This window comes from Notechis scutatus, chromosome 6 (genome assembly GCF_049901735.1).
Source record: "Notechis scutatus isolate UNSWTSFEM ecotype Mainland chromosome 6, rNotScu1.2, whole genome shotgun sequence".
Lineage (NCBI taxonomy): Eukaryota > Metazoa > Chordata > Lepidosauria > Squamata > Elapidae > Notechis > Notechis scutatus.
Genome location: NC_142014.1, coordinates 76939429 through 77052931, shown reverse-complemented (window position 1 = coordinate 77052931; position 113503 = coordinate 76939429). Strand labels below are relative to the sequence as shown.

Sequence of the window (113503 nt, the reverse complement as noted above, 5' to 3'; positions counted from 1 at the left end):
GCCCCTCCCTCCCAAATTGTGTTTTGCAACAGGCCAACTGTTTTCTTACAATTGCTGTCCACTTGAAAGAGATGGAAATAAGGAAATGGGGAATGATAAAAGGGCGTTTCCCACCTCTCTGGAAGACATAAATCTCGGAACAAAATGGATTTTTCCTGTTTGAAAAGAAGGGAGAAAGCTTGAAAGGCTGTTAATTACCATGTTGTGGGATTGTGTAGGAGGTTTGTGGCTGCAGTATGATAATTACCATGTTGTGGGATTGTGTAGGAGGTTTGTGGCTGCAATATGTGGAGAATGAGAAGAGGGCATGGCACAGAAATCCCATTTAAATGCCATTTAAAATCGTGGCAATGGATTTTCCTCGGGTTGGGCTTTTTTCCCCCCTCTGATACTTGAAGTTAGATTTTTTTTAACCATTTTTAAGAGCAAGAGGCTATTTATTTATTTAATCTCACAGAACCATGGATTCTCCCCCCACTTTTCCGCTCATAAATTTTGTATTGAAAATTTAAGTTTTGTATGTCTGTAGGGGATGATTTTTAATCTACTCCTTTCTCCTCATCCCTGAAGGTGAAGAGCAGTGCAGCTTATAAAACAGGTCTGCCCTTTTTTGGGAAATTTGTATATATTTTGCAATTGATGGACCAATTAAAATGCCACCTTTAACTAGAACCATCGGAATTGAGAGTTTTTTGTTCCTCAGATTTCTGTTGAGGATAGTGGACGATGGATGTATATATACCTTTTGCTAGTGCAGGAGGTTGGGCTAGAAGACCTCCAAATTCCCTTCCAAATGTCAACTCATAAAATATTTCTATGGTCTTTATAGAGTTTGATTCAAGACTCAATTGGAGTAACTGCCAGAATCCTGACAGCTTTGGAGATTTTCAGTCATTCGGGTCATGGTGGTCCCAAATGTGCTTTTTTAAGAAAAGACACCTTTGGGGTCCCTTCCAAGTTTGTTATTCATGCAGGGAAATTCACTGGAGAAAACAATTTTGCTTGGAAGAGTTAGCGGTGAAAGGAAACCAGGCTGTCAAAGAACACAACGCCCGAACACCATCAAATCTGACTCCAGCCAAAGCATAGAGCAGCTCAAAGAAGTAAGGCTAGATCAGAGACCTGAATAGCCAAGAGTCGGATACAACTGAATGAGTAACATCATTATCATCAATTTAATTACGTTTATCAAGGTGTAAAATGCAAACGAAAGCAAAAAATAGTGGGAAAATGAGGGGGTGATGTTAGGGATATACACCCTAGCAGAACGTGCAACGGCAGTCTAGCAGACAGGCAGATATGTGAGACAAAACGTTGTAGTAGCTTACACTCAGTAAGACAGATACACTGTGCAAGTTAAATAGTTTTTATTCCAGCAAGAGTTATAGCATAGTCAAATAGTCCATATGTCATACACTAAGTTCAGTCAGTCCAGGGGTTATTCAGTTTGCAAAGTCCAGTGTCGAAAAAGAGTTCGTTAAACTTACAATCAATCAGTCCAGTGATATATCTCTTTTGCAGTCAGAGATATGAAGAAAAATCAAACCCCTTTTCTTCTCTCAGCAAACACGCAGTTATCACCATCAATCCATCATTTGTCAGCAATCCAGTATAAGCCAGGGCAAACAGTGAGCTCTCTTGCTCCCTCTTATGGTGATTTTACAACCGCACCCAAAAACTTGGTTTACAGTTTAAAGTGATACACACAATCATAGTCTATATATATTATTTTACCCAAACTAAGTTAGGTAACCAATGTTATCCCTAACAGGTGAAAAAGGGACAAGAAAGAAGCAGCAGCTGCTAAAAACGCCAACACAGTTCTAGGCTGCCTAAACAGAAGGATAGAATCAAGATCCCGTGAAGTGTTCATAATCCCGCTTTATAAGGCCTTGGTAAGGCCACACTTGGAATATTGCATCTAATTGTGGTCGCCACGATGTAAAAAAGATGTTGAGACTCTAGAAAGAGTGCATTAGGGGACTGGAGGCTAAAACATACGAAGAACAGTTGCAGGAATCGGATATGGCTAGTTTAATGAAAAGAAGGACTAAGGGAGACATGATAGCAGTGCTCCAATATTAGAGGGGCTGCCCCAAAGAAGAGGGAGTCAAGCTATTCTCCAAAGTACATGAGGGCAGGACAAGAAGCAACGGATGGAAACTCATCAAGGAGAGAAGCAACTTAGAACTAAAGAGAAGTTTCTTGATGGTTAGAACAATTAATCAGTGAAGCAACTTGCCTCCAAAAGCTGTGAATGCTCCAACACTGGAAATTTAAAAAACGATGTTGGATAACCCTTTGAATTGGTATAGGGTTTCCTGCTAAGCAGGGGGTTGGACTAGAAGACCTCCAAGGTCCCCCTGTTATTCTATTCTAAGTGTAGGGTAAAGAGGGAAAAAGCATTGACTTCCAATTCTTTTTAGTCCTGTAGAATAAGACAGTAACATTACAGCCTCGACGTTGTACTTTTACGTACTTGATATCCACTAATCATCTCTATAATCAACCTATCCAATCGGCAAAACCCAAAGTCAAAATTTCATTTCCATCTCACGCACAAAATCCAGATTTCTATCTACAGGTAATAGCAATAGCACTTAGACTTCCATACTGCTTTACAGCCCTCTCTAAGCGGTTTACAGAGTCAGCCTCTTGCCCGCAACAATCTGGGTCCTCATTTTACCCACCTCGGAAGGATGGAAGGCTGAGTCAACCTTGAGCCTGGTGGGATTCGAACTGCCAAATTGCAGGCAGCTGGCAGTCAGCAGAAGTGGCCTGCAGTAAATGAATGTTTGTTAGTTGTGGTGCTGCCTGTAGAAAGCACAAAATGCAGAAGGGGTTTCCAAGCAGAACCGGATTTGGTGTAGATAAGTCCTCAGTTTATGACCACAATCGAACCCAGAACTTCCGTGGCTGAGCAAGACGGTTGTTTAGGTGAATTTTGCCCCATTTTTCCGTCTTCCCTGCCACCATTGTTAAGTGAATCAGTGCAGTTTTTAAGTGAGGAACACGGCTGTGAAGTGAGTCCGGCTTTTTTGTTGACTTTGCTGGTCAGACGGTCGCAAAAGGGGATCGTGTGACCCTGGGATACAGCAAGGGTCATAAATACATCAGTTGCCAAGTGTCTGAATTTTGATCACGTCACCATATGGATGCCGCAGCGGTCGTAAGTGTGAAAAATGGTCATAAGTCCCTTTTTTCAATGCTGATGTAACTTCGAGCAATCACTGAAATGAACTTAAATATGAGCCAGCGGCAGCCCAAAAAAAGCCAATGCAATCCTAACCAAGAGAGGAACTAATAATATCAATCTATAAAGCCTTAGTAAGACTACACCTAAAGTACTGGATCCAGTTTTGGTCACCACACTATAAAAAAGATGTTGAATAGAATAAAATGACAGCATTGGAAGGGACCTTGGAGGTCTTCTAGTCCAACCCCCTGCCTAGGCAGGAAACTCTACATCACTTCAGACAAATTGTTATCCAACATCTTTTTAAAAACTGCCACAGGGAGGATGAAGGGGTCAAACTATTTTCCAAAGCACCTGAAGGCCAGACAAGGAATAATAGATGGAAACTGAACAAGGAGAGATTCAAGCTGGTAATAAGGATAAATTTTCTGACAGGGAGAGCAATCAACCCATGGAACAGTTTTGCCTTCAGAAGTTGTGGGAGCTTCATCCCTGGAATCTTTCAAGAAGAGACTGGACTGCCACCTGTCTGAAATGGTGTAGGGTCTCCTGCTTGGGCGGTGGGTTGGACTAGATGACCTACAAGGTCCCTTCCAACTGTGTTAGTCTGTTAAATCTGTTTTAAGTCAACAACGATCTGTACTGTAAAGGAGAGGAGGTGGTTATGGTTGCCACCTTGCTGTGTTTCGATACACACTTGGGCACTCATGAGTGTGGGTGTGGGTGTCCCAATTTTACTTCCAGAGCCTATTTCTCAATTATCAGAAAAACTTGCAGGATCAGTTTCAGGGCTGACAATAGGAACAGTCGCTCTGTCCCATTTTTAAGAGCAAGCCGAGATCCGAACTGTTTGCTTACGGCTCGGTTACCATCTTTCATCTCAAGGGCTGGTTTCTTTGGCAGGACAAAGAGCCCTTCAAAGGTATTTTCAATAATCTTCCAAAATAGGAGTATCTTTGTTCTTTATAAACCTTTGCTGATTAAAGCTGGGTTTTCAAAGCAAGGATGCTTTACGACTGGAATTTTCCAGCCAAGCAAACCAAAAGGCCCGGCAATTCCAGAAATAATATTTTAAAAAAATTCATCTACAACATACAATGTTAGACCTGCAGCAACCACAATAGCACTTAGACTTTTATGCCACTTTTACAGTGCTTCACAGCCCCCTCTAAACAGTTTTACAGAGGCAGCCTCTTGCCCCCAACAATCTGGGTTTTCATTTTACCCACCTCGGAAGGACGGAAGTCTGAGTCAACCTTAAGCCTGGTGAGATTTGCTGTGATGACCTGGGACATGGCACAAAAGCAACTAAGTCACAAAAATAGGTAAAGTCCCTTTAATACCTCCAACTTGTTCCCCAATGTCCAGTTATCATCAGCTGGAGAAAAAACTCTCCCAAGAATAGTTTTTAAACGGAAGAAATTCGGTCCAAACCCAAAGTACATATAAATTATAAATAAAAACCAACACAAACCATACTGCAGCAATTAATGAGACAGGGCAGGATAAGGAATTGCAGATTTCAAAAGATAACGAACCACATGCCAGAACCCAGATAAGACTTGACAAATCAAAATAATTCACGCTTTGCTTCCAGCAACTTTGCTGTGTGTAGTTTTTTAAACAGTTTTCCCAGCTGCAGCCAATGAAGGGGATCAGGGCCCTTTCCTCCCCTGTAAACCACGCAACCCACGTTGCTCCCTTATCCATTCCTCCCTGCATGCCCTAGGATGAAGAGGGGGTGGGCCTGGGTCTTCCTCTGAATGCCCAGCCGGACTGTGCTCTTTCCCAGTTTCCTCCACAGCCACCAAAGCCACACTCCCAGTCCCTGTCAGCTGTTCCACCTCTCCCTCGGAATCAGATTCCAACAGAGGCATGACATTTGAACTGCCAACTTGCAGGCAGACGGCATTCAGCAGAAGCAGCCTGCAGTACTGCGCCACCAAGGCCGGGATCAATAGTGATCCTTTTGATCCTAGATCACCGTACCTGTTGTAAATCCACCCTGGTTGCCCAGTGCCTGAATTTCAGTCACATACCTATGAAGATGCTGCAGTGGCTGTAAGTCTAAGGATCGCTCCTAAGCACGGGTGGGATTCAGCTGGTTTGGGCCAGTTTGGGCAAACCGGATTTTAAATTTACATCTCGTTTACTGAACCGGAAGTTGAATTGACCGGCTGGTCCAGCCCACCCCTCCACTCCCAGGGGTCTCTATGTGTCCCGTTTGGGATGCAGGTCAATGCAGGGTTTGCACAGAGGCTCTGGGAGGGTGAAAAATGGCCTTCCCAGAAGTTCTGGAAGTCCAGAAATGGGCCTGTTTTCCAGCTTCCGGAGTCCAGGGGAGACCGTTTTCGCCCTCCCAGAGTCCTGAGGGAAGCGTTCCGACTCTGGGGAAGGTGAAAAATGGCTCCCCTGGAAGTTCCAGTAGGCCACACCCACCATGGCCACGCCCACCCGGCAACCAGGCAAGAGAGCCAGTTGTTGGGATTTTGGGAATTCCACCCCTGCTCCTAAGTCATTTTTTCAGTCTCTTGCAACTTTGGTTGCTAAATGAACTATTATAAGTTGAGGATTACCTGGAATACGTAGGTGGGAGACCACTTGGAGACCCCCCAGGAGCTGTCAGATAAACTAGGAAGTTGGGGAAAAAAATATACCATCCTGGAAGAACAGTAACCACTGTTATGAGAAAACGAGGTGGAGTCATTTGTGTATCAGAAGTAAACTCGAGGGAGTTTTTATTTACTCAAAAGGTAAGAGACGCTTACTGTGACCTGCAAAGATTATTAATTTAAGGAAATGACCGGTCTCGGGCAGGTTGATTTGTTCCTATAACCTCACAACTCCAGAAAGCCAGATCTTGTTTTTCTGCACGATGGATCAGACGCTTAAGAACCCCATGCCCTATCAGCCACAGCCAGTGATTAGGGATTGTGTGGAATTGTAGTCCGAATTAAAAAAAAGCCACCTGTGAGTCTGTTTTGTGGAGAGGAGTAACAGCCACGCCATGAAACCAGTGTCAAATGAGAAGAGACCGCAGGATACTGTACTTGGGAAGTCTTTGTTACCTGCTGAAAAGATGGACAGGTGAAATTGAGCTGCATGTGAGCCAGCAGTGTGATAAAACTGCTAAAAGGGCATCTGGCTGAAAGTGGAATAGAATGGAATGGAAAGGAATAGGAGTAGGAGTAGAAATAGGAATAGGATAGAGCAGGACAGGACAGGACAGAATAGGAACAGGAACAGGAACAGAATGGAATAGAACAGGAATGGAAAGGAATAGGGACAGGATAGGATAGGACAGAACCTGGAACAAAAAAGGGAACAGGAACAAGAACTAGAACAGAATAGAACAGAACAGAACAGAACAGAACAGAACAGGAACGGGAATGGAATGGAACAGGAATAGAAATGGAATGGAATAGGGATAGGATAGGACAGGACAGAACAGGACCAGGACCAGGACCAGAACCAGGAACAAGAACTACAACAAGAACTAGAACAGAACAGAATAGCAGAGTTGGAGAAGACCTTGGAAGTTTTCTAGTCCAACCATTTCCCCCAAAACGTTCAGAGAGTTGAAATCTATGCATCTTACAATTAACTGTTGAGGATGAGAGACATTGTGCTGGCTGGGGAATTCTGGGAGTTGAAGTCCACACCTCTTCAAGTTAGAATTCAACCTTGGACAACCCCCCCACCAGCCCCTCCAAGATCAGGAAGAGACTGTCCCACAAACGAAATTCTGTGGCCCTGTTTGAATAAGGACTAGTGACATGATTGCTCGCGTTTGAATATGCAGGCACAAAGCAGCCAACGCCTTGGGCCGGTGAGACATCTTAACTCTCGAGGGAAGAGCTTTCGAACTTTCCTTGCTGTTGTTTTTCTTCTTCTACACAGATACCCAAGAGGCCTCTTGGTTTGTTTGCGTGAAATATTACATCATAACTATTTTGAATTCTTTCTTTAGAAAAACTTTCCTTAGAGGCAGTCAGCATACCTTCGTAAAGCATCTGCAGCAATGACTTTTGGAGATCCCTTTTTTTCCCGAATCTTCCTCATTTATGAAAACCCAGTTACGTATTATCACTGCAAGGCAGCGCGTTCTTCTAAAATCCCATTTTTAAAAGGAAGGTGCCGTAGCTTAAATACCCAGAATTTTATACTGGGAAGTTAATTTTGGATGAAGCAGAAAAGCAACCACCAGGAAATTCAGTGGCACTTTGAGCTAAACTGGAAAGTAACAGGATAGCAGAATAACAGAGTTGGAAGGGACCTTGGAGGTCTTCTAGTCCAACCCCCTGCTCAGGCAGGAAACCCTATAATCTTCCAGACAAAAGGTTGTCCAATCTCTTCTTAAAAACTTCCAGTGTTGGAGCATCCACAACAGTGGTGGGATTCAAATATTTTGACTACCGGTTCTGTGGGCTTGGTGGGCGCGGCAGGGGAAGGACACTATAAAATCTCCAGTCAGAGGTGGTATTTGCAGGTTCTTCGAACTACTCAAAATTTCCATTACCGGTTCTTCAGAACTGGTCAGAACCTGCTGAATGCCACCTCTGATCCACAACTTCTGGAAGCAAGTTGTTCCACTGGTTAATTGTTCCCACTGTCAGGAAATTCCTCCTTAGTTCTAAGTTGCTTCTCTCCTTAATGAGTTTCCATCCATTGCTTCTTATCCTGCCTGCTTTGGAGAAGAGATTTAGAATAGAATAGAGTAGGGTAGAGTAGGGTAGAGTAGAGTAGAGTAGAGTAGAGTAGAGTAGAGTAGAATAGAATAGAATAGAATAGAATAGAAAATGGAATAGAGTAGAATAGAATAGAATAGAATAGAATAGAGCATAGAATAGAATAGAGAATAGAATAGAATAGAATAGAATAGAATAGAATAGAATAGAATAGAATAGAATAGAATAGAATAGAATAGAATAGAATAGAAAATGGAATGGAATAGAATAGAATAGAATAGAATAGAATAGAATAGAATAGAATAGAATAGAATAGAATAGAATAGAATAGAATAGAAAATGGAATAGAATAGGAATAGAATAGCCCACAACTTCTGGAGGCAAGTTGTTCCATTGATTAATTGTTCTAACTGTCAAGAAATTTCTCCTTAGTTCTAGGTTGCTTCTCTCTTTGGTCAGTTTCCACCCATTGCTTCTTGTCCTGCCTTTAGGGGATTTGGAGAATAAATTGACCCCGTTTTCTTTGGGGCAGCCCCTGAGATATTGGAATCCTGCTATCATGTCATCCCTAGTCCTTCTTCTCATTAAACAAAATATACCAAATTTCAGCAACTGTTCTTTATATGTTTTAGCCTCCAGCCCCCTAATCCTCTTTGTTGGTCTTCTCTGCACTCTTTCCAGAGTCTCAACATTTCTTTTTCTTTTTCTTTTTTACATCGTGGCAACCAAAACTGGATGCAGTATTCCAAGTATGGTCCTACCAAGGCATTATAAATTGGTATTAATCAGTATATTACAAAGTGCTGAAATCTGGATAGAAAACATGAAAAGCACAAGTAGAGGAAGCGAAGTATAAATGTGAAAAGGAACTGGATGTCCTTCACAACAACAAATTAAGCATGACTCAGCAGATGGATTCTTCTGCAAAACAATGAATTAATTGATTAATTGCGATCCATCACGAGTCCAAACGATTGGAAGAATAAACATTTAGTTCTAGTGACCAACTCAGATTGTATTCCACAGTCCGTGGAGAGACAGGATGTTGTAAGCAAGACAACAGTAATGGGGGAAAAAAGTTAAGCTTAAAACAAGGAAAGATCAGCAGCCTCATTAAAGTTGATTGGAGCTTGCAGTCGATTGCTGCATGCTGATAATCAAGGACAAAGTAGATCATCTCTTCGTTGAGATAATTAGAGATACCATTTATCTGTAATATGATAATGGAATGGCACTGTGGATTGTGGTTCAGCTGTCATTGCACGGTCCATCGAACAAAGAACTCGCCAGGCTCCTTTTAACACATATTGGCTGAGTCCAGTTTAGGGTTATCAAACCTCACAACAGGCAAAGGGGGACATAGAGAATGGGAGGGGGAGAGAGGGCGCATAGGCAGTTTTACTTTCTGAGTACTCATGACAAAAATTTTCTTCTCAATGATCTACCTCAACGTAGCCCTTCAGGCTCTTTCTGTAACCAAGTCCATCCATCTTGGGGTGTGTGTGTGTGTGTGTGTGTGTGTGTGTAGATAGATAGATAGATAGATAGATAGATAGATAGATAGATAGATAGATAGATAGATAGACAGACAGACAGACAGACAGACAGACAGACAGACAGACAGACAGACAGACAGACAGAATATGGTAACAGAATACAAAGAGATACATGGTAGGTAGGTAGGTAGATAGATAGATAGATAGATAGATAGATAGATAGATAGATAGATAGAGATGGATGGATGGATGGATGGATGGATGGGGGGAGAAAGAGAGATGGATGATAGATAGATACCTAGATGTTGTGACTCCGGGATTTGAATCTGTTCCGTTGGCAGATGTGAGCTCGAGTGAAGAGGATCTGGCAGTGAAATTTGACCCTGCATTGCTGAGTGATTTTGAGGGTAGCCAGGATGAGGAAGTGGACTTGGCTATGAGAGACGAACCTAATTTATTAGAGCTGTCAGAGTCTTCTACCTCCCCCGAGTCTCCCTCTCTGATTATGCAGCAGCCGGTGGCAGATAATCAGGAAAATGGGCGAGAGGTTTCAGGAGAGGAGGAGGGCTTTGAGGGATCCTGGCTTGATGTGAGAAATAGACGGAGATTGAGACGTCAATCTCAATTGGGAAGGAGGCGTTGAGCCGATGATTAATTGATGAGACTAACACGCCCCCTTAGGGGATAAAAGGAAACGGATTGGCTTGAGAAATTTGCCAGAAGCAAAGTGTCTTGTTAGAGTGAAAGTACTGTGAAGATTATCTGAGGCATTGTGATTTATAGGCACTTCGGGATTGCCAAACAGATTTCAGAGCTACTGCTGAGGACTGGAGAAACTGCAGCCGTTATCTTTGTTGGGGTTTGTTTTTGATTGCTCACCTGTGGATACAGGTGAGACATAACATTTTTGCTTCTGGCCTGACAAACCATCTTCATACCAAGATGGACCAAACTCAATTACAGCATTTGGTGGAGCAGCAACAGCAACAAATAGACCAACTGCTACAAAATAACCAGGCCCTCCAAAACCAGGTAACACAGTTGGTAAACCATGTTTCACATTTACAAACCCCTGCTGCTCATTCAGCCCCTCCCTTTAGGAAAAGCCCAGTATCTATGCCGGATAAATTCTCGGGACAGACTGATATGTTTCCGGCATTTATGGGACAGTGCCAATTATTTATTACCTTGAGGCCTGAAGACTTTCCAAATGACCGGCTAAGGTGGGGTTTATTATTAGCCTCTTATCTGGGCAGGCTGCCAAATGGGCTACTCCTTTGCTGACACAAGATAGCCCTTTGTTGAATGATTTTCAGGGTTTTCAGCAGCAATTGCGGGTAATGTTTGAAAACCCAATTAAAACTCAAACAGTGGCTAGACGTCTGCGGGACATTTGTCAGGGGAAATGTCCTCTGCAAGAATATATTGCAGAGTTTCGTCTGCTCTGCATGGACTCTACTTGGAATGAGTCAGCCCACATGGATGCTTTTCAGGAGGGCTTGGCAGATAACATCAAAGACGAGTTAGTGCATGCTGAGAGGGCTTTAACCTTGGATGCACTAGTGGTTCAGTGCTTGCGTATTGAAGCCCGTTTACAACAGCGCAGGAGCAGACGGCCAGTTGTGGAACCACCTTCTCATTCACGTTCACAAACCATGCTGTTGGAAGTTTATAAAACTACGGCCAGGACTGAGGAGCCGATGGAGTTGGGTGCACTCCGCCCTCGGTTGTCGGCGCAAGAACGTGCGCGAAGGTTTCAGGAAGGCTTGTGCCTTTATTGTGGGGGACCGGGACATTTTGCCAATTCCTGCAAACGAAAAGGGACACGAAAACCAGTTCCTGAATCTACTCCTGGCCCGTCGGGAAATGGGGTAGGCCCGACCTCGGGGAAACCCTAGGTCAGGCACGTTTTACACCCCCTCCCAAGTTGCTGAGGTGAACCCTGGCCCTCCTCGGCATTTACCCCTGGACACGCAAATTTTCTTACAGTCCCGGAAGGAGGGGATTCCTGCAGTTGTGTTGGTGGACTCAGGGGCTACTACTAGTTTTATGGACCGGGCCTTTGCAACGCACTTTGAGGTACCATTGGTTACTGTGGATCCACCCATCAAGGTGGAAACCGTGGATGGGTGGGAGCTTCGGTCTGGGCCCATTTGTTTCGCCACCCAGCCGTTGCGTATGGTTATTGGGGATCACGAGGAGGCGATAAGTTTCTATATCACCTCGGACCTTCATCTCCCTTTGGTTCTCGGCGTGTCCTGGCTACGATTGCACGATCCTTTGGTGGCTTGGGCGCAGAATGCCATTTCGTTCCCAAGTCTTCAGTGCGTGGATCATTTGAGACATATCTGCGCTGGCCAGGACATCGCCGCCCCCGCTGTTTCCATACCACCGAAGCTTTCGGACTTCTCCGACGTTTTCAGCGAGAAGGAGGCGGATCAGTTACCACCTCATCGAGCCTACGATTGTCCTGTGGACCTCTTACCTGATGCCCCACTGCCCAAGGGTTGATTATATTCCATGTCTGAGCCCGAATTGGCTGCGCTTCAAGAGTTTCTGGATAAGAACTTGGCTCGTGGATTTATTCGACCATCGTCGTCTCCCCTTTCAGCTCCCATTCTGTTTGTAAAAAGAAGACGGGAGAGCTTCATTTGTGTTGTGACTACCGCCGGTTGAACGCCATCACGGTGAGGAATAGTTACCCTTTGCCGCTCATTCCGGAGTTGATGGAGTGGTTGCGGGAGGCTACTGTTTTCACCAAGCTCGATCTTCGAGGGGCCTACAACCTGGTGCGGATGCGCAAGGGGGATGAGTGGAAGACGGCATTTGGCACCCGATACGGACATTTTGAATACACCGTAATGCCGTTTGGGTTGACCAACACTCCTGCGGTTTTCCAGCACTTAATGAATGACATTTTTCGGGACATGCTGGATCGGTTCATGGTGGTGTACCTGGACGACATTTTTATCTACTCTCGGTCCAGGGATAGCCACCTTCGTCAAGTCCGTCAGGTACTTCAACGTCTTCGGGAGCATAAACTCTATGCGAAACTGGAGAAGTGTCTCTTTTTCCAGACTTCTATAGAGTTTTTGGGGCATATCATCTCTCCCGAGGGCATTGCCATGGACCCGAGGAAAGTGGAGGCCTTGTGTAATTGGGAACCCCCTTGTCGAGTAAAGGACGTGCAACGTCTCCTGGGGTTCGCAAATTACTATAGGACCTTCATCCCGGACTTTGCCAAACTAATGGATCCCATCACTCAGCTCCTTCGCAAGAAGATCCCGTTTCAGTGGGGGCCCCTGCAGGAACAGGCTTTTGAAACTTTAAAGAAAGCCTTTGTGGCTGAACCGATATTGAGGCATCCTGATCGTCCATTTGTGGTCAAGATAGATGCCTCTAATGTAGCTATTGGAGCGGTGTTCTTGCAAGCTTCGAAGGATGGCGCACCTCTTTTCCCATGCACATATTATTCAAGGAAGCTCACAACTTCTGAGCGCAATTACACTATCTGGGAAAAAGAGTTACTGGCTATCAAGGCTGCATTTGAGACCTGGCAACATCACCTAGAGGGGGCTTGGCACAAGGTGGAGGTTCGAACGGATCACCGTAACCTGGAACATTTGTCTACTGCCAAGAAGTTGAACCAACGCCAGATCCGGTGGTCGTTGTTTTTCGCAAGGTTCAATTTTTCCGTCACCTATGTTCCCAGTGGACAGAATCGGAGAGCAGACGCATTGTCTAGAAAACCCGAATATATTGGTTCTGAGGATCCTCTTCCTCCACGAACGGTGTTGCCACCAGAATCTTTGGCCGTGATTCAGGATCCGGTGGACTTGAGGGCTCGAATACGGGAAGCGCAGCGATTAGACGCCTGGTCGCAACAAAGAAGGGGGGAAGTTGGACCTGATTCCCCATGGACTTTGGAGGAGGGCTTGTTAAGACATCGGGGTTTATTGTATGTACCCACCAGGACGCTTAGAGCCCTCATCATGACGCAATGTCATGACAACCCCGCTGCTGGTCATTTTGGTTTTTACAAAACTCTGCACTTGGTCACCCGGACTTTTTGGTGGCCTCGAGTTCGCTTCTTGTGTACAATGTCGACAAGCTTCTTGTGTACAATGTCGACAAGCGAAAGCAGCATCAGGTGCGCCTCCTGGACTCCTTCAACCACTGCCAACTCCGGGCAGACCATGGGGAGCAATCTCCATGGACTTTCTAACGCACTTGCCCTCCTCGTCGGGTTACACGACGGTGCTCGTGGTGGTCGACATGCTTACTAAGATGGCTCATTTTATCCCTTGTCGGAAACTACCATCAGCCCGCACTACGGCCCAGTTATTCTTACAGCATGTCTTTCGACTACATGGTCTGCTGGACAGAGTGATTTCGGATCGCCTTGTCCAGTTTACTGCTCAGTTCTGGAAACGTTTAATGACGGCATTACAAGTACAGGTGTGTTTGGCATCAGCGCACCATCCGGAAACTGATGGCGGGACTGAGAAAGTTATTGGCATTCTCACTCAGTATTTGAGATGTTTTGTCAACCATCGACAGAACGATTTGGCGAAATACCTCCCTTTGGCAGAATTTGCCTTTAATAACTCTCAGCATACCTCCACTCGCGTAACGCTGTTTTATGCGAATGTGGGCTATCATCCACGATTCTTTCCGTTGACAATGTTGGACTCCCCGGTTCCAGAAACACAAGAGTTTCTCGAGGAATTGCAGTCGGTTCACCGATTAGTGGCACAACAATTAGAACGGGTGAAGGAAGACTACAAACGGTTTGTGGATCGTTCTCGTCGGGCGACGCCTCTGCTAGCTGTGGGTGACAAGGTGTGGTTATCCACAAGACACCTTTGGGTCGATCGCCCAATTAAGAATTTGGACCACCGTTTCATCGATCCATTCCCTATTGAGGCGGTCATCAATCCCGTGGCGTATCGACTTACCCTACCACGCTCCATGCGCATTCATCCTGTCTTCCATCGTTCCCTCCTGGTTCCTGATTCCCCAGAGTGTGCTCTTCGTTCTCCCGCTGGTGTGGTTTCTCCATCAACACCCAGTGAGGAGGCTGATGTTGATGACACGTTGGTCAGCATTACTGATTCTCGCTGGCTAAAGGGACGCTTCCAGTACCTCGTCGGGAGGAGAGCAGATGGCTCGGAAGTTTTTTCATGGACGGATGCTTCCACAGTTCATGCCCCAGACATTATTCAGAGGTTCCATGAACGCTTCCCGTCGAAACCACATCCGGATCGTCAGACTCAGGGGAAGGGCCCTGCGGTGAGGGATAGTGTTGTGACTCCGGGATTTGAATCTGTTCCGTTGGCAGATGTGAGCTCGAGTGAAGAGGATCTGGCAGTGAAATTTGACCCTGCATTGCTGAGTGATTTTGAGGGTAGCCAGGATGAGGAAGTGGACTTGGCTATGAGAGATGAACCTAATTTATTAGAGCTGTCAGAGTCTTCTACCTCCCCCGAGTCTCCCTCTCTGATTATGCAGCAGCCGGTGGCAGATAATCAGGAAAATGGGCGAGAGGTTTCAGGAGAGGAGGAGGGCTTTGAGGGATCCTGGCTTGATGTGAGAAATAGACGGAGATTGAGACGTCAATCTCAATTGGGAAGGAGGCGTCGAGCCGATGATTAATTGATGAGACTAACACGCCCCCTTAGGGGATAAAAGGAAACGGATTGGCTTGAGAAATTTGCCAGAAGCAAAGTGTCTTGTTAGAGCGAAAGTACTGTGAAGATTATCTGAGGCATTGTGATTTATAGGCACTTCGGGATTGCCAAACAGATTTCAGAGCTACTGCTGAGGACTGGAGAAACCACAGCCGTTATCTTTGTTGGGGTTTGTTTTTGATTGCTCACCTGTGGATACAGGTGAGACATAACACCTAGATATAGATATATAGACAGAATATATAGATGGAATATGGCAATAGAATACAAAGAGAAAGACAGAGATAGATAGATAGATAGATAGATAGATAGATAGATAGATAGATAGATAGATAGATAGATAGATAGATAGATGAGAGAAAAAAGTGGTAGATGATAGACATATATAGACAGAATATATAGATGGAATATAGGTAGAAGACAGAGAGAGAAATAAGAACAGATATACAGACAGACAGTCAGACAGACAGACAGATAGATAGACACAATATAGTAACAGAATACATGTGTGTGTATGTGTGTGTGTGTATTTTCTGTTATTATATTCTGTTTTCTGGTGCTGATCATCATTTTTTTCTCTTTCCTTCCACCTTTCCCAGGATTAAAGCTTTTTCTAGATAATTCAGTCTTTCCAAAATAGGGTGATTTGAGCCTGGTGCTTGAACACTGCTGTCATTGGGACAACCAACAAACTCACTAATCGTGGTAAACAATAGCTGGGTTCACACAACCATGTGGTAAGAGACTACACTTTGCTTCAGTGAGTTATGTGGTGTTTTGGGTCAATTTTTGGACATAGAAATTTAGTTTACCTTATCAGAACTCTTTAATTAGAGGCAATCTTCCAAGGCTGCTGTGTTTTTGACATCTGTATATTGCCAGGAAATTCAAAATGTGAATCTTTATTTTTCTAGCCAGTAACCAACTAAAGCGATGGGGTAAAACCTCCACTCTTTAAATTTATTTATTTATTTATTTATTTATTTGATTTGCCAATTGTTTACAAGATAATAAGTATAAGTGTATACATAGTTGTGAATACATGAAATGGGTACATATAAGAAAAATAAAGAATAAGAGAAACAATAGGACAGGGACGGTAGGCACGTTGGTGCGGTTATGCAGACATCACCCCTTCCAGACCTCTTAGGAGGGGTGAGGTCATAGTAGCATCACCAATGTGCCAGCCTACCGTCCTGTCCTATTGTTTCTCTTATTCTTTATTTTTCTTATATGTACCCATTTCATGTATTCACAACTATGTATACACTATACTTATTATCTTGTAAACAATTGGCAAATCAAATAAATAAATAAATAAATAAATAAATTTAAAGAGTGAGGTTTTACCCATCGCTTTAGTTGGTTACTGGCTAGAAAATAAAGATTCACATTTTGAATTTTTTATCAATGCCAATGAAGACACAATAGATTAGTATTAATTGCATGAAAAGTTAAGCAATAGACAATCAGTCAGAAGGTAAATAAATCTTATCATTTTGTCTCCATTTGCCAAGGATTTGGCATGCAAGATAAGGCCCCACCATGCCTTTGTCTTTCCAATGATCGCAGATCCATGGAAAGCTAGAAAAGAAATAAAGATGTATTTATTTGTTCTATTTTTATCCCTCCTTTATTCCTTTATAAGTAACTCGAGGAGTAGAAAACATGTAATTCTCCTTCCTCTTCTATTTTCGCCACAAAATTTTTGGGAAGTTGGTTGGGCTGAGAGAAAATGACTAGCCCAATTGGTTTTTATGGCTAAGGCAAGTCTAGAACTCACAGTCTCCTGGTGATTGACCCTGAGTCACCCAGCCAGCTTTCAGGCCTAAGGCAGGACTAGAACTCACCATTTCCTACCGTAGTGATTTGCGCAATATTACCCAGTCAGTTTTCAGGCCTAAGGTGGAACCTGAACTCACTACCACCTGGCAATTGATCCAAAGTCATCCAGCCGGCTTTCATGCATAAAGTGGAACTAGAACTCACCATCACCTAGTGATTGACCCAAAGTCACCCAGCCAGCTTTCATGCATAAAGTGGAACTAGAACTCACCATCGCCTAGTGATTGACCCAAAGTCACCCAGCCAGCTTTCATGCCTAAGGTGGAACTAGAACTCACCATCACCTAGTGATTGACCCAAAGTCACCCAGCCAGCTTTCATGCATAAAGTGGAACTAGAACTCACCATCGCCTAGTGATTGACCCAAAGTCACCCAGCCAGCTTTCATGCCTAAGGTGGAACTAGAACTCACCATCACCTAGTGATTGACCCAAAGTCACCCAGCCAGCTTTCATGCCTAAGGTGGAACTAGAACTCACCATCACCTAGTGATTGACCCAAAGTCACCCAGCCAGCTTTCATGCATAAAGTGGAACTAGAACTCACCATCACCTAGTGATTGACCCAAAGTCACCCAGCCAGCTTTCATGCATAAAGTGGAACTAGAACTCACCATCACCTAGTGATTGACCCAAAGTCACCCAGCCAGCTTTCATGCATAAAGTGGAACTAGAACTCACCATCGCCTAGTGATTAACCCAAAGTCACCCAGCCAGCTTTCATGCCTAAGGTGGAACTAGAACTCACCATCGCCTAGTGATTAACCCAAAGTCACCCAGCCAGCTTTCAGGCCTAAGGTGGAACTAGAACTCACCATCGCCTAGTGATTAACCCAAAGTCACCCAGCCAGCTTTCATGCCTAAGGTGGAACTAGAACTCACCATCGCCTAGTGATTAACCCAAAGTCACCCAGCCAGCTTTCAGGCCTAAGGTGGAACTAGAACTCACCATCGCCTAGTGATTGACCCAAAGTCACCCAGCCAGCTTTCATGCCTAAGGTGGAACTAGAACTCACCATCGCCTAGTGATTGACCCAAAGTCACCCAGCCAGCTTTCAGGCCTAAGGTGGAACTGGAACTGGCTCTGATGCTGAACCAACCTTAAGAAGAGGGAGCCAATCTATTCTCCCAAGCACCTCCAAGGCAGGACAAGAGGCAATGGATGGAAACTAATCAAGGAGAGAAGCAACCTAGAACTCAGGAGGCATAAACTGACAGCGGGAACAATTCGTGGAGCAAACTTCCCTCGAGAAGTTGTGAGTGTTCCAACACTGGAGGTTTTGTAGGAAGAAATTGGACAACCATCTGTCCCCAGTGGTATATAGCAGGGGTCCCCAACCGCCGGTCCGCGGACCGGTACCGAGGCAGCGGAACAAGCCTTACCGGGCCGCTGGTTGCTGGCGCCGCCATCTTTTGTAAAAGCGCTTCTGGTGAGCTTTTCCGGGTACAAAGCTCACCGGAGCGCTGTTCGTCATAAAGATGGCGGCGCCGCTTTCGGTGAGCTTTTCCGGTAGAAAGCCATTTCTGCCCGAAAAAGCTCACTGGAAAGCGCTGGCGCCGCTATCTTTTTGACGAAACAGCGCTTCGATGACGTCACCGGAAGCGCCTTTTCGTCATAAAAAGATGGCGGCACCCAGTTGACGCCGATGCCGGGCATGCGCGCCAGCTGATGCCGGAACCGGGCCGTGGCGTCGAAAGGTTGGGGATCCCTGGTATATAGAGTCTCCTGCTTGAGCAGAGGGTTGGACTAGAAGACCTCCAAGGTCCCTTCCAACTCAGTTATTATTTTAGGCAAGGAGGAAAAGGGAGGAGGGGGGAAAATGCATTGGATTAATAACATGCCAGTAAAAGGCCATGGAAATCCTTGAAGGCTCCCTCCCTCTCTCTCTCTCCCTCCCTCCCTCCTCCCCACCTCTCTCTCTCTCCTTTTTTTCTCCTTTTGAAGAATTCCCTTTTGCCCCCCCCTCTTTCATCTCCTTCTTTGGGGAACCTGAATTGCTTGTCTCGTTGAAATGTTTTTTCTTTTTCAGAAAGCAACTTTCCCACGGCTTTAAAAATAAGTCCCTCCAAAGGAGAAAACGCTGGGGTGGCTGGAAGACATTGTGCCCGATTTGGCAGCTTCCGGAGAGGCTGGCATACCATCCCCACAGAGTCCCAAACCCCTTTTTTTGGAGGTCTCCCAGCCGGGCCTCTACAAGGAGGGATAATCCCAAAACAAAATGATTCCATTAAAGAGATTTGATTGCCGGTGGCTGAATTCTCACAGCTTTTCTTGCATCTGCGGTCAAGATATTGCTCCCTCCTCATAGCTACAGGAAGTCCTTCACTTACAGCCATTCGGTTTAGGGACCGTTCGAAATTACAGCATCACTGTACAGAGAACTCATGACCGTTTTTCACAGTTATGACCTTTGCAGCAGTCCCAAACATCTAAAGTGAAGATTAACTAAGCTTTCCTGGTAGCAGAAATGTTGCGGCTGGCTCTTTACCACACCTGTGTGGTACACGTGTGTGGTACAGGTAGTCGTGTAACTACCTGTCCTGTAAGAGTTAGGTAAAGGTAAAGGTTCCCCTCACACACACGTGCTAGTCATTCCTGCCTCTAGGGGGCGGTGATCATCTCCGTTACAAAGCCGAAGAGCCAGCGCTGTCCGAAGACTCTCCGTGGTCATGTGGCCGGCATGACTAAACGCCAAAGGTGCACAGAACGCTGTGACCTTCCCACCGACGTGGTCCCTATTTTTCTACTTGCATTTTTTAACGTGCTTTCGAACTGCTAAGTTAGCAGAAACTGGGACGAGGAACAGGAGCTCACTCCGTTACGTGGTGCTAGGGATTCGAACCGCCAAACTGCTGACCTTTCTGATCGACAAGCTCAGCGTCTTAGCCACTGAGCCACCGCGTCCCTTAACAACCGGGTACTAACTTATCAATTGCAGTAATTAACTTAGCAACAGAGGCAAGAAAGGTCAAAGAATGGGGCAAAATTAACAAATGTCTTACTTAATAACATAAATTTTGGGCTCAATTGTGGTTGTACATTGAGGACTATCTTTATATGGGACTTTAAGTACAAGTATTTAAGTGCTAAGGAAGGAAGGGAGAAAGAGTTAGGGAGGGAAGGAGGGAGGAAAGGAAGGAAGGAAGGAAGGAAGGAAGGAAGGAAGGAAGGAAGGAAGGAAGGAAGGAAGGAAGGAAGGAAGGAAGGAAGGAAGGAAGGAAGGAAGGGCCATGGTGGCACAGTGGTTAGAATGCAGTAATGCAGGTTAATTCTGCTGACTGCCAACTGCCACCAGTTCAACAGTTCGATCTTAACTGGCTCAAGATCGACTCAGACTTCCATCCTTCCAAGGTCGGTAAAACAAGGACCCAGATTGTTGGGGGGCAAGAGCAGAGGTGGGTATTCAGCAGGTTCTGACCAGTGCTGGAGAACCAGTAGTGGAAATTTTGAGTAGTTCGGAGAACTGGCCAATCCCACCTCTGACTGGCCCCGCCCCCATCTCTTCTCCGCCTCCCATTGAGTCCCAGCTGATAGGCTGGGTCTTCTTTTGTTGCCCTGCACAGGAGAACGGAGCTGGAAAGCAGGTTAGTGGGATGGGGAGGGAATGGGGATTTTGTAGTATCCTTCCCCTGCCACGCCCACCAAGCCACGCCCACAGAACCAGTAGTAAACAAAATTGAATCCCACCACTGGGCAAGAGGCTGACTCTGTAAACCGCTTAGAGAGGGCTTCACAGAGTTTTACCGCTTCACAGAGTTTTACAAGTCTAAGTGCTATTGCTATGAATAAAAAAACAAAACCACCAAGGGATTTACAAGTGTGTCACAGAAATTATTAATTTTCCAATGTATCATTCACTTATGGTAAATCTCTAAGTGCATTATACTTAAAAGTTTAAAAACTTTGAGTCATAATATGAATCATACCATGAAATCATAAACAATGGTAAAATTTATCCTTGGTGCTAAAAACCTGTTCTAATTTAGGAAGACTTATATAACGGAAATATTAAGATAGGGTCTAAAGAGAAATCCTCATTTTGCTCATGGTACAAACCCGTGTATTAAATTGCAACCTTGTTTTTCAATTTCATCTCAAATCCATGTCAAATTTAGTTTAAGACAGGAATATATCCAAATATTAAGGCTGCCACAATTCGGTTATACCAAAGAAAGAGTAGTGTTGCATGCTTTGCAATAAGAGGTATAAAATACAGATAGTCCTCCACTTATGACCATTTGTTCAACAACTCCAGGATTCCACCACCACCCCCAGGAATCCCATGCTCCACATAACAACAGGGAGAGCTGGACACCTCGCTTAATGACCCCAAGATTCATAATTCCAGATTCAGTTATGATCATAGGGCTATCAGGATCCTCACATCAAACAGCATGGAGAAATCTAATTCAGCACATTTTTATGGGAATCTATACAGCAGAACGAAGTGACGGACTTTAATAACGTGTAGTAAAATGATTGTGGCTTTAAAAGAGACATTCAATTTTTGTTTCATTAGGAAGATTTTTAAGATATGTTGACATATTAGTCTGGGTAACTACCCAGAAAATAAGACCCTGCCATATATATATATATATATATTTTCTTAAGTTTTCGCGGGTACTTACATGTATGGCCTTCAGCTTTGTTCGGGTATTTTCCCACGTCATTATAGTTGTGCTTTTAAAGTTGTAGCAACGTTTCAGCAGAATGTCATCTGCCATCATCAGGCTTCTGTATTGTGTCCGTCTGTGAGTCCGTCTGTGAGTCGGACTTTTACAGTGGTTTCAGATTTAAATTTGGGGCAGCTACAACTTTAAAAGCACAACTATAATCACGTGGGAAAATACCCGAACAAAGCTGAAGGCCATATATATATATATATTGCCACCAATAAAGGCACCAGGTCTTATTTTCGGGGATGTCATCCACTGACTAATCTCACTTGCAAGCGTCGCCTCCGGCTTCCTTTTTGCTGTCAGAGGCCTTCAAGAACTTCTTCTTCTGCAGCCAGCAAGGCTTTCCTGAAGGCCTCTGCAGCTGATAAAAGAGCTCTGGATCGATCCAGAGCTTTATCAGCTACAGAGGCCTTCAAGGAAAGCCTTGCTGGCTGCAGAAGAAATGGGCCGGCAAGGCAGGTGTTGGGGTGTGCGAGGCCTGACTACAACTGTCCAAAGGTAAATAGTAGGGTAGCTCCACCCACCATTCCCACCCTAGCTTAATTTTTTTCAGTTCATTCTAGAATGGGTGGGATCTTAATTAGGGCTTAATTTTTGGGCATAGGGCTTATATTGGGCACATGTGTCAAAATCAAGCTAGGACTTACTTTCAGGGTAGGTCATATTTTTGGGGAAACAGGGTATAGAAAGCAGACCGTTTGATTTTCCATTAGGCATAATATACGAAGGGCAGGATCAGCCTGGAGAAAAAAAATGCATGGGTTTTTTTTTTCCCTACTGGATTTTATCCAAGGCGTTTTGAATAATTCTATTTTTTTTTTTTAATGTCTGAGAAAAAAAGATGCAGACTGGTTGCAAAGTAGGATGGAAAATCCGAATGTTGTTTTGATACTCGTGTAAAATGTAAGCTTCAGAAAATAAAAATCAGAAAAACCGGTCTAGTGTCTGCTACTCCGACCTTCAGCTCCATTTCTTTATTTCCTCTAAAATATTAGACACAACAAATGGGTTTCGTTTTGTGAGGCATTTTGGATTTGCCCTCGAGGGAAAATATTTCATCCGTTATCCCATAAAGCCAAGAATATTTACTTTTCTAATTGCCTGGCCTTGCTCCCCTTTGCATTACCCTCCCCCTAAATTGCCTTTTTCTCCAGAGTTTGGACAGTGAGAGGACAAGATTTCTTGAAACAAATCTTGAAAGTGAAAGAGATCATGGTTGCCTATGGAAGGGGATAATAACTAAGATTACAAACGACTGGACATTTTAAAAAAATATCCTCGAATGTGATCCTTGAATTACAAAGTTTATTTAACGACCATTTGAAGTTACAGTGGCATTCAAGAAAAAGTGACTTATAACAGGTGCACAGATTAGTAACTTAATAGCAAAAGAAGATTAACAAAATAGAAATAAATACAGGTATATAGATATATGTAAGAATATATACTGTAAGCAATTTCATTATCGGACTATACGTGAATATAGACTAAAATGTGTAGAGTGATCAATGTAATAGAGTGTTATGGTACAAACAGGTGGGATTTAAATTTTTTAACAACCGGTACTGTGGGCATGGCTAGGTGGGCATGGCCATGTGACTGGGTGGGCGTGGCTTCTTCTTTTTGCAGCATCCACCCCCTGTTTTTTTGCCTCGTGGGCCTCAGGGAAAATTCCTGGGCAAAGCAGTAAGACAGCGAGGGGAATCCAGACACAGCTGATCATTGGAACATCTGATCATCGGAAGGAGGTAAAAAGAAATACCTTAAGGAGTGACTGGGCGGGGGGGGGGGGAGAATGCGGTCAGTGATTTCGTGCATGCGCGATAAGGACTTACTGGGAGGGGAAGGGAGGGAAGGGGCGGGCGGAGAGGGGAGGGGCCCAGCCAGGGGCACGATTTGCTGGTTCTCCAAACTGGGCAGAATCATAACAACCGGTTCTATAGAACCGGTCTGAACCGGTAGAATCCCACCCCTGGGTACAAATATGAAAACAATAGTTATAATTATGACACATAATACTATGTATTTAAAAGAGTCTATACTGTACGACTATGAGAAAATTGGTTCAAACCAGGGAATATAACAAGGAGACATTTCCTGACAGTGAGAACAATCAACCCATGGAACAGACGTTGCCTTCAGAACTTGTGGGAGCTTCATCCCTGGAGGCTTTCAAGAAGAAACTGGACTGCCCTCTGTTGGAAATGGTGTAGGGTCTCCTGCTTGGGCGGGGAGGGGGTTTGGACTAAATGGCCTACAAGGTCCTTTCCAACTCTGTTAATCTGTAATTAATCTGTAATTTTTTTTAAAAAAAAACTCACCTTCCAATTCTGTTTTACGAGCAGGCGGAGAACAGAAAGCAAAAGCGACTTGGAATTTCCCTCTGTCCGTCAATCTCTTAAGGTGCTTTTAGTCACATTTTCTCACCCTCATGACTCATTTCTCCAAATGCAGGGGAACTGCAGAGCTTCGTGCAAAACCTGACGTGGGTCACATACGCAACATTCTCATCAGGCAACGCAACTTCCCACAAAGCAGACAGGAACCCAATTAACTGTAGGAAGTTGGGCAGAGGAAAAAAAGATGGTCACATGACCACCCAAGCCATACCCACAAATTAGACCACGCCCAAGAACCAGTTGTTAAGAAATTTGAATCCCATCCCTGCCTCTGTGTGTTTGTGTGTTTGTGTGTGTGTGAGAGAGGGAGGGAGGGAGGGAGGGAGGGAGGGAAAGAGAGGTTAGATCATCTCTCTCTCTCTCTCTCTCTCTCTCTCTCCCACCAACGTCAGCAAGCCACCATCAATCAAAATTCATATTAGTGGTCCCCAGGATTTAAAACTATGAGTTTGGCGGTCCCTGAGGTCCAAAAGGTTGGTGACCCCTGGACTAGAAGACGTCCAAGGCCCCTTCCAAATCCTATCATTCTATATTCTAACGTTAAAACAAACGATACCAAGTGACATTCAAACGAGTATTACAGTAATTATTTCTGTTTATGGAATCTGATCTAACGTGGCTTCGTCGTGTTTCGTTTTTAAATTCAACGGCCACCTGAGTTTACCGTGATGGAGATGGCTTTGCTGGAGGGATAAATCTTCCTAAAGTTTTGCAAAGGGTGAAGTCACCTTCAAATATTTGGGACCAGAGAAAAGCGATGAAGTTTGCATTCGTTCAGAGGATGCTAAGCCCGTTAAGGATTCTGTTCCATGAAGCTCCGTGTATTTGGAGGGAAGGCAAGATGTTAAATGTAAGGTTGAAATGGAAAACATGACTAAGGAGGCCTCAATTAAGAGGCAGCAGGTTTTTCCAGGTGCACAGGGTCATGCTGCAGAACCAGATAATTCCTGAACTGGTAAATATGATACACACGTTTGCTGCGTTTGCAAGCATGTACTGTCCTATCTGGTTATGTAAGCTAGTAACACACCCCTAGGGTTCCTAACAGGAACCTTAGATCCAGCTAAATAACAATTGCATAAGCATATGATTATTTATTGACCTATGTCGACATAATGGCGACATAAATATAACCAGTAGTCTCTGAATTACGACTACAATAGGAACAATTTGGGATCGACACCATTTGAATGGTGTGGGAGTAGAAATGGAGGAAAAATTGCCGACTACAAGAACCAGGAGCACCATTCAGGTGGACCTGAGGACACAGGTAAACCTCCAAGCGGCCTCAATGACCTTCTAAAAGGATGCAAATGAGCAGCTGTCTGCAAGGAGTATAAATCCTGCCCTTCCTCACTATCCTGTCAAAGCTGAAGAAGCTTCTTGGATGAGAAGCGAAATGTCTTCAAAAGAAAAAAAAGAAAGAAAGTCCAGTTGCTTCCAGAAAGAAGCACCTTTGGGACAACCATGACCTGGAGAACTGAGAATCTCCAAGGACTTTGGGATTACAGACTACACAATTACACAATACACAATTACACAATACACAATCACACAATACACAATTACAGACTACATAATTTGGGATGAACACCCTTGGAATGGTTTGGGAATAGGAATAGATTTCTAGAGGAAAAATAGCAAACTGCAGGAACCATTTGCACTACTTAGGCGACCTTGAGGACACAGATGAACCTCCAAGTGGCCTCAACGACCCTCTAAAAGGATGCAAATGACCAGCTGTCTGCAAGGAGTATAAATCCTTCCATTCCCCACTATTCAGTTAGAGGTGAAGAAGCTTCTTGGATGAGAAGCAAAACGTCTTCAAAGAAAACCCAGAAAGTCCAGTTGCCTCCTGAAAAAAACACCTTTGGGACAACCACGACCTGGATGATTCAGAATCTCTGTAGACTTTTGCAATTGGAACTGGAATTTCCATTGCTAGCCAAGGCAGTTGTTAAGTGAACTACCAATTATAGGACCTTGTATGCCGTGGTCATTAAGCAAATCACTACCATTGTTAAGTGAATCATGTGGCCATTCAGCAAATTCTGGCTTTCCCCACTAATTTTGCTTGTGGGAGGCTGGCTGGGAAGATCGGAAATGATGATTGTGGTCCCTGCAACCGTCATAAGTCCATGCCAGTTGCCAAGCGCCTGAATTATAATCACGTGACTCTTGGGGATGTTACCATGGTCATAAGTTGGAGGAGTGGTTGTAAGTCACTATTTTCAGTGCCACTGTAACTTTGAACTGTCACTAAACAAAAAATTGTATGTCAAGGAAGGATTACATCTGAAGAAAATATTGTCCCATATATTGTACTAGCTCAATACCCGTGCTTCGCTACGAAACTATGTGGTCGGGCTTAGTTTTTGGGGAGGAAAATAAGGGGAAAAAACTTCTGCCTCTGCCTACCAGCATCCATCGGTATTCATGTGGCAGTGTGTGAGAGAGTTGAGGGCTGTATGGAAGCTGAAACAGTATTTGCTGTGTGACAAGGAGACAGCAAGGAGCCTGGGCGTGGCTTAGCTCAACTGTTCTATACTAAAGCTGCTTGGTGCTGTGAAACTGAAACTGAAACTCCTCCCTTCTGCTTGTGTTTTGCATTTGAAACAGATTTCTTTTCAGGTGGGGAGGGGGAGTAGAACTCCTTAGCATCAGAGCGTGTTAATAATAATAATAATATAGGAAATACTCTAAATGCTCTGATGGTCATTTCAAAAATCCTTTCTTAGTGAGCCCCTAGAAGCCAAAAGGAACCTACGTGCCAAATTTCAAGTTTGTAGGCTTTACAGTTCTGGAGATTTTGTGATGATGCATGAGAGTATTTTGCTTTTATGTATATAGATAAGAGGTCCTTTTATAAATTATGTCCAAAAGCTCACATTCTGTGAGCACAAAAACATCCCAGGAGGTCTGAAAAAAAGAAGGAACATTAGAAATGAGATGTCTTCTCATTACAGGTAATCCTTGATTTACGACCACAATTAAGCCCTAAATTTCTATTCCTATGTGAGCCTGTTCTTAAGTCAGTTTGGACTAAAAGACCTCCAATCTGTTAAAGGTGAGGAATACACTCCAAGCAGGTTTTTGAACAGCAATAAGCAATCAATACATCAGGAAGAATTAGCTTATAGAATTACTTGTTCCAGTTGAACTGCCTGTTTATTTATTTATTTATTTATTTTATTTGTTTGTCCAAACACGTACAAGATAAGTGTAGGTATGAATGTAAACAAGAATAAAGGAAGTAAATACAGATAAATGGGGACAGTAGGACATGGACGGTAGGCACGCCGTTGCGCTTATGCACACCCCCATGAAGGACCTCTTACGAATGGAGTGAAGTCCACGGTAGACAGGTTGAGGTTGAAGCTGTGAGGGGTTTGTGTTATCCCTAACACACTAAACTCACTAACTTAGTTTGGGTAAAATAATATATATAAACTATGTTAGTGAGTTTAAGTGTGTGTATCACTTTAACTGTAAAACATGTATTTTGGGTGCGGTTGTAAAATCACCATAAGAGGGAGCAAGAGAGCTCACTGTTTGCTGGCTTTTACTGGATTGCTGACAATGATGGATTGATGGTGATAACTGCATGTTTTCCTGCTATTGCTGAGAGAAGAAAAGAGGTTTGATTTTCTTCATATCTCTACTGCAAAAGAGATATATTACTGGACTGATTACTTGTAAGTTTACTGACCTCTTTTTGACACTGGACTTTGCTAATGAATAATCCCCGGACAGACTGAACTAAGTGTATGATATATGGACTGTTTGACTATGCTATAACTCTTACTGGAATAAAAACTATTTAACTGGCACAGTGTATCTGATTTACTGAGTGTAAGCTACAACAACGTTTATCTCACATATCTGCCTGCCTGCCTGACTACCGTTGCACGTTCTGCTAGGGTGTATATCCCTAACAGTTTGAGGCTGTAACAACCAAGTCAGGCAGGGCATTCCAGGCATTGACCCACTCTGTGGCTGGTATTTTCTGCCATTGAGTTTGGAGCGGTTTATCTTGAGTTTGTATCGGTTGTTTTCCCGTGTGTTGAAGCTGAAGAAAGAAAGTTGTTGACAGGCAAGGCGTTGTAGCAGACAATTTTGTGAACTATGCTTAGATCGGACCGCAGGCGGCGCAGTTCCAAATTGTCTAAGCCCAGAATTTCAAGTCTGGAGGCATAGTTGAATTCTATTGTGAGTAGAGGAGTGGAGGACTCTTCTCAAGAAATACCTCTGAACTCACTCAATCGTGTTAATGTCCAATATACAGTGTGGATTCCAGGCGGATGAGCTGTATTCAAGAATTGGCCTGGCAAAGGTTTTGTATGCCCTAGTTAGCAATACAATGTTACCGGAGAAGAAGCTCTGCAAGATTAGGTTAACAACCCTTAATGCCTTTTGGGCAATACTGTTACAATGAGCTCTGGGGCTTAGATCGTTTAAGATCGTTTGAGATGAGTATTCCTAGATCCTTGACAGAGTGAGGCTCATCTATGAGATCAGATAACAGATAATCAGAGTTGGAAGGGACCTTATAAGTCATCTAGTCCAACCCCCCACCCAAGCGGGAGACCCTACACCATTTCTGACAAATGGCAATCCAATCTCTTCTTGAAGGTCTCAAGTGATGAAGCTCCCACAACTTCTGAGGGCAACTTCTGTTCCATTGGTTGATTGTTCTCAATGTCAGAAAGTTTCTCCTTATTTCCAGATTGAATCTCTCCTTGTTCAGTTTCCATCCATTATTCCTTGTCTGGCCTTGGAAGCACCTTGTCTGGTGCTTTGGAAAATAGCTTGACCCCTTTCTCTTCTCTGTGGCAGCCCCTCAAATATTGGAAGGCTGCTCTCCTGTCTCCCCTGGTCCTTCTCTTCACTAGACTAGCCAGGCCCAGTTCCTGTAACCATTCTTCATATGTCTTAGTCTCTGGTCCCCTAATCATCCTGGTTGCTCTTCTCTGTACTTTTTCTAGAGTCTCAACATCTTTTTTATAATGTTGTGACCAAAACTGGATGCAGTACTCCAGGTGTGGTCTTCCTGAGGCTAAGATCGTTTCAGTTAGGCCCCTATTTCTCAACTTTGGCTGTTTGTGTCAGTTTTGGAAGCCATATTGAGATTCGATGTTCCCACGCTGCCACAATTGAGCCTGAGAACATGGGAGGGAGGAATTCATTCAGGTATAACTAGTTCGACAAAATACAATTCTTTTGCTGGTTCAAGGTCACTGAGTGTGGCGCATAATGAAATGGGAATCTTACTTTAGGACAGATGGTGATTGGGCCATGTGATGTGATGATGGCTAAGGAGGGATGGATTTATAGTTTTGAATTTTGCAAGGAAGCCCAAAACTTTCAGATTCGGGAATCCACAGATGTGCCAGTTACTATCCAAATAAATGGAAAGATGTCTGTCCCAGAGTTATTGGTTGGAGGGTTGCTGGAATGCTGACAGTTTTAAGATTTAGGTGGACTTCAACTCCCAGAATTCCCCAGCCAGCTAGATTATGCCTGTCCCCGTGCCGTGTTATGCTGGCTGGGGAATTCTGGGAAGTGAAGTCTGCACATCTTTAAACTGTTCAAGGTTGAAAAACACGGATCCAAGGGACAGTTCAGCTGGGACAACAAATTATGTCAATTAATTCTTGCCACAGTAGACTGTTTAGCTAAGAGGCTCGACCAATTTATGGAGATTGAAAGCCATGTTTTTCAACTTTGGCAACTTTTCAGACATTATTTGGTTATTATTCTGCATTGTCAGTAGCCGAGCTGATGTCTCTAAGGGAGGCCTGGGTTTCTTGCAAACAAGAAGTTATAAACCAACCGAGTGACGGCGGAAGACTTTGTTTTATCGCTAATGATGAATAAGGATGGATGACCTTATCTGCCCCCAGGACACAATTTGACAAATGCAGTTCAGCAACTCTTTGCATTCCACAATCTTTTAGTGGAATTGGATGGTTTTGACTGTGTTCCCAGTGCACAGTGCTAAGTAAATGAAAGCCCAGGTTATCTGCAGTCAATCTTGCCTTGAGGGCTTGCTTCAATGTGCTATTTCCACTCCAAATCCTTCTTCCCTCAACCTCCTTATTTACAAATAAAGCAGTTTATCAGTGGCATTTGTCACTGGCAAGATTACCAAAAATGTTTAGCAATATGTCTGCCAAGTGTTGGAAGTGTAAGACTCCAGGTACTTATTATCATATGTGGTGCCCTTGCATGAAAGCAAGAAAATATTGGAGGAAAATACATACATGGTTGGAAAAGATGATCAAGCAACATATAGATCTGAAACCAGAAATATTTTTGTTAGGTATAATGCCGGAGGGCTATGATAAAGGGACTTATATATCTAGTTTTGCATGCATTGACAGCAGTAAGGATTATATTTACACAATATTGGAAGAATGAGAACACTCCATCAGATGAGGATGTAATTCAGAAAATACTAGACTGTGCAGAGATGGATAGGTTGACACTAAAAACAAAGGACAGAGAAGACACAGAATATTACTTAACATGGAATAGATTTTACAAGTGGTTAGAGATAAGAGGTAGAAATTAATGAAGTAAGATGATTGCTATGTATGAATTAAATATAAAGATGGTTTATCATTATAAATAATATGCCAATATAGCCAACGGAATTACAAATAAGCTAATATAAAGAGAAACTTAGTTAAAACTATTCTGTTACACTATTATTATGGTTATTAGTATATATGTTAATATTTCTTTTTGTTCTTTCTTTGCTTTTCTGTAAATGATATGCCCTGACAATACACTGTGTTCAAAATGTCTTTCTTTTCTTTTCTTTTCTTTTCTTTTCTTTTCTTTTCTTTTCTTTTCTTTTCTTTCCTTTCCTTTCCTTTCCTTTCCTTTCCTTTCCTTCCTTCCTTCCTTCCTTCCTTCCTTCCTTCCTTCCTTCCTTCCTTCCTTCCTTTCTTCTTTCTTTCTTTCTTTCTTTCTTCCTTTCTTTCTTTCTTTCTTTTCTTTCTTTCTTTCTTTCTTTCTTTCTTTCTTTCTTTCTTTCTTTCTTTCTTTCTTTCTTTCTTTCTGTGCACGCAAGCAGGGATACCCTTCGCAAGGGACGCAGAGCAGGTTGGGTGACCGGAGCCTGTAGGAAAGGGGTCAAACAGTCACATGTTGCTTGGGTTGCCGACACCCACTCTAAGTCAACACAATTCAGACAGAATTAATTGTGCGATCCTTTCAGACACACACACACACACACACACACACCGGATTTTTTTTCTCCAGCGGGCACATTTTTTTCCCTTAGAATCCGCTGCATTCACCCCAGACAAACACGACCTTCTACCCAGCAGGTTTCGGCAGGATGACGGCAACGTTTCCCACTCAGCTCAAGTGGGAAATATTTCTCCTCATGTGATTTCAAGCAGAGGCTGATTCATCCTTTCTCGTGACATTCACTCTGAAGCCAAGAAACAAGGAGACGGTCCTATCGGCTCCCTGAGGCTACAATGCTAAAGTTTTATTTCACACCCCTCCCCAGAAGAAATTGCCAATCTATGGGGCTGACTGGCATTTTTGGAGGTCACTCATCTGAAAGCAACAGGTTGCAAATGTCTGGTTCTTTTCCTAGATCTTTCTGCTGTCTGAGTTTGATACTCTTCCATATCTGGGCTGTGAGAATTCAAATGGCCACAAGGTGGCAGCAAAGAGAGACAGAAAAATAAATCTGGCATTTTTGCTGCCACCTATTGGTTTTACTAAGGGACGCAGTGGCTCAGTGGCTAAGACACTGAGTTTGTCGATCAGAAAGGTATGGATTATATTGATCGCAATTACATCAAAGGTTTTTTTTTTTTTTAAATGGCAATCCAATCTGGCATTGGTTATGTAACTAGTTCGGGAAAACATCTGCAAGAAAATAACCTAGCTCAGAGACCACAAAGGAGCTCTCAATATTAAACGAATCTGACATTACCTTTTTTTTTTTTAAAAAAAAAAACTTCGTTTTTCCCCTGAAGGATAGACTGCCTTGGAACATGGAGGCTTCATTGGAGTTAATAGTCTAGACCAGGGGTGTCCTTGGCAACTTTAAGTTAACCCAGTCCTGCCCAAGCTGGCTGAGTGGGAGTTGACCCCTGGTCTAGACTTTGTGTATGAGGAACTTAGAAATCTCTAACCTCTAAGCAGCTGCCCCACCTCCTGATAATTCACACCCTCTGGTCTATGAGCAAGAGGATCAGCTGACTTCACCATAATAAAGGTGAGCGCACCTGGCGTCTTTGTTCCCAGCTGAAATCCTTGCGGTCACACATGCGATTAAAAATTCAGGAAACGGTTCTCCTGCGAGAAGGAAGTGTGTATTCTGAGTGGTGAGTCGAGTTCACCCGTCTTGCACGCTCCCTCAGAGATCGGGAGAATAATATCTCGGCTGCGGATCTGCCCTCAGCTGATCTTCTGACAGGAATTTGCTCTCCTTCCTGTTTCTCTCCAAGTCACCAAGTTGGATCTGATGAGGCTTGTCCAGAAGCCCGATTCCTGCAGGAGAGGATTCCTGGGCTCAGGAGCATCGGCAGGAGGAGGGGCAGAAAAGTTGACAGAGGCGACTTATAGGGGAGATGGGCTGCAAAATTTAATAAATAATGATGATAATAAGATGGCAGTCATGGTCACACAAAAGAACCCTTCTCTCTCTCTCTCTCTCCTCCTCCTCCTCCTCCTCCTCCTCCTTCTTCCTTCCCTCTCTCCCTCTTTCTTCTTTTTTCTTTCTTCTTCCTTCCTTCCCTTTTTCTTTTCCTTCCCTCTTTCTTTTTTCTTCTTCTTTTCTTCCTTCCTTCCTCCCTCTTTTTTTTTCTTCCTTCCTTTTCTCTTTCTTCCTCTTTCTTTCTTTCTTTCTTTCTTTCTTTCTTTCTTTCTTTCTTTCTTTCTTTCTTTCTTTCCTTTCCTTTCTTTCTTTCTTTCTTTCTTTCTTTCTTTCTTTCTTTCTTTCTTTCTTTCTTTCTTTCTTTCTTTCTTTCTTTCTTTCTTCCTTCCTTCTTTCTTTTTCTCTTCCTCCTTTCCTCTTTCTTTCTTTCTTCTTCCTTCCTTCTTTTTCTTTCTTCCTCCCTCCCTTTCTCTTTCTTTCTTTCTTTCTTTCTTTCCTTCCTTCCTTCCTTCCTTCCTTCCTTCCTTCCTTCCTTCTTTCTTTTTCTCTTCCTCCTTTCCTCTTTTTCTCTTTCTTTCTTTCTTTCTTTCTTTCTTTCTTTCTTTCTTTCTTTCTTTCTTTCTTTCTTTCTTTCCTTCCTTCTCTTTCCTTCCTTCCTTCCTCTTTCTTTTTCTCTTCTTTCTTTCTTTCTTTCTTCTTCCTTCCTTCTTTCTTTTTCTCTTCCTCCTTTCCTCTTTCTTTCTTTCTTCTTCCTTCCTTCTTTTTCTCTTCCTTTCCCTCTTTCTTCTTTCTTTCTTTCTTTCTTTCTTTCTTTCCTTCCTTCCTTCCTTCCTTCCTTCCTTCCTTCCTTCCTTCTTTCTTTTTCTCTTCCTCCTTTCCTTTTTTCTTTCTTTCTTTCTTTCTTTCTTTCTTTCTTTCTTTCTTTCTTTCTTTCTTTCTTTCTTTCTTTCTTTCTTTCTTTCTTTCTTTCTTTCTTTCTTTCTTTCCTTCCTTCCTTCCTTCCTTCCTTCCTTCTTTCTTTTTCTCTTCTTTCTTTCTTTCTTTCTTTCTTTCTTTCTTTCTTTCTTTCTTCCTTCCTTTTTTTTCTCTTCCTTCCTCCCTCCCTCTTTCTTTCTTTCTTTCTTCTTTCTTTCCTTCCTTCCTTCTTTCTTTCCTTCTTCCTCCTTTCCTCTTTTCCTCCTTTCCTCTTTTTCTTTCTTTCTTTCTTTCTTTCTTTCTTTCTTTCCTTCCTTCCTTCCTTCTTTTCTCTTCCTCCCTCTCTCCCTCCCTCCCTCCCTCTTTCTTTCTTTCTTTCTTTCTTTCTTTCTTTCTTTCCTTCCTTCCTTCCTTCCTTCCTTCCTTCCTTCCTTCCTTTTTTTCTTTTCTTTCTTTCTTTCTTTCTTTCTTTCTTTCTTTCTTTCTTTCTTCTTCCTTCCTTCTTTCTTTTCTCTTCCTCCTTTCCTCTTTCTTTCTTTCTTTCTTTCTTTCTTTCTTTCTTTCTTTCTTTCTTTCTTTCTTTCTTCCTTCCTTCTTTTTCTCTTCCTTCCTTCCTCCCTCCCTCCCTCCCTTTTTCTTTCTTCCTTTCCTTCCTTCCTTCTTTCTTTTCTCTTCCTCCTTTCCTCTTTCTTTCTTTCTTTCTTTCTTTCTTTCTTTCTTTCTTTCTTTCTTTCTTTCTTTCTTTCCTTCCTTCCTTCCTTCCTTCCTTCCTTCCTTCCTTCCTTCCTTCCTTTTCCTTCTTCTTTCCTCCCTCCCTCCTCTTTTTCTTTCTTTCTTTCTTTCTTTCCTTCCTTCCTTCTTCTTTCTTTTTCTCTTCCTCTTTTTTTTCTTTCTTTCTTTCTTTCTTTCTTTCTTTTCCTTTCTTTCTTTTTCTCTTTCTTTCTCTTTCTTTCTTTCCCTCCCTCTTTCTTTCTTTCTTTCTTTCTTTCTTTCTTTCCTTCCTTCCTTCCTTCCTTCCTTCCTTCCTTCCTTCCTTCCTTCCTTCCTTCCTTCCTTCTTTCTTTCCTTCCTTTCCAGTCTTTAATATTTTCATAAACAATTCAGGGCAGCATATCCAACAACACACCAATACTTTGGATAGATGGGAAAACAAAGGAACGGATTGTAGAATAAATCAACCCAGAGGTATCACTTTCTTATTATTCATTTATAGCCTATCTTTTCATTACTTTTCAAATAACTCAAAGTGGCAAACATATCCAACACACCTTCCTTCCTCCTTTCCCCCCACAACAACCCTGTGAGGTGGGTTGGATTGAGTGTGAGGGATTGGCCGAAGGTGACCAGGTTGGCTTCTATGCCTCAGGAGGGACTAGAAGTCATCATCTCCTGGTGATTGACCCAGTTGGCTTTCATGGCTAATGCAGGACTAGAACTTACAGTCTCCCGGTGATTGGTTAAAGACAACCAGCTGACTTCCCTCCCTAAGGTGGGACTAGAACTCACAATCTGCTGGTGATTGGCCTGAAGTCACTTAGCTAATTTTCATGCCTTAAGATGAGACATGATCTTAAGATGAGACTCAAGACTCTCCTCATGATTGGCCCAAGTCACCCAGCCAGCTAAGGTAGAACTTGAACTCATGATCCCTTGCTTTCTAGCCCGATGCCTTAACCCCCAGACTAACATGAATTACAATCTTTTGATACCTCCCCCCACAAAGCTATTCCCTCTCTGTACTGCTCAAAAGAGGGCCACTCCGATGCACCCAGAGATGTTGGGTTGCAAAGACCATAATTCCCAGCCAGAATGGCCAACGGGAACTTCAGCGGAAGTTGCAGCTTCACCTATCTAGGGGGTTGAACGGCTGGGGAAGTGGTTACCTGGCCCAGAAAGCAAGTTTGCAATTCAGCATGATTTATTTCCTTTCGATTTATTTCAAAATAACAAATTTAGCAGGCTTCATACAACATGCTTAGGCTAGGCTAGCATGAAGTTGGTCAGTTATGGTTTATGGGTTAGATAGAAAAAAACCCAGTCAGTTGTGTGAGCCAGCCCGTCACATTAAACGACACTGTATATATATATTTCTTGTTGGAGCACAGCCCACTGCACAAACATAATATTGTGTGCTTTGATCACCTAATGAACAAATTATGCTAGTCTGAAGGGTGTCACCTGAGTGTCCTGGGTGTCCTCTTTAACCTGGTTACTGGGTTAGCACAAGACTCTGAGTCACAGACTGATATCATACAATACACAAATCTGTCCCAAAATCTAAAGTAAACATTAACTAAGCTTTTCTGGTAGCAGAAATGTTGCGGCTGGCTCTTTGCCACACCTGTGTGGTACACATTTGTGGTACAGGTAGTCCTGTAACTTACCTGTCCTGTAAGAGGTAGTTAAAGGTAAAGGTTCCCCTTGCACATACGTGCTAGCTGTTTCCGGCTCTAGGGGGGTCGTGCTCAGCTCCGTTTCAAAGCTGAAGAGCCAGCGCTGTCCAAAGATGTCTCCGTGGTCCTGTGTCTGGCAGGACTAAACGCCGAAGGCGCACGGAACGCTGTTACCTTCCCACCGACGTGGTCCCTATTTTTCTACTTGCATTTTCTTACATGCTTTCGAACTGCTAGGTTGGCAGAAGCTGGGACGAGGAATGGGGGCTCACTCCATTACACAGCGCTAGGGATTTGAACGGCTGAACTGCCGACTTTTCTGATCGGCAAGCTCAGTGTCTTAGCGACTGAGCCACTAAGAGGTAGTTACAACCATTCATTTACTGGCTGGGAAATCCTGCAACTTCACAAAATGTGCCCTATCCTTATTTCCCCGCTTGAAGCTCCAGGCATCCATTGTCTGTGAATATCCTCGGCTGCTTTTAATTGCAGAAAAGCTGGAGCCTTGCAAATTTAGCAGCAGCTGATGTCATTCAATTTAAAAATACAGGCCGTCCTCGACGATGGAGCCCAAAATTTCTGGTGCTAAGTGGGATGTGTGTTAAGTGTGTTTCGCCCCATTTCCCAACCTCTCTTGCCACAATTGTTACGTGAATCCCTGCAGTGAAGTTAGCAACACGGTCGTTAACCGTCATCAATACGAACCAGTTGCCAAGCATCCAAATTTTGATCAGGTGACCAAGAGGATGCTGCAATGGTCATAAGTGTGAAAAATGGTCATAAGGCCAGGGGTGACATGATAGCAGTCTTCTTGTATTTGAGGGTTTGCTACAGAGAAGAGGGGGTCAACCTATGATCCAAAGCAGTGGTTGCCAACCAGTGGGCCAAAGTCCACAAGAAAATTTTGGTGGTCTGCAGAGAAATGTCACCCCCAAAGCAATTAATCCAGGCTGTGCGGGAACACAAGGCTGCGCCGCCCACATGGCCCGGAACACAAGGCTTGTGTTGCTTCAATTGTGTATCACACGAGGTAGTGATGGGAGGGGGAAAGGGCGGAGGGGGGGAAACTTGCCCCACTCGCCCCATGCACCTGGCCTGGCCACCAAGCTGCTTCTCTCTTTCTTCTTCTGGTTTTGGCTACACACAAGGAAAACAGCAAAAGTCTTCCTTTCTCTCCCCCAAACTCCGCCAGAAATGAATCTTTGGGATCCTGCAAGGCCTCCTGCTCCAAGAGGCTGAGCCGGCATGGCAAGTCTCACAAAGACTCATTTCTGGCGTAGTTTGGGGGAGAGAAAGAAAGACTTCTGCTGCTTCTGCTGCTTTCCTTGCATGAAGCCAAAAGTCTCTCTCTCTCTCCCTCTGAGAATGGAGCTGGAGATGGTACCCTGCGATCCCAAATGAAGTACGATTAATCGGTAGGAAAACAAGATGGGGCATTTTCCTGCAGACTTTGGGGGGGATTTTCCCAGGGTCTCTGGTCCGCAGGATTTAAAATTATGAGTTTGGTGGTCTCTGAGGTCCAAAAGGTTGGTGACTCCTGCTCCAAAGCACCTGAAATCAGGACAAGAAGCAATGGGTGGAAACTAACCAAGGAGGGAAGCAACCTGGAACTAAGGAGGAGTTTCCCGACAGTGAAGACAATTAACCAGTGGAACAGCTTGCCTCCAGAAGTTGTGGATGCTCCAACATTGGAAGTTTTTAAGGAGAGATTGGACAACCATTTGTCTGAAATTGTATGGGTCTCCTGCCTGAGCAGGGGGTTGGACTAGAAGACCTCCAAGGTCCCTTCCAACTCCCTAACTTGCCCTGTCAGTATTCATGGGAATGTTCTTGCTGGTTTCTTGATAGGTTGCTGTTTAGTGTTAGCTTGTTTGTCTGCATCCTTGATTGGTTTACTCTATTATTTACTTTTGGATTCTAGGGTTAATCTTCTAGTATTAATCATATAGCATTCATCTTGGTGTTAATCTCTGCTTATCTCAGTGTTGATTGCTGGTGAGGAAGTGTTTTGGTCCCTCTGTTTCCTTTTTGGCTTTCTGATCGTCTCTTTTGAGTGATATGTAGATGTTGTTTATCTCCATGTGCCTGTTGATGGCTGATTTGTCTTAGCGCCAGATCTCCAGAAAATCTCTGGCATTTTCTATCATTAATACATCCAAACTTGGGGGTGGACAGATTGTGATCAACTAAGACTGTCAAAATGCTGTCATCTTGATGGATAAAAGCAGTCTTTCTTGAGTCAAAGTAAATTTGAACATTAAGGTTGTTTCTCACCAAGACCATGGCTGTATTTTGCTATTGTCCCCCCTTAAGAATGTGTGTGTATTTTTTAACTTACACAAGATGTTTTACAGGTGGCACCTCCCCACAGCAAGGCTTGCCAAAATGTATAAAAACTTATCACCAAAGTGTTGAAAGTGCAAGGACCTACCAGGTACATTCTATCACATGTGGTGGGCATGTAACTACACAAGAAAATATAGGAGATTGATACAGATATGAGAGAGCACATTCCGTTTAAGCCAGAATTATTACTCTTAGGAATAATAATGACAGAAGGTTATAGAAAAGGTCTAACATATTTAATAATACATGTATTGACAATGGTGAGAATGGTATACGCACAATATTGGAGGAATGAAATCATACCACCAGAAAGAGAGATAGTAAGGAAAATAATGGCTTGTGCAGAGTTGGATAGGCTAACCTTAAAATTGAAAAACAAGGGGGAATCAGATTATCATGAAACATGGCATAAGTTTTATCAGTGGGTGCAAAAAAGAAGGAAAGGTTGGAACAAAAATAGCTACCGTAGGATGAATAGAATCAAAAAGTAAACATTGTGTCAATAATATGAATGTTAATGGTCTAGTAATATGTTTGTATGTGAAAGATTTGAATAAAAATAACAGACTTTAAAACCAGGATCCGTAGAAGGCTTTATTTAAGATAGGACCCCAACTCCCAATTGATTAGGAGAAGGAGACACTGCCCTTAAGATGGTTACAGACATTTATAGAATATCACATAGAAAAGATTACATAATCCTTCCTGTTTTTTACACATAGGATTTCTAGGGACTTCCATCACCAAGAAATGGGTAGACTAATATGGCAAATGTAACTCCAAAACAGTTGCGTTGTGTTGTATACTTATAAGTTGTAAATAATTATGTATGTATGTATGTATGTATGTATGTATGTATGTATGGCATTCAGCTTTGTTCGGGTATTTTCCCACGTCATTGTAGTTGTGCTTTTAAAGTTGTAGCAACGTTTTGGCAGAATCTCATCTGCCATCATCAGGCTTCTGTATTGTGTTCGTCATATATATATGTTGGGCGGGGGGGAGTGTGGTTTTTTTAGCAGTTTTTCAGCCTGGCCTTCTTGTTCTCATTTCAGTAATAACTTTCTGGTTAGGTTATTAAGTCCTACATGTTAGATGATGCAAGAATCAGTAACTTTCCTTCACAGCAATGCATGATCGTGCTTAAGTATGCAAGACAAATGTTTCACTTGGTATTTTAAACAAAATGCTTTGCTTTCCCGGTTATTATTCAACCTCTCAAGTGTTGCCTGCCTTTGGGAGTTTTCTCAGGAAGCCGTAAAATAAAGTAGTAAAATAAAATAAAGAGTAAAGTAAGATAAGGCACAGGTAACCCTCAACTTACAACCGTTCGTTTAGTTACAACATCAATATTATACAATATTATAATGCCTGGGATGCCTGGTATGAGTGGTTTAAGAATAAAAAGAAATCAAAATGGCAATTAGATAAAGAATAAGAAACCATGTAAATACTTGTATCTATAGTCATATCTATCTATATTTATTTATATATTAAGTTGAAATTGTATAATGAAAGAAATGTGTATATAGAAAGATGATAAGGAAATGTAAAAGATGTCTTGATGTTGATATAACGATGTATAAAGTTTTATTTTGTTTTTAAATTTTGAAAACTAAATAAAATTTAATAATAAAAGTAAAAAATAAAAAAATAAAAGCAATTTCAACAAGAATTCAAAAAAAAAAGTTACATCACTTTAAAAAGTGACTTATGACGGTTTTCACACTTACGACCGTTGCAGCGTTTCCTGTGATCACGTCATCAAAATTAGGATGCTTGGCAAGTGGCTCATACTTACGACGGTCGCAGTGTCCTGGAGTCACGTGATCTTTTCCTGCGACCTTCGGACAAGCGAAGTCAAATGGGGAAGCCAGATTCACTTAATGACCATCTTACTAACTTAAACAACTGCAGGAATTCACTTAACAACTGAGGCAAAGAAAGGTTGTGAAATGGGGCAAAACTCACTTAACAAACTGCCTCAGTTAACAACAGAAATCTTGGGCTCAATTGTGGTTGTAAGTCGAGGATTTCCTGTAAAGTAATAAAAAATAAAACCATAAAATATAATACAATTAAATAAATGAAATAATAAAATATAATTAAATATAATTAAATAAATACCTTAATAAAGTAATAAAATAAAATAAAAAACAAAATAAAATTGCTCTTTTGCTGTGTTGGAAGAAAATATCCTTCTGGGTTCAGTTCCAAATGGGGAAGAAAGACACTGGAAACATGGTGACTACTTGGAAAGATGGTTTAATGGTGGACAGGATCATGTGCCTTGAGTGAAGGGGGAAAAAAGGGGAAGAGATGCTAAGAGTCCCTGGGTTTTATGCCTTCTGTTGGGATTTGAATTTGAGCTTGTGTTCTGATTGGTTGTCAGACTCCCATGGGGCCATGCAGGGACCACTCGGTAGGCTGTCCTGAACCCCAGGCTTGGTTGAGCCTTGCTGGATGATGATGATGTAATGAAAGGGCTTTAGGCAATTCCTATTATGGGTCTGCCGCTGAAGAAGGTAGATCTTTGTTATGTAGAATAGACTGGCCTAGCCTTCATGGCGCATTAGCAAAGGTGAAGGTGGGCTGAGTTTCTGCCTCTCTGAGTTTCTACTTCTCTTTTAGGGGAAATATCCTGTCTTTTTAGTATATCCTACAATATTTCATTTTTCTAGGAGAGGGGTGGGTTATAACTTCTAACAGCTGCAACACCCAATACTTTCTTTTTCTTGCTTCCATCTTTACATAAAAAATGCTGGGCATTACTCTAATAAAGACTTGCACGAATGCAAATGTTTCGTTGATTCTGCTGCATTCATTGAATTCATTATATCCCCATCATTACTCCACCCCTTAATTGTTGCATGTCAGATTTGGTGTCAGGCAGGCAGGCAGGCAGGCAAAACAGTTCTAGATCTGGTCAGTTGCTCCGCCTATTTTCTCCGCAAACAAACCTCCTGCTTTCCAGCAGCAAACACACTTCGATAATCTGGCCTTTTGCAAATTTCTAAAATCCCACATAGTGGTTTTTTTTTTGGCTACTCAGGCATTAGGGAGTGCCCCCATTGAGAACGGGGGAGGGGGAATATTATGTGAATTATTTTAATAATGTAATTGGATGCTGGAATCCAGGATCAAAAGTGGGTCATTTGAGGATAAAGGAAGCTAAGGGAAAAAAAGAAAAACCATTCTAGGCTTGCATCTATAAAAAGTGGCTCTGTCTGTAACCAGCTCAGGAACAAGGGCCTTATATAACCAATCCTTCAGCCTGCATACATAATTCTTGGCAGCTAGAGAAATAATCTCTCTGGGGAAAAGACGCTGCTTGCTTTCTACACCAAGGGGTGTGGATGTTTTGAATTTATTTTACATTTCTCCCCAGGAAAGTGGCATAGATGTGGCGTAGATGTTTTCTTCCATAAAGAATACAGACTGACAAAGTTTTGGAACACAATACCCCAGATATCACGATTGTGGAGAAGAAAAAAGTGTGGATCGTCGACATTGCCATACCTGGTGACAGCAGAATCGACGAGAAACAATTTGAAAAAGTCACCCGATATCAGGACTTGAGAATCGCACTGCAGAGACTCTGGCATAAACCAGTGCAGGCAGTTCCAGTGGTACTGGGCACATTGGGTGCTGCTGTGCCTAAAGACCTAGGCAAGCACTTAAAAACAATTGGCGCTGATAAGATCACCACTGATCAGCTGCAGAAGGCCACCTTACTGGGATCTGCTCGCATAATCCGCCGATACATCACACAGTCCTAAACACTTGGGAAGTGCTCGACTAGTGATTTGCGATACGAAACTCACCATAGTTATGTCGTTTGCTGTGTACACTGTCGCTTTTTGTGAATAATAATAATAACAATAACAGCAATAACAGTAATAACAGCAATACCAACAATAACAACAATCACAATCACAATCATAATAATTGCTTGTATGTAGTAATCTTCTTCCAACTTCTAATTTCTACCTCTATTATCTAACCATTGGTAAAACAAATGCCATGTTGAAAAATATTCTGCACCTTCTTTATCCTTTTATCTTTCATTTTAATGTATGCCGATTAGGAGGACCCCAGACGCCAGGCCCGGTTCCGCACAGCTGCACGCACCAAGCGCCAACGGGCGCCCCCGATCTTTTTAAAGCGCCCCCGGTGACGCCACCGAACCCAAAAGGCGCGCCAGCCCCGTGAGCGCCCAGCACCAGCACCCGGTAAGGCTGTTCAGCGTACCCCGCGGCCCGGATTAGGGTACATTTTAAAGTGACAATGAAGCGATTCCCTAAGTCTACTCTAATTAATAGACAAGTCTGCCACCTAGTGGTTTGATTATAGAACTACAGTTTGGGAATCTGGGAGATTACAGAAAGGGTGCAAGCAGGTGTGATTTTTGTGAGTGTGAGTCTCAGACAAGAGCTTCTTTGTGAAAGTAAAATCTCTGTTTCCTGCCCCTCCTCCTTCTGCAGCACTTTGGTAGTATGGTGTTGTTGTGGGAAGAAATATCCACCTGGTTCAGTTCCAAGCTGGGAGAAAGACACTGGAAACATGGAGGGTGACTGGAAAGAAGGTTTAATGATGAATGCACAATCACCAAGCCCATGATTCTGGTGCAGCTGATCACATGGAGTTGAGAGTATGGGAGGGGGTTATACCTTCTCTTGGGCTTTGCACTTGAGCTTCCTGTTTCTGTGCAAGAACATGCATTCTATTGACTGTTGTCAGATTCCTATGGGCTCATGTAAGGGGTTATGTAGGGGTCATACCTGGCTCTATAGGCAAAAGAGGAAATGCAAATTGTAGCTAAGTTTGGTTGAAGTTTGGACTGCTGAAGGGGCTTGTGTTCTGAAAGGGTGTTGGGCAATTCCTATTGTGTCTAAATGGCTTTCATCCTGTTTGGATCTTGAGCGAGAACTAATCTTACCATTCTGCGTTTGTTCGGACTTTGCTGCAGGGAGTTTCAAAATATCCTGTCTTGAATGGATTTCTGCCTGCAGTGTTTGTTTTGCTTATGAATAGAGCTATCTAGATATTTGTCTTCATTTTTCAATAAGCTCTTTATCTCTTAGGTACTGGCATCGGCCGTGGGTTATTAAGGAAAGTGGGGGTTGCTTTCTGCCTCTAAGAAAACAGGTTTCATTTATTTCTCCCTTTGGGGAAATATAATATTCTCCTTTTTAATATTTCCCAAAATATTTCATTCTTGGGGGGCGGCGTGTTCTGACTCTCTACAGTCTGTTTTTCCCTCCAGCGGGATTTGGGGGAGTCCTGTTTCTTGGGTTTATTTTGAATTTATAACCTGCTTACCTTGAATGAAGTTCTAAGCACGCCTTAATTTGGAATGGTGCTTCCCTTCCTTCAGCAACAAATGCTGGCCGTAAGTCCCGATGGTCATAAAAGCGGATCACCCAACATGAACAAGCTGATTTTATGACTCTTTTTTTTTGTGTGGTAGTCAAGCAAATTACCACGATTGCTCAGCAAGTCATTAAGCCGCCACCCATTGGTCATTAAGCAAACCCATTGTTTTTGCTGAAAATTGGAAGTCAAGGCAAGGTTTTGGCAAAAGCTGCAAAAATCATGGTTATATAAATGTAAATGCGGTCTTAGGACCCAAATTACTATCACTTGATGGTGTGTGTGTGGGTAGGGAGAGAGGCAGCCATCAAATTTTGGAACCGGATCATAAGTACAGTACCTCTTGAATAGTCTGTTGTAACTTTGTGTCAGCTTATAAAATATTTCTATGGTCTTTAAAAATAGTTGCCAACTGTTCTGACCCAAACCTGGTTCCAAGAGGAGTAAACATAAGACAAAGGTAATAGCACCACCTTTTACTGTTTCATTAACGAATCCTGTTTCTTCCCAGCTAAAAGGCTGCTTCCAACTCATTAGCTCCGATAAGAAAGAGCCTTGCCAAGTTTTTGCAAGGCTGCCAAGAACAACAAATAAAGTTTCTAAACAGTAAATCAAAGAGACTCCAAACACCAACTTGGATATTCCTAACGGCCACCAGGCTCGAGTATCAAACTTCTTTGCCTTCTGCAAAAAACTGCTTTTTCTCAGGTGGCTTTTATCTTATCAGGGAGGGGCCATTACCTTCCAGCCTTACTCCCAAGTCGCCTATGCTGCTGCAGCTGCTCTTTTCTTTGAGCAGCCCTGCGTGCATGCGCACTGGGCACGGGCTCCTCGGGGGCCTCTTCCTCACTGCTGCCAGCCTCCACAATCTCCAAAGGCAGCATTCCACTCCATGATGGTCCTGGCCCCATCCCTGCATCACACGCAGGCCCCTCATCTGAGTCCTCGTTCTTCGAGACCTCAGCCGTCCGCACCTGCTGCCGGCGAACCACAACACCAACAGAAAGGGAGGGGGGAAAGGGGTTTGAAAGAGCAGTGTGGCAGCTTGGAAATCAAAAGGGCATTCCATAAATAGTTTTTCAAAGATAGTAACTAGGCGACTGAAGTTTCTGCCGTGCAAAATTCTAACTGGAGAACATGATAGATGACTCTTGGCTATGGATGTGTCCCATTGGAGAATATGAATTATGATACACCCAGAGGGTGGGGGGTGGGGGGGGAACCAGGGTCAAGGGTGACAATGAATGTTGTGTCTCAGAGTCGGCTACACCCAGGCAGTGCTGGCATGTTAACTCCCAATAAATCCTTTTGAAGTTTTGGAAGTTTGGCTCGAGATTCATGATTTAAATGGAGGTAACTGCCGGAATCTTGACACGCTGAGTGACAGGTCATAAGTAGAGGCTATATCTATGGCTACTTCTCCATTATGACTGCAACTTGAGCCCAAAAATTTCCGTTGCTAAGTGAGACAGCTGTGAAGGGAGCTTTTGCCCCATTTTACAAATCTTTCTCGCCACTGTTCTTAAGTGAATCGCTGCGGTCGTTAAGTTAGAAACCTGGACATTAAGGGAATCCGGCTTCCCCCTTGACTTTGCTTGTCAGATGGTTGCAAAGCGGGAAACGCATGACCCCGGGATCCTACGACCGTTGTAAACATGAGTCGATTGCCAAGCGCCTGAATTTTGATCAGGTGATAACAGAGGTGCTGCAGGCATCGTAAGTGTGAACAACGGTCATAAGTCACTCTTTTCAGTGCCATTGTAATTTAGAATGGTCACTAAACAAATGGTTGTAAGGCAAGGAGTATCTGTATAGTTGAACTGATAGCTGGCTAGATGGGTAGAAGTTATGAATAGTACCTCTCAGAAGTTGGGGAGCGCCATCACTTGAGACTTTCAAGAAGAGATTAGACTCCCATCTGTCAGAAATGGTGTAGGGCAGTTGTGGCTAACCTTTTTGGGCTCTTGTGCCAAAAATTGTGCGTGCGCTCGTATGCCAGCACCCAGAAGGCCTGTTTGAGGCCTTTTTCGGCCTCGCAGAAGCTTGAGAAAAACTTCTGCAGCCTTTGCAGACTGAAAAGTGGGCCTGTTTCATCACTTCTGGTATTTCCGGAAATACAGGAAGTGACGAAACAGGCCTCTATTTTTCAGCCTGCAAAGGCTTTCCTCAAACCTCTGGGAGGCCAAAAAAGGCCTCAAACAGGCCAAAAATCAGCTGTGAGGCATGCACATGAGCAGTGAGGTAAGTTTGCCTGAGGCTCGCGTGCCAGCACATATGGCTCAGGGTGCCACCTGCGTGCCACCTACACCACAGGTATAGGGGGGTTGGACTAGATGACCTACAAGGTCCCTTCCAACTCTGATTATCTGTTATCTGTTATCTTTTCCCCTTATCTGTTTGCCCTCTCAAGCTAGAGATCTTCAGGTGTTGAATTGTCTGGGTGTCCTACGAGAAACCCCATCATCTTCTCCCTCCCAGCGGTGGGGTTGGTAGTTATAACTTTGTACTACTACGGTTTTATTCACAGTTGTCCAGTAGGGGGCACTAGGAGACTGTTTTTCTTTCTGTTAGCACTGTCAGAGGGTTGCCTAACAAGATCCAGCTGAGTGAAGAGGGGAGAAAAAAATACCCCCTTGCCAGCAATCAATTAACCCAGTTAAGCAGAGAGGAGAACACCGGGATTAGTACTAGAACAACAATCAAGCGGTAAGTGATACCTCAGTCAAGGAACCACTAAGTCAGGCAAACAATCAAAATAGTAAACAGCAGTCCAATCAAGAACGCAACACTTCCATCAACACTGACAGGTCAAACCACTTGTATATATAAACAGAGAACAAACCCCACCGCTTATATGCACTGATGATGGTACCTAGTTGGGTCATGAAACGTCTGCAAGAAAACAACCAAGCATCAAAGACCTCACAGTTCCTCCTCCTCCTCCTCCTCCTCCTCCTCCTCCTCCTCCTCCTCCTCCTCCTCCTCCTCCTCCTCCTCCTCCTCCGCCTCCTCTTTGAAGACCCCACTCTCTTCAAGCACTGATGATGTTACCTAGTTGGGTCGTGAAATGTCTGCAAGGAAACAACCCTGCTTAGAGAGCACTAAGGATCCCAGTCCTCCTCTTCCTCCTCCTCCTCTTTGAAGACCCCACTCTCTTCAAGCACTGATGATGTTACCTAGTTGGGTCGTGAAATGTCTGCAAGGAAACAACCAAGCTTCAAAGACCTCACAGTTCTCCTCCTCCTCCTCCTCCTCCTCCTCCTCCTCCTTCCTCCTCCTCCTCCTCCTCTTTGAAGACCCCACTCTCTTCAAGCACTGATGATGTTACCTAGTTGGGTCGTGAAATGTCTGCAAGGAAACAACCAAGCTTCAAAGACCTCACAGTTCTTCTCCTCCTCCTCCTCCTCCTCCTCCTCCTCCTCCTCCTCCTCCTCCTCCTCCTCCTCCTCCTCCTCCTCCTCCTCCTCCTCCTCCTCCCCTCCCCCTCCCCTCCCTGAATACCCCATTCTCTGCAAGCACTGGTGATGTTACATAGTTAGGTCATGAAACGACTGCAAGAAAACAACCAAACTTAGAGAGCACTAAGGATCCCACAGTCTTCCTCCTCCCTGAATATCCCACTCTCTGCAAGCACTGATGTTGTTATCTAGTTGGGTCATGAAGTATCTGCAAGGAAACAACCAAGCCTCAAAGACCTCACAGTCCTCCTCCTCCTCCTCCTCTTCCTGGTGATTGGTCCAAAGTCACCCAGTTGGTTTTCACATGCTTAAGGCAGGACTAGAACTCACAGTTTCCTTCTTTCTAGCTTGGTGCCTTAACCGCTACTAACCAGCCTGGCTCTCTCCCCTCCCCTTTGCAAGATTAAACGTCGTTTGTGGAGGTTACAAGGCAGATCTGCAGACCTGACCCTGACAACAGAGTTAATTCATTCACACCTCTACAACCACCGATGCCAAAATGTAGGGCAAGCAGCTGCATTGAATAGAAGCACGGTGCGTTACAACGGCATTTGTGGTTTTGCGAAGCAGTGAGTCAGCCGGAAATCCCATGATGGATGCTGCAGAATGTCTGCTACTCAACAGCCGCCTCGTCAGAAGGAGCAGAGTTGAGAATCCTGTCTCAGCTCGGGTCTCTTTACTACTAAACTACAGGTAGTCCTTGACTAAACCACAAATTTCTGTCGCTAAGCGAGACCGCTGTTCCGCGAATTTGGCCCCGTTGTACATTTCACTTCCGTTGTTAAGTTAGTTAACATTGTCGTTAAGCAAAACTGGCTTCCCTGTTGACTTTGCTCCTCAGAAGATCACCAAAGCTAACCCCAGAACAATTTGCAACCGTCATAAATATGAGCCAATAGCTAAGGATCTGAATTTTGACCATGCAACCATGGAGAGGCCAGGAGTGGTGCAGTGGCTTAGAGGTGGAGCTCTCGCCTCACAATCAGGAGGCTGTGAGTTCGATCCTAGGTAGGGGCAGATATTACTCTCTCTGGGCACAGAGAATATATCTGCTGGGGGAAAAAAAAACTCCGCATTGGAGACAGGAAGGGCATCCGGCCAGTAAACACTCAGCTCCATTCAGTTGTCCAGACACCATCCCAAAAGGGGTTATGGGGGTCATTATAAGATGAACCATGAAGATGTCACCATGGCAGTGTGAAAAGTAGACATAAGGCACTTTTTTTTTTGGTGCTTTTCTAACTTCAAACAATCACTAAATGAGTTGTTGTAAGTCGGGAACTACCTGTCGTACCCCTGTCGGAGTCTGAATCCGAGGAGGAAGATGAACAGCCGATAGGGAGCGGGAGTGTGGCTCCCTTGGCTGTGGAGGAAACTGGGGAAGGGCAAAGTCCAGCAGGGGAGAGATAGAGCAAGGGAGAGGGAGTTCAGAGGAAGAACCAGGCCTACCCCCTCTTCATCCTAGGGCACGCAGGGAGGAATGGAGAAGAGAGCACCATGAGTTGCATGGCTTATGGGGGAGGAAAGGGCCCTGATTCCCTTCATTAGCCACAGCTGGGAATGAGAGTTTAAAAGAAATGTATGCTGAGTGCGGCAGCTGCTAGGAATGTGAGTTTATCTTGTATTGACTTTGGTTATCTGTGTTCCTGGTGTCCTCCCAACAGTATTAAGTTATTGCCGTGCCTTGTCTGGAGTTCTTGCTCCTGCCCTACCGGACTAATTACCTCATTTTGCCTTGACTGGACATAGTTACAGTTTTTCTTGGCCATGTTTTGGATTTGATTCTCTGCAGCCAAAGGCTGTTCCTGAGAGAGTTTTTCTCCAGCCAGAACGTAACCAGGACATTGAGGGCAAAGTTGGAGCTAATAAAGGGACTCCTACTGATTATCTGACTGTGTTGCCTTTGTGCCACGCCTCTTTGGGTCATCACACTACCTGTACAGAGGGATATGCTTGTGTTTAATCAAGCCGATTTGCAACGATCCCCAAATCTTTCGCTGGAGCACAGAAGAATAACAAATAGAATGAACTGGAAGGGAAAATCTGCGTCAGACAGTTGAAAGCACTAGAGTGTCAAATTGTACATAAAATAATTCACCGCAGTGGTTATCAATTATCAAGAATTGACAAATGCTTTAATGGACAACTGTTTTTTTAATTACTCTATACAAACATTACAAATAATCATTTTTAATGGGAAAAAAACCCCAATCCATATTCACAACTCAAAAACACCACAATCCAGTTTTTCTAGCCAAAAACAGCGGATACAAGGAGATAACGTGAAATTACAGTTTTTCAAACGAATTCCATACACAGATTCAAAGAAGTCCTGTCCTTTTTTCCAGTGGGGAAAGCAGAGAAAGTAGGTCTGCAGATGTGAAAAATCTGGGGAGAGAAAAGAACTTTGGGGAAACGAAAGATGGGTGCTGAGAATTTTTCTAGGGAGACCAAATCTGCACGAATGTTTTCAGAAGAATGGCGTGCAAAATAGAAACTAGTAAGAAACATCTTTGACATATGTCCTGTGAACTTTGAAGGAGGGTGGAGATAGCCATAGCCATAGCGCTTAGACTTACGTACTGCTTCAAGTGTTTCATAGCCCTCTCTAAGTGGTTTATGGAGTCAGCTTGTTGCCCCCAATAATCTGGGTCCTCATTTTACCCACCTTGTAAGGATGGAAGGCGGAGTTAACCTTGAGTTGGTGAGACTCAAACTGCCGAACTGCAGGCAGTTGGCAGTCAGCAGAAGTAGCCTGCAGTACTGCACTCTAACCACTGTGCCACCACAGCTCTTCCTTCCTTCCTTCCTTCCTTCCTTCCTTCCTTCCTTCCTTCCTTCCTTCCTTCCTTCCTTCCTTCCTTCCTTCCTTCCTTCCTTCCTTCCTTCCTTCCTTCCTTCTCTTCCTTCCTTCCTTCCCACTAAGCAAAAACACATAGACTTATATACCGCTTCACAGTGTTTCACAGCCCTCTCTAAGCGGTTTACGGAGTCAGCGTATTGCCCCCAACAATCTGGCCCCTCATTTTATTGAACTCGGAAGGATGGAAGAATGAGTCAACCTTGAGCCAGTCAGGATTGAACTGCTGGCAATTGGCAGAATTAGCCTGCAATGCTGCATTCTAACTACTGCGCCATCACAGATAGATGATAGATAGCAATAGCAATAGTGCTTAGACTTATATACTGCTTCACAGTGCTTCACAGCCCTCTCTAAGCAATTACAGAGTCAGCCTATTGCCCCCCCCCCCCCAAATATATATATATAAAATCTGGGTCCTCATTTTACCCACCTCGGAAGGATGGAAGGTTGAGTCAACCTTGAGCCTGGTGAGATTTGAACTGCCAAATTGCAGGCAGCCGACAGTCAGCAGAAGTAGCCTGCAGTACTGCACTCTAAACACTGTGCCACCATGGCCCTTCCTTCCTTCCTTCCTTCCTTCCTTCCTTCCTCCCTTCCCACTTAGCAAGAAACATACTTATATACTGCTTCACAGTGTTTCACAGCCCTCTCTAAGCAGTTTACAGAGTCAGCCTATTGTCCCCAACAATCTGGGCCCTCATTTTATTGACCTCGGAAGGATAGAAGAATGAGTCAAACTTGAACTGGTCAGGATTAAACTGCTGGCAATCGGCGGAATTAGCCTGCAATACTGCATTCTAACCACTGCGCCACCACAGATAGATGATAGATAGCAATAGCAATAGCGCTTAGACTTGTATACCGCTTCACAGTGCTTTCAAGGCCTCTCTAAGCAGTTTACAGAGTCAGCCTCTTGCCCCCAACAATCTAGGTCCTCATTTTATTGACCTCAGAAGGACGGAAGGCTGAGTCAACCTTGAGCTTGGTGAGATTTGAAATGCCAAGTTGCAGGCAGCCAGCAGTCAGAGGAAGGAGCCTGCAGTACTGCACTCTAACCACTATGCCACCACAGCTCTCCTTCCTTCCTTCCTTCCTTCCTTCCTTCCTTCCTTCCTTCCTTCCTTCCTTCCTTCGGATTTTAGTAAAATAAAATATATGATGTTACCCACCAGACATTTTCAGGTGGTCCTTGACTTACAACCACAACTGAGCCCCAAATTTCTGTTGCTAAGCAAGACAGCTGTTAAGTGAGTGTTGTCCCATTTTACCACCTTTCTTGCCATGGGTTGTTAAGTGAGTCACATGGTTGTTCAGTGAATCTGGCTTCCCCCCTGACTTTGTTTGCCCGATGGTCGCAAAGCGGGATCACATGAGCCCAGATGCTGCAACCGTCATAAGTATGAGCCCAGTTGGCAAGCGTCTGAACTTTGATCCTGTGACCACGGGGATGCTGCAATGGATGTAAGTGTGAAAAGTGGGCATAAATCACGTTTTTTCAGTACGTAACTTCAAAACGGTCACTAAATGAACTGTTGTAAATTCGAGGACTACCTGCACGCTATTGAATGTCTGTTGTAGGATCATATTTTGTGAGTGTCATCCTTTTGAATAGTCTCATGCAGAAGAAGAAATTACAGATTATCGGTAGTCCTCGACTTATGACTTGTCAGCTTTGGAAGCCATATTCCAGCTGCCACATAGCCTAGGAGAGTGGGAGGAAGGAGATTTGGGATAATGTCAGCATTCCAGCAAACCTCCATTGCAATCAGCAACTCCGAGACAAACATATCTCAAAAGTTGTGGCTGTGTTTTGTTTTATTGCTTATTGTCTCTTTTAGGAGGTGAATTTCTCAAGGGGGGATGCCTGTCAGCTTTGGAAGCCATATTCCCCGCTGCCACATAGCCTGGGAGAGTGGAAGTGGGGTGATTTCAATGAAGTAGCTCTAAGTAGACAAAATAAAATTCTTTTGTTAGTCCAAGGTCGTTGAGTACGGCGCAGGATGAAATAAGGATCTTACTTTTGGACAGATCGTGATTGGTCCATGTGATGTGATGACCGCCAAGGGGGGGATGGATTTGTAGTTTGGGAAATTGTGGAAAGCCCGAAAAAACTTTTAGAATTGGGATTCCACCGATGTGCCAGGTGCTATTCTAATAAAGGTACTTTTGAGATACGGTTGTCTCGGAGTTACTGATTGGAATGGAGGTTTGCTGGAATGCTGACAGGAGGAACACTGTATTCCAGTTGGAGGAAAGGGAAGAAACTTGATATATAGTTAGTCCTCAATGTACGACGACAATGGAGCCCAAAATTTCCATTGCAAGCAAGACAACGGTTAAGTGAGATTTGCTCCATTTTACGACCTTTTTTTTTGCCACAGCCATTAAGGGTTAAGGTTAAATTAGTAACGTGGTTGTTAAGTCAATCTGGCTTCCCCGTTGACTTCACTCGTCAGAAGGTCGCAAAAGGGGGAAATCACGTGACTCTTGGACACTGCAACCGTCATAAGCACATGCCAGTTGTCAGGCACCGGAATTTTGATCCTGGGGATGCTGCAATGGTTGTAAGTGTGAAAACCGGCCATAAGTCACTTTTTTTTGTAACTTCGGTCACTAAACGAATGGTTGTAAGTCGAGGAGTATATCTGCAGCATCCTTGGTTTGCAAACTCTTGGAGAAGCGTCAGCCAAAGACTTTGCAGTGCCTGATCTTGGGATTATGGGACCAGAAACATATCATAACCAAGAAGGGTAATAGGTTGCAGCACGTCAAAAACTCTGCAGTGGTTGTCTTGAGAAATGTTTTGTGCAGTTGTAATTCCAGTCTTGGAAGTGTTGTGGCCTGTTGGCTGCTGGCCCCTCCAGCAGCTGAATCAGAGGAGGAGAGGAGGTGTGGGAGTCAGGGTTAGGATCAAGGCAACCTGAGAGCTCCGAAGAGGAAGAGGGAATGGAGCTGGCAGAGAGGGGGGGAGGGAGGGAGGGAGGGAGCGGGTGGAGCCTAGGCTGTGCATCAGCCCTCAGATGGAGAGTCAACAGCCCCAGATCTGGAGGTGGCTGATGAAGAAGAGGAGAAACAGCTGGGTCCAGTGACTGACGTGCGGATGCACAGAAGGCAGAGGAGAGGAGAGCACTGAAAATCTATGGGCCGGTCCTCGGGACAAAAGAGCCACCGCTGCTAGCGAAGCCCCACTCTAACTTTGGGGATAAAAGGCAGGGGAAGGAGATGAATAAATGAGACAGACAACTATTCATCTCCCTGCTGGCTGGACTTGTTAGCCTGCAAGAACTTTTTACTGGGGCTACTGACATTCCTAATAAAGGCAATTTTTTGAATTCACTTCAAAGGGTTTGCCGTGTTTGGGGAGCTGAGTCAGAACAAGGAGTCACTGCAAGTCTTCTTCTCAAAGCAGGTCTTTCCGTCCTCCTGGTTGCCCGGTGAATGAGAATACAGGATGCGCGAGGATATCTCACCCAATTGTTGCACTCTCACAACCTGCAAGTTCAGAGTAGGGGACAGGTAGAGGCCAAAAACCAGCCCTGGCAGTCACTTCCCGCTGTCTGGATTGACTTCACCAGGATGCATCTTTCATAGGTCGTTCCTCAGGATAGCAATTTCTCCATGATGGGGTTGGTAAACGAAAAAGTCCTAAACATGTTTTGGTCCATACTGTTGATGAGGGTCCGGTCACCGATGGAGAGCCGGGGTTTTTCGTTGATAAATTCCTTGTCGAAGTTGCTGCAGTCTCCTGGCGATTTCTTTCAAGGAGAGAGAGAGAGAGAGAGAGAGAGAGAGAGAGAGAGTGGTGTTAGACCCAAACAAAGGAGGAACTCTTGTCCAGCAGCCAGTAAAGAGGGAGATTTATCTGAAGATGAAGCCCCTGAGCGTTTCTTTTTAAAAAAGACAGGATTGGAAAAATGTGCCCTTGTCACACACTTTCTGAGGAGAAATGTAGAAAGTTTTCCACCATGAGGACTTTAGAAAGAAGATGCAGCCGCTCTAGGAATGCAAAGAGTAGAGTAGAGTAGAGTAGAGTAAAATAGAATAGAATATAGAGAAGAATAGAGAATAGAATAGAGTAGAGTAGAATATAGAGAATAAATAAAGAATAGAGTAGAATATAAAGAAGAATAGAGAATAGAATAAATAGAATAGAATAAATAGAATAGAATATAGAGTATAGAGTATAGAATAGAATATAGAATAGAATATAGAAAAGAAAAGAGAATCGAATAAATATAATAGAATAGAATATAGAGAAGTAAAGATAGAACAGAACATAGAGTAGAATAGAATATAGAAAAGAATAGAGAATAGAATAGAATAAATAGAATAGAATATAGAGAATAGAGTATAGAGTATAGAATAGAATATAGAATAGAATAGAATATAGAGAAGAAAAGAGAATAGAATAGAATAAATATAATAGAATATAGAGAAGTAAAGATAGAACAGAACATAGAGTAGAATAGAGAAAAGAATAGAGAATAGAATAGAATAAATAGGATAGGATAGAACATAGAGAAGAATAGAGAATAGAATAGAGTAGAATAGAATATAGAGAAGACTAGAATAGAATAGAATTTAACTTTCCTTGGTCAATGCTTCTTCTTGGGGTGGATAGCATTTCCAAGACCAAAGGTAAAACAACTGAAGGTGGACTCAAATACCAGCACAGTGATGGCAAACCTATGGCACGTGTGTCAAGGTGACAACCCACGATGTTTCGGATGAGTGTTTTCCAACACCCAACAACTATTCTGGAAAGCATGCCCCATTCTCGTGTGAGTTGTGGGCGCTGTGCAAGAATCGGGTGTGCCGATTCTTGCACGCTCCAGACCTCCTGGAGGGTCTGGACACTCTCACAGCCTCTGAAAGTCACACAAGTACAGCGTATGCTTTTGTGCAGTTTTTGAAGGCCACAAAGGCCAAGGAAGAACATTTTCCAAAGCCATTTCAACAAGGAAGCTATTTCAACAACAAAGGGGCTGCTTTGAATAGGCTGTAGGGGTCCGTCAACAGAAAGAGCACACCCATTGTTTTATGGTTATAATATTATCAGGGGTCTCCAAACTTGGAAAATTTAAGACTTGGGGACTTCAACTCCTAGAATTCCTCAGCCAGCATGGTTGCCTGGGGAATGGTGGGAATTTAAGTCTACAAGTCTTAAAGTTGCCAAGTTTGGAGACCCCTGTTATATATGATAAGAGCAGCACAGCTTTTATACATGCAGTGTGGGAAAGATTCTGTGATACCCAGAGTAGAGGAATGGTTAATAAAGATGATAGAACTGGCACATTAGCCAAGTTTTAATGGGCCTCGTGGGAGAAACAAATAACTGAAGACATTGATCTATAATTGGAAATTCTATGGATTTTTTGCAAGAGATGGGGAGAAAAAATCAAATTTTCACTTATGAATTGGATGATTGTTAGAATTTAAAAAGTGGAAAAAAGATTTTAAAAAATTATTTCCTCCTTTCTTTGGGGGGAAATAGACTGTAATGGATATTATAGTGTTAAACTAAGAATCAAAAGTAAGCATTTTTTAATATCCTGGAAGAAGAACTTGCAAGACATTCATGGTATATATATTTACATTTTTCTTTCTTTTAGTTTATACTTCTTCACGCTTCTATCCCTATTCTTTTTTTACTCTTTATGGTTTCTCTTGACTGTCGGTTTGTGTTTTTTCTTTTTGTGTGTAAGTTTTGCAAAATGTAATAACATTATTTGAAACTCTCTCCCAAAAGAGAGCATTTCCTGAAAGTAAGTGGCAGGTGGCAGGAGTCACAAATATGATTGGGCTGCATTTTTTAAAAATAAATAAATTTAAATGTTAAAGTTTTAAAGAAAATATTTATTTTATTTTATTTTTATATTTTTAGTTATTAAAAAATAAATAAGCAGAGAATTGTTTTTCTGTTTTGCAAAGGGGTGACATGCCAAGAGAGACAAATTTGGCATTTTCCAAATTTTTGACACGCCAAGCCCAACATGTTCCCCATCACTGCATTTGCACGATCAAGTGGCATGCACGTGTAAGTCACTCTCACACACCCACACACTGCCTGCATTTGCAGATACTTACCCTGGTTATTAAATTCTTGTGTTGTGGGTTTGCATTAAAAAAACACATAGGTGAGCTGGGTTGGCAGTTAGAGGAAACTTTACCAAGGTTAAAGTTAACTAAACTTAGCGTATTGTGTGAAGGCATCTGCTAGGACCTGATTTGATGTGATTAAGTCAACTGTATGAACTGGCACCCAAAACTTAACTTTTTTTGCCCCTGGATACTAAACACCTGGATTAGCAAGGTCCCAAATGTTGTGATGACCCAGGGCGTGCCACAAAAGCAACGAAGTCACAAAAGTAGGTAAAGTCCCTTTAATACCTCCAACTTTGCCTCCAATGTCCAGTTATCTCTCAAGATCAGTTTTTAAAGGGAAGAAATTCAGTCCGAACCCAAAGTACATATAGATTATAAATAAAAACCAATACAAACCAGGCTGCAGCAATTAACCAGACAGGGCAGGATAAGGAATTACAGACTTCAAAAGATAACGAAACAAACACAGTTGGGAGGATGCCAGAACTCAGATAAGACGTGACAAACAAAGATAATACACGCTTTGCTTCCAGCAAGGACTTGTGCGCAAATGCCCTTCTCCCAGCTGCAGCTAATGAAGGGAATCAAGGCCCTTTTCTCCCCCGTAACCCACTTTTCTCCCTTCTCTGTTCCTCCCTGAAGGCCCTAGGATGAAGAGAGGGTGGCCTTGGGTCTTCCTCTGAAGGCCCAGCCAGATTGTGCCCTTCCCCAGTTTCTTCCACAGCCACCGGAGCCACACTCCCACTCCCTGTCAGCTGTTCAACTTCCCCCTCAGAATCAGATTCCAACAAGGGCATGACAAAAGTGCTATTTCTAAAGGCAACTAGACTTTCTTGTTTTCTTTGAAGACGTTTCACTTCTCATCCAAGAAGCTTCTTCAGTTCAGTTCAGAACTGGAGAAGCTTCTCGGGTGAGAAGCGAAACGTCTTCAAGGAAAAACAAAGAAAGTCCAGTTGCCTTTTGAAAAATGCACCTTTTTTCAGTGACATAACTTTGAACAGTCACTAAAGGAACTGTTGTAAGTTCGAGGACTACTTCTGTGCTATTGAGTATCTGCTGTAGGACCATATTTCATAAATTGACATAACTTACAGGCAGACCTCAACTTACATTTTGTTTAATGATGGTTCAAAGTTACAACGGTGGTGAAAAAAGGGACATGACTGTTTTTCACACTTACGACCATTACAGCCTCCCACCAGATCAAAATTCAGATGCTTGGCAACTGACTCATACTTATGACTGTTGCCGTGTCCCAATGTCATGTCCCTTCCCTTTTGCAACCTTCCGACAAGCCAAGTCAACAGGGATGCCGGATTCACTTAACAACCACATTACTAACTTATTGACTGCGGTGATCCACTTAACGGCGATGGGAAGAAAAGTCAGAAAATGGGGCGATACTCGCTTAACAAATGTCTTATTTAACCACAGAAGTGTTGGATTTCTTGTTTCTGTTGTATTTCACGCTCTCTAGCAAGGTGGCTTCTGCACAATGATGGCTTGTTTAGCATTTTAATTAGTCCACATGAAACATGGTTACTGTGTCATAAGCCGAGAATGACTTGTACTTTTTTCACCACTGTTGTAACTTTGAATCAGGGGTGGGCTGCTGGGGGTTCACAGGGGTTCGGGAGAGCCCCTATGTCATGCCCTTGGTAGAGTCGGACTCTGAGGGAGAGGAGGAACAGCCGACAGGAAGTAGAGGTGTGGCTCCAGAGGTCGTGGAGGAGGCTGGGGAAGGGCAGAGGCCGGCTGGGCAGTCAGAGGAAGAACCAGGCCCATCCCCTCTGCATCCTAGGACACGCAGGGAGGAATGGAGAAGGAAACAACTTGACTTACGAGAGAGGAAGCGGCCATGATCCCCCTCATTGGTTGCAGCTGGAGAGAATAGTATATAAGAGAGACGATTAAAACACAGCGTTGCCAGAAACAAAGCGTGTTTTATTTTGGGCTGAAGTTACTTTGGTTGGCAACCTTCCAACAGCCTGTGCCTTGTTATCTTCTTGCAGTTGGTAATTCCTTATCCTGGTCCGTTGTGGAAATTCCTTCATTGTAGTTTCTTTGTTTGTTTTTTATTTCACCTCTATCTGCTCATTAAATTCGCACTGTATCGCTTTCTTTTGAAGACTATATTTTTGAGTACGTTTTATTTCCAGCTGAGTATGATTGAACAGTGGGGCCAAGCTGGAAGCATGAAAAGACATTTATTTAAGCTTTGGATTTTGTTACGTTTGTGTTACACTCCGGTTCATCCCACCCTAGGTAAGATTCTGTGCAGTTCAGAGAACCCCCAAGCCCACTCCTGGTTGGCCCTGCCCCACCCTGCCCCACCCTGCCCCTCCCCTTCCAGGAGCCCCCATGCAGGCCATTTTGGATGCAGGTAAGTTCAGGGTGCATGAGGAGGCTCAGTGAGGGTGAAAAACAGGCCTCCCGGAAGTTCAGGAAGACTGGAAATGGGTCCGTTTCCAGCTCCCAGTGAGCCTCTGGAGCCCAGGAAGGCCGTTTTTGCGCTCCTGGAGGCTCAAGGAAAGCCTCCGGAGCCCGGGGAGGACAAAAACACCTCCCCCCCGCCATGATGCAGGAGGCTGACTAGGCCACGCCCACCATGGCCACGCCCACCCAGCAACCGGGCAGAAAACCCATTGCTAAAGTTTTCGAAGCCCGCCCCTGCTTTGAATGCTTACTAAACGAATGGTCGTAAGTCGAGAACGACCCGGAATTGGGAGAGGGGCTATTCTGAATGGAATAAACAAATGAATAAATTAAATGTATGTAACTGTGGCTTGGAGAAGTTATTCAGAGCACGGAAGAGAGTGAAAGAAACAATCCTCACCACGACGGGCCTGAAAGGTGGGTCAATCTCTTTTCTTTCCAAAGCTTCCCATGTGATTTCCTGAAAGAAGGCATGCTGTCGAATATTCCCTCTGGCTCCCAGCCGCCTCTCTGGCTCTCTAACGAAAAGCTAGAAATCGAAAGGTCGAAGCGTTAAGAAAAATGGATAAAATTGTCAGGGAAACACGCGTTCCCTTCACTAGCACGTGGCTTTAAAAAGCGAGAAAATGGTCTCTTTAGATCTTAAGGTTAAATAATTTAGGTGGTCCTCGACTTATGAGCATAATGGAACCTCCTTATCATGGCCGTAAGGGGTGATCGTTGTAAAAATAAGCCAGTCAGGCGCTCAATCTCATTGTATGACCTTTTTTAAAAAAAACAAAACAGTGGTTGTTAACCCAATACCACGGTGTCAGAGTGTTTACAGCTTGACTACTATTGTGACACAACCCAGGAGCCAAACATAGCACACAGAGGCTTTGTCTTTTAACACTGGTTTATATACACTGCTCAAAAAAATAAATAAAGGGAACACTTAAACAACACAATGTAACTCCAAGTCAGTCACACTTCTGTGAAATCAAACTGTCCACTTAGGTAGCAACACTGATTGACAATCAATTTGACATGCTGTTGTGCAAATGGAATAGACAACAGGTGGAAAGCATAGGCAGTTAGCAAGACATCCCCAATAAAGGAGTGGTTTTGTAGGTGGTGACCACAGACCACTTCTCAGTTCTTATGCTTTCTGGCTGATGGTTTGGTCACTTTTGAATGCTGGCGGTGCTTTCACTCTAGTGGTAGCATGAGACGGAGTCTACAACCCAGACAAGTGGCTCAGGTAGTGCAGCTCATCCAGGATGGCACATCAATGTGAGCTGTGGCAAGATTTGCTGTGTCTGTCAGTGTGTCCAGAGCATGGAGGCGCTACCAGGAGACAGGCCAGTACATCAGGAGACGTGGAGGAGGCCGTAAGAGCGCAACAACCCAGCATCAGGACTGCTACCTCCACCTTTGTGCAAGGAGGGACAGGAGCACTGCCAGAGCCCTGAAAAATGACCTCCAGCGGGCCACAAATGTGCATGTGGCTGCTCCAATGGTCAGAAACAGACTCCATGAGGGTGGTATGAGGGCCCGACGTCCACAGGTGGGGGTTGTGCTTACCGCCCAACACCATGCAGGACGTTTGGCATTTGCCAGAGAACACCAAGATTGGCAAATTTGCCACTGGTGCCCTGTGCTCTTCACAGATGAAAGCAGGTTCACACTGAGCACATGACAGACGTGACAGGGTTCTGCTGCCTGCAACATCCTCCAGCATGACCAGTTTGGCAGTGGGTCAGTAATGGTGTGGGGTGGCATTTCTTTAGGGGGCTCACAGCCCTCCATGTGCTTGCCAGAGGTAGCCTGACTGCCATTAGGTACCGAGATGAGATCCTCAGACCCCTTGTGAGACCATATGCTGGTGCAGTTGGCCCTGGGTTCCTCCTAATGCAAGACAATGCTAGACCTCATGTGGCTGGAGTGCGTCAGCAGTTCCTGCAAGATGAAGGCATTGATGCTATGGACTGGCCCGCCCGTTCCCCAGACCTGAATCCAATTGAGCACATCTGGGACATCATGTCTCGCTCCATCCACCAACGCCACGTTGCACCACAGACTGTCCAGGAGTTGGGGGATGCTTTAGTCCAGGTGTGGGAGGAGATCCCTCAGGAGACCATCCGCCACCTCATCAGGAGCATCCCCAGGTGTTGTAGGGAGGTTATACAGGCACGTGGAGGCCACACACACTACTGAGCCTCATTTTGACTTGTTTTAAGGACATTACATCAAAGTTGGATCAGCGTGTAGTGTTTTTTTCCACTTTAATTTTGAGTGTAACTCCGAATCCAGACCTCCATGGGTTGCTAAATTTGATCTCCATTGATAATTTTTGTGTGATTTTGTTGTCAGCACATTCAACTATGTAATGAACAAAGTATTTAATAAGAATATTTCATTCATTCAGATCTAAGATGTCTTATTTTTGTGTTCCCTTTATTTTTTTGAGCAATGTACAAGACTACTATATACATGCATACGTGTGTTAGGCAAATACCAGGCAATCAATCAATCTTCAACTCTACATGGAGAACTACAAAGGAGACAGAACATGAGGAGAGAGAGACGCCCTCACATGGCCTCCCTTATATAGACAGCTTCTTAAAGTGGCAGTACCCAGCTGACTCATCCTCAGTTCATCATCTTGGCTTACAGCCTGACAGCAGCTGGTGAGCTATTACATCTTCATTACCTTAACACACAGTGGTTAAAACAGGGCGTCATTTCCCCAAAAACTGGAAGTATAGGTAGTTCTCGACTGACAACTTATGACCACAATCGAGCCCAAAATTTCCATTGTGAAGCGGGGCATTAGTTAAGTGAGTTTTGCCCCATTTTATAACCTTTCTTGCCCTAGTTGTTAGGTCAATTGCTGCAGTTTGTCGTTTTAACCAGTCCTCCCAGCTGCAGCCCATGAAGGGGATCAGGGCCCCTTCCTCCCCCACAGACCACACCACTCACGTTTCTCCCTTATCCATTCCTCTCTGTGTGCCCTAGGATGAGGAGGGGATAGGCCTGGGTCTTCCTCTGAATGCCCATCTGGCCTGTGCCCTTCCCCAGTTTCCTCCACAACCACTGGAGCCACACTCCCACTCCCTGTCAGCTATTCTATCTCTCCCTTGGAGTCAGACTCCAACAGGGGCAAGACACCCCTATTTTGGTATAATGGAATCTCTTAACCTCACCTTTACTAAGAGGTCCCTTGCAATCTTGTCAAGCCAGCGGGGGTAGAATGGGCTGTCCATGCGGATGGACTGGAAGAGCATTTCTTCATCCTGGCCATGGAAGGGAGACTGGCCAATCAGCATCTCATACAGAAGGACCCCGAAGGACCACCAATCAACGGCCATGTTGTATTTCTGCCCAAGAAGAATCTGCCATGGGAAAAGAAGGGAGAGTTGGGGAAAAAAAGAAATAAAGAAAAAGGAAGCTTAAAGAATGACGGTGCACACGTTAATAAAGGTAGTCCTTGACATACGGCCACAATTGGGCTCAACATTTCTACTGCTGCTAAGCAAGACAGCTGCTCAGTTAATTTTGTCCCCTTTTTAGGACCTTGGTTGCCACTGTTGTTAAGTGAATAAGCCCTGCAGTTCTTAAATTAGTGACATGGCTGTGAAATGGATTTGAAGCGAACTGCTGTGTTTTCACTTAACAACGGTGGTCAGACAGGTCCTAAAATGGAGCAAATTCATTTAACCATAGTCGTGCTTAGCAACGGACATTTTAATTGTCATAAGTTGAGGACTACCTGTATAGACTGCAATGCTGGACTTAACAATGGTGATGATAGAACGTCTACAGGACTCCAACCATTCCCCTTCTCCAATTTGTCCAAATCTTGCAAGTGTCAACTCATAAAATATTCCTATGCCTGTTTTAGTAGTTGCCGTAGAGAAGTGGGGTTGGAGGAAGGAAATCTGGAAGAGCAGTTGAAAGCAAAAGTACATTCCAACTCTTATCTTTAAAAGATTGTAGCTAAACTACCAGAGCTTTTGCCTGCGAATATATTTAATTGGAGAACAGGAATGATGACACCCAGCCCATGAACGTGTTCAATTGGAGAATGTGATTTATGACACACCCAGGGGGGAGGGGGGAAACAGGGTCACAGGGGACTGTAAATGACGTATGCCACAGTTGGCTTCATACAAGGCAATGGCAGTGCCCAGTATGTCACCTCTAATTAATCCTTTGAAGTTTTTTGAAGTTTGGCTTGAGAATCATGTGTCAGGATTCTGGCAGTTACTTCAATTAAATCATGAGCCTTGAGCCACACACCCCAAACTAAAGAGGATTTATTTGAATTCAACATTCTACGTCTGGCACTAACCTGGATGTAGCCAACTCTGAGATACATAATTCACTGTCACCCTTGATCTTGTTTTACCCCTCTGGGTGTATGATCCAACAAAAGACGTCCATAGCCAAGAGTCATCAATCATGCTCTCCAATTAGATTTGTTCACGGCAGAAACTTCAGCCAGCTAATCAGTCTTTGAAAAAAATATGAATGGAATGTACTTTCGATTCCACACTGTTGCCCTTTCTTTCTGTTGTCAACTATAAAACGTGTATACAAAATGTTTTATGAGTTGACATTCGGCTCCCCTCCCTTCTTGAAGGTGACCTGTACAACACACCCCAAATCAATTTGATTGCAAATATGGGAGCTTGTGCTCACGAAACACCCCCAGGCTCGGTTGAGATCATGATTTAATTAGAGTGATTGCTGGAATCCTGACAGCAAGTTTTTCAGGTGGGAACAATGAAATTTCGCAGGATCTCATGAAAGAATTCTGAATCCAGCAAGACGGTAATAAACATCTTCTGAGATTTCAGTAACATCACTCAAAGCAAATTGCCCAAATGTTATAGGGTTCTCAAACTCCTTTTTCTTCCTGATTCTTTCTGAAACTCTGATTCTGATTTATGACCAATGTTAGGGATAACATTGTTTACCCTAACTGGTTTGGGTAAAGATAATAAAATGATGAATCATGATTTGTCAGATAAAGTGTATGTGACTTTAAGCTAAAGGAATGTAATTAAGGGTGCAGCTGTAAAAGTACTATATAAGCAGCAAGGCACTCTCTGGCTCTTACTGGCTGGCTTATTGAAGACTGCGTTCTTGCTGGATCGGGGAGGAGAAGAAGTGTTGGATTACTTTGAAGATATTTCTCAACGGAGAGAAGATAAGTTTTGGACAGATTTATTATATGTGTACTGACACTGGCTATTCGACACGGACTTTGCAATTAGAGTATCCTCGACAAGACTTGACTGAAAATAGATATATGACTAATGGACTGATTATTTGACTATGCTATAATTCTTAAATGGAATAAACAATATTTTTGATAGCACAAGCGTATCTGTATTTTTACTGCGTGTTAACTAGAAAACTTATCTCACACATTTACCTGTCTTCCTATCTGACTTCGCTGCACATTCTGTTTAGTTTGTTTTCCTTAACACCCGTTGGGGAATCCAGGCTTAACAACCAGAATAAATTTAACAGAACCAAAAAATATTAGAGTTGGGAGGGACCTTAGAGGTCTTCTAATCCAACCCACTGCTTGAGCAGGAGGCCCTATACCATTCTGGACAAATTGTTGTCCAATCTCTTCTTAAAAACTTCCAGTGATGGAGCTCCCACAACTTCTGCAAACAGGTCATTCCACTGATTCATTGTTCTAACTGTCAGGAAGTTTCTCCTGAGTTCAAGGTTGCTTCTCTCCTTGATTAGTTCCCATCTATTGTTTCTCGTCTTGGCTTTATTAGATGCTTTGGAAAATAGGTTGACTCCCTCTTCTGTGTGACAGCCCCTCAAATATTGGAACTTTGCTATCGTGTCACCCTGGGCCTTCTCTTCACTACACTAGACATACCCAATTCCTACAAGTCAATGACTACTTCAGCTTCAACCGCAACAATGCAAGAGCACACAACAGATACAAACTCAAGGTAAACTGCTCCAAACTCGATTGCAGAAAGTACGACTTCAACAACAGAGTGGTCAATGCTTGGAATGCACTACCTGACTCTGTTGTTAAACTATCCACTATTGACCTCACCCTATTCCTAAAATGTCTGTAAGGGGTGTGCATAAGTGCACCATCGTGCCTCCCGTCCCTGTCCTATTGTCCCCATGTATTCGTACCTATTTCCTGTATTCTTACTCATGTTTATACTTATATCTGGTATCTTGTAAGCGATTGACAAATCAAATCAAATCAATCAATCAATCAAATAAATAAATAATTCCAGCAACCATTCCTTATATGCTTTTTTTTTAAAAAAATTTGGACGAGCTAAGGCCCACCTACCTCGGGGGCAATATAATCGGGAGTCCCACAGAAGGTGCTCGTTTTAGCGTCCCCTAGCATGTTCTCTTTGCACATTCCAAAGTCAGCAATCTTGATGTGGCCTTCTTTGTCAAGGAGAACATTATCAAGCTTGAGGTCTCTGAAAGAGGATGAAGGGTTACACCTGTTCATTCAAGAGTCTCTTTTTTGGGGGGTAACTTAAGGTAGTCTTCTCCAGTCCTCCAATCCATTGCAGCTGCCACTCCCTGCTCCTAAAATCTATTTATTTATTTAATTTATATCCCACCTATATTATTATTTTTTGTAAGTAGAAGTGGTACCTCAGTACTCATTATTAATGAGTATTATTAATGCTTCCAGGACAGAGGTGGTATTCAGCAGGTTCTGACCAGTTCTGGAGAACCAGTAGCGGAAATTTTGAGTAGTTCGGAGATCCGGCAAATACCACCTCTGACTGGCCCCGCCCCCATCTCTTCTCTGCCTCCCATTGAGTCCCAGCTGATTGGCTGGGTCTCCTTCGGTTGCCCTGCACAGGAGAACGGAGCTGGAAAGCAGGTTAGTGGGGTGGGGAGGGAATGAGGATTTTGCAGAATGAGGATTTTGCAGAGGATTTTCCCCTGCCACGCCCACCAAGCCACGCCCACAGAACCGGTAGTAAAAAAAATTTGAATCCCACCACTGTTCTGGGAGGTACAATGAGTACCAAAAACGATGAATATCAAACAAATTTTTCCCATTAGGAATCATGTAGGGATTCACAAGGCAGCGAACACTGAAAAGTTGTAGCTTGGGTGTGTTGAGTACTAAACAAACAATGAGTACCTAGACAAATTTTTTGCGCCAAATTTCACTGAGTACCACATTGGATGAGTTCAAAGCAGTTGAGTACCAAGGTACCGCCATAACTCAAAGCAGCAAACATACAGAATACAGGTAATCCTCAATTTACCACCATTCCTGTCATGAAATTGGAAGTTGCAACGTTGCTGGAAAAAGTGTCTTATGACCGTTTTTTCACACTTACAACGGTTGCAGCATCCCTCCCCCCCCCATGATCACCTGATCAGAATTTGGGCATTAACAACAAGAACCTGCACAGAACCCTCGCAGTTTGCAGTTCTCTAGCACTCTAATCTTTTATTTGGAAGTAGCAAAAATTCAGGATTAAAAAATAATAATCTCTACCTGTATATGATGCCTTTGGAATGAAGGAACTGCAGTCCACAAATAATTTCAGCAGCATAGAACCTATAAAATGTGGAGATATTTCTTTTATCACAACAACAACCAAAATAGAATCCTCCTGGCTGGCTCAGATGATAGGAACAATAATATTTCAGTACAATTATTAATAACAAGGTTTGTTATCATTTCTATTTGTCTACTCAGTCTCATTATGGAAGCACAGAACAGAAATGAGGTTCTGGAAATATAATTAGGAAAAGATTGGATTTTGCAGAGATGGATAGGTTGACACTGAAAATAAAAAGTAAAGGAAACAGAAAGTATTACTTTACACGGAATAGGTTTTATCAACGGTTAGAGATAAGAGGTAGAAATTAGATGAAGAAATAGCATTGTTATGTTTAAGTTAAATGTGAATGTTGTTTTATAACTATAATAGAATAGAATAGAATTCTTTATTGGCCAAGTGTGATTGGACACATAAAGAATTTGTCTTGGTGCAAATGCTCTCAGTATACATAAAAGAAAAGATTTGTCAAGAATCATAAGGTACAACACTTAATAATAGTCTTAATAATAAGTATGCTAAGATAATCAATAGGATTACAAATAAACTAATTATAAATATGGTTAGAATCAGGGGTGGGCTTCTACCGGTTCTGTCCACCTCTGTAGAACCGGTAGCTCTGATGTTTTTGTCCACCCACCCACCCAGGCTCTTACCTGACCTTTATTTCCTGATTTTTTCAACTTCAGCTGCCGTGCGAGGCACAGCTGCAGTTAAAAAAGCAGGAAAAAGGGGCTTTTTGAAAGGCTACTTCTCTGCACGCAGCATGCTGATGACGATTTACAGGCACAGCCGGCAGCGTGCAGGGAAGCACATCGTAAATCACTGACACAAAAATAACAAAATCACAAAAGTAGAATAAATTCCCTTTAATGCCTCCAACTTGGCCCCCATGTCCAATTATCCTCAGCTGGATAACAAACTCTTCAAAAATCAGCCTACAAAGGGCAGAAATGCAGTCCGAACCCAAAGTAAAGATAATTAGAAATAAAAAAACCGAACACAAACCACACTGAAGTAATTAACACGGCAGGCCAGGATGATAAATTGCAGACTTTCAAAGGATAACGCAGCACCCACAGTTGGGAGAACACCAAAACCTAGATAAGGCTCAACCAAGATAATGCACGCTTTGCTTCCAGCAAGGAGCCGTGTGCAAACGCCTCACTTATATCCTGTTCTCCCAGCTGCAACCAAAGAAAGGGATCAGGGCCTTCTTCTCTCTCGCAAGCCATGTTGCTCCCTTCTCCGGTCCTCCCCGCATGCCCTAGGATGAAGAGGGGATGGCCCTAGGTCTTCCTCTGAATGCCCAGCTGGACTGTGCCCTTCCTCCATTTCCTCCACAGCCACCGGAGTCACACTCCCACTCCCTTTCAGCTGCGCCATCTCCTCCTCAGAATCAGACTCCAACAAGGGCATGACACCTCCCTACTAGCAATCAGTACCCAGATGAGCATTGATTAACTCCAAGATTAACATCAGACCAACAATTAAGTAAACTATACCCCAATCAAGGAACTGCCAAACAAGCCAACGATAAACAACTAAAGAAACACCAAAACCATTCCAAACAAAACTTATAGAAAAAGCCACTAGAATGTAAATTGAAAGTAAACCTCCCTCCATACTAGCACTGATGATGTTACTTAGCTGGGTCATGAAACGTCTGAAAGAAGACAACCAAGTTCAGAGAGCACCAAAGACCCCACAATTCAACCCTGAGCTACAAATACTATCCTCTATTGATAGAAGAGTTTGACAAAACCAGGCCCAGCTCACCTCGCTCGGTCCATTTCAAATTTGTGGCAGTTCTGAATATGGAACATCAGGTCTCCTCCATTGAGGTATTCCATTACAAAGAAGAGGTTCTCCTAGCAAGGGATGAAAAAATGACCTTTAGTATTTGGGTAAAAGCTCTAGAGATAGTCTTAAAGTTACCAGATTATTTGGGACGGCAACCTTTCATCCAACATATCTGGAACAGATAAAGTTAGAGAAGGGAATTGTGAGAAAATATTCCTTTAGTACAGGGGTAGGATTCAACCGGTGTTACTATTGGTTCGGTGATCCGGCTGGATCTTCTTTGGTTGCCCTGCACAGGAGAACGGAGCTGGAAAGCAGGTTAGTGGGGTGGGGAGGGAATGGGGATTTTGCAGTATCCTTCCTTGCCACGCCCATCAAGCCACGCCCACAGAACCAGTAGTAAATTTTTTTTGAATCTCACCTCTGCCAGGGACTATCCTTGTGCCAAAATTAAACCCCAACTCTGCCTACATGGCCTACAATTGTTGCATTTGGGAACTTGCTGTGCTCAATTCGTGTAAAACATGGGTTAATTTTCTTGGCACTTGGCACATATTGCATGGGCTCAGCCCATTTAGTGAACCCGAGAAACATAGAAAACGAGTGAATTCAGCAAGTTGATTTAAATGAAGCATGTTTTGAGGGCCAGTTTGGTGAAGTGGTTAAGACAAAAGGCTAAAACTGGGAGATTGTGAATTTTGGGCCAGTCACCTTATCCGAGTCCTAATAAGGAAGCGATGGCAAACCCAATGGTGCTTTTTTTTTTTTTCAAGAAGCAACTGGACTTTCTTGTTTTTTCTTGGAAGACATTTTGCTTCTCATCCAAGAAGCTTCTTCACCACTTCAAACAAGCCCGCGAGAATTGGACACAATTGAACAGAAGACACAAAGAGTCAACAACGCCAGGGGTCCCCAACCGCCGGTCCGCGGACCGGTACCGTCCGCGGAACAAGTCTTACCGGGCCGCTGGTTGCTGGCGCCGCCATCTTTTTGGTAAAAGTGCTTCCAGTGAGCTTTTCCGGTAGAAAGCTCACTGGAAGCACTTTTCATCAAAAGATGGCGGCGCTCAGCTTCGGTGAGCTTTCCGGGAAAGCCATTTCTACCCAAAAAGCTCACCGAGCGCTGGCGCTATTTGACGAAAAGTGCTTCCGTGAGGTCACCGGAAGCACTTTTTCGTCAAAAAAGATGGCGGCACCCAGTTGATGCCGGTACCGGTCGCGGGCGCCCAGCTGATGCCGGTACCGGGCACGCGCCAAAAAGGTTGGGGATCACTGAACAACGCCACGTTACGCAAGCAGAGAATATGCCAAAACTGCAAAGCAAGCCTTATTTCTCTGACTCGATTTGGACAAAGGGATTGACGGATTAATGTATCCTTTTAACCTTAGTTTGGAAAGTACAGAAGACGTGGGTGAGAAATGGGTGCTCCCAAGCCAGCGAGAGGACACGCTTCTCCACCATGGTGCATTCCACGTCATCATCCATCAGAACCACCTCCTTCTTCAGGGCTTTCATGGCGAAAAACTGGTTTGTGGTTTTGAGCTCAACAAGGAAAACCTGGAGCAAAAAAAATAAATAAAAAATATCACCAAGGAGCAGGTAAGATGAGCAAAGCCATCAACGTCGGAAGATAATTCACACATATGGACCTGAGAGTTTTGCATGAGTTTTCAATCAGTTGTGGATCTGTACGGACACCGTACAGGTAGTCCTCCACTTATGACCATGTCAGGGCTCCAACAATGCACCCCCATTCAAATCATAAGTCTCTAGCCGCATCAGTCAGAGTAAAAAAAAATTGATTTATTAGGCGTGACCACGTCAGTGTTACCTGGGTGCAGCCGACTCTAAGACACATCATTCATTTCACCCTTGGCCTTGGTCTTCCCCCCACCCCCTGGATGTATATTCTCCAACGGGACACATCCATAGCCAAGAGTCATCAATCATGCTCTCCGGTAATAATCTTGTGCACCAACAGCTTCGGCTGCCTAGCAATTATCTGAAGCATTTAAAGAATGCCCTACTTTCTCCACTTCCTTTCTGCTGGCAACTAAAAAGACCAAAGAAGTATTTTTTAGTTGACAGACCGTTCATTTTAGTGACCGTTCAAAATTACAACGGCATTAAGAATAGTGACTTACGATCATTTTTCACAAGACCGTTGAAGCACTCCCCCCCCGGTCACGTGATCAGGATTCAGATACTTGACAACAGACTCATATTTAGGATGATTGCAGTGTTCCAGGATCATGTGATCATCTTTTGAAACTGTTGTGGCCTCTCGGCCGCCAGCCCCTCCAGAAGCTGAATAAGAGGGGGAGGAGGCATGGGAGTCAGGGTCCGCATCAAGGCCATCTGAGAGCTCCGAGGGGGAAGAGGGAATGGAACTGTCAGAGACAGAGGCGGAGCCTGGGCTGTCCATCAATCCCCAAATGCAGAGTCAACAGCCTCCAGGTCCAGAAATGGCTGATGAGGAAGAGGAGGAACAGCTGGGTCCAGTGCCTGATGCACAGATGCACAGGAGGCAGAGGAGAGGAGAGTAGTGGAAATCTATGGGCCGGTCCTCGGGACAGAAGAACCACCGCTGCTAGCTAAGCTCTATCCTAGCTCTGGGGATAAAAGGCAGGGGGCGGAGACAAATAGATATAGCAGACAACAACTGGTCTCCCTGTCAGTCAGCCACTGATAGTCCGAACTTCTGAATCCTTTCTGGAACTGTATCGGAATTCTTTCTTGGAATGTGCAGCGCTGAGAGTCGGGCACTCCTTTGGAACATTTAGTTAAAAAACAGCGTACTTGTCGTGTTTGGGAGCCAGGTCAGACCAGCGACATTCTGTCAAGCAAAGTCAATGGGGAAGCTAGATTCACTTAACAACTGCAGTGATTCACTTAACAACTTTAACCAGAAAAGTCGTAAAATGGTGGCAAAGCTCACTTAACAACTCCCTCTCTTAGCCACAGAAATGTTGGGCTCCATTGTGTTTGTAAGTTGAGGACTATGGTTTGTTTAAAATCATACTTCACCTCAACTCTGAGCTAATGAGAGACCCTTCTTCCTGGCTCTTGTTTCAGGGGTCCTTTCATGGTGGCTTAGCAGCTCTCCAGCTGCCCCTTCATACTAGCATTTCAAGAGTAAAGGAAGGAAATGAGGATCGGGGAGTGGAGAGGACAGAACTATGAAAATGACTACACACTCCCTGCATAATTTAAAAATCAAGGTTGTTTTTTTTTGTTCTCCTCACCATCACCTTACCTTGCCAAAACTTCCTTTCCCCAGGATTCTGTGCAAGTAAAAATCATCGATGGTTAACTTTGGCAATTCTACTTGAATATCTTTCCTCAGTTCCAGTAGAGAATCAGAAATCGGGATGTCATCTGCTGGGGATTCCCAGGAAATTCCTTGTGGTTCTATAAAAAAATTCCAGGGTACTTGTGTTGAAATATATTCATTTTTTTTTTAAAAAAAACAACTTCATTCCTTAAGGCAGAATTTGTCATGCTCCTGTCAGAGTCTGAATCTGAGGAGGAAGACGAACAGCTGACAGGGAATGGGAGTGTGGCTCTGTTGGCTGTGGAGGAGGCTGGGGAAGGGCAAAGTCCGACTGGGCAGAGCAGGGGAGAGGTAGAGCAAGGTAGAGGGAATTCAGTGGAAGAACCAGGCCCACCCCCCTCTTCATCCTAGGGCACACAGGGAGGAACGGAGAAGAGAGTAATGTGGGTTGCATGGCTTACGGGGGAGGAAAGGGCCCTGATTCCCTTCATTAGCCACAGCTGGGAAGACAATTGATAAGAAAGGCAGACTGGGTGCGGCAGGCTGCTGGGAACAAACGTGACTTTATCTTGTGTTGTCATGGCTTATCTGTGTTCCTGGCGTGACTTTGTGTGACTTTTGCCGTGCCTTCAAGTCTGAAATTCTTGCTCCTGCCCTGCCAAACTAATTACCTCATTTTGGCTTGTTTGGTCTTTAAGTTACAGTTTGTGTTGCTCATGTTTTGGACTTAATTTTCTGCAGTCAAAGATTGTTCCTGGGAGAGTTTTTCTCCAGCCAGAAGGTAACCTGGACATTGGGGGCAAAGTTGGAGATAATAAAGGGACTCTTATTGCTTATCTGACTGTGTTGCCTTTGTGCCACACCCCGGGTCATCACAGAATCATACAACATGAAGAGATCTCCAAACCTGGCAACTTTAAGAGTTGTGGACTTCAACTCCCAGAATTCCTCAGTCTGTCATGCTGGTTTTCTGGGCATATGTGTATGTGTGATTTAATTAAAGTCAACACCAGTTATATAGGTAGCCCTCAACTTACAACAGTTCATTTAGTGGCTGTTTGAAGTTACAACACAGAAAAAAAAGTGACTGATGACCAATTTTTCACACTTACGATCGTGGCAGTATCCCTGTGGTCATGAGATCAAAATTTAGACGCTTGGCAACGGACTCATATTTATGACGATAAACAACCGTGTTACTAACTTAGGAATGGCAGTGATCCACTTAACCAACATGGCAACAAAGGTCGTAAAGCGGGGCAAACCTCACTGAACTCATTTCTCACTTAGCGACAGAACTGTTGGGCTCAATTGTGGTGATATGTTAAGGACTATCTGTATAGCCCAGAGGTAAGGAAAAATTCTGCTAGTAGGAAAACATGAATAAAATGAAATAATACCTTTTCTGCCTGTTGGGGGCACAGAAGGGCTGAGCGGTTCCTCTTTCACACAGGAAATTTCAACCGGTCCTTCTCGTAAAATCTGCTCTGAATCACGCAGACTTAGGGCCTGAATCAACACAGAACATACAAGGGTGAAAAGAAGACTTCCGGTCTGACATCACTGCATGATCGGCTCAAGAGAGCGGGGCTCCGCATCCCAACGTTGAATCCTCTTTGTTGGAAGGCCCGCCCGCCCCCAGGGGCTAAAGTCACCCTGTAGGGATATAGAAATATCTAGAAATATAGAATAGAATCTGGGGACATGGTGGCTCAGTGGCTAAGACGCTGAGCTTGTCAATCAGAAAGGTCAGGCGTTCGACAGTTCGAATCCCTAGCACCACTTTTTTGCTTGTTTGTTCTTTTGCCTCTGCTAGAGGAATCTGTTGTCTGGAGGATCATGTCAACCACGGACAACTCATGGTGACTTTTAATGAAGATATTCTCTACTCGTTTCCCCCCCATCCATCTTTTTTTACAAAGACAACCATAAGGATGTCCCGCTTACTCACTTGTTGCCTGCTCTCAATCAGCGCCAATGCTTCGGCCATGAGTTTCTGGTTCACGCCGCAAAGATTTGCCACTTTGGTCTGGCACTTGTGGTGGACGTTCATCGCGCAGGCTGCAAGGCAGAGACTGCTTGTGAGACATGTGTTGTGTTCTTTTGCCCCAAACTGAAATGATTGCTTTTGTTGCTTCGATTTTTCCCGCAACATTTTATTGCTAAATGGTTCACTGCCTTGATAGGACATAAGCAGCAAACATTGGATTGAGAGATACAGATACAGATTAACAGAGTTGGAAGGGACCTTGTAAGTCATCTAGTCCAACCCCCCCACAAGCAGGATACAGAGGGGAAAAGGAGATGGGGAGGGAAACATACTCCTACAGATAGTCCTCAAACTTACAACAGTTTGTTTAGGGATCAAAATTATAACAACACTGAAAAAAAAGGGACTCGTGACCGTTTTTCACACTTAACAGTTGCAGCATCCCTGGTCACGTGTTCAAAATTCGCACACTTGGCAACTGGCATGTACTTATGATGGTTGCAGAGTCCTGGAGTCATGTGATCCAGCTTGGTGACCCTCTGACCAGCAAAATCGATGGAAAATCCGGCATCGCTTAACAATCATGTTACTCATTGAACAACTGCCCCGATTTAAAAGTAATTTAATAACTGTGGCAAGAAATGTCGTAAAATGGGGCGAAACTGACTTAACCAACATCTCACTTAGCAACAGAAATTTTGGAAATTGTGGTCATACATTGAGGACTATCTATAGTGGGGCTAAAATGTCATGCTGTAGATCCCCCACTTATTGTCGTGCCCCGTCGAAGCCTGAATCTGTGGGGGAGGACGAGCCAGAGCTGGGGCTAACAGAGATTGAGAGGGTGGCTTCATTGGCTTCGGAGGAATGTGGGGAGGAGCAGGACGAGGCAGCCCAGGGCCCATCAGGATTGGGACAGTTTGCTAACAGGGAGGAATGGGGGAGGGACAGGATGACTGAGAGAGGCCAAGCAGTCGAAATGAGGAGCGACGGAGCTCAGGCGATGAGCAAGGACTGCTCCCTCCTGATCCCTGAGCATGGAGAGTGGAGAGAAGGTGGGAACAGCACAGGCCGACCTGACAACTCGAGAGGAGAGCGCCCCGCCCCTCTTCACAAGGCACACCTGGGGACTGAGATTTAAGGAGACGCTGTAGGAAGGGGTGTTTGTCGGGAACTAACACTGAATTTGTGGAGTTTTGTGTGACGTTACAGACTGCTTGCTTGTTCCTTGCTCCGTGGATTCATTTCCCTGCTTTGCTGGACTGCTCGCAGCCAGAGGCTGATCTATGTTTGTGCTTTTAGCTCTGGGACTTGCCAAGAACATGAGGGTGCTTGGGAAAAATTTGGAGCATTAATGGTGAATTTGAACTCTAAGTTGGCTGTGTGGCCTTCATGCCTTGTCCCTAGTGGTGGGATTCAACATTTTTTACTACTGACTCTGTGGGCATGGCTTGATGGGCGTGGTGTGGTGTGGCATGGCCTGGTGAGCATGGCTTGGTGGGCATGGCAGGGGAAGGATACTGCAAAATCCCCATTCCCTCCCCACCCCACTAACCTGCTTTCCAGCTCCGTTCTCCTGTGTAGGGCAACCAAAGAAGACCCAGCTGATCAGCTGGGACTCAGGAGGCAGAGAATAGATGGGGGCAGGGCCAGTCAGAGATGGGATTTGCCGGTTCTCTGAACTACTCAAAATTTCCGCTACCAGTTCTCCAGAACTGGTCAGAACCTGCTGAATACCACCTCTGCTTGTCCTGGGTCATCACACCAAAGCACCAGCGATCTCAACTCACCGTCGCATTTTAAGCCCTGCCGTGCCAGGCCCCAGAGCAGTGTTCCACAATGGTCACAGAAGGTGGGGCTTTTATAATTGTACACCTTGAAGCGATGGGGCATGTCGATCTTAAACCTTTCTTTGTGGAACTGGAAGAAAAAGGAAGGGAAAATGTGGTTTAACAGATCCCCGTAGCTTTGCCCTGGTAACTGTGATTCTACCTTGTTGTATGTTCTATATAATAATTTATATTTGCACGCTGCCAACTCGATGATTCTGGGAAACTCACAACAACCAAAGAAACGACAACATCATCAATAAAACATAAACGTTCCAGTAGGTGCATTCACACAATATGCTAATATTAGTTAGTGTTGGGTTTGTGTGTTTATAGATAGTCCTTGAGTTAAAACCACTTATTTAGTGACTATTTGAAGTTACAACGGCAGTGAAAAAAGTGGCTTTGGACTGTATTTCACACTGACAACAGTCGCAACATCTCCATGGTCACGTGATCAAAATTCAGGCACTTGGCAACTGGTTCATATTTATGATGGTTGCAGTGTCCCTGGGGGTCATGTGATCCCTTTTTGCGACCATTTGACAAGCAACGTCAATGGGGAAGCCAAATTCACTTAACGACATGTTACTAACTTAACAACTGCAGGGATTCACTGAACGATTGTGGCAAGAAAGTTCATCAAAGGGGGCAAAATTCACTTAACAAAGGCCTTGTTTAGCAACAATTTCTGGGCTCGATTGTGGTTATAAGTCGAGGACGAGGGGACCAACCAGGTAAACAAATTGCTGTTGTGGTTATTCTCATTTTAACATTTTTATTGAGTTATAAAATATTATAAGATACAAAACACAAAAGTGAATAGGAAAACGGTGGGCAGGAAGAGGGGGAAGAGAAGGGAGGAAGGATAAGAAAAAAGAAAAAGAAACATTGACTTCCAACTCTCTCCGTTTGCAGTAAAATATGGCATTAACACCAAACCTTTTACGTTTTTTTCATAATAATATGAGCAAGCCATTTCTATAAAGATCTATCAATTTCAGGGGTGGGCTGATACCGGTTCACACCAGTTTGGCTGAACCTGTTAATTTTTTGGCCATTTTGGTGAACCGGCAAATATCACCCCTGGCTGGCCCCGTCCACTCCACCACGCATCTCCCAGGAGTCCCCACGTGGCCCATTTTGGATCTCAGGTAAGTGCAGGGTCTGTGTGGAGGCTCAGGGAGGGAGAAAAATAGGCCTCCCGGAAGTTTCTGGAAGGCCTGAAACAGGCCGGTTTCCGGCCTCCAGAGAGCCTCTGGAGCCTGAGGAGGGCAAAAACAGCATCCTGGAGGCTCGAGGAAAGCCTCCGGAGCCCAGGGAGGGTGAAAACGGCCCCCCGTAGCCCATTTTTACTCCCAGGGTGGCGCAGGAGGCCAACTAGGCCACACCCCTTGGCCACGCCCACCCAACAACTGGGCAGAGAACCAGTTGTTCAATTATTTGGAGCCCATCCCTGATCAATCTAATCAGTAAAACGCAAAATCAGAGTTTCATTCTTTTCCATTTCGAGCACGAAATTCAGAAGCGGTCTCCACGTGGAAACAAAAGTACTTAATAATATTCTTTTCTTTAATCAAAATAGTGCATTTTGCCCATTTCAGAATAACTTTTGTGGTTATTCTCATTGAACTGGCTTCACTTGGCGTGCTAAGACAGACCAAATCAAATCGAGGTTATCATAGCCACGTTGAGTGCCTCTGTGTTGGTTAACTCTAGCTACCAACTCACAAAAATAACACAACCCCAAACCTACCATAGTTTCTCTACTGTTAATAGCCGATCCCGTACACTTTGCGATGACTTTGTCAATACACTTCTTGTGAATCGCAGCATTGCATTCTGGGAGAAAAAAAGGAAATCCTTTTCACTAAAAAAAAGTTTTACAGGTAACACAGAAAGACCACAACAACAAATTATACTCTTTTACACACTACTGGACAGAAATACAGCAAGATGGGCAAAGAAAATAATTCAATTTGGTCCCAATCAGGAGTGGCCACTGGTTTTGGGCAACAAAAGTCAAGATGCCATCTAAAAAACAGGCAGAGCTTTTGATGGTGCCATCCTGGTCACTATCTTGACTTTTTTGAACATACCCAGCAGAATCCCTGGGCCACCTGGGGGGAACACTCAACAGGTAAAGGTTCCCCTCGCACATATGTGCTAGTCGTTTCTGGCTCTAGGGGGCAGTGCTCATCTCCGTTACAAAGCCGAAGAGCCAGCGCTGTCCAAAGATGTCTCTGTAGTCATGTGGCCGGCATGACTAAACGCTGAAGGTGCACAGAACACAGTTACCTTCCCACCAAAGTGGTCCTTATTTTTCTACTTGCATTTTTACATGCTTTTGAACGGCTAGGTTGGCAGAACCTGGGGCAAGTAATGGGAGCTGACTCCATTATGTGGCACTAGGGATTCGAACCGCCGAACTGCCGACCTTTCTGATCGACAAGCTCAGCATGTTAGCTGAGTTCCTTTCCCCTTCTTCTCGGAGATATTGATTCAAATCCTCCTTGGAAACCATTTGTCCGAAATAGCAGTGGGTTTCCTGCTAGAGCAGGGTTGGACTCTCGAAGATCCCATCCAACTTTGTTATTCTGGTGTATGTTTGTTTTCCAATTTTATGCCTTGCATAAAATTTGCATCTAAACTCCTGAAGTTCAGAGACCAGACCCGGACAGCTAAAAAATAAATAAGGAATTTGGTATATGTGTGTGTTTGTGTGTTTGTGTTTCTGTAGGATTCCCAGCCTCTCCAAGTTTCAGGAGCAACCACTGGGGCTCTGCTAAATTCCACCCACAATTTTCATTTTGATATGACGGAAGGAGAACATGATCTCATCTTTACAGCTAAAGGTAGTCCTGATATTGAATTAATTAAGGGTGTCGGTTAAATCTAATTTTAAGCAAGGGTTTTCTTTTCATTTTTGGGGGAGCACAGCTCCCAGCATGTATTCAAATTATGATTGTCAGTCTGGAAAAAAGAGGTTGAGTTATTCTAAAATTTGAGATGGTTCAGGTTTCTTTTCTTTTTTTAAATAATTTTTATTATGCTTTTCCACAATTACACGTCTGTTGTACATTCTTAACAACTCTATGACATCGACGTTTTCACTTATATCTACATACCGTATTTGCCGCGTATAAGATGACTTTTTTGCCCTGAAAAGATGCCTCCAATTGGGGGTCGCCTTATATGCCGGGTCGTCTTATACGCCGGCAAATAGTAATTGGGAAGCACTGCGGTTGCTCATGCTGAGGCATCTTTTACGACTGTGGAATGAATCCGTGAAGTCGAAAGGAGCAGCCAGCCTTCTCCCAGCTCCCAAGGAAACGAGGCTCGCACCGCCCGAGCTCCGCTCAGGTATCCGGCTGGGGCTGTCAGGAGTTGTTACCGCTGGCGCGGCTCCGCGGCTCCAGTCCGCGTTGCCTCGGGAAGGGAAGGCAAAACCAGGAGCCGCTGCTGCCATTGCAAAGCGCCGCCGCGGCTCTTCCTTTTTGCCTTTCCCTTCCCGAGGCAACGCGGGACTGGAGCCGCGCGGAGCCGCGCCAGCGGTAACAACTCCTGACAGCCCCAGCCGGATACCTCAGCGGAGCCCGGGCAGTGCGAGCCTCGTTTCCTTGGGAGCTGGGAGGCTGGCTGCTCCTTTCAGCTTCACGGGATTGCTTCCACGGTAGGCAAAAGTGCCAAAAAAAAAAAAAGTGCAAAAGTGGAAGGCGTGCGGAAGAGGGGGCGAGTATATAACAAACTATATTTTGAGTGGAAATGTTGGGGTCGTCTTATACGCCGGGTCGTCTTATACGCCGGCATATACGGTATCTACATATATACTTTTAATTCTTATTTCTTTTGTCTAACCAACTATACCACTTATCCCAGACCATATAATATTCCGATTCCTCCCTATCATGCAATTCCAATGTAAGTTTAACCATCTCTGTACAGTCGACTACTTTCTTTATTATCATATCTTCAGAAGGGGTACTGTCCAATTTCCAATTTTATGCATAGGCAATTCTTGCCACTGTCACTATATGTACTATAATATATTTGGTTTTTTTAAATTAAATTCTGCTCTGATTATTCCTAATAAAAACATTTCGGGTTTGAGTTCAGTTTGAAGACCTATAATTTCCTGTAGCCAATTTTTAATTTTAACCCAATATTTCCTTGCTTTGGGATACAACCACCACATATGAAAGAAGGTACCATGTTTTTAAGGTTTCTAAGGGCAGAAAACGGCACCTCATAACTTTGTATTTTGACCGATAGAAAAAGCTGGAAGTTCCAATTCAATCATAAAATATTTTCTCCCTTGATTCTGGCTTCTTATTCTTGAAACTAATTTTTCTTCTTGAATACCCTGAGAAAAACAGAAAACCTCATGTGTCTATTTTCTTTCTCAGAGATTGAAAATGATTTGGAAATGTACCAGACTGTGAGAACGTTGAAAATATGATCATGATTGTTACACTTTAAAAAAACCCACTTATTATTTTTTTAAATGCATGCTTTGTTTCCATACAGAGATTGTTGTGATTATTTAATTACTCTTTCATTCTTAGGCTTTTCAGCAGAGTATCATGAACTATTGCACAGTTACGATAACCATCAACATATAAATATAATATACTGAAAGATCTTACGCCTGCACTGATAACCTTGCTTGTTAAGGCCCCTGGAATACAAAGAGAGAGAAAAAAACAGTATTAATATAAAACAGATTTCAAATCATGCCTGCATTTGAGAAAAATGATTCATGTTCAGGCTTATTGAATTTAACTTGTCAAATTAAATTCTAATTATCCATTTAATTATCAAATTTTATTAAAAAAAAAAAAAAAAAAAAAAAAAAAAAAAAAAAAAAAAAAAAAAAAAAAAAAAAAAAAAAAAAAAAAAAAAAAAAAAAAAAAAAAAAAAAAAAAAAAAAAAAAAAAAAAAAAAAAAAAAAAAAAAAAAAAAAAAAAAAAAAAAAAAAAAAAAAAAAAAAAAAAAAAAAAAAAAAAAAAAAAAAAAAAAAAAACAAACCCCCCCCCCCCACCCCCCACCAAAAACACCCCCCCCCCCCCCCCCCCCCTAGTTTCCTAGTATGATTTGATTGCTTATTTAGTATCCTATGGCTATCACTAAATGTTGTATCTTATGATTCTTGATGAATGTATTTTTTTTATGTACACTGAGAGCTTATGCACCAAAGACAAATTCCTTCTGTGTCCATTCACACTTGGCCAATAAAGAATTCTATTCTATTCTATTCTATTCTATTCTATTCTATTCTATTCTATTCTATTCTATTCTATTCTATTCTATTCTAAATTTTTAAAGAAATGATTCAGAGGATCAAAAGTCCTGTAGCACTTGAAGAAGACAGATTTATCCAATCAGAAAAACAAGCAGAATCGAACCCAATTTTGATGATGCAGTTCAGCTTTCTAAATCTAGTTGGCCTATCAGATTGGTTCAGATTAAGAAACCAAACTGGATTGGATCAAATCTGGATCAAAGAAGGATTCCCAAATGACATGTTTTTGATTGTCAAAGGGAATTAATCTGATTTTTCCGAACTCGAAATTTTGGGCCCTGGAACGTTAACAGCTCTCAATAGGAAGCTGCAAAACTCAATCCCCGATCAACCAAGTGATGCTGTTGAGGTGTCATCTAAAGCTCATTGGGTTTGGGTGGGGACGACAATGCTTCAATTGAACCCAAATAAAACGAGGTATCTATGGATACATGGTCCTTCCAGGGCTGGAGATTCTCCACCTGCTTCTCGTGGTTCTACTTCCTAAAGCAGTAGACATGTTTGATCAATTGATCTTTAACAGCTCTTAAAAAGAAGTTGCATATCTCAATCCTTGGTTAACATAGTGATGAGGCTCATCTGCCTGGAACCCAACACTGTATATTGGACATTAACACAATTGAGCAGGTCCAAAGGTATTTCTCGAGAAGAGTTCTCCACTCCTCTCCACTCACAATAGAATTCCCTCTGCCTCCAGGCTTGAAATTTTGGGCTTGGACAATCTGGAACTGCCTCGTCTGCAGTCCGATTTAAGCATAGTACACAAAATTGTCTGCTACAACATCTTGCCTGTCAATGACTTCTTCAGCTTCCACCACAATAACACATGGGCAAACGACCGATACAAACTCAAGATAAACCACTCCAAACTCGATTGCAGAAAATACGACTTCAGCCACAGAGTGGTCAATGCCTGGAACGCCCTACCCGACTCCGTTGTTACTCAACCCCTTGCAGCTTCAACCTCAAACTATCTACCGTGGACCTCACCCCATTTCTAAGAGGTCCTTAAAGGAAGCATGCATAAGCGCACCAGCGTGCCTACCCTTCCTGTCTTACTGTCCCCATTTATCTGTATTTACTTCCTTTGTTCATGTGTCTCAGAGTCGGCTACACCCAGGCCGTGCCGGACATGTTAACTCCCAATAAATCCTTTTGAAGTTTTGCCAGTTTGGCTCAAGACTCATGATTTCATTGGGGCAACTGCCGGAATCCTGACAGCATGTTTATGTTCATACCTACACTTGTTATCCTGTACATGTTTGATGAACAAAGAAAATAAATAAATAAAAAATAAAATGATTTGGGGGTCTCATCTTTGGGTCTGGGTGGGGATGACAATGCTTCAACTCAGTCCAAATGAAATTAAATATCTCTGGCTGTATGGTTAGGGTTAATGAATCAAAGCAGCTCTTTTGAAAAAAAATGACCAAAACAGCTCTTTGGAGCCATGGATCATAGTATCTCTTCAGACCAATGGATCATAGCAGCTCTTTTGGGGGTGGTGACCTAGAGGTGGAGCTCTCGCCTCACAATCAGGAGGCTGTGAGTTCGATCCTAGGTAGAGGCAGGTAGTTCTCTCTCTGGGCACAATGAGGATATATCCAGCAGATATAACAAAACTCTGCATTGGCAACGGGAAGGGCATCTGGCCAGTAAACACTCAGCTCCATTCAGTTGCCCAGGCACCACCCCACAAGGGATTATGGGGTCATTAAATGGAGATGATGATGATCATAGCAGCTCTTTTGACCCATGGATCATAACAGCTTTTTTTGTCCAATGGATCATAGCATCTCTTTCGACCAATGGATCATAACAGCTGTTGGACCAATGGACCATAGCAGCCCTCCAGAGACAGCATGTTCCCATTAGGAAAGAAAATTGCATCCTTCCCTATACAGACCAAGCCCAAAAGGACCCCCTCGGTCATACCAGACAAATTCGTGGCAAACAGAACAGAACGTGGGCTGGGGAAAGAAAGTGGCTGTAAACTCGTGGCACTTGACATTATGAATCTTCGCTTGCTTGATGGCTCCTCTCCGTTGATGCAGAGAGAAAAAACCCTCCTTTTCACAGTCGATAAACTCTGGATCATCTGAGTAAGAGAGAAAAACAAGAAATTCCGTGGTCAGGCCATGAATGTAAATAACATATATTTAAAACAGTTCGAAAAAGTGTGAAGAAACACCCCAAATTGATAAAAATAACCAGGCACACTTCCTAAAATCTTGAGAGCCCCTGTTACCATCAGAAGAACGTTAGCGCTGCTTATGTTATTTCTGGACATCACCAGAAATGTGACTGATGGGGGAGAGATTATACTTTTCTTGGTTCTCCCCCCATAAATAAAAATTCCCGCTTGCGAAAAATCTAGCATGTTGAGAAGAAGGGAGTTTGTTTAGATTGGGGCTTTGTGAGCCAAATATCTTCATGTAGGGCGCATTAAATGCAATCTCCATAATCTAAAATACTGATTTCATGAAGCAGAAAATAAAATAAAAGGCAACTATCTTCTGGATGTTGCCAGATAACAATTCCCATCATCCCGAATTGATTTGCTGAGGCTGATGGGCATTGCAACTTAGACCCTAAGGAGAAATTTCCTGACAGTTAGCCAGTGGAACAACTTGCCTCCAGAGATTGTGAATGCTCCAACACTGGTAGTTTTTAAAAAGAGATTGGACAGCCATTTGTCTGAAGTGGTATAGGGTTTCCTGCCTAAGCAGGGGGTTGGACTAGAAGACCTCCAAGGTCCTTTCCAACTCTGTTATTCTATTTCTATTCTATTTCTATTGCTAAAGTCAGCAGTTCTCAAACTGAGATATAAACTAGGGCAGTGTTTCCCAAATCTTGGCAGCTTGCTGGCTGGGGAATTCTGGGATTTGAAGTCCAGCCATCTTAAAGCTGACAAGATTTGGGAAGCACTAAAGGATAGTTTCTTTCTGTTTTCTTGTTGGGTGTTTGGCACAGAATGATGAGCTAGGAAGACGCTGTTTTCTAGATAATATGCTTCAATCCTAAACTCTGCAGGTAGTCCTCCAAATTTCTATTGCTTAGCAAGACAGGTGAATTTTGTCCCAGTTTACTTTCTTGCTACGGTTGCTAAGTCAATCACTGTTATCATCTCGACATTTTGACCACACGCTGCCTCTCCCTCTATGGCTTAATGCAATTGTACAGTTCATGTTGTGAACGTTGCTGCATTCCCACGAACTCCTACATCCTATTTTAGCATCTATGGAGAGTCTCAAATCATCCAGGTTATGGTTGTCCCAAAGGTGCTTTTTTTTCTTCCAAGAGGCAACTGGACTTTCTGGTTTTTCTTTGAAGACATTTCCCTTCTCATCCAAGAAGCTTCTGCAGCTCCGACAGGATGGTGGGGAATGGAAGGATTGATACTCCTTGCAGACAGAAATGGTCATTTGCATTCTTTTTAGAGAGCCGTTGAGGCTGCTTGGAGGTTTATCTGTGTCCTCACTGTCACCTGAGATTCTCAGTCATCCAGCTCATGACTGTCCCAAAGGTGCTTTCTTATTTTTTTTAAAACAAACTTTATTGATTATACAACTAAAATATCAAACACATACACAATACACAGAAAAAAAGGAAAAAGGAAAAAAGAAAATGATTAAAAACTAGCAATTCTATTATCGACAGTCTATGGTTCCTTGTTTGTTATCAATATTGGTGATATATTTACAAATGCATCTTATTGCGAATATATAATTACTACCTCTTTTACATTTTACGTTGTTTACTAATATGTTTTCTATTTTTGTTCTATCCAGTCATACCAGCATTCCCAGCTTCTATAATATTCTGGTGTTTCTTTTTCCTTAAGTGCTAAGGTTAACTTATCCATCTCTGCACAGGCTGTTATTTTCTGAATGACCATTTCCTCTGTTGGAATATCTGCTTGTTTCCAACACTGTGCAAAGGTTATTCTAGCTGCAGTAAGAATGTGCAGTATTATATATTTGACTTTTTTAGAAATTTGTCTATTAAATATCCCCAATAAGAAGAATTCTGGTTTTAATTCAATTTGCTCCGCTGTTATTTCCTCTAACCATTTTTTTATTCTGTGCCAGTATCTTTGGGCTTCAATGCAGGACCACCACATGTGAAAGAATGTTCCGTGTTTCTTTTTACATTTCCAGCAATTTGGATTCAAGGTGTTTTTCAAGAGGTAAATGGACTTTGTTTTTCTTTGAAGATGTTGTGCTTCTCATCCAAGAAGCTTCTTCAGCTCTGACTGGATGGTGGGGAATGGAAGGATTTATACTCCTTGAAGACAGCTGGTCATTTGCATCCTTTTAGAGGGTCGTTGAGGCCACTTGGAGGTTTGTCTGTGTCCTCGGGATCACCTGAGCGGTGCAAATGGGTGTGGAGCCTTTTTAGAACTGCTGAAAGGACGTGTTGTAGACTGGAGCTAGGTGATGGGATACAACTGTCCATTTTGAGGCAGGAAATTCACAGCAAATATGGAGGAAGAACTCAAATGAATAAATACAGGTAATCTTTGATGTACAAGAGTTCATTTAGTGATTGAAATTAAAACAGCACTGAAAAAAGTGACATGACCATTTTTCACACTTAAGACCACTGCAGCATCCCCCGTAGTCACGTGATCAAAATTTGGATGCTGGGCTACCGGTTTGTATTTATGATGGGGTCCTGTGATCCCCTTTTGCAACCTTCTGACAAGCAAAGTCAACGGAGAAGCCAGATTCACTTAACAACTGTTTGACTAGCTCCAATAATTGCAGTGATTCCCTTAATGACGGTGGCAAGAAAGTTGTAAATGGGGCAAAACTCACTTAACAACAATCTTGCTTAGCCATGGGAATTTTGGGCTCCGTTGTGGTCGTTAAGTCAAGGATAAGCTATATTTGGAAATAAAATGGGGTGCTGAAAAATAAGCACATGGTTTGGAATTAGCCCTTTGGGTAAAAGACATTCTTGTGTGGGAAAAAGAAAACAGAGAAAATAGCTCACATGTTAATTCTAGCAAAGGTATTTTAGAGCACTTAAAACCATCATTTTCCTTTTTTTCTGCAGCTCTGGTCAATTTTTTTAAAAAATTTAAAAATATTCTTGCTTTAAAGTTCTGTATTTTCAAAGTGTTGGAGTCAGAATTAAACTTTTGGCCAGGGATGGAGTGAAATGCTAAAAAAACACCTGAAAAGAACATGAGCGGAATTGATACTTGCCAGTACTTTCCAAAAAGTATCTTGCATTCATTAACATCCTTCCTTGGGGTTTTAATTCCAGCTGTAAAAAGAAGACAGTGAAATAGAATTTAGAAAGGAAATGGGAATGCAACCAGAGATTTCTTTTTTTAAATAATGCAGCCAGTCCAGGCTTTGCTACGGAAGTGGAGTTTTACAAATAGACAAAGAATGGGAGGGAAAGAAAGAAGACAGAGAGAAAGAAAGAGGAAGGGAGGAAGGAGGAAGAAAAAGAAAGAGAAAGAAAAGAGAGTGAGGGAAGAATTAAGGAGTAGAGGAGAGAGGGAAGGAAGGAAGGAAGGAAGGAAGGAGAGAGGGAAGGAAGGAAGGAAGGAAGGAAGGAAGGAAGGACCAGGGGGAACAATAGAAGGAAAGAAATCAAATGAAAGAAGGAGGGAGGGAAGGAGGGGGAAGAAGAGGAAAGAAAGGAAGAGAAAGAAAGAAAGAACGGGGGGGGGTGGGGGGAATGGTAAGTAAGAAATTAAATGAAAGAAGAAAAAGAAGCAGGGAAGGATTGAAAGAAGGAAAAGAGGGAGGATGACTGAAGCCCAAAACACGAAAGCTTTTAAAAGTTAACGCTGGCCCAAGGAGTTGACACTTACCCAGATTTCAATTTTCCCGTTATTTTTCTTGCACTTTTCAGCAACGAGGTTGAGCTCCACGGTGGTCTCCGAGACCATCTCTGCACTCTTGTCCTTCACCACAATGTACATGACACGGCCCCTGTGGATGTGGGCATCGAACGTGCTGTTCCAAGGAGGATACATTGTTGGCTTCTTCTGGACAAACACGGGGCCTTTCTCTAGGATTGACAATCATTCCTTTCTGTTATACTCACAATGCCATCAAAACATAGGGAACATCACAACAACAACACGCCCCCAACAAATGGACCTTGACGTGCCTAACATCCAAGAGGTGGGCTGCTCCCGGTTCACATCGGTTTGGGTGAACAGGTAGCTAATTTTACAGCCCGTTTGGCAAACCGGCAAATCCCACCCCTGGCTGGCCCTGTTCACCCTGCCCCTCCACTCCCAGGAATCCCCATGCCATCCATTTTGGATTGCCGGTACGTATGGAGGCTCAGGGAGGGTGAAAAATGGGCCTCTCGGAAGTTCCGGAAAAGAACCTCCGGAGCCCGGGAAGGCCATTTTCGCCCCCCTGGAGGCTCGAGGAAAGCCTCCGGAGCCCGGGGAGGGTGAAAATGACACCCTGCAGCCCATTTTCACTCCCAGGCCAGGGTGCTGCAGGAAGCTGACTAGGCCATGGCCACCATGGCCACGCCCACCCAGCAACCGGGCAGAGAACTAGTTGCTAAATAGAATAGAATAGAATTCTTTATTGGCCAATTGTGTGATTGGACACACAAGGAATTGTGTCTTGGTGCAAATGCTCTCAATGTACATAAGAAGAAAAGAATACATTCATTAAGAATCCTAAGGTGCAACACTTAATGATAATCATAGGGTACAATAAGCAATCAAATCATACTAGGAAATAGTCCGTATAAATCGTAAGGATGCAAGCAACAAGGTTATTTTTTTGAAGCTCCCCCTGTTAACATCCCTCTCTCTTTCTCTGCCTCAGTTTCTCCACTCTCATTTTTTTCTCAGTTTTTCCAAACCTTTTCAGGTGCACATCAGTGGGTGGTATTCAGCCGGTTTGCACCGGTTCAGGCAAAGCGGTAGCAACGATTTGGTGTGGGTCGCCTAACCCAGGGGTCCCCAACCACCGGGCCACGCCGGTTTGCTGGGTGCCGCCATCTTGTTTGACGAGAAAGTGCTTCTGGGTGAGCTTTTCCGGTTGGAAAGCGGCGTTTGGGTCCTGAAGGAATCCTCGCGCCTTAGTTTCATCGAAGGGGGGGGGGGCTTCGAACGAAACTAAGGCGCGAGGATTCTTTCAGCACCCAAGGTAAGGTGAGCCGAGCGACCGTCCCGAAGCCGTCCTGAAGCGAAGCCCATCGACAAAGGTACAAAGGAGGAGTTGAAAGTGGCGGGGAGAAGCGGGGGATGGCTGGCTGGCCGGTCGCTCGGCTCACCTTGCCATGCGTGCTGATGCCGGTACCGGGCCGCGGATCATTTTGTGATGCCGGTACTGGGCCGCAGCACAAAAGGTTAGGGGCCACTGGCCTAACCGATAGTAAGTTCTGGTTGGCCATTGGTCGCCACTGGCTCACTTTCCCCACCCACCCAATGATCACTCACTTCACCTGGCTGATGCTCTACCCTTAAGGTATTTCTTTTTTTTCCCCTCCTGACGATCAGCTGTTCATATGATCAGATGTGCCAGGATTCACCTCTCTTGTCTCACTGCTTCGCCCAGGAGGATTCCCTAAGGTCCAGGAAGGCAAAAAATGGAGGGACGGGCACAGCCCCACTTCCTGTACATTTTTTGCCTTCCTGAGCCCCAGGGGAGCTTCCTGGGAGCAAAAACACCCCCCCAGGAAGCTTGCCTGAGGCCCAGAAGGAAAATTGGGTGGGTGGGTGGCTGCAAAAACAACAACCCACACCCACCCAGTCACATGGCCACGCCCACCAAGCCATGCCCACAGAACCAGTAGTAAAAAATTTTTGAATCCCACCACTGGTGCACATCAATAGGAGAAAACTTCCAATACAAGGGAGTCCTCGACTTATGACCATAATGGAAGCCAAAACTTCCACTGCCAAGCAGTTAAGCGAGTTCTTCCCCCTTTTACAACCTTTCTTGCCACCACTGTTAAGTGAATTATTGCAGTTGTTCAGTTAGTAAGTGAATCTGGGTCCCCCGTTGGCTTTCTTTCTCTGAAGGTCGCAAAAGGGGGACCCTGGAAGACACGGCAACCGTCATAGATATGACTCAGCATCAGAATTTTGATTCCGTGACCACAGAGATGCTGTAATGGTCATGTGAAAAACAGTCACAAGTTACTTTTTCCAATGCCGCTGTTACTTTGAACGCTCACTAAACAAACTGTTGTAAGTTGAGAACTACCTGTAATTTAGGGAAAATTCATAGACGTTTCTGGACAAAACAAAAACATGCCCAACAAAAATACTTATGTTTTGGGGGAAATGTAACCACAATGAGCAAATCATCTCAAATCTGATGAATTAAATCTGGCAAATTCACACACACACACACACACACACACACACACACACACACAAACAGGAACTTGATAGAAACCATAAAGTGATTATTCACCTGACCCTAGTTTTGTGGTTTACCCTGTTAATATTTCAGCTGATCCCTAAATGCCACAGGATTCTCAAATTTTCTCGGTCCGCTCCTTCATGGGCTGGAGGATGTTATGGTGTGTGTGTGTGTGTGTGTGTGTGTGCACCAGAGTGTGCAAATTGCATTAATTCCCCTGACCTTTCTGTGTGCGACCAAGTGTTTTTCTACATTAAGTATAGTTTATTTTTAGCCTGTCAGCCTTCTCGAATTACAATTTAACTGACTGAGCTTTGCAAGGCCATATATTAACAGCATTTTTCCTGCGCAGAAGGCAGCAAAGGGAAGAGACTTTATTGGCAGGAATCACAGGTTGTCCTTGACTTAATGGCCATGACTGAGCCCAACATTTCTGCGGCTAAACAAGATGGAGTTGTTAAACCAGTTTGGCCCCGTTTTACGACTGTTGTTGCCACGGGGCTTAAGTGAATCCCTGCAGTCGTTAAGATAGCCACGTGGTTGTTAAGTGAAACGGGCTTCCCCGTTGACTTTGCTTGTCATAAGGTTGCAAATGGGGATCACATATAACATGACCCTGGGGCAAATGCAACTGTCATAAACACCTGCCAGTTTCCAGGCATCCGAATTTTGGTCACGTGGCCATGGAGATGCTGAAACACTTGTAAGCGTGAAAAACAGTCAGAAGTCACTTTTTTCCAGTGCCGTTGTAACTTTGAATGGTCACTAAATGGACGGTTGTAAGTCGAGGACTGCCTGTAGAACATTTCTAACATGGACGCCAGCGTGTTTTATGTGATTCTCTACTCTAAGCAGGTTTTAGTCCCAAAAGAAGAGATGGTGGCCAAAACAGTGGGTTCAAAGCTGTGTGTCACCTTTCCTGAGTCTTTGCTGTGACCCAATGCTCCAAGTAAAGAGCCAGGGCTCAGGACTCTGGATCACATCCCTTGTCCGGGATTATGGTTTTTAGAGATCCAGAATAATGTCGGGTTGTGTCAAGTGATGAAATCCATTCAAAAAGAAAACAGCAAAGTCCCATCTTCCATAATAATTCATTTTCTTTAGAATAGCATCAAATTGGCAAAGTCTGTTGTAATTCCAGATCTGACACAATCCAGAATTACACCACATAATATTGGAAGTGAGAAACAACCTCTAAAAGTCACATTCCCCCAATAGAAGTAACTCAACGTTGCCTGGTGTCATCAAACTCCACCTCCAGGTCTCAGCAAGGTCAGTTTTCGTTCCCACGGGAAGAAGAACCACCTAGTCTAAACAACTCTCTCTATTTCCACTCCTCCCACTTTAGGAATGTGGCAAGCCCAAAACCTTTCCCCCCCCCAATACCAGCAAAGAGAAAGAAAGAAAAGGAATATATAAAAAGGCTAAATAAAATGGCTACACATATGTCAATTTCAGGCTTGACACTGTGTTTTACGTGCAATAAGCATTTAAAAAGTGGGTGGAGCTTCAAATTCATCATTGTAGACCCCATTTTGACTTTTCTGATCATACCTGTGGGCGCCCCTGACTTTAAGCTTTATAAGTGTAAAGGTTATATTGCAGGACAGGTAATCCCTGGGTTACGAGCATTCCCTTAGCGAAGTTACGTGATCAGTGCCCCCTAGCACAGCGGTTGCCAACTGGTGGTCCACCGCCCACTGGTGGTCCATGAGAAAGTTTTGGTGGGCCACAGAGAAATGTCACCCCCAGAGAACCCCCTCAAAGCAATTAATCCAGGCTGAGCGCCACCCACATGGCCTGTGGGAACCCTCTCCACCCACTCACTCCTTACCTGGCAAACCTGCCTGCTAAGTTGCTATTTTTCCTTTTTCTGACCATCAGCTGTTCTGCTCTGCCAGGAAATCATTGGATTTCTTGCTTTCTAGCTAATCTTTAGATCTTCGGCTCTATTAAGCAGAGCCGAACCTTTCTTAGGACTGAAGCAGTGCAGACTCAGGTAGCCAATTGCAGAAAGACAGATCTCTAAGTGAATCTGTGATTCTGTGAGCAACTCAATCTGCCTGCCTACTTTGCCTGGTTTTGGGTAAAAGTTGCTCTTTTTTTATAAAAAAAAATTCAATATTTATATAAATATTTATAATATTTACATACAAGCCATGCCCAGTCGGTCACATGACCACCAAGTCACACCCACAGAACTGGTTAGTGGTCCCCAGGATTTAAAATTATGAGTTTGGTGGTCCCTGAGGTCCAAAAAATTGGCGACCCCTGCCCTAGCATTTCCAAACAAGGCCTGAAACTACAAATCTTGCGGCACCACGGAAGTTGTTCGCGCTTACGAACAACCACAGAGGGTCTGCAACATTCATCCGGCACATTGCTAGCTGAAATGGACATTTGGATGGGCAGACCTGCCCCTCAGAAGCCCGTTCGGGCATCCAGAGGCCTCTCCTCAGCCCGTTGCAGGCTGAAACCAAGCTTCCCAGGGCCAGATCCGGCCCTGGGAAGCTCCATTTCAGCCTGCAATGGGCCAGGAGAGGCCTCTGGATGCCCGAATGGGGCTTCTGAGGGGTACATCTGCCCCTCAAAGCTTTGGCCAGCAATGTGCTGGATGAATGTTGCAGAGCCTCTGTGGTTGTTTGTAAGGGCGAACAACTGCAGTGATACTGCAAGATTCGTAGTTTCGGGCCTTGTTCGGAAATGCTAGGAGGTGCTGGTCTCGTGACTTCGAATGTTCGCTAAGGGAATGCTCGTAACCCAAGGAATACCCGTAGAATAGAGCGTAGAGTGGAGTGGAGTGGAGTGGAGTGGAATGGAATGGAATGGAATGGAATGGAATAGAATAGAATAGAATAGAATAGAATAGAATAGAATAGAATAGAATAGAATAGAATAGAATAGAATAGAATAGAATAGAATATGGAGTGGAGTGGAGTGGAGTGGAGTGGAGTGGAGTGGAGTGGAATAGAATAGAATAGAATAGAATAGAATAGAATAGAATAGAATAGAATAGAATAGAATAGAATAGAATAGAATAGAATAGGAATAGGAATAGGAATAGGAATGGAATGGAATGGAATAGGAATAGGAATAGGAATAGGAATGGAATGGAATGGAATGGAATGGAATGGAATGGAATGGAATGGAATAGAATAGAATAGAATAGAATAGAATAGAATAGAATAGAAAATGGAATGGAATGGAATGGAATAGAATAGAATAGAATAGAATAGAATAGAATAGAATAGAATAGAATAGAATAGAATAGAATAGAAAATGGAATGGAATGGAATGGAATGGAATCCCCTTCTACCACTGATGATGTTACCTAGTTGGGTCATGAAACGTCTGCAAGGAAACAACCAAGCTCAGAGACCACCAAAGAATCCTCATTTCAAGCCTTAGCGGCAAATATTCTCCTTTATTGGTAAAAGGAGGTCTGGGTTTAAAAAATAAAAATAAAAAGACAGTTTTAGAAATGGATCATTTTGAGCTGAAAAGCGACCAGCGTGAAAAAGATTAAATAGCCCTTCTCTGTCTCTTCTTTCCTCATTGAGATTCAGAGCCTCCCTTGGGGGTTAAGGTTAAAATCCAAGAGAAAATAATACCTTAAACTTATCCTTGAAACTCACACTCTCCAATTTCTCACTGAAATCCAAGGGCCCAGGAGACCTTCCGCTCACACCCAACTGCAAATGATGTCCCGACCGAAAGAGGTGTTTCCTTACCAGCTGCCACTGCCTCCTTCACCATCACAGCGCAATAAGGATCGATCACGTCTCCTTGCGAAGGGAGGTAGGGGCCACTGTCAAAATTGGACAGCCCAATCCTCAGGAAAGGCGACATGGCAATTCTGCAGGGGATCAGAAAGACCTGGTTAGCGGATCAGTCTGGAAAAAAACAAACCCAAAACAACCACTTCACAAATGCATGGCCCAAGGCAGGAGGGCAAATCCATCGCGACTGGATTCAGCAGGCCATCTGCACCTGAAAGACAATGGTCACTCTTTTCTGAAGACAGCAAAGTCCACCTTCTGGTCAGAATAAGAGAGTGGAGTAGGGACCTTGAAGGTCTTTTAGTCTAGCCTCTTGCTCAGGCAGGAAACCCTATTGTGATGACCCAGGGTGGGATACAAAATAAACACAGTCACAAAAAAACAGGTGAAGCCCCTTTTACTCCTTCACTTTGCTTCCAAGCTCCAAATATCCTTGACTGGAGACAAAAAAAAAACCTCCCACACAAGCAGTTACAAGAAGGAGGAAATGTCATTTAAATTATAAAGAGTAAAAAAACAACACAAACCAGGCAAGATAAGGGCTTGAAGACATCCACAGATATCAGAACACACACTGGGAAGGACGCCAAACTCAGAGAGGAACAACAAACTAGAGATATTTCCACGCTTTGTTTCCAGCACTCGCCCATACGCATGTTTGTCCTCTTATCCAGTTGTCACAGCTGCAGCCCATGAAGAGGATCAAAGCCCTCTCCTCTGCAGTAGACCATGTCTCTCCCTTATCCTCTCCACCCTGTGTGCTCTAGGATGGAGAGGGGATGGGCCTGGGTCCTCCTCTGACACAAGACCCACACCTGACGTAACCTTCCCATCAAAAGACCTCCTGACCAGAAGTGGTATTCAGCAGGTTCTGACCAGTTCTGGAGAACCGGTAGCAGAAATTTTGAGTATTTCAGAGAACCGGCAAATCCCACCTATGACTGGCCCCGCCAACCCCATTTCTTCTCTGCCTCCCATTGAGTCCCAGCTGATTGGCTGGCTCTTCTTTGGTTGCCCTGCACAGGAGAACGGAGCTGGAAAGCAGGTTAGTGGGGTAGGGAGGGAATGGGGATTTTGCAGTATCCTTCCCCTGCCACCAAGCCCACCAAGCCATGCCCACCAAGCCAAGCCATGCCCACCAAGCCACACCCACAGAACCATTAGTAAAAAAAAATTTGAATCCCACCACTGATCTGAAAGACAACGGTCACTCTTTTTTGAAGACAGCAAAGTACACATTTTGGTCAGAATAACAGAGTGGGAAGGGACCTTGGAGGTCTTCTAGTCCAGCCCCTTACTCAGGCCGAAAATCTTATACCGAATATCTGTAGCTCGGGTGTACGATGAGTGTTCAACAGAATTTAGAGGATATCAACCCACATCAGACCCATCACAAGACCCACATCTGACGTGATCTCCCACCACAGACCTACTGAACACACAAAGTCCTTATAAATAGAAGAACACTGACATTCACATCCCTTTCTAGTTCCCGCTGCCTTAGAAAAGTTCAAAACATTCTCCAAGATCCATCTCATCCTGCGAACCTTTTTTTAAAACTATTGTCATCTGGAAGACAGTACAGGATAATAAAATATAAAAAAGGACCAATAGGCTGAAAAAACAGCTTCTATCCCAGTGCTATATTGAATTCCACTGTATAGTGCAATATTAATGCAATATCAGGTGTTTTCAATTCAATTGTATAGAATGCGAGGGATGTGTGCTTGTGTTTCACTTCTAGAGTTATAAAATACACTGAAGATGGCATTTAATTTCATTGTTCGAGGTGCAATGACAATAAAGTAAGCAAAATGATTGTCCAATCTCTTCTTAAAAACTTGTTTGAGCATCCTCAACTTCTGGTGGCAAGTCGTTCCACTGATTCATTGCTCTCATGATCAGGAAATTCCTCCTTCGTTCTGGGTTGCTTCTCTCCTGGATGAGTTTCCACCCGTTGCTTCTTGTCCTGCCTTCAGGTACTTTGGAGAAGAGCTTGACTCCCTCTTCTTTGGGGCAGCCCCTGAGATATTATTGGAAGACTGCTATCATGTCACCCCTAGGCCTTCTTTTCGTTAAACTAGTCCTACTAGATCTGGAGTGTCAGATTCAAGACCTGTGAGCCGGATCCAGCCCATGGGGATGCTTAGATCTGGCCTGAGGGGCTGCAAAGAAAGAATGAAGGACCGGCCCACAGTACCTCTGCCAGCAAAAATGGAGCTCGGGAGGGCTGCATGGGTTCCAGGAGGCCATCACAGCTGAAAACGGAGCTTGCGACGGCCGCGTGCGTCCCTCCTACGTTCCATTTTCGCTGGCAGAGAGCTGCAGGAGGCCATCGCAAGCTCCGTTTTCAGGCTGTGATGGCCTCCTGGAACCCACGCAGCCCCCCCGAGCTCCATTTTATTCTTTTTTAAAGAATAAAAAAAGCTTGAGACCACCAGGACCTGGATGATTGAGAATCTACACATAGACATTGGTCTCAAAACCGCTAGTTTTATCAGCCACCAGCAACACAAACACACAACGCAGTTGACGCTTATCCATGCTCAAAACATTTCCCTTTCTTGGCTTCCCAACAAGCTGACTTAGCAAAAGTTGGCTGGCCAGCTGCTGCTAAAACATCCCAACGGTCTAAGTTTCCGGCTTTGAATGGTATCAATTGAAAAGGGCCATCCAGAGCCAGGAGAAACATCTGAAAGTTGGTACAACTTTGCCTTAAAGGTCGTGAAATGTCTATGGAGGTTCTCAGTCCTCCAGGTCATGGTTATCCCAAAGGTGCTTTTTCAAGAGGCAACTGGACTTTCTGTGTTGTTTTTTTTCTTTGAAGACGTTTCACTTCTCATCTAAGAAGCTTCTTCACCTCTGACTGGATGGTGGGGAATGGAAGGGTTTATATTCCTTGCAGACAGCTGGTCATTTGCATCCTATTAGAGGGTCGTTGAGGCCACTTGGAGGTATCTGTGTCCTCAGGGTCACCGGAGTGATGCAAATGAGTGTGGAGTATTTCTTGGAATGGTTGAAAGAACTGGAGAATAGAATAGAATAGAATAGAATAGAATAGAATAGAATAGAATAGAATAGAGAATAGGAGAGAAAATAGAAGAGAAAATAGAAGAGAATACTTTATTGGCCAAGGGTGATTGGACACACAAGGAATTTGTCTTGGTGTAAATACTCTCAGTATACATAAAGAAAAGCTACATTCGTTAAGAATCAAGAATCATAACGTACAACACTTAATGATAGTCATACGGTACAATCAACAATCAAATCATACTAGGAAACAGTCAAGTGGGAGGGGATGGGTGATAAGGAATGGTGAGAAGATTAACAGTAATAGTAGTGCAGACTTAGTAAATAGTTGGAGAGTGTTGAGGGAATTATTTGTTTAGCAGAGTGGTGGCATTCAGGAAAAAACTGTCTTTGTGTCTAGTTGTTCTGGTGTGCAGTGCTCTATAGCGCCGTTTTGAGGGAAGGAATTGAAACAGTTTATGTCCGGGATATCTGGAGATAGATGATGTTGCATCCTTCCCTCGATGATGAGAGAGGGCTGTTCCATTTTGACATAGGTGGTTTCTTTTAACATAGATGGAAACTTCCAAGAAGGCTCCACACCCATTTGCACCATTCAGGTGACCCTGAGAACACAGATAAACCTCCAAGCGGCCTCAACGACCCCCTAAAAGGATGCAAAGGACCAGCTGTCTGCAAGGAGCACCAATCCTTCCATTCCCCACCTTCCAGTCAGAGCTAAAGAAGCTTCTTGGATGAGAAGTGAAATGCCTTCAAAGAAAAACCAGAAAGTCCAGTTGCCTCCTGAAAAAGCACCTTTGGGACAACCCACAACCTGGAGGACTGAGAACCTCCATAGACATTTGCCGAAAGGACTGTGTTGTAGACTGTAGATAGATGATGTTCTGATGAGGGAGGCCTCTTCAATTTTGACATAGATGGCCTCTTTGACCCTTCCTTCAAACCAGTGGCCCTCTCTGTCCCAAATGTGGACTTTGCTGTCTTCAAAAGAACAGCTTTTGTCTTTTAATTGTCGTGAAATGAACTGTCGGCTGGGGACTAGAGACAAAAAAAATGCGTCCTTAAGAAACCTTGCAGAGGTTAACTTTTAAGCCCAGGGAGAAAAGACTTATGTTACAGTGGACTTAATTGACAGGTCACCCCTCTGCTTAAATATGACTTTGTCAATGGTTTAATAGATGTTTATACACTCTATATGGGACTGTGTGACATTAAATAGTTTGTGGAGTTATATTAATGGCCCTGGGGAGGGCGGGGGGAGAAGGGGAGAGAATATGCAATGAGAAATAAGTCTTTAATCTTGTGGGGATAAACAGAAAGGGGAAACCAGACATAAGTAGTCCTCAAAATACAGCCATATGTTTGGTTGGGGAATTCTGGGAGCTGAAATCTACACATCTTAAATATAATATTTTATTTGCCCAAGTGGGATTAGACACACAAGGAATTTGTCTCTGGCGCAGACTACAATTGGACCCCACAAATTCTGCTGCTAAGCGAGGAAGTTTAAGTGAATTTTGCTCCATTTTACAACCTTCCTTGCCATCATCGTTAAGTGAGCCACAGCAGTTGCTAAATTAGTCACATGGTTGTTAAGCAAATCTGGCTTCCCCATTGACTTTGCTCATCAGAAGGTCGGAAAAGGGGGCCGCATGCCCCCCCCCCGGGGGACATGGCAACCATCATAAATACGAGTCGGTTGCCAAGTGTCTGGATTTTGATCATGTGACCAAGGGGGTGGCTTCAAATAATTTAACAACCGCTTCTCTGCCCAGTTGCTGGGTGGGTGTGGCCATGGTGGGCGTGTCCTAGTCGGCCTCCTGCACCACCCTGGGAGCAAAAATGGGTCATGGGGGGTGCGTTTTCACCCTCCCTGGGCTCTGGAGGCCAGAAACGGGGCTGTTTCTGGAGTTTTTCACACACCCCAGGCTCCATAGGCCCTCCCAGAGCCTCCACATGGGCCTGCAGTCCAAAATGAGCCACGTGAGGACTCCTGGGAGAGGCGGAATGGGGTCAGCCAAGGGTGGGATTTGCCTATTCGCCGAACTGGCCATAAAATTAACAACCGGTTCCCTTGAACCGGTGTGAACCAGAAGCAGCCCAGCCCTGATGTGACAACCAGGAGGCTGCAAGGGTTGTAAGTGTGAAAATTGGTCATGTCAATTTTTTCACCGCCAGCAGCCATTGTGCTACTAATTTAACAAACTGCAGGGATTCACTTAACGACTTTGGCAAGAAAGGCCATAGAAAGGGGCAAAATTCACTTAACAAAGGTCTCACTTAGGAAGAGAAATTTTGGGCTCAATCATGGTCGTATGTTGAGGACTATATGTATGATACAAGAGAAAAAAGATCCTGGCATAACTAATAAATAAATAAAGCCAATATCCTGCCAAACTTTCGGGCTACCTTGTGTTTTATTATAGCAGCATGATTTACAGTGGACAGAAAGAAATCATTTCAGAATAACAGAATAAACAGAGTTGGAAGGAACCTTGGAGATCCTCTAGTCCAACCCCCTGCCCAAGCAGGACACTCAGATCAACACATTAACAGGGTTGGAAGGGACCTTGTACTGTGGTCATCTAGTCCAACCGCCCCACCCAAGCAGGAGACCCCACACCATTTCTGACAGATGGCAATGCAGTCTCTTCTTGAATGCCTCCAGTGATGAAGCTTCTACAGCTTCTGTAGGCAACTTCTGTTCCATGGGTTGATTGTTCTTCACTGTCAGAAAATTTCTCCTTATTTCCAGGTTGAATCTCTCCTTGATCAGTTTCCATCCATTATTCCTTGTCTGGCCTTCAGGTGCCTTGGAAAATAGTTTGACCCCTTCCTCCTCTCTGTGGCAGCCTCTCAAATATTGTAACGCTGCTATCCTGTCTCCCCTGGTCCTTCTCTTCACTAGACTGACTAGCCATGCCCAGTTCCTGTAACCGTTGTTCGTATGATTAAGTCTCCAGTCCCCTAATCCTCTTGGTTGCTCTTCTCTGTACTTTTTCTAGAGTCTCAACAATCTTTTTTACAGTGTGGTGACCAAAACTGGATGCAGGACTCTAGGTGTGGTCTTACTAAGGCTTTATAGAGAGGTATTAGTACCTCATGTGACCTTGATAGTGATCCAAATCTGTTTTTTTTTTAATCTAAAGGAAAAACCCACTGATCATCTGTATCCCATCCATCATCATCTGAAAAAGGGGATCGCATGATCCCCGGACACTGCAACCATCATAACAACGGTATGAACCAATTGCCAAGTGCTTGGATTTTGATCATGTTGCCATAGCGATGCTGCAACAGTCATAAGTAGGGGTGGGATTCAAAAATCCCAACAACGCCATGGTGGGCGTGGCCTACCAGAACTTCTGGGAGGCCGTTTTTCGCCTTCCCCAGACTCCGGAGGCTTCCCTCGAGCCTCTGGGAGGGTGAAAACGGCCTCCCCCAAGCTCTGGAGGCCCTCCAGAAGCCGGAAACAGGCCCATTTCTGGACTTCTGAAAGTTCCAGGCGGCCATTTTTCGCCCTCCCAGAGCCTCCGTGCGGACCCTGCACTTATCTGCACCCAAAACGGGCTGCGTGGAGACCTCTGGGAGGGGAGGGACAGGGTGGGTGGGGCCAGTCAGTAACTTCAACTACCAGTTCAGCAAACCAGATGTAAATTTAACATCCGGTTCACCCGAACCGGCTCGAACCAGCTGAATCCCACCCCTGGTCATAAGGGGGAAATACCATCATAAATCACTTTTTTTTAGTACTGTTGTAATTTCGAATGGTTCCTAAGTCGAGGACTACTTGTATAATGACAAGGATAACCCCCAGACCCATGTCCTCTTGGGGGTAATGCTTATAGAACAACAAGGAAAAAAACTCCAGCATTTTCATATCTTACAACCCTCTCTCTCTCTCTCTTTCTTTTTTTAAACAAGACAGCTTAGAAGTCTTTGTGCCGGTGTTCTCCATGGAAAACAAGCTGTACTTCCTATAATTAAAAAGCAGTTTTAGCTAAGGCCAGCGTCTCTGGTTTCGTACACTGGATCTCATGTTCACACCTTGGGAACAGGTGCAGCTCGAACGACTCAAAGCCAGGGGTGGAAAACTCTCAGGGTCGCTCCTTTCAGAGTGCTGTCTTCCAAAACTGGGTTTGTTTTAACTACCTTTCTTCTTCCAACAAGCTAGGTTTCACAGAAGTCTACGAATGGGACTGTTTTACAGAGTCCTGCAGCCCTGGGGGAGTATCTGTCAGGATAAATGTATAGGCTGTGGGAAGAAATATCCATCCGGTGCAGTTGCAAGCTGGAGAAAAATGCTGGAAACAACATGGAGGCTGATTGGAAAGAGGATTTAATGATGAACAGAACCACCAAGCCCATGGTTCTGGTGCAGCTGACCACATGGAGTTGAGAGTGGCGAAGGTATTATACCTTCTCTTGGGCTTTGCACTTCAGCTTCCTGTTCCTGTGCAATAACATGTATTCTATTGGCTGTTGTCAGACTCCCATGGGGTTATATAGGGGTCATAGCTGGCTCTACAGGCAAAGTACGAATCCTAGGTGTTTGTCTGAGCTATGTTTGGTTGAAGTTTGGACTGCCAATGCAATGTCCTTAGGAGATTGTGCCATTGGTGAGCTCTGCTGCTAGATTGGTAGTGGGTTAATCCTAATATGTCCTGAAGGGTCATGTCTTAATCCCATCACCCTAGAGCTGAAAGTCTTTCGTTTTGTAGATAGGCTGGCCCAGTCTTTCTTAATGGGCACAAAATATCTGCTGGGGGCTATTAAGAAAGACTTGGGGGCTGCTTTCTGTCTTTAAAAACACGTTTCTCCTTTAGGGAAATATAATATTCTGTCTTTTTTAATATTTCCCAAAATATTTCATTCTTCTAGGAGAGGGGTGGGTGCTAACTTTCTACAAGGCCATCAGTGTTCTTTAACCTTGGTAACTTTAAGGTGGGTGGACTTCAGCTCCCAGAATTCCCCAGCCAGCCATGCTGGCTGGGGAATTCTGGGAGTTGAAGTCCACCCACCTTAAAGTTTGCCAAGGTTGAGAAACACTGCTTTAGACCTCTTCCCAGGCATTTTGCAACTGCAATTCCCAGAATTCCGTAACCATACTGACTGTGAACCATGAAGCTAGCAATGCTGGCTGGGGAATTCTGGGAGTTGAAGTCCACCCAGCTTAAAATGGCTGAGCTTGAGAAATGCTGGGGTCAGTTGCAATTCTTCCAGGTGGAAAGATTTGCAACTCAAAAGCTGGGATAAATGCGTGGGTATCAAGAGGAATCCTAGACTTCTGTTTGGAAATTCTAGTTCTCCAGGGAAACTGGGGGCGGGAGGCAGTCTTTCCTTCCTTTATGTATGGCAGCCCCTTTGGGAAACTCACAAAAGTCCAGGAAATGCCTTTTGTTTCTTCATGGGGAAACTTTTCAGGCACCCACGCTCCGTCTTCCCAGATTGCCTTCTCCAGACTGAACATTCCTGGGTCCCTCCAGCCTCCCCCACCCCATATATGACTTTGTCTTTTCATATACCTGATCAGCCTCGCTGGGATGCTCTGGACTTGTGCCAAGTTTCAAAACTGAAACTCTAGTCTGCTTCTTCATTCAAGAAAGTAAAGACTCATGCAGTTTATCTTCCTTTCCTTTCCTTTCCTTTCCTTTCCTTTCCTTTCCTTTCCTTTCCTTTCCTTTCCTTCCTTCTTTCTTTCCTTTCCTTTCCTTCCTTTCCTTTCCTTTCCTTTCTTCCTTCCTTCCTTCCCTTCCCTTTCCTTTCCTTTCCTTCCTTCCTTTCTTTCCTTCCTTTCCTTTCCTTTCCTTCCTTTCCTTTCCTTCCTTCCTTCCTTCTCTTCTTCCTTTCCCTTCTTTTTCTTTCATTTTCACTTTTTTCTTTCTGTGACTCTCTTCTATCTCTTCCTTCCTCCATTCTTCCTCTTTCCTTCCTTCCCTATTTCTCACTTTCTTCCTTCAATTTTGATTGCTTCTTCCTTCCTTGCCTCCTTCTCTCCCCCCTCCTTCTTTCCTTCCTCCACCCTCCCTCCATCTTTCTCTTATTCCTTCCTTCTCTTCTGTTCCCCCTTTCTCTCTCTTTCTGTTTCCTCACACTCTCCTTCCTTACTTTCTTCCATCCTTTTTTGCTCCCTTCCTCTGTTCCCGCCTTCTCCTTCTTCCTTCCTTCCTTCCTTCCTTCCTTCCTTCCTTCCTTCCTTCCTTCCTTCCTTCCTTCCTTCCTTCCTTCCTTCCCATCTTTCCTCCCTCATCTCAACCCCCTTTCTCTGTCTTCTTTCCTTCCCTCTCTCCTTCTCCATTCCTTATCTTTCTCTCCTTCTCCTTCCTTCCTTCCTTCCTTCCTTCCTTCCTTCCCTCCCTCCTCCCTCCCTCTGAATAGTTCAGCATCATTCTGAAATAGTACTCACCTACATTACAATCATACATATAACCATGAAACTGGATCATTGGGTCTGCTAATTTGCTATCATCCACAACTGCTGTTTGGCTGGGGATTATGGAATGGCATTCAACACATTTGGAAGCCACAAAGCTGCATAATGTTGGTATGTTTTAGCACATTGATTGTAAACAAGGAGTCCTTTCCTTCCTTCCTTGGGAATTTTGGGCAGGTGCAAAAGGAAAAATTAATTCAGGCATCATGCCCTTAAGGTTACGGGTTCTGGAACGTTTTGGTGACTTTGTGTTAATAATCTACCTTTTAAAGAAAAACACCCCATCATCAACAAACTCCCTGCTTGTTTTTAAAATAGGAAGATCCCTTTTCTACTATTAATGGGAAATGACTATCCAGCTACCCAAGTTAAAGAAGAAAAGCAGGGGAAAGTATTTAAAAAGGGAGTCAGGCAGCCTCCAAAATTTAAAAAACAAGACACACTTCCTTTCCTTTTCAATTCTCTCTCTTTGAAGTTTGTCGCTAATGCAGATTTGCAAGTAGCTGATGCAAGCTGTTTGGGAGGCAGAAAAACAAATGCTCTAAATCTCAATATTATTCAGAACAAAGAGGAAGCCCTTTAACAGAATAACAAGAGTTGGATGAGACCTCGGAGGTCTTCTAGTCCAACCCCCCAGCTCAGGCAGGTACCCATTAAGTATTAATTGATAGAGTAATTGCTGGCAGCTCATGAGTGAACCAGAAACCATCTGCAACTTGATAACAGATAACAGATTGACAAGAGTTGGAAGGGACCTTGTAGATCATCTAGTCCAACCCGCTGCCCAAGACCCTAAACCAAACAAGACCTTAAACCAAGTCAAGTCTTTGGCATACAACCGTTCATGTAGTGACCTTTCAAAGTTACAATGGCACTGAAAAAAGTGACTGATGACTGTTTTTCACACTTACGACCGTTGTGATCAAAAATCAGATGATTGGCAACTGACTCATATTTATGACGGTGGCAGTGTTCCGGGGTCACATGATCCCCTTTTGAGACCTTGTGACAAGCAAAGTCAATGGGGGAAGCCAGATTCGCTTAACAACGACAGTGACTCACTTAACAACATGGCAAGAAAGACGTAAAATGGGGCAAAACTCAGTCGACAAATTAACAAAGCTTCAGAGCTGAAGAAGCGAAACGTCTTAAAAAACAACAACAAGAAAGTCTAGTTGCTTCTTGAAAAAAAAGCACCTTTGGGGTCATTTTAACAAATGTTTCACTTAGTAACAATCAATTCGGCCTCAGTTGTGGTTGTAAGGCAAGGACTCCCATACACGCTTTGGTTATCGAAAGTCCCAAATCATTAAATGGGTAATGATTTCTCCCCCTCTCCAGTTTACAAGTTTGGAAAGAAATTCAATTAAAAGAGAATAATCTAAACACATTTGCACAAAACAGCTGTCCTGAGTAGCTCCCAGCTCAGGGTGTTTTAATCTTAGCAACTTTAAGGTGTGTGGACTTCAACTCCCAGAATTCCTGCCTGGGGAATTCTGGGAGTTGAAATCCACACATCTTAAAGTTCAAATAGTAATGAATAATGAAGTAAGTAATATGGAGTAATTATTCATGAGGAGGTGGGCATAGGTCTGTAGTTGCAGAGTTCCCCCTCCTATTTTTAATTTGTTTAAATTTTATTCACCTTGCCACCCTTTCCCTCACATTCTTCAGCAGACTTCTCCCTGATTTTGGAGCAAGCTGTGGTCTCAAAGAATAAAGCTCACAAAATTATGTGACCAATTAATCACATATTATACTATTTAAAAGAAAAATAAGGAATGTATTTAGTAAACAAAGCAGGTAATTCTACCCAGTTTCTTTCACAATCCATTTTTAATCTACTTTTACACCTCAAATTTCTTCCAGGGGAAATCTGTTCCAGGATGTGTGTGAGAAACTTATTTTATTTGCATTTGAAGGTGAAATTTGATCACGCTTATTTTATTTTTTTATTTTTGAATGGACCCACAAGAATGAATTTTCTTGATATCTGAAATTCTTAGCATGCTGGCTGGGAAATTCTAGAAATCCAGATATCTTAAAAGTTCTCAAGGTAAAGAAATATTTCTCTGTCTAAGGAATATATTTTGAAGCAATATTCATTTGAAAATCTACTTTTAAAAAATACTTTTGGGGTTTCGGGGGAGTGGCTTTGTAATGGTACAACGAAATGATTTTTTTTTTACTACAAATATTATCTTTTATTGATAGATGCTTTAATTTAGATACCATACTCAGTAGGAGATATATTCACATATTTTCTTTTGTTAATTATTTTTTGATATTTTACATATTACTACTGCTGTTGCTGCTGCTACTATTACTACTACTACTAATAATAATAATGATGATGATGATGTCATCACCAACAGCAAATGCCACTTCTGTAATGAGAAAAATGAAACACTTGATCATTTAATCAGTGAATGCAGCCAAATTTCACAAACTGACTACTTAGAATGCCATAACCGAGGTGCTAAAATCATTCACTGGAAACTATGCCAAAAGTTTGGATTTGAGTATAGTAACAACTGCTGGGAAGATCAGGTTGAGAAGGTTCTGGAGAATAAAAAAGGCAAGATCTTGTGGGACTTCAGAATTCAGGCGGACCGGCATTTGGCCCACAACACACCTGACATAACAATCGTTGAAAAGAAAAAGGTTTGGTTCATTGACATGGCAATACCTGGTGATGCACGAATTGTAGACATGCAGCAAGAAAAAAAATCACAAAGTATCAGGACTTACAAAGTGAAGTTGAGCGATTTTGGAAAAAGAAATTGTGTGTTATCCCAATTGTAATTGGAGCCCTTGGAGCAATACCTAAAGGGCTTCCTTGCTATTTGGAAATTCTGAATTTATCAGACTTGAATACCCTGATTCTACAAAAAAAAACCCACCCTACTTGGAACAGCTGATATCTTCCAATGCTACCTGAACAGTTCCTAGGTCCTTGGTTAGGACTCGAGCTGTTGAGCTACCAATGAAATCTCACTAAAGATTAAATAACAGCAACAATAACAACAATAATAATAATACAAAACTATTGAACTGGCTGGTATTTTTGAACAGAATTTCTTACTATACTGTCAGTTACTTTTAAAAAACCTGAGAACAATTTGCTTGCAGAATTGTCTCTTTCTCTTGTTTTATTCAAACAGTTCAATTTCCTGGAACTTTGACAAGGCGTTTCCTGGCCAAACCACTTCCACAGACTCAACCTGTCTTTTTTCAGCATCAGGGCCTCACAATTCACAAAACTGTACAAGACTTAATGAGCAGAAGAGAAAGAGGCCAGCCTGGTCAACATTTCTAAGGGGAGGGACATATACACACACATGCACAAAGACATAAAAACAGACAAGACCCCCATTCAGATGACTCAGAAGGCCTGCTGTCCTCCTCTTCCATTTTTTTTTCATGTTTCACTGACTGAAAATCGTTATGAGTCATTATCCCATCCAAAAATTGAATTTTCAACCAGACACAGACCAATACTGAAGCAATTTTGGAAGGCAAGCCCAAAAATCTAGACAATGAGGGGGCGAAAAACCCAGCTCCCTTCAATCTATCTGGGATTTGGGATTTACAAAATGGATCATATCCATCAAATTGCTCCTTGAATGAAATTTCAATTATTTCCTGAGCGGCCACAAAACTAGCATATGTACTTGAATTAGACGTTCTGTTTTCTTCTGAAACTTTTATTTTCTTGGATTTACCTATGGCTGGCCTATTTGGAGTCGAAAAGCTCAATAAATCATGTGCCGAGAGGGTGTCGCACATCGGTGGTTGTGACACATATTTTGAGTGACAGGGAGCCGCAGCAAAGAGCCCCATATGGCTCTAGAGCTGCAGGTTGCTGATCCCCTGCAATAGGGTACAAGGGAATGGCACACAACATACCCCAAACACTTTTGCAAGTCTAATTCAATTGATTTCTTTGATTGCCGTAAATCAGGGGTCTTCAAACTTGACAGCTTTAAGACTTGTGGACTTCCACTCCCAGAATTCCTCCTCCACTCAGGTTAGCTCAGGAATTCTGGGAGTTGAAGTCCACAAGTCTTAAACTCGACAAGTTTGAAGACCCTTGCCGTAATTTAAACGGGTTTGTTAAGAACAGATCATGCCAAACCAATCTTATTTCATTCTTCAACACAGTGACTAAATTAATAGACCAGCAAAATACTGTGGACATAATATATTTAGATTTCAGCAAGGCATTTGACAAAGTAGACCACAACCTACTTCTTAGTAAGCTAGAAAAAAGTGGAATAAATAGCACCACCACCAGATGGACTCACAACTGGCTGGCAAACCGTACTCAACGAGTAGTCCTTAATGGGTCTAAGTCTACATGGAGGGAAGTAAGCAGTGGGGTGCCACAAGGTTCCATCTTAGGCCCAGGACTCTTCAATATCTTCATTAACGACTTAGGTGAGGGAATAGAAGGGGAACTTACCAAATTTGCAGATGATACTAAGCTGGCAGGAATAGCTAATACCCAAGAAGATAGGCTCAAGATCCAGATGGATCTTGACAGACTAGAACACTGGGCCATATCTAACAAAATGAAATTCAATATAGAGAAAAGTAAAGTCCTACACTTAGGCAAGAAAAACCAAAAGTACACATATAGACTGGGTGAAACCAGGCTCAATAGCAGTAACTGGGAGAGGGATCTTGGAGTCTTAGTGGACAACCAGCTAAATATGAGCCAGCAATGTGCAGCAGCAGCCAAAAAAGCTAATGCAATCCTAAATTGTATTAACAGAGGGATACAATCAAGATCAAGGGAAGTACTAATACCACTCTATAAAGCCTTAGTAAGATCAACCTAGAGTACTGCATTCAGTTTTGGTCACCACATTATAAAAAAGATGTTGAGACTCTAGAAAAAGTGCAGAGAAGAGCAACCAGGATGATTAGGGGACTGGAGGCTAAAACATACAACGAACAGTTTCAGGAACTGGGCTTGGCTACTCTAGTAAAGAGAAGGACCAGGGGAGACATGATAGTGGTCTTCCAATATTTGAGGGGCTGCCACAGAGAGGATGAAGGGGTCAAGCTATTTTCTAAAGCGCCTATAGGCCAGACAAGGAATAATGGATGGAAACTGAACAAGAAGAGATTTAACCTGGAAATATGGAGAAACTTTCTGACAGTGAGAACAATCAACCAATGGAACAACTTGCCCTCAGAAGTTGGAGGCGTGCCCTCACTTGAGACTTTCAAGAAGAGATTGGACTGCCATTTTGTCAGAAATGGCGTAGGGTCTCCTGCTTGGGCAGGGGGTTGGACTAGATGACCTACAAGGTCCCTTCCAACTCTGATTATCTGTTAAAAAGAATTGGGCTTTGTTGTACCAGATGGATTATATTAAGTGCTTAAATTTTTGAGGCCGCTTCAATGGTAACCTGCTTTGTGCAGCTTACACTCAGTCCCTGCGTAAACAAGATGAAAGCCACTTTGGAGAAATAATAACCAAACAAACATTACCCAAAAAATTACTATAAGGAATAATTAAAAACCCATATACAGGTAACCCTCGACTTACAATCATTCAGTGACTGTTCAAAGTTACAACAGTACTGAAAAAAGTGACTTTTCACACTTGTGACCATTGCAGCACCCCCAGGGTCATATAATCGATATTCAGACACAGGGCAACTGACTCATATTTATGACGGTTGCAGCATCCGGGGGTCATGGGATCCCCTTTTGCGTCCTTCAGACAAGCGAAGTCAATGGGGAAGCCAGATTCACTTCACAACCGTGTGACCAAGGCAATAACTGCGGTGATTCACTTAACATCTGTGGAAGAAAGGTCATAAAACAGAGTAAAATTCACTGTCTTGCTTAGTAACAGAAATTCTGGGCTCAATCGTGATCTTAAGTGAAGGGCAGCCAATAATCATATTTCTCCTACATAAAAGAGCAACCAGGATGATGAGGGGACTGGAGGCTAAAACATACGATGAAAGGTTGCAGGAACTGGGCCTGGCTAGTCTAGTGATGAAAAGGACCAGGGGAGACATGATAGCGGTCTTCCAATATTTGAGGGGCTGCCACAGAGAGGAGGAAGGTGTCAAACTATTTTCCAAGGCACCTGAAGGCCAGAGAAGGAATAATGGATGGCAACTGAACAAGGAGAGATTCAATCTAGAAATAAGGAGAAACTCTCTGACAGAACAATAAACCCATGGAACAGAAGTTGCCTTCAGAAGTTGTGGGAGCTTCATCACTGGAGGCTTTCAAGAAGAGACTGGACTGCCATCTTGTCAGAAATGGTATTAGGGTCTCCCGCTTGGGTGGGGGTTGGACGAGATGACCTACAAGGTCCCTTCCAACTCTGATTATCTGTTATCTGTTAGAAGAAAAGCTTCTATGTCTCCCTCAAAAGCTGTTGGGGTAATCAGATTTAGTTGAAGCAAGCTGATTTTTTTTTTTTTTTGCTGGGGGCAACATTTGAGGTGTTCTCCCCAACCCCCACAAGAGCTCTTAAAAGAAGGAGAAAATCTGCTTTTCTTGATTTAATTGGATAGGAGAAAGAATAGGGTGTCAACAGTTCTGCAAATACCCTGTCCTCAGCTACAAATATTGGCCACTGAAACTTGGTACCCAAATTCACCCATAAATACAGAACAGCTGTGTCACCACATGCTTCACCTGAGATCCAGGTAAACATGACACGGGGTAGTTCACATGAGGCTCAAGAAAACACACCCTATAGGACAAGGGTCTTCAAACTTGGCAAGTTTAAGACCTGTGGACTTCAACTCCCAGAATTCCTGAGCCAACAACATGACTGGGGGGGAGGAATTCTGGGAGTTGAAGTCCACAAGTTTTAAAGCTGTCAAGTTTGGAGGCCCCTGCTATTATGATGGTGCGGTCAACACAAATTGCAAAAGAAAACCACTGAATGTTCACTTACATCACACAGATACCCCAACTAAGCAATTCAATCGTGGCTAGTCTAGTTTAATGGACGCACCCAGCCTAGATCAGGCCATCTTGGCATTTGTCCCCATGGCTAATCTCCTTCATTCTCAATCAATCAAAACAGCTGTAAGGGACCTTGGAGGTCTTCCAGTGCAACCCCCTGCTAAAGCAGGAAGCCATTAAGGAGATCAGTAAGAAACCATTAAAGAGACCATTAAGTTTTTTAACTCTTGACCAGCCATTAAAATAATAGAATAGAATTCTTTATTGGCCAAGTGTGATTGGACACACATGGAATTTGTCTTGGTGCAAATACTCTCAGTGTACATAAAAGAAAAGAGACATTCATCAAGAGTCAAGAATCATCAGGTACAACACTTAATGATAGTCATAGGGTGCAATAAGCAATCAAATCATACTAGGAAACAATCCATAGAAATCGTAAGGACACAAGCGACAAAGCTACAGTCATACAATCACAAGTGGTGTTTCCGTCCATTCATCCCATCCATTTAGTCCAGAAGTACTGGCTTAAAATTAAAAAATGGTTGCAAGAGATCCTCAAGGAACAAATAGATTTGGAACCAGAATTATTTTTGTTAGGGGTATTTAAAAAGAAATGTGGAAAAAATATAAAATATATAATATTACACAATCCTAATGGCTGCTAGAATTGCCTATGCTCAATGTTGGAAACATAATTGTATACCATTAGATGAATTGATTATTCAAAAAATAATGGCATCTGCTGAGATGGATAAATTAACCCTGATGCTACGAGAGAAAGAAGAGTCAGAATATTATAGAATTTGGGGAAAATGGTATGATTGGATTGAATTAAGACAGATGGACGATGGAAGAATTAATGATAAGTAATTTATAGATTAAAAGCTTATATTTGCACAAATTGTATATATTTGCAAATAAGCACAAAATAGAAGTATATGAGATAGATGTCACACATTGTTAATGTCACAATATGTATATTTTTGTTCAGTTTTGAAAGATATAAAAGATCAATAAAGTTTGTTTTAAAAAAAAGTCAAGAATCATAAGGTACAACACTTAATAATAGTCATAGGGTACAATAAACAATCAAATCATACTAGGAAACAGTCAATATAAATCATAAGGATACAAGCGACAAAGTTACAGTCATATAGTCACAAGTGAGGTTCCCATCTATTCACGCCTCGTCAATCAACATTTATAACCAAGGATGAATTTGCCTCATTTCCTGCATCTTGCCCCCAAACTCCTTTCTCTCTTACAATGAGGATCCTGAACAAAATTTAACAGCCTGGAACATCATCCAAGGAAGGTTGCCAACTTCCCGGAACAAGGAAGCACCAAAAAAACGGCAGCTTCTGCTCCTGAGGCAGCTAATAAACGGATAGAATTCAAGAACTCATCAGAGGTGGTCCAAATAGCTGATGAAAAGCACATTAGCCCAGGCTGATTAAAAAACTGGCAGAGCACATCCATGAACCCCAACTAGCAACGAGAAGACAGGATGAAAACTCTTCAGTTTCACAACACGTGGATAGGCTTCACCAGAGTTTCAACTGGGCAACTGTAACCACTCTACACCAAGCCATGCCTGAAAAAACGTCATGGGATTTCTAGAAGCATTGGCACTCTAACAAATTAGACACGGAGACATAACCAATACACACACACACACACACACACACACACATATGTGTGTAGTGTGTTCGTCTGTGTATTGTGTATTGTATTGTGTATTGTATTGTGTGTTATATTGTGTGTTGTATTGTGTATTGTATTGTGTATTGTATTGTGTATTGTATTGTGTATTGTATTGTGTATTGTATTCATCGGTCAATACAGAAGCCTGATGATGGCAGATGAGATTGTGCTGAAACGTTGCTACAACTTTAAAAGCACAACTATAATAACGTGGGAAAATACCTGAACAAAGCTGAATAACATACATGTAAGTATATATATATATTATATATTATATATTATATATTATATATTATATATTATATATTATATATTATATATTATATATTATATTATATTATATTACATATATATATATATATATATATATATATATATATATATATGTTTTCTTAAGTTTTGGTACTTACATGTATGGTATTGTATTGTGTATTGTATTGTGTATTGTATATTCATCGGTCAATACAGAAGCCTGATATAGATGAGATTCTGCTGAAACGTTGCTACAATTTAAAAGAACTACAATGATAAAATACCAACCAAGCCGAACACCATATATATATATATATATATATATATATATATAATATAATATAATATAATATATATATATTGCAAAAGAGGCCATTAACAAGCCAAAAAGGAAACAAAAAGGCCATAACACGTCCCCACTAGCAATCAGGACCGAGATGAACGTAGATTAACTCCAAGATTAACATCAAACCAACAATCAAGAAGTTAAGCATACCCCAATCCAGAAAGGCAACTAAGAAGTTGATTAAAGGCCTGCAGATTAAAACCTATGAAGAACCGGTTGCAGGATTTGGGTTTGGCCAGTCTAGAGAAAAGAAGGACTTGGGGGGGCGGGGGGCTGCCCCAAAGAGGAGGGGGTCAACTTATTTTCCAAGCACCAGAAAGCAAGAAAGAGAAGCAACGGATGGAAACTAATCAAGGAGAGAAGCCATTTAGAATTCAGGAGAAACTTTCTAACAGCGAGAGGACAATTAAACAGTGGAACAAGTTGCCTCCGGAAGTTGCAAGTGCTCCATCACTGGAGGTCTTTAAGAAGAGACTGGACAGTCACTTGCCTGAAATGGTGTGGGGTTTCCTGCTTAAGCAGAGGGTTGGACTAGAAGACCCCCAAGGACCCTTCCAGCTCTATTCTAGTCTAAACTGCCAAATAAGCCAACAGTCAACAGCCCAAGCAAAGAACCTCTAAGATTACCCCCCACAATCTGGCTGGAGAATTCTGGGAGTTGAAGTCCACACGTCTTAAAGTGGCCAAGTTTGGGGACCTCTGCACTAGAAATATAAACTGGGGTGGGTGGGGGACCCCACTTCCCTACCAGCACTGATGGTGTTACCTAACTGGGTCACGAAACGTCTGCCAGAAACCAACTAAGTTCAGAGGGCACCCAAGGACCCCCTGATTTAAAAGCTGGCAAGCCTTCCTTTGGGCATGGAGCCATCCGGGACTGGATCAGATCCCCACTAAAGAAGAAAACCCTAATTCCAATAGATCCTAACCTGGTTTGCGGGCGGGGAGGGGGGAGAGAAATTGTTCCTCCCGATCTCCAGTTCCAAGTTCAGCTCTCCCCTTCTTGGAGGTAGGTAGGACGAAGTAAGACCGGGGAAGGAAAACTGCCCACCGGCGCAGCCTTAGCAAGCTCAGAGTAGGGCGCCGGAATCGCGAAGTGGAAAGCGCTAGCCAGAGTTTCCGTACTCGGCGCTAGCAGCATCCTGGCTCGGTGGGGTCAGTGGGCTTTCCCCCATCCCCCCCTTACCTGCTCCTCGCCCGGCCGAGCTCCTCTGCTCCTCGCCCGGTCCTTCTCGGTCAGCCAGTCCCAGCAGCCCCGTCCAGCGGCTCGTCTTGCGGCGGCAGCTGCTGCTCTCCGTCACCCAACCAAGCCGGTCGCCCCCGTGCCCGTCGCAACCTCTCGCTGTTGTCGCCGCCTCCTCTGGCAGGGACGGCGCTGCAGAAGAGCTGATCCCGGGCTGGCCCCCGGCCCGGAAGGGAAGAAGGAAGGAAGGAGGCTCGGAGAAAGAGAAAGAGAAAGAAGGCGGAAGGGAAGGGAGAGAGGGAAGCAAGGAAGGAAGTTTGGTGAAGGAGGAGAGAAAGAAGGAGAAGGGAGGGAGGAAGGGGGAAAAGAGAGAGGGAAGAAAGGAAGAATGGAAGGAAGGAAGGAAGGAAGGAAGGAGGCTCGGAGAAAGAGAAAGAAGGAAGGAAGGAAGAGAGGGGAAGGAAGGCTCGGAGAAAGGGAGAGAAAGAAGGAGAAGGGAAGGGAGAGGGGAAGGAAGGAAGGAAGGAAGTTCGGTGAAGGAGGAAGAGAAAGAAGGAAGAAGGAAGGAAGGAAGGAAGGAAGAAGAGAGAGGCTGGAGAAAGGGAAAGAAGGAAGAAGGGAAGGAAGAGGAGCAAGGAAGGAGGCTCAGAGAAGAAAGAAGGAGAAGGAGGAAGGGAAGGGAGAGAGGGAAGCAAGGAAGGAAGTTGGAAGGAAGAAGGAGGAAGAAGAAGGAGGCTCGAGAAAGAGAGGGAGGAAGGGGAAAGAGAAGGGAAGGAAGGAAGAAAGGAAGAATGGAAGGAAGAATGGAAGGAAGAAGGAAGGAAGGAAGGAAAAGAAGGAAGGAAGGAAGGAAGGAAGGAAGGAAGGAAGGAGGCTCAAAAAGAAGGAGGAAAGGAAGGGAGAGGGAAGGAAGGAAGGAAGTTCGGTGAAGGAGGAGAGAAAGAAGGAGAAGAGAGGGAGGAAGAGGAAAAAGAGAGGGAAGGAAGGAAGAAAGGAAGAATGGAAGAGAAAGGGAGGGAGGGAGAAAGAAGGGAAAGAAGGAGATTCAGTGAAGGAAAGAAGGAGAAGGAAGGAAAAAAGGAAGGAAGAGAAAGAGAGGGAAGGAGGAAGAAGGGGAAGAAGGGAGAAAAAAGGAAAGAGGGAGGGAGAAAGGAGGAAAGAAAAGAAAAG

General features: G+C 43.6%; 1 protein-coding gene across 1 annotated transcript; it reads right to left on the bottom strand.

Annotated features, from left to right (window-relative positions):
- Positions 1-52341: 52341 nt before the first annotated feature.
- Positions 52342-112442, bottom strand: PRKCQ (protein kinase C theta). The gene is made up of 18 exons (XM_087968871.1): positions 112337-112442; positions 92384-92508; positions 86120-86319; positions 85500-85560; positions 82222-82384; positions 79631-79662; positions 76741-76826; positions 74946-75075; positions 73117-73226; positions 72566-72674; positions 71148-71302; positions 69275-69448; positions 67868-67959; positions 66022-66084; positions 64837-64975; positions 61694-61882; positions 58909-59037; positions 52342-53722 (listed from the first exon to the last, which is right to left on the bottom strand). Exons 2-18 carry the CDS (start codon positions 92499-92501, stop codon positions 53567-53569), a joined length of 2106 nt encoding a protein of 701 aa, XP_087824997.1. The 5' UTR covers positions 92502-92508; positions 112337-112442; the 3' UTR covers positions 52342-53566.
- Between the last annotated feature and the right edge of the window lie 1061 nt (positions 112443-113503).

Coding starts and splice junctions, on each gene's coding strand:
- PRKCQ (XM_087968871.1), bottom strand. CDS start 92,501: ATGTCGCCTTTCCTGAGGATTGGGCTGTCCAATTTTGACAGTGGCCCC. Junction 86,320..92,383: donor GAAGGAGGCAGTGGCAGCTG/GTAAGGAAACAC, acceptor TGTCAATCCTAG/AGAAAGGCCCCGTGTTTGTC. Junction 82,385..85,499: donor ATACTTTTTGGAAAGTACTG/GCAAGTATCAAT, acceptor TCTCTTACTCAG/ATGATCCAGAGTTTATCGAC.